Genomic DNA, 144,179 nt, shown 5'->3' on the forward strand with positions numbered 1-144,179 from the left:
TAGAACAGTGACCGGAAGTATGGGCAGAATAATCCCATGGTCACTGTGGACTAGGGTAGTCTACCCCGATGTCCAAGTCAGGATGTAATTTATTTGTTCATGTTTTCTAATCTATCTGTTCTTATAATGTTCTAAAACAAAATGTTGTTGTATACCCTGTTGGTGTACCTTGTTATTTAATATATGCGAATGTATGCTTTGCCTTTGAAAAAGGGGAAGATGTGATGATAGCAGGATGTGATGTCACTAGCTGGTGGGCGGGGCTTAGGTCCGGTGTCTGTGTCGCAGTTAGTTTAGTACAATCAACCTGTCTGGATGTGTATTGCTATGCTCTGTAATAAAATAGAGTTGTACCATCATTGCTGTGTCCTGCATATGTCCTGCATCTCATGACACTAACCATCTTGAAGAAACTGTAAAATGAAATAAAATTCTTCCAAACTCGATAATAAATCTTCTTAGAAACAGATTTACGAACCTGTAACATAGTATTAATCACCGAGTCAGACAAAAAAACAACATATTAAAGTGAATGTCAATATTAGCAGCCTTTACTTTGGGTAATGATAAATCAACATATAACAACCTAAACCGCAATATTTTTTTTTTTTAAATAAATGAATAGTTTTAGTTATATTTTATTAACCAAGAATTGATCCGTTAGCACCTGGACTTCGCCTACTCGCGACTTCCTGTATCTGAACATAGTGGGGTATAGAGTGGTCTCACCCGCTCTGTACGTATCTGTAAAGCGCGTACCCGTGAGTAAATTACAACGCGCATGCATTATATTGTAATCGCCGAAATCTAGGCATGCGTTTACGTGGCTACTCGCAATCTTCACAGAAGGTCTAAATAAATCATATAGAGCATGAGAGTCGCATGTACGCGCATCGCTTCTGAGGCTGATAATGTTACCTAACGCATGCGCAGGAGAAACGCATGACGTTACAAAAAAGGGGTTTATCCCCCGGGCCCCGGGGGGGGGGGGGGGGGGCATTGATTGGAAATCCCTGTTGTCAATCAAAAGGCAAAACTGGGACACAATGGCGGGCGGAGGAATCGAGGCACAGTATAAACATATATCAAGGTAAAATTATGCCTTTAGAAATAATAAATAACAAAATGATGAATTAAAGTCACCCTTATTTTTGATGATTAATAATATGACGATTAGCAATAAGGGTGACTTTACATTCACTTTAAGCAAAATTATCAATTTCCTTATATGGCAGTTTCAGGAATGGGAAAAAAATGCAAACAGCATAGCCCTCTGAGCATAAAAAAGAGCAAGAGGCATATAGGAAGTGGGGTTTAAATAAATAAATTATTTGGCGCCAAGTATGACGCACAACGCAAAATGAAATTTTTTAGCGCTAACAACATCCGGAAATGACGCAACTCGCATCATGGCAGACGCAACCTTGTGCAAGGAAACCTGGCGTCAACTAAGACGCCGGAAATCACGAATTTGCGTCACCGAACGTACCTTCTCAGCATTTTGCGACTCTGCAAGCCTAAATTTGCCAATTGTCAATTTGAAGAAAAGACTATTCCCCAGGTAAAAAAAAAATAACTTCCTAAATATGTTTCCCAATTTTGAAACTGATAGTCTGCAAAAGGAAATATACTGAAACCTGACTCATGGCAAATATAAGTGCAATACATATATTTAAAACTTTATATTAATACATAAAGTGCCAAACCATAGCTGAGAGTGTCTTAAGTAATGTAAACCTACTTACCGAAAGACACCCATCCACATATAGCAGATAGCCAAACCAGTACTGAAACAGTTATCAGTAGAGGTAATGGTATATGAGAGTATATCGTCGATCTGAAAAGGGAGGTAGGAGATGAATCTCTACGACCGATAACAGAGAATCTTTGAAAAGATTTCCCGTGAGGAAAACCATAGTATCAATAGATGATACACTCTTCACATCCCTCTGAAAAACACTGTACTCTGATCGGAATCAGGCTTCAAAATGCTGAGAAGCGCATATCACAGAAGAAAATCAAGCACAAACTTACTTCACCACCTCCATAGGAGGCAGAGTTTGTAAAACTGAATTGTGGGTGTGGTGAGGGGTGTATTTATAGGCATTTTGAGGTTTGGGAAACTTTGCCCCTCCTGGTAGGATTGCATATCCCATACGTCACTAGCTCATGGACTCTTGCCAATTACATGAAAGAAATAAAAATACATTTATACAAACATTGTTTTACTTCTATATATATATATATATATATATATATATATATATATATATATATATATATATGTCACAACATAAATTGGGCAGACTTTTTGTGAATACACCCATTTGTGTAACTGTTGCTGGTGGCTTTCATTTGTAATCACTATAGGACAGGGCTCGACAAAGTTGTTCAAAATCTAGGAGCTAGCCCATAAATTTAAAAACCAGAAACTTTTAGTCATACATATATATATATATATATATATATATATATGTATGTCTAATCCTGTAAATATTCTGCAATGTAAAAGATGAAAAATCTGTCTCCTCTTGGAATGATACTTGACGTCTATAAACAAGAGGTTTTGAGAGGAATTCAAACTTGAATTTTGGGATAATATATTTTGTGAGTGTGCAAACATAATATTTGTATAATGTAATCAAATGGATAAGTTAATGTGTCAAGTGAATCCAGTAGAACTAATAAAAATACAAGAGAATTACTGGGTTCAAATGGTCTAATTGTTATTACAGATGTATATGAAGGGAATCCCAATGCATAAAGTGACGTCACATATCATGTGACGAGTTTTAAACCAATGGCAGTTTAGCAATTAGTGGTGAGGCGTGCCGCAGCCTCATTTTAAATTTTGACAATTGGCGTCTTGTTCATTATTCCTCTGACGAAGGAGCTAATAAGGCAGACCTTCGAAACCTGTAGGGACACTGAACTATATTTGAATCTCTGTGGGTGAGACACTCAGGCACCAGAGACAGTCTGGAACTGTATGGGTTGATATAGTCTTCGTTGTATAGAGATATTATATTACCTCATATTGGATTGAGGGTTTTAAATGTGAGAATTGTATTTATATATTTCATGAGCGTGCAATAAATCAACAGTATTATGCTATTTGTGCTCCATTTTTCTTTCTTTACATGATACATCATGCAATAAGCTTTTCTACCCTAAAGAGCACTGAAGACAAGGGATCTGGGTGCGCTGAGAAGGGGCTCTCCTCACACTGTGCGGCACTTACCTTATAGGGATTGAGGTTTGAAAGTGTAAGTAGGAACCCCAAGTGGGTGAAATTTACGTTTCTGTGTATCAATAGAACATTTTAACAAAAAGAATTGAATGCTTCTGACTTTGGCGCATTGATAGAAAGCCCAGAGACGTACCCTGTCCTTAAGGGGTTAATGAACAAAAAATTGCTTTTCTTTTGAATACAAGGAAAGGTCTAAATGACCCCAAACCAGTGTGTGTATATATCATGCAGATAAGAAAAAAATAGTAAAAATTATTAAGCATACTGTAAAATATATAGATATATTCTATGGATTATTTAGAATATTTTACATTAAGATTAATATGTTTTAATAATTACTATATCTTTTTTTTAAATATTTTATATGTAATATTTAAATGAAGCGCCTTAAGATAACTACGTTTTAATGTGCGCTAACCAGGACGCGTTAAAATCTAAATCGCAAAACCCAATGCACAAAACACATTTTACATACCTATGTTCTTCACATAGAATTTTTTTTTACTTTTTATTATTAAATATATATTTCTGTATATATCTGATACTGTTCATGTAAAATACATATCTGTACCTATATAGCTATAGGAATAGATATATAGGTATATTACAGATATATATAGAAATATGTATTTAAGGATAAATAGAACATATTCTTCTATGTAAAGAACATTGGAGTGTGAAATATTAATATTTAGTGTCGGGTTTAGCGATCATGAATATATGCGGGTCGGGTTACCTGATACTGTTCATGTAAAATACATATCTATACCTATATATCTATAGGAATATATATAGGTATATATATATATATATATATATTAACATGTATTTAAGAATAAATAGAACATAATATTCTATGTGAAGAACATTTGAATGTGAAATATTAATATTTTGTGTCGGGTTTAACCCTTATGAATATATGAGGGTCGGATTAGCGCCCAAGTATGGGTGTTATTTATTTTTTTGCATTTTTCGTGCTCCATTAAAGTCTATAGGAGAATAAGTTAATGCAGGTGCAATATTGTTTTTGTGCCTGTTGGGTTTATGCTTGCGTGCAAAGATTTTACTTTCAACTTGTAATACGAGCGCAACCCAACACGCGCAGAGAGCCTCCATATAGCGTAGTTTACACTCCAGCAGGAGCACTAAATTGTGCTCCACTCGTAATCTAGCCCTTTATCAAGATTGATTGTTCTGTGATGTTTTGAAGGTACTTTAGTGATTCCGGTATACTTCTTAGTGGAACTTGATCTATGAGTTGAATGTTTACAAGACAGATGCTAGGCCAATGAGTGTTTTTTTACAGAACTGGGCTCTTAATGGGATACAAAACATTCACATAAATTACTCTTTTGAAAGACAGAAAGTACCTTGGAGTCCAGTTGGATCTCAAAACAAACTTTAGTGAATCTAAGTCAGTGTGAGCATATACGATAAACAAAAGTAGCACTAACTTCCTCCCTAGTATCCCCTATATACAAAGGTTTATACAGTATGAGCAGTGTGTAAAAAGAAGCAATTAGTACAACAGGTTTATTAAGCAAAAACAAGTAATGTATTTATTTTGCTTTGATTCCATATTGTAGTGATTTTCATATATAGCAAAAATACTTAGACAGCTCCAGGAGACAAAAAGCTTTTGGAAACAAATGCATCACCCCCACCTTCCTCTTTCCCCCCCGAGTCTCACAACCACAGACCCAGCACATGCTAACTTCACAGATATGCCACTTCCCTGTGGAAACCCAGTCATGCACCACCAGACCACCAGACAGAGTGTGGTGCCCCCTCTTTACCCCCACTCTGCTTGGTGGCTTCCTGCATAGCAGGTGCTAAATATAGGTGCTTTTCTGATATGAACAGTGTAGACCGCAAGACCCCACATTATAGCGAGTCAGAGGAAGACTGAGATTGAGTGGGAGGTACAGGATGCAAAGGGGGAGAACAAGAACAAATCAAGGTGGGCATAAAAGGGAGTGAGAAATGGAGTGTGAAAGGAGAAAAAAAGAGAGAGAGGATATATTTAGAATATGGGGAAAGAGAATAGAAAAGTTTGAATAGAGGAAATAGTGAAGCTCTGAGTAGGAGAAAAAATAGAGGAAACAACAGAATATTCATAGAAAGAACAGATAGAAATACAGTTATTAGAAAACAGAGATGAGAGATATATAGAGAAAAGTAAATTGATATATAGTGAAAGAATAGCGCAGAAATATATACAGTGAAATAAATTCAAGGAGAGCTATATAGTAAAAGAACAGAGAGGGATGTAGAGAGAAATTAGGAGAGCAATATAGTGAAATAATAGAGAGGAGATTAAAAAAAGAATGTAGAGAGATTGAATGGAAGTTTAGAAGGGAGAGATTAGAATTTATTAGTAAGAAAGGTGGTGGGGGGTAAAAGAGAGAATAGATGTTTTGGAGGCGAAATCAAGGATTGGTGTTATCCTGGGGTAAATATCTGACTTTTTTAGTCACTGGTTTCCGACTGCCCTCCACTGGACATTGTGTGTAATACAGATGTGAGACAATATAGTGCTATATCACAAGTGGCGCGCTATTGATTGTGTGACTTGCGCGCGTATTAAGTTGAAAGTAAACACGTTTACTCGTCTGGTTAGCGCAACTGAAGATCTTGTGTAAAGGCTAAGGTTAAAAACAAATATGCACCAAACACAACATAAATACATTAAATTAAATTAAACTGTTAAACTCATATAAAGAGGATACAGAGAAAAACAAAATGCGGGATAAATTATATGTAGAAAGAAATATAAAATATGGACAGTGTAAAGAGAAATAACAGAAATACAGATAACAGAGGGGCCGTCTGTAATGAGAAGTACAGGGCACAAATATAGGATTTGAGAATAGAGAACATATGGAAATAAAATAGAGGAAATAAAGGGGGTGAAAATAAAACAGAATAAATGTGAGAAAAGCGTGAAAGGGTCAAGTACAGAGGTCGGATAAGATGCGAACAGAGAAGTGAAAGAGTAAGGGTAAACACATAATAAAAGACAGCAAAGTAGACACTCCACAGCACCATATAAACTTTTAGTTACTTTATTGAAGCATACAAACAGACAGGTATGTGACATTTTCGGGATCACAGTCCCTTAATCATGCTTAAGGGACTGTGATCCCGAAACATTGCATACCTGTCTGTTTGTATGCTTCAATAAAGTAACAAAGTTTATATGGCGCTGTGTAGCGTCTACTTTGTTGTATGTTTCCTGCTGGAGGTCGCTGGCTTTTCATACATGCACCATCTGAATTGAGGTAACTAACTGATTGCTGGTCTAACTTTGGACATTGTTATAATAAAAGAGAGGAGAGTGTAAGGAAAAATGACTGGATTAGAAAGTATTGTCGGAGCCCAGAATGAACCAGTGACGGAGAGATGAGGACAATAGAGAATACAGATGTGACAATGAGGCAGTAAAGGGACAGTAAGATGAAAGAATATGACAGGACAGACTTATTAGAAAGGTACGTAACTGAATCCTGAGAATAGCAGAAGTAAAATTAACAAGGGATACAAGCAGGACAGACAATGGTACTTACTTATTACTAATGTTTATATTCTTGTCTTACTCAGACTGATATAAACTATAGGATTTTCCAGCTGTGTGAAGTTGGTGCCCCATGTATTGTGAAATTGTGAATACAAATATACCATTTGTTTGTGCTACATTTGTGCTGATATGTGCAGAAAAGAATGAATATTTGTTTTGTTTCAGACATATTGCACATTGGGCTAGATTATAAATGGTGCGCTAAAGTTAGCTAACGTGTGCGCGTATTACAAGTTGAAAGTAAACGGGTACGCTCAAGCACAAACACAATTTGCTCTCGTCGGGTTAGCGCAAGTAGAGAGTAGAGTATGTAATTGGCAAGAATCCATGAGCTAGTGACATATGGGATAGTAATACCCAAGATGTGGAACTCCACAGAAGAGTCACTAGAGAGGGAGGGATAAAATAAAAACAGCCATTTTCCGCTGAAAAATTAAATCCACAACCAAAAGAATACGTTTTTCTTATAATTGAAAAGAAAAAAACGTAAAACATAAGCAGATGAATCAAACTGAAACAGCTGCCTGAAGAACTTTTCTACAAAAAACTGCTTCCGAGAGGCAAATACATCAAAACGGTAGAATTTAGTAAATGTATGCAAAGAAGACCAAGTCGCTGCTTTGCAAATCTGAACAACTGAAGCTTCATTCATAAAAGCCCACAAAGTGGAGACTGATCTAGTAGAATGAGCTGTGATTCTCTGAGGCGGGGCCTGACCTGACTCCATATAAGCCTTATGAATCAAAAGCTTTAACCAAGATGCCAAGGAAATGGCAGAAGCTTTCTGACTTTTTCCTAGAACCAGAAAAGACAACAAATAGACTAGAAGTCTTCCTGAAATATTTAGTAGCTTCAACATAATATTTCAAATATCTTACAACATCCAGAGAATGTAAGGATCTCTCCAAAGAATTCTTAGGATTAGGACACAAAGAGGGGACAACAATTTCCCTATTAATGTTGTTAGAATTCCCAACTTTAGGTAAAAATTTAAATGAAGTCCGCAAAACTGCCTTATCTTGATGAAAAATCAGAAAAGGTGACTCACAAGAAAGAGCAGATAATTCAGAAACTCTTCTAGCAGAAGAGATAGCCAAAAGGAACAACACTTTCCAAGAAAGTAGTTTAATATCCAAAGAATGCATAGGCTCAAAAGGAGGAGCCTTTAAAGCTCTCAAGACCAAATTAAGACTCCAAGGAGGAGAGATTGATTTAATGACAGGCTTGATACGAACCAAAGCCTGAAAAAAACAGTGAATATCAGGAAGTTTAACAATCTTTCTGTGAAATAAAACAGAAAGAGCAGAGATTTGTCCCTTCAAGGAACTTTCAGACAAACCTTTATCCAAACCATCCTGAAGAAACTATAAAATTCTAGGAATTCTAAAAGAATGCCAGGAGAATTTATGAGAAGAACACCATGAAATATAAGTCTTCCAAACCCGATAATAAATCTTCCTAGAAACAGATTATGAGCCTGTAACATAGTATCAATCACTGAGTCAGAGAAACCTCTATGACTAAGCACTAAGCGTTCAATTTCCATACCTTCAAATTTAATGATTTGAGATCCTGATGGAAAAGATCTGGTCTTAAAGGAAGTGGCCAAGGTTGACAACTGGACACCCAGACATGGTCCGCATATCAGAACCTGTGAGGCCATGTTGGTGCTACCAGAAACACAAACGAATGTTCCATGATGATCTTTGAGATCACTTTTGGAAGAACAACTAGAGGCGGGAAGATATAAGCAGGTTGGTAAAACCAAGGAACTGCTAAGGCATCCACTGACTCCGCCTGAGGATCCCTGAACCTGGACAGGTACCTGGGAAATTTCTTGTTCATATGGGAAGCCATCAGATCTATTTTCTGGAAGACCCCACATCTGAACAATCTGAAAAAACACATCTGGATGGAGTGACCACTCCCCCGGATGTAAAGTCTGACTGCTGAGATAATCTGCTTCCAAATTGTCTACACCTGGGATATGTACCGCAGAAATTAGACAAGAGCTGGAGTCCGCCCTAGCAAGTATCCGAGATACTTCTTTCATAGCTAGGGGACTGTGAGTCAACCCTGATGATTGACATATGCCACAGTTGCGACATTGTCTGTCTGAAAACAAATGAATGGTTCTCTCTTCAATAGAGGCCAAACCTGAAGAGCCCTGAATATAGCACGGAGTTCTAAAATATTGATTGGTAACCTTGCCTCTTGAGATTTCCAAACCCCTTGTGCTGTCAGAGATCCCCAGACAGCTCCCAAAACTGAAAGACTTGCATCTGTTGTGACTACAGTCCAGGTTGGACGAACAAAGGAGGCCCCTTGAACTATACGATGGTGGTCTAACCACCAAGTCAGAGAGAATCAAACATTGGGATTTAAAGTGCCAGTAAACCCACAAAATAATGTTATATAATTCTGCACATAGTGCAGAATTATATAACATCAGCTTAGCACAAACTTTGTACCTTAAAAGATTAAAGTGAAAAAATGCTACGAAATTTACTTTAACAGTACGCCGCTCCTGGTTCTACTGAGCAGGTCTGTTTGTTTCCTCTAAGTGCATTGGGCACGCTGTCTATTCACAGCCAGCCCGATCGCGCCATTAAACTCAATGTAATTCGCTCCCGCTCTGGTCTGGTAGCAGGAGCGAGTTACATTGAGGTTAATGGAGCAATCGGGCGGGCTGTGAATAGACAGCGTGACCGATGGCTTAGGGAAAACAAACAGACCCGCTCAGTAGAGCCAGGAGCGGGGCACTGTGAAAGTAAATTTTGTAGCATTTTTTCACTTTAATCTTTTAAGGTACAAAGTCTGCGCTAAGCTGATGCTATATAATTCTCCACAATGTGCAGAATTATATAACATTATTTTGTGGGTTTACTGGCCCTTCAAGGATATTAATTGTGATATATTTGTATAATCCCTGCACCATTGATTCAGCATACAAAGCTGGAGAGGTCTCATATAAAAATGGGCAAAGGTATCGCGTCCGATGCTGCAGTCATGAGACTTAAAACTTCTATGCACAAAGCCACTGAAGGGAATGACTGAGACTGAAGGTTCCAACAAACTGAAACCAATTTTATTCATCTCTTGTCTCTTAGAGACAGAGTCATGGACACTGAATCTATCTGGAAACCTAAAAAGGTGACCCTTGTCTGAGGAATCTAGGAACTTTTTGGTAAATTGATCCTCCAACCATGTCTTTGAAGAAACAACAGTTGATTTAGTTGATTCGTGTGAGATTCTGCAGAATGTAAAGACTGAGCCAGTACCAAGATATCGTCCAAATAAGGAAACACAGCAATACCCTGTTCTCTGATTACAGAGAGTAGGGCACCGAGAACCTTTGAAAAAATTATTGGAGCTGTCGCTAGGCCAAATAGAAGAGCAACAAATTGGTAATGCTTGTCTAGAAAAGAGAATCTCAGAAACCGATAGTGATCTGGATGAAATCGGAATGTGAAGATATGCATCCTGTAAGTCTATCGTGGACATATAATGACCTTGCTGAACAAAAGGCAGAATAGTCCTTATAGTCACCATTTTGAAAGTTGGCACTCTTACAAAACGGTTCAAAATTTTCAGATCCAGAACTGGCCTGAATGAATTTTCTTTCTTTGGGACAATGAATAGATTTAAATAAAACCCCAGACCCTGTTCCTGAAAAGGAACTGGTATAATTACCCCTGAAAGCTCTAGATCTGAAACACACTTCAGAAAAGCCCGAGCCTTCGCTGGATTTGCTGGAACACGTGAGAGAAAAAATCTTCTCACAGGAGGTCTTATTCTGAATCCTATTCGATACTCTTAAGAGACAATAGTCTGAATCCAATGATTTTGGACAGAATCTGCCCAAATGTTATGGAAAAATTTTAATCTGCCCCCCACCAGCTGAACAGGAATGAGGGTCGCACCATCATGCAGACTTGGGGGCTGGCTTTGGTTTCTTAAAAGGCTTGGATTTATTCCAACATGAAGAAGGCTTCCAATTGGAACCAGATTCCTTGTGGGAAGGATTTAGTTTCTGTTCCTTATTCTGTCGAAAAGAACGAAAATGATTAGAAGCTTCAGATTTACCTAGATTTATCCTGAGTTAAAAAACTCCCTTCCCCCCATTGACAGTTGAAATAATGGAATCCAACTGAGAACCAAATAAATTGTTACCTTGGAAAGAAAGAGATAGTAATATAGACTTAGATACCATGTCAGCATTCCAATATTTGAGCCACAAAGCTCTTCTAGCTAAAATAGCTAAAGACATCGATTTAACATCAATTTTGATGATATCAAAAATAGCATCACAGATACAATGATTAGCATGTTGAAGCAAGCGAACAATGCTAGAAAAATCAGAATCTGTTTCCTGTTGCGCTAAGCTTTCCAACCAAAAGGTTGATGCAGCTGCATCATCAGCTATATAAATTGCAGGCCTGAGAAGATAGCCAGAAAATAAATAAGCTTTCCTTAGATAAGATTCACGTTTTCTATCTAAAGGATCCTTAAAAAAAGTACTATCTTCCATAGGGATAGTAGTATGTTTGGCAAGATTAGAAATAGCCCCATCAACTTTGGGGATTTTTTCACAAAACTGGCAAAGGATACAACTTTTTAAACCTAGAAGAAGGAATAAAAGAAGTTCCAGGCCTGTTCCATTCCTTTGAAATCATACCAGAAATAGCATCAGGAACTGGAAAAACCTCTGGAGTAACCACAGGAGGTTTATAAACAGAATTTAAACGTTCACTAGTTTTAATATCAAGAGGACTAGTTTCCTCAATATCCAAAGTAATTAACACTTCTTTCAACAAGGAATGAATATACTCCATCTTAAAGAGATAAGTAGATTTGTCAGTGTCAATATCTGAGGTAGGATCTTCTAACTCAGATAGATCCTCATCAGAGAGGATAATTCAGTATGTTTTCGGTCATTTGAAAATTCATCATCTTTAAGAGAAGTTTTAAAAGAACGTTAACGTTTATTATAAGGCGGAATGGCAGACAAAGCCTTTTGAATCGCATTAGCAATAAAATCTTATATTCACAGGGATATCATGTACATTAGATGTTGAAGGAACAACAGGCATTGTACTAGTACTGATGGATACATGGGGGCCTAGTTATCAAGCCGTCAACCTCAAATACGCTGGAATTCCGCAGCGTATTTGTGGCGCGGCTGATTCGCCTTAGTTATCAAAGGCTCGAGACCGGCAAAAGTAGAATTTTGTGACGTAAACTTCGATCCGCCGGACTCAGTCCGACACCGATCGATTCTTACGTCACACCAGATGTTCCGCACACAAGTGCGGCACAATCTCACTACTTTTGCTAGTTATCAAAAAACTAGCAGGTACGCTCGGCACTTTTACGGCCCAGCGTACCTGTTTTTCAAAGCGCCAGCCTGGAGGCGGCGGATCCCATAGGAATCAATGGGAGTCTGACCATAGCGAAAGTACAAGTTCGCTGCTGACAGACATCCCATTGATTCCTATGGGAGATGTCTACACCTAACACCCTAACATGTACCCCGAGTCTAAACACCGCTAATCTGACCCCCCCTACACCGCCGCAACTAAATAAAGTTATTACCCCCTAAACCGCCGCTCCCGGAGCCCACCACAAGCTACTCTATACATATTAACCCCTAAACCGCCGCTCCCTGAACCCGCCGCAACCTATATTAAATGTATTAACCCCTATCCTGCCCCCCCTACACCGTCGCCACCTATAACAAATTTATTAACCCCTAATCTGCCCCCCCTACACCGTCGCCACCTATAATAAATTTATTAACCCCTATCCTGCCCCCCACTACGCCGCCGCCACTGTAATAAAATTATTAACCCCTAAACCTAAGTCTAACCCTAACCCTAACGCCCCCCTAACTTAAATATTAATTAAATAAATCTAAATAAATTAACTCTTATTAACTAAATGAATCCTATTTAAAACTAAATACTTACCTTTAAAATAAACCCTAATATAGCTACAATATAAATAATAATTATATTCTAGCTATCTTAGGATTTATATTTATTTTACAGGTAACTTTCAATTTATTTTAACCATGTACAATAACTATTAAATAGTTATTAACTATTTAATAGCTTACCTAGCTAAAATAAAGAGAAATGTACCTGTGAAATAAATCCTAACCTAAGTTACAATTACACCTAACACTACACTATACTTTAATAAATTATTCCTATTTAAAAATAAATACTTACCTGTAAAATAAACCCTAAGATAGCTACAATGTAATTAATAATTATATTATAGCTATCTTAGGATTTATATTTATTTTACAGGTAACTTTGTATTTATTTTAGCTAGTTAGAATAGTTATTAAATAGTTATTAACTATTTAATAACTACCTAGCTAAAAGAAATACAAAATGACCTGTAAAATAAATCCTAACCTAAGTTACAATTAAACCTAATACTACACTATCATTAAATTAACTAAATAAACTACATACAAATAACTACAATTAAATACAATTACATAAACTAACTAAAGTACAAAAAATAAAAAAAGCTAAGTTACAAAAAATAAAAAAATAAGTTACAAACATGTTAAAAATATTACAACAATTTTAAGCTACTTACACCTAATCTAAGCCCCCTAATAAAATAACAAACCCCCCCAAAATAAAAAAAATCCCTACCCTATTCTAAATTAAATAAATTTCAAAGCTCTTTTACCTTACCAGCCCTTAAAAGGGCCATTTGTGGGGGCATGCCCCAAAAAGTTCAGGTCTTTTGCCTGTAAAAGAAAAATACAACCCCCCCCCAACATTAAAACCCACCACCCACATACCCCTAATCTAACCCAAACCCCCCTTACAAAAACCTAACACTAATCCCCTGAAGATCATCCTACCTTGAGTCGTCTTCACTCAGCCGAGCGACCGATGGAACTGAAGAGGACATCCGGAGCGGAAGAAGTTAATCCTCCAAGCGGCGCTGAAGAAATCTTCCATCCGATGAAGTCATCATCCAGGCGGCGCTGAAGAAGTCTTTGATCCGGCCGATGTCATCTTCAAAGAGGCGCTGAAGAGGTCTTCTATCCGGGCGAAGTCATCTTCCAAGCCGGGTCTTGAATCTTCCTTCCGCCGACGCGGAACCACCTTCTTCCCCGACGGACTACGACGAATGACGGCTCCTTTAAGGGACGTCATCCAAGATGGCGTCCCCTCAATTCCGATTGGCTGATAGGATTCTATCAGCCAATCGGAATTAAGGTAGGAAAAATCTGATTGGCTGATGGAATCAGCCAATCAGATTGAGCTCGCATTCTATTGGCTGTTCCGATCAGCCAATAGAATGCGAGCTCAATCTGATTGGCTGATTGGATCAGCCAATCGGATTGAACTTGATTCTGATTGGCTGATTCCATCAGCCAATCAGATTTTCCTACCTTAATTCCGATTGGCTGATAGAATCCTATCAGCCAATCGGAATTGAGAGGACGCCATCTTGGATGACGTCCCTTAAAGGAGCCGTCATTCGTCGTAGTCCGTCGGGGAAGAAGGTGGTTCCGCGTCGGCGGAAGGAAGATTCAAGACCCGGCTTGGAAGATGACTTCGCCCGGATAGAAGACCTCTTCAGCACCTCTTTGAAGATGACATCGGCCGGATCGAAGACTTCTTCAGCTCCGCCTGGATGATGACTTCATCGGATGGAAGATTTCTTCAGCGCCGCTTGGAGGATTAACTTCTTCCGCTCCGGATGTCCTCTTCAGTTCCATCGGTGGCTCGGCTGAGTGAAGACGACTCAAGGTAGGATGATCTTCAGGGGATTAGTGTTAGGTTTTTGTAAGGGGGGTTTGGGTTAGATTAGGGGTATGTGGGTGGTGGGTTTTAATGTTGGGGGGGGTTGTATTTTTCTTTTACAGGCAAAAGAGCTGAACTTTTTGGGGCATGCCCCCACAAATGGCCCTTTTAAGGGCTGGTAAGGTAAAAGAGCTTTGAAATTTATTTAATTTAGAAAAGGGTAGGGATTTTTTTATTTTGGGGGGGTTTGTTATTTTATTAGGGGGCTTAGATTAGGTGTAAGTAGCTTAAAATTGTTGTAATATTTTTAACATGTTTGTAACTTATTTTTTTATTTTTTGTAACTTAGCTTTTTTTATTTTTTGTACTTTAGTTAGTTTATGTAATTGTATTTAATTGTAGTTATTTGTAGGTAGTTTATTTAGTTAATTTAATGATAGTGTAGTATTAGGTTTAATTGTAACTTAAGTTAGGATTTATTTTACAGATAATTTTGTATTTCTTTTAGCTAGGTAGTTATTAAATAGTTAATAACTATTTAATAACTATTCTAACTAGCTAAAATAAATACAAAGTTACCTGTAAAATAAATATAAATCCTAAGATAGCTATAATATAATTATTAATTATATTGTAGCTATCTTAGGGTTTATTTTACAGGTAAGTATTTATTTTTAAATAGGAATAATTTATTAAAGTATAGTGTAGTGTTAGGTGTAATTGTAACTTAGGTTAGGATTTATTTCACAGGTACATTTCTCTTTATTTTAGCTAGGTAAGCTATTAAATAGTTAATAACTATTTAATAGTTATTGTACATGGTTAAAATAAATTGAAAGTTACCTGTAAAATAAATATAAATCCTAAGATAGCTAGAATATAATTATTATTTATATTGTAGCTATATTAGGGTTTATTTTAAAGGTAAGTATTTAGTTTTAAATAGGATTCATTTAGTAAATAAGGGTTAATTTATTTAGATTTATTTAATTAATATTTAAGTTAGGGGGGCGTTAGGGTTAGACTTAGGTTTAGGGGTTAATAATTTTATTACAGTGGCGGCGTAGTGGGGGGCAGGATAGGGATTAATAAATTTATTATAGGTGGCGACGGTGTAGGGGGGGCAGATTAGGGGTTAATACATTTATTATAGGTGGCGACGGTGTAGGGGGGGCAGATTAGGGGTTAATAAATTTATTATAGGTGGCGACGGTGTAGGGGGGGCAGATTAGGGGTTAATAAATTTATTATAGGTGGCGACGGTGTAGGGGGGGCAGGATAGGGGTTACTAGGTATACTGTAGGTGGCAGCGGTGTCCGGGAGCGGCGGTTTAGGGGTTAATACATTTATAAGACTTGCGGCGGGGTCTAGGAGCGGCGGTTTAGGGGTTAATACATTTATAAGAGTTGCGGCGGGGTCTAGGAGCGGCGGTTTAGGGGTTAATACATTTATAAGAGTTGCGGCGGGGTCTAGGAGCGGCGGTTTAGGGGTTAGTAACTTTATTTAGTTGCGGGGGGCTCCGGGGGCGCCGGTATAGGGGGTAGAACAGTGTAGTTTAGTGTGAATGCTTAGGAAAAAGCCGAAGGGCAGCGAGATCGGATGAGTGATAACTGTCACAGTCCGCTGCTCATCGCCCCGCGGCTTTTTGACAGCTTTATTTGATAACTTAGGCGAACGTATTCAAGGTCCGCGGCGGCGAAGGTAGGCGAGCTTAGGCGGACGTATTGGGCCGGCGAAGCCAGAAAAGTAGACGGCTTGATAACTACCCCCCATGATCTGCATGTAAAAGCTTATCATGACAACTGATACATACTACAGCTGGAGATATAATCTGAGCTAACTTACAACAGATACACTTAACTTTGGTAGAACTGTTATCAGGCAGCAGGAATCCAAAAGTGGTTTCTGAGACAGGATCAGATTGAGACATCTCGCAAATGTAAGAGAAAAAAACAACATATAAAGCAAAATTCCTTATATGGCAGTTTCAGGAATGGGAAAAAATGCAAACAGCATAGCCCTCTGAGCATAGAAAAAAGGCAAGAGGCATATAGGAAGTGGGGTTTAAATAATAAAATTATTTGGCGCCAAGTATAATGCACAACGCAAAACTAAATTTTTTGGCGTTAACAACATCTGTAAATGACGCAACTTGCGTCATAGCAGATGCAAACTTGTGCAAGGAAACCTGGCGTCAACTAAGACGCCCGCCGGAAATGGCGAATTTGCATCACCGAACATAAATTCGCCCCAAAAAAATTTCTCACGCCAAGAATGACGCAATAAATATCAGCATTTTGCGGCCTTGCCAGCCTAAGTTTTGCCCACGAAAATGAATGAAAACAGTCAATTTTGAAGAAAAAACTATACCTCAGGTAAGAAAAAATAACTTCCTGTCAGGGTTTTTTCCCTGTTGTGTTTGCCATGTGCTGCTGGCAGCCATTTTACTCACCTCTCTTCCTGACTATGGTGCATTGTGGGGGATGCTGCTCAATTCCTGTACTTCCTTTTATGTCCAAACTGCTGTGCATCATCCATGTGAGTCAGGATGCAGTCTCAGAATTGTGACGTCATCACTTATTATTTAAAGGGCCTCTGTTCAGTATGCTTTGCCTTTGCGTTGTCTGAGACCTGTTTTTGAGAGTTCCTGTGTATTACCTGGCTGCCTGACGTCCTTCCTGATTCCTGATCCCTGGCTTGTTCCTGACTCTGCTGTTTTCCTTGTTCCTGATTCCGGCTCGTCTGACTATTTGCTTTGGCTCCTGACTCGGCTCGTCTGACTACCAGTTCTGGTTTTGATTCATGGCTTGTTATTTGACTTGTGGACTTTTTATTATTTTTTGCTATTAATAAAGGTGTGATTATTTTTGCACTTCTCGTCTCAGTCTGATTCCTGGCACCCTGACACTTCCTAAATATGTTTTCCCAATTGTGAAACTGATAGTCTGCAAAGGGAAATATGCATAAAACTGACTCATGGCAAATATAAGTACAATACATATATTTAGAACTTTACATTAATACATAAAGTGCTAAAGCATAGCTGAGAGTGTCTTTAAGAAATAAAAACATACTTACCGAAAGACACCCATCCACATATAGCAGATAGCCATACCAGTACTGAAACAGTTATCAGTAGAGGTAATGGAATATGAGAGTATATCGTCGATCGGAAAAAGGAAGGTAGGAGATGAATCTCTACAACCGATAACAGAGAACCTATGAAACTATTTTCCGTGAGGAAAACCATTGCATTCAATAGGCGATACTCCCTTCACATCACTCTGACAAACACTGTACTCTGAAAGGAATCGGGCTTCAAAATGCTGAGAAGCGCATATCACAGAAGAAAATCAAGCACAAACTTACTTCACCACCTCCATAGGAGGCAAAGTTTGTAAAAGTGAATTCTGGGTGCGGTGAGGGGTGCATTTATAGGCATTTTGAGGTTTGGGAAAGTTTGCCCCTCCTGGTAGGATTGTATATCCCATACATCACTAGCTCATGGACTCTTGCCAATTACATGAAAGAAATATATCTGTATAGATATATATTTTTAAAAGAACATCTATGTAAAGAACATTGGAATGTAAAATATTCATAACTATCTTCAGATTTAGTGCTATAGGTCTTATGCGGCTTCGGATCAGGTTTTTTAAAAAAAAAACATGCTCCAATGAAGTCTATAGGGTGAAGAAGTAAAAGAAACAGCCTACTCCAGGATTTTTATTGTTTTAAAAGACAAGATAATCTCTTTATTACCCATTCCCCAGTTTTGCATAACCAACACTGTTATATAAATATACTTTTTACCTCTGTGATTACCTTGTATCTAAGCCTCTGCAGACTGCCCCCTTATTTCAGTTTTTTTGACAGACGTGCATTTTAGCCCTCTCATAGGTAACTCCATGGGCGTGAGCACAATGTTATCTATATGGCACAAATTAACTAACTCCCTCTAGCTGTGAAAAACTGTCAAATGCATTGAGATAAGAGGCGGCCTTCAAGGGCTTAGAAATTATCATATGTCACTACCTATGTTTAGCTTTCAACTAAGAATACCAAGAGAACAAAGCAAATTTGATGATAAAAGTGAATTGGAAAGTTGTTTAAAAAATCTGAATCATGAAAGTTTAATTTTGACTAGACTGTCCCTTTAATGCAGTTGTGATATCTGAAGTCTAGTGATGTCGCGAACATAAAAATTTGGGTTCGCGAACAGCGAACGCGAACTTCCACAACTGTTTGGGAACGGGCAAACCACCATTGACTTCAATAGGCAGGCGAACTTTAAAACCCACAGGGACTCTTTCTGGCCACAATAGTGATGGAAAAGTTGTTTCAAGGGGACTAACACCTGGACTGTGGCATGCCGGAGGTGGATCCATGGCAAAACTCCCATGGAAAATTACATAGTTGATGCAGAGTCTGGTTTTAAGCCATAAAGGGCATAAATCACCTAACATTCCTAAATTGTTTGGAATAACGTGCTTTAAAACATCAGGTATGATGTTGTATCGATCAGGTAGTGTAAAGGTTACGCCCGCTTCACAGTGACAGACCAAACTCCCTGTTTAAAGGGACAGTCTACACCAGAATGTTTATTGTTTTAAAAGATAGATAATCCCTTTATTACCCATTTCCCAGTTTTGCATAACTAACACATTTATAATATACTTTTAACCTCTGTGATTATCTTTTATCTAAGCCTCTGCAAACTGCCCCTTTTTTCAGTTCTTTTGACAGACTTGCAGTCTAGCCAATCAGTGCCTGCTCCCAGATAACTTCTCGTGCACGAGCACAGTGTTATCTATATGAAATACGTGAACTAACACCCTCTAGTGGTGAAAAACTGTTACAATGCAATCTGAAAGAGGTGGGCTTCAAGGTCTAAGAAATTAGCATATGAACCTCCTAGGTTAAGCTTTCAACTAAGAATACCAAGAGAACAAAGCAAAATTGGTGATAAAAGTAAATTGGAAATTTTTTTAAAATTACATGCTCTATCTGAATCATGAAAGTTTATTTTGGCCTAGACTGTCCCTTTAACGCACTGCAAACAACCGCAAACAGTCCATTTGCACAACCGCAAACTCCCCATTTGCACAAGGTTGGATACCAAGCTAGCCATGTCCCGTTCCTTGTCCTCACTGATGTCATTGAAGGTCTCTTCCTCCACCCAGCCACGTACAACACCAAGGGTCCCGAAAGGTGACAACAAGCCCCCTGGGACGCCTGCTGTGTTTGGTCTTCCACCTCCTCAAAGCCACCTTCCTCTTCTGACTCCTCTTCTTCAGACTCCTCTCTCTGCGTTGCCTCTCTCTGCGTTATTATAAGGTGTGTTAAGTAGTACTATTCCTATCAGTTTAATCCCTGTTATGTCCCCTATCAGGGGACATGTATATGGCATCGATTTTAGGAACCGGGAGATGGAAAAAGATGCTTGGTCGGTCCTCCTACTTCAAATTTGGGGCACTGCGCGTGCAATCTAATGTGCCACCAGATAGGAGTGGTGTGTTAAGTAGTACTATTCCTATCAGTTTAATCCCTGTTATGTGCCTTTTTTTTGGTTTGGTTTTTGAAGCCACAGTGCAGCACCAGAGGCCAGAAAAATTAGGCATGTACACATGCCTGAAAAATTAGGTATTGTTGCAGCCGCTGCTGTAGCAGCGGCCAGAAAAATTTATGTTTGTTTCCCAGGCAGAAAGTGCCCTAAAACATTGCGGCTTGAACCCTAGTTGGTGGCGGATAAGTCACGCAAGTCATCCGGCATTCAGAGATAAAATACAGCAGCGTGTGGACCATTTTTAGCCCAAGGCAGCTCATCAGGCCTTTTTTAGTCGAATGTATCGCCCACTGTCAGTCCCTACGGGATCCATCCCTCATTCATCTTAATAAAGGTGAGGTAATCTAGACTTTTTTGACCTAGGCGACTTCTCTTCTCAGTGACAATACCTCCTGCTGCACTGAAGGTCCTTTCTGACAGGACACTTGAAGCGGGGCAGGCCAGAAGTTCTATCGCAAATTGGGATAGCTCAGGCCACAGGTCAAACCTGCACACCCAGTAGTCAAGGGGTTCATCGCTCCTCAGAGTGTTGATATCTGCAGTTAAGGCGAGGTAGTCTGCTACCTGTCGGTCGAGTCGTTCTCTGAGGGTGGACCCCGAAGGGCTGTGGCGATGCGTAGGACTTAAAAAGCTCTGCATGTCCTCCATCAACAACATGTCTGTAAAGCATCCTGTCCTTGCCGGCGTGGTCGTGGGAGGAGGAGGATTACTTTCACCTCTTGCCATGTTAGATTCCGGTTGTGCTGTGATATCACCCTTATACGCTGTGTAAAGCATACTTTTTAATTTATTTTGGAACTGCTGCATCCTTTCCGACTTGCGGTAATTCGGTAACATTTCAGGCACTTTATGCTTATACCGGGGGTCTAGTAGCATGGACACCCAGTACAGGTCGTTCTCCTTCAGCCTTTTTATACAAGGGTCCCTCAACAGGTACGACAGCATGAAAGACCCCATTTGCACAAAGTTGGATGCCGAGCTACTCATGTCCCGTTCCTCGTCCTCAGTGATCTCACTGAAGGTATCTTCTTCCCCCCAGCCACGTACAACACCACGGGTACCAGATAGGTGACAACGAGCACCCTGGGATGCCTGTTGTGGTTGGTCTTCATCCTCCTCCTCAAAGCCACATTCCTCCTCTGACTCCTCTTCCTCACAATCCTCTTCCAGCATTGCCACAGGTCCAGCAAGCGATGCTGATAAGGCTGTTTCTGGTGGTGATGGTGATCACATCTCTTCCTCTTCACGCTCATCTACGGCCTGATCCAGCACTCTTCGCAGGGCACGCTCCAGGAAGAAAACAAATGGTATGGATGTCGCTGATGGTGCCTTCGGTGCGACTTACTAGGTTTTGTCACCTCCTCAAAAGGACGCATGAGCCTACAGGCATTGCGCATGAGCGTCCAGTAACATGACAAAAAAATTCCCAGCTCCGCAGAGGCTGTCCTAGCACCCCGTTCATACAAATAGTCGTTAACGGCTTTTTCTTGTTGGATCAGGTGGTCGAACATTAGGAGTGTTGAATTCCAACATGTCGGGCTGTCGCAAATCAAACGCCTCACTGGTATGTTGTTTCGCTGCTGGATATCTGAAAAGTGCGCCATGGCCATGTAGGAACGCCTGAAATGGCCACACACCTTCCTGGCCTGCTTCAGGACGTCCTGTAAGCCTGGGTACTTATGCACAAAGCGTTGTACGATCAGATTACACACATGTGCCATGCACAGCACATGTGTCAACTTGCCCAAATTCAATGCCGCCACCAAATTGCTTCCGTTGTCACTAACCACTTTGCCGATCTCCAGTTGGTGCGGAGTCAGCCACTGATCCACCTGTGCGTTCAGGACAGACAGGAGTGCTGGTCCGGTGTGACTCTCTGCTTTCAGGCAAGTCAACCCCAAGACGGCGTGACACTGCCGTATCTGGGATGTGGAATAGTACCTGGGGAGCTGGGGGGGTGCCGCTGATGTGGAGCAAGACGCAGCAGCAGAAGAGGACTCAGCCGAAGAGGTTATGGAAGAGGATGGAGTAGGAGGAGTAGAGGAGGTGGCAGCAGGCCTGCTTGCAAGTCGTGGCGGTGTCACCAACTCCTCTGCAGAGCCACGCATTCCATGCTTGGCAGCCGTCAGCAGGTTTACCCAATGCGCAGTGTAGGTGATATACCTGCCCTGACCATGCTTTGCAGACCAGGTATCAGTGGTCAGATGGACCCTTGCCCCAACACTGTGTGCCAGACATGCCATTACTTCCTTTTGAACAATCGAGTACAGGTTGGGGATTGCATTTTGTGCAAAGAAATTTCGGCCGGGTACCTTCCACTGCGGTGTCCCAATAGCTACAAATTTTTTGAACGCCTCAGACTCCACCAGCTTGTATGGTAAAAGCTGGCGGGCTAAGAGTTCAGTCAAGCCAGCTGTCAGATGCCGGGCAAGGGGGTGACTTTGTGACATTGGCTTCTTACGCTCAAATATGTCCTTGACAGACACCTGACTGTGGGCAGATGAGCAGGAACTGCTCAAGGCGAGACACGGAGTGGCGGATGGTTGAGAGGGGGCAAGGAGGACAGCAGTGGTTGACGTGGCTGAAGATGCTGGACCAGGAGGAGGATGGCGGCTTTGAGTTTGTGTGCTGCTTCTACTCATGTGTTGATGCGTTTGTGATGTGCGATCATGTACCTTTGCAAAGCAGTTGTACCTAGGTGGGTGTTGGACTTCCCACGACTCAGTTTCTTTTGGAACAGGTTGCAAATGGCATCGCTGTTGTCAGAGGCAGACACACACAAAAAATTCCACACTGCTGAGCTCTCCAATGACGGCATTCTGGTGGTGGCAACAGCATGCGTTGATTGGTGTGCTGTCTGGCTGACCCCGGGTGCCGATACATGCTGTCTGACTGTGCCACTAGCTCCTTGCGACGACCTCCCCCTCTTTCCAACTCGTCTCCTCCTCCTCTCTGTCTCCCCATCTGAACTTTCCCCCTCTTCTTCTCTTCTAGCGGGCACCCACGTGACATCCACGGACGCATCGTCATCATCAACCGCTTCACTTGTATCTGACAACTCAGCAAAGGAAGCAGCAGCGGGTACAACATCATCATCACACCGTACGTCCATGTGTGTAATGCTGCCTGACTGAGACATATCCCTGTTATCTACATCCTCTGTCAATAATGGTTGCGCATCACTATCACTCATTTCTTCCAACTGATGTGTAAATAACTCCTCTGACAGATCAAGTGAAGCGGCTGTGGTGCTAGTGTTGGTGGTGGTGGCAGGCGGGCGAGTGGTAACTTGAGAAGTGCCCGAAGCTAAGCTGGAGGAGGAATGTGCGTCAAGGTTCCGAGCGGAAGCTGTAGAAGATTGGGTATCCTGTGTTATCCAGTCAACTATGTCCTCAGAAATGTTCGAGTTCGGGGTATGTGGCCTCTGAACACTGGGCATTATTCTAGGGCCAAAGGGAATCACAGCACCACGAACACGACGGCCCCTGTGGGGTGACCTGTTTTTGTCTGTCATTTTTTTTTTCAATTAGTGGTACTATGCGTGCAAGCTACTGTGACAACAGATATGAGTGGCACTATGCACTGGCAGAAGTTGGCAGAGTAGACGCTGTAGGCCTGACAAACACGCTTGCAGACAACTAACTGCTATTCAATCTATTACAGTCAAAATTGTATTTTTTTTTTAAATCTACACTACTGTTACACCAGATATGAGTGGTGGCACTGGGGCGACACTGTGCCCTGGCAGGCAGGCACTGAAACGCACACGTGTGAAGGAAACTGACTGCTATTATTTAACACAGTCAAAAAAGTGTTGTTTTTTTTAAATCTACACTACTGTTACACCAGATATGAGTGGTGGCACTGGGGTGACACTGTGCCCTGGCAGGCAGGCACTGAAACGCACACGTGTGAAGGAAACTGACTGCTATTATTTAACACAGTCAAAAAAGTGTTTTTTTTTTTTAAATCTACACTACTGTTACACCAGATATGAGTGGTGGCACTGGGGTGACACTGTGCCCTGGCAGGCAGGCACTGAAACGCACACGTGTGAAGGAAACTGACTGCTATTATTTAACACAGTCAAAAAAGTGTTGTTTTTTTTAAATCTACACTACTGTTACACCAGATATGAGTGGTGGCACTGGGGTGATACTGTGCCCTGGCAGGCAGGCACTGAAACGCACACGTGTGAAGGAAACTGACTGCTATTATTTAACACAGTCAAAAAAACATAATTTATGCTTACCTGATAAATTTATTTCTCTTGTAGTGTATCCAGTCCACGGATCATCCATTACATGTGGGATATTCTCCTTCCCAACAGGAAGTTGCAAGAGGATCACCCACAGCAGAGCTGCTATATAGCTCCTCCCCTCACTGCCATATCCAGTCATTCGACCAAAACAAGCCGAGAAAGGAGAAACCATAGGGTGCAGTGGTGACTGTAGTTTAATTAAAATTTAGACCTGCCTGAAAAGGACAGGGCGGGCCGTGGACTGGATACACTACAAGAGAAATACATTTATCAGGTAAGCATAAATTATGTTTTCTCTTGTTAAGTGTATCCAGTCCACGGATCATCCATTACTTGTGGGATACCAATACCAAAGCTAAAGTACACGGATGATGGGAGAGACAAGGCAGGAACTTAAACAGAAGGAACCACTGCCTGTAGAACCTTTCTCCCAAAAACAGCCTCCAAAGAAGCAAAAGTATCAAATTTGTAAAATTTGGAAAAAGTATGAAGGGAAGACCAAGTTGCAGCCTTGCAAATCTGTTCAACAGAGGCCTCATTTTTAAAGGCCCAGGTGGAAGCCACAGCTCTAGTAGAATGAGCTGTAATCCTTTCAGGAGGCTGCTGTCCAGCAGTCTCATAGGCTAAACGGATTATACTCCGAAGCCAAAAAGAAAGAGAGGTTGCCGAGGCCTTCTGACCTCTCCTCTGTCCAGAGTAAACAACAAACAGGTTAGATGTTTGGCGAAAATCTTTAGTAGCCTGTAAGTAAAACTTCAAGGCACGGACTACATCTAGATTATGCAAAAGACGTTCCTTCTTTGAAGAAGGATTAGGACATAATGATGGAACAACAATCTCTTGATTGATATTCTTGTTAGAAACCACCTTAGGTAAAAACCCAGGTTTTGTACGCAGAACAACTTTATCTGAATGAAAGATCAGATAAGGAGAATCACAATGTAAGGCAGATAACTCCGAGACTCTTCGAGCCGAGGAAATAGCCATCAGAAAAAGAACTTTCCATGAAAGAAGTTTGATATCTATAGAATGAAGGGGTTCAAACAGAACCCCTTGAAGAACTTTAAGAACCAAGTTTAAGCTCCATGGAGGAGCAACAGGTTTAAACACAGGCTTAATTCTAACTAAAGCCTGACAAAATGCCTGAACATCTGGAACTTCTGCCAGACGCTTGTGTAAAAGAATAGACAGAGCAGAAATCTGTACCTTTAAAGAACTAGCTGATAATCCTTTGTCCAAACCCTCTTGGAGGAACGACAATATCCTAGGAATCCTAACCCTACTCCATGAGTAATTCTTGGATTCACACCAATGAAGATATTTACGCCATATCTTGTGGTAAATTTTCCTGGTGACAGGCTTTCGTGCCTGTATTAAGGTATCAATTACTGACTCGGAAAAGCCACGCTTTGATAGGATCAAGCGTTCAATCTCCATGCAGTCAGTCTCAGAGAAAGTAGATTTGGATGATTGAAAGGACCTTGTATTAGAAGGTCTTGTCTCAGAGGCAGAGTCCATGGTGGAAAGGATGACATGTCCACTAGCTCTGCATACCAGGTCCTGCGTGGCCACGCAGGCGCTATCAATATCACCGATGCCCTTTCCTGTATGATTTTGGCAACCAGACGAGGGAGCAGAGGAAACGGTGGAAACACATAAGCCAGGTTGAAGAACCAAGGCGCTGCTAGAGCATCTATCAGTGCCGCTTCTGGGTCCCTGGACCTGGATCCGTAACAAGGAAGCTTGGCGTTCTGGCGAGACGCCATGAGATCCAATTCTGGTTTGCCCCAACGGAGAACCAATTGAGCAAACACCTCCGGATGGAGTTCCCATTCCCCCGGATGAAAAGTCTGACGACTTAGAAAATCCGCCTCCCAGTTCTCTACACCTGGGATATGGATCGCTGACAGGTGGCAAGAGTGAGTCTCTGCCCAGCGAATTATCTTGGAGACTTCTGACATCGCTAGGGAACTCCTTGTTCCCCCTTGATGGTTGATGTAAGCCACAGTCGTGATGTTGTCCGACTGAAATCTGATGAACCTTAGTGTTGCTAGCTGAGGCCAAGCCAGAAGCATTGAATATTGCTCTTAACTCCAGAATATTTATTGGGAGGAGTTTCTCCTCCTGAGTCCATGAACCCTGGGCCTTCAGGGAGTTCCAGACTGCACCCCAACCTAGAAGGCTGGCATCCGTTGTTACAATTGTCCAATCTGGTCTGCGAAAGGTCATACCCTTGGACAGATGGGCCCGAGATAACCACCAGAGAAGAGAATCTCTGGTTTCCTGATCCAGATTTAGTAGAGGGGACAAATCTGTGTAATCCCCATTCCACTGACTGAGCATGCATAATTGCAGCGGTCTGAGATGCAGGCGCGCAAATGGCACTATGTCCATTGCCGCTACCATTAAGCCGATTACTTCCATGCACTGAGCCACCGTGGGGCCCGGAATGGAGTGAAGAACACGGCAAGCATTTAGAAGTTTTGATAACCTGGACTCCGTCAGGTAAATTTTCATTTCTACAGAATCTATTAGAGTCCCTAGGAAGGAAACCCTCATGAGAGGAGATAGAGAACTCTTTTCTTCGTTCACTTTCCACCCATGCGACCTCAGGAATGCCAGAACTATCTCTGTATGAGATTTGGCAATTTGAAAGCTTGACGCCTGTATCAGGATGTCGTCCAGGCAAGGAGCCACCGCTATGCCTCGCGGTCTTAGGACCGCCAGAAGTGAGCCTAGAACTTTTGTAAAAATTCTTGGGGCTGTAGCCAACCCGAATGGAAGAGCTACAAATTGGTAATGCCTGTCTAGAAAGGAAAACCTCAGGAACTGATGATGATTCTTGTGAATCGGAATGTGAAGGTAGGCATCCTTTAAGTCCACTGTGGTCATGTACTGACCCTCTTGGATCATGGGTAAAATGGTTCGAATAGTTTCCATCTTGAATGACGGAACTCTGAGGAATTTGTTTAGGATCTTTAAATCCAAAATTGGTCTGAAGGTTCCCTCTTTTTTGGGAACCACAAACAGATTTGAATAAAACCCCTGTCCTTGTTCCGTCCGCGGAACTGGATGGATCACTCCCATTACAAGGAGATCTTGTACGCAGCTTAGGAATGCCTCTTTCTTTATCTGGTTTGCAGATAATCTTGAAAGGTGAAATCTCCCTTGTGGAGGAGAAGCTTTGAAGTCCAGAAGATATCCCTGAGATATGATCTCCAACGCCCAGGGATCCTGAACATCTCTTGCCCACGCCTGGGCGAAGAGAGAGAGTCTGCCCCCTACTAAATCCGTTGTCGGATAGGGGCCGCTCCTTCATGCTGTCTTAGAGGCAGCAGCAGGCTTTCTGGCCTGCTTGCCCTTGTTCCAGGACTGGTTAGGTTTCCAGGCCTGCTTGGATTGAGCAAAAGTTCCCTCTTGTTTTGAAGCAGAGGAAGTTGATGCTGCACCTGCCTTGAAATTTCGAAAGGCATGAAAATTAGACTGTTTGGCCTTTGATTTGGCCCTGTCCTGAGGAAGGGTATGACCCTTACCTCCAGTAATGTCAGCAATAATTTCTTTCAAACCAGGCCCGAATAAGGTCTGCCCCTTGAAAGGAATGTTGAGTAATTTAGACTTTGAAGTCACATCAGCTGACCAGGATTTGAGCCATAGCGCCCTACGTGCCTGGATGGCGAATCCGGAATTCTTAGCCGTTAGTTTAGTCAAATGAACAATGGCATCAGAAACAAATGAGTTAGCTAGCTTAAGAGTTCTAAGCTTGCCAACAATTTCAGTCAATGGAGCTGTATGGATGGCCTCTTCCAGGGCCTCAAACCAGAATGCCGCCGCAGCAGTGACAGGCGCAATGCATGCAAGGGGCTGTAAAATAAAACCTTGTTGAATAAACATTTTCTTAAGGTAACCCTCTAATTTTTTATCCATTGGATCTGAAAAAGCACAACTGTCCTCAACCGGGATAGTGGTACGCTTTGCTAAAGTAGAAACTGCTCCCTCCACCTTAGGGACAGTCTGCCATAAGTCCCGTGTAGTGGCATCTATTGGAAACATTTTTCTAAATATAGGATGTGGGGAAAAGGGCACACCGGGCCTATCCCACTCCTTACTAATAATTTCTGTAAGCCTTTTAGGTATTGGAAAAACATCAGTACTCACCGGCACTGCATAGTATTTATCCAGCCTACACAATTTCTCTGGCACTGCAATTGTGTCACAGTCATTCAGAGCAGCTAATACCTCCCCAAGCAATACACGGAGGTTCTCAAGCTTAAATTTAAAATTAGAAATCTCTGAATCAGGTCTCCCCGATTCAGAGACGTCACCCACAGACTGAAGCTCTCCGTCCTCAGGTTCTGCATATTGTGACGCAGTATCAGACATGGCTCTTACAGCATCTACGCGCTCTGTATCTCGTCTAACCCCAGAGCTATCGCGCTTGCCTCTCAATTCAGGCAATCTGGATAATACCTCTGACAGGGTATTATTCATGATTGCAGCCATGTCCTGCAAAGTAATCGCTATGGGCGTCCCCGATGTACTTGGCGCCATATTAGCGTGCGTCCCTTGAGCGGGAGGCGAAGGGTCCAACACGTGGGGAGAGTTAGTCGGCATAACTTCCCCCTCGACAGACCCCACTGGTGACAATTCTTTTATAGATAAAGACTGATCTTTACTGTTTAAGGTGAAATCAATACATTTAGTACACATTCTCCTATGGGGCTCCACCATGGCTTTTAAACATAATGAACAAGTATCCTCTGTTTCAGACATGTTTGTACAGACTAGCAATGAGACTAGCAAGCTTGGAAAACACTTTAAAGCAAGTTAACAAGCAATATAAAAAACGTTACTGTGCCTTTAAGAGAAACAAATTTTGACAAAATTTGAAATAACAGTGAAAAAATGCAGTTACACTAACAAAATTTTTACAGTGTATGTAACAAGTCAGCAGAGCATTGCCCCCACTTGCAAATGGATGATTAACCCCTTAATAACAAAAACAGAATAATAAATGACAAAAACGTTTTTTAAACACAGTCACAACAACTGCCACAGTCTACTGTGATTGTTACCCTCCTCAAACACGACTTTGAAGCCTTTTGAGCCCTTCAGAGATGTCCTGTATCATGCAGAGGGAAGCTGAATGTCTCTGTTAGTATTTTTATCTGCACAGAAAAGCACTAAAATAGGCCCTTCCCACTCATATTGCAACAGTGGAAAGCCTGTTTCTAGGCAAAAATCAAACCAGCCATGTGGAAAAAAAACTAGGCCCCAATAAGTTTTGTCACCAAACATATATAAAAACGATTAACATGCCAGCAAACGTTTTATATTACACTTTTATAAGAGTATGTATCTCTGTTAATAAGCCTGATACCAGTCGCTATCACTGCATTTAAGGCTTAACTTACATTAATCCGGTATCAGCAGCATTTTTCTAGCAAATTCCATCCCTAGAAATATATTAACTGCACATACCTTATTGCAGGAAAACCTGCACGCCATTCCCTCTCTGAAGTTACCTCACTCCTCAGAATATGTGAGAACAGCCATGGATCTTAGTTACTTCTGCTAAGATCATAGAAAATGCAGGCAGATTCTTCTTCTAAATACTGCCTGAGATAAACAGTACACTCCGGTACCATTTAAAAATAACAAACTTTTGATTGAAGTTAAAAAACTAACTATAATACACCACTCTCCTCTTACTAAGTCCATCTTTGTTGAGAGTTGCAAGAGAATGACTGGGTATGGCAGTGAGGGGAGAAGCTATATAGCAGCTCTGCTGTGGGTGATCCTCTTGCAACTTCCTTTTGGGAAGGAGAATATCCCACAAGTAATTGATGATCCGTGGACTGGATACACTTAACAAGAGAAAGTGTTGTTTTTTTTAAATCTACACTACTGTTACACCAGATATGAGTGGTGGCACTGGGCAAGTGGGCACAGTATACGCTGTGAGCCTGACACACACGCTGGCAGACAGGCAACTGCAATTATATTACACAGGAAAAAAAAAAAGCAGACTGATGTTCTAGCCCTAAAAAGGGCTTTTTGGGGTGCTGTCCTTACAGCAGAGATCAGATGAGTCCTTCAGGACTGTAGTGGGCACTGAATACACTAGACTAGCTATCGATTTCCCTACTAAATCAGCAGCAGCTACACTGTCCCTCCTCTCACTAACAATGCAGCTTCCGAATGAATCTAAAATGGATGCTGTCCAGGAGGTAGGAGGGTCTGGGAAGGAGGGTCTGCTGCTGATTGGCTGGAATGTGCCTGCTGACTGTGAGGTACAGGGTCAAAGTTTGACTCAATGATGACGAATAGGGGGCGGATCGAACATCGCATATGTTCGCCCGCCGCGGCGAACATGCTATGTTCGCCGGCGAACTATTCGCGACATCACTACTGAAGTCCTGAAGTTAGCATGCATCGGATTTTGCTCACGTGCAAACAATTTACTTTCATCATGTATTATGAGCGCTAACAGGCCCACACAAAAACAAAATATTTAGTGCACCACTTGTAATCTGGCCCATTAAATTTAAGTCCATGTGACCTCAATCACCACCCACTTTCCATGTTTGTTATGTTTTGTTTCGATTTGTGACACAAAAACAAAAATCATAAAAAAATATATACCAATCTGTTGTGCTGTGTTGGGGCTGATTTGTGCAGAGAAAATGAACATCTGTGCCAGTTTGGTTATGGAGATATTGCACATTATACTTTAGCTCATGTGGCCTCAATCTCCGCCCACTTTTCACCCCATGTATTTAAATCAAGAATACAAATATACCATTTATTTGTGCTATGCTCATGCTGATTTGTGCCTTCTTTCTCATTTGTATAATAACAAATCATCCGAATGCCCATGCCTATTAAATTGTGAATACAAATATACTAATTATACAAAAAGAGAGAAGTGCTCAACCTGGGAACAAAAAGCCACATAATAGCTTGTTCTATGGCTAGTTACCACCCAAGAAGCAGCCTCTTTTTGCTCGACATATGCTTTTCACAGAGAAGAACTTTCCTGAAGTATATCAGTCTGATCCTGACTAAACAGTGCAGTCCAGACCCGAAATACCAGGCAATCCCTCTCTGAAGGAGAGAAACCGCAAAACCCCAGATGTAAGTGTTGGCCTCGTCAGTGAGGTGCAGCTATATTCTTCTAGGAACACTAAGCAACGAGTCCACGTCTGGTTTCCTGCATCACCATTTGGGAGACTTGTTTGTGCTGATTTGTGCTGCAAAAACGAACATTCGTGCAGGTTTGGTTTCTGATATATTCTATATTAAATTTTGGACATGTGACCTCAATCTCCACCCACTTTGCAATCCATGTAATACAAATACACCATTCCTTTGTGCTGATTTGTACCACAAAAATAAACGTTTGTTCCAGTTTATTTCTGGAGGTATTGCACATCATATACCATGCGACCTCAATCTCCACCAAAGTTGCACCCCATATAATTAAATTGTGAATTCAAAGATACCATTCGTTTGTGCTGCGTTATGTGCCAGTTTCATTTCTGAAATATTCCTTTTTTATATTTTGGCTTCTGTAACCTCAATCTCCACTCACTTTGCACCCTATGTAATTAAATACAAATATACAAATACAAATATACCATTAGTTTGTGCTGTAAAGATGAACGTATTTGACAGTTTGACTTTCTGAGATATTGCACTTTATATTTAAAGAACATGTGACCTCAATATTCTACCACTTTCCTCCTTATGTAATTAAATTATAAATAAATATACAATTTGTTTGTTATGTTTGCTCTGATTTGTGCTGCAAAAATGAAAGTTTGTGCCAGTTTGGTTTCTGAGATATTAAACATTATATTTTAGTCCACATTACCTCAATCTTCACCCACTATGGTACCCCATATAATTAAATTATGAATACTAAGGTCACATGGCCTAAAATATAATGGCATAAATGTTGTTGTTTTTTGCTGTACAAATCAGGGGAAACACAGGGCAAACAAATTGTATATTTGTATTCACTATTTTATTACAAGGGATGCAAAGTGGATGGATATTGAGGGCACATATTTAAAGTGGAATAGCTCAGAAATCCACCTGACACAAATGATCATTTTTGCTGCACAAATTAGCACAGCTGCAGCACAAACAACTGGTATATTTTCTTTACGATTTAATTAATCATTTCAGAACTTTTTCCACCTTTAATGTGACCTATAAACTGTACAACTCAATTGAAAAACAAACTGAAATCTTTTAGGTAAAGGGAAATAAAAATAAAAAACTAAAATAATATGGTTGCATAAGTGTGAACACCCTTAAACTAATACTTTATTGAAGCACCTTTTGATTTTATTACAGCACTCAGTCTTTTTGGGTATGAGTTTTTCAGCATGGCACATCTTGACTTGGCAAGATTTGCCCACTCTTCTTTGCAAAAACACTCTAAATCTGTCAGAATGCGAGGGCATCTCCTGTGCACAGCCCTCTTCAGATAACCAAGTGTGACGTTACATGTGAATGTATAGACAGATGTGCTAGTGTGTAACCATTGTGTGTAAATGTCTAAAGATAGCAACGTGCAATGAGTACAATATGTGTCAATAATACTTCGAACAACAAAAGAAGTGGAAATTGGATAAAAAAGGGTTTTTACTAAAAACAAATAGAAACAAATAGATAATTGATCTATTGATCCAAATACGTATGGATTGTAAATAATGAAACATACAATATATAAAACAACACAGGTTACATAAATTTAAAAAACAAGTGCATACAACTATATAGTTTAAAACAGAGGCTAGCAAGATTGGCCAATCTAGACAAGCCCCGGGAGAGAAATTGCACAGTACAGGAAAAGACGCTAGTAACTTAGTTCAAAGTCCCAAAACGGTTAATCCAAATATTCATTCGTGATGTAAAAAAATGAAACGAGTCCAAGACGTCTGAGAAGACTGAGGGCGATCCAAAGGCTACGAGGCCTTAGTAGGCTGAAACGCGTAGACTGATTCTGATAACGACATACCAGCCCAAGATTATATTTTGGTGAGCGCATTACCTTTTTCTGTTGTTTAAATTTTTTAGTGTGTGCAGTCCTTGTTCTTTTTTTTTCCCTTCACAGGTACTCTTTCCCGTACTGTGCACTCTCTCTCCCGGGACTTGTCTAGATTGGCCAATCTTGCTAGCCTCTATTTTAAAACTATATAGTTGTATGCACTTGTTTTTTAAATTTATGTAACCTGTGTTGTTTTATATATTGTATGTTTCATTATTTACAATCCATACGTATTTGGATCAATAGATCATTTATCTATTTGTTTCTATTTGTTTTTAGTAAAACCCTTTTTTATCCAATTTCCACTTCTTTTGTTGTTCGAAGTATTATTGACACATATTGTACTCATTGCACATTGCTATCTTTAGACATTTACACACAATGGTTACACACTAGCACATTTGTCTATACATTCACATGTAACGTCACACTTTAGTGTCACACATTGCTACTCCATACATAATTGTACACTATCACTTAAATTTGTTGTATTATTTTCACACACATTTTTTATAATTATTTACTATGTTTTTCACTATTAGCTGGATTCTATACAGTCTCCTCGAGTATACTTTAGCCTAATTATAGGTGCTCCTTCAAACCCCCCTTTTTTGTATATTTCAGAACAAGACTGTTATGCTCTTGTTCCCACTAGAAGTGAGCGTGTATACTCCTGAATAAAAGAAAAATAGAAGACTGCGCCAAAGAAGAAAGATCTCCAAAACCAAACTGGTATAAATGTTCATTTTTACAACACAAATCAGCGCAAACAGATTATTTATTTATATATATATATATATATATATATATATATATATACGGTATATATATATATATATATATATATATATATATATATATATATATACACACACACACACACACACATACACATACACACACATATACATATACACACATACACATATATACACACACATACACACTATTTTACAATTTAATTACCTGGGGTGGAAAATGAGGAGATTAAAAGGGCCAGTAAACCCACCAAATGATGTTATAAAATTCTGCACATAGTGCAGAATTATATAACATTAGCTTAACGCTAGCTTTCTAAAGCAAAGGACTGCACAGATTTTTTCCTACGAGAATTGATTTTACAAAACGACGCTCCTGGCTTTACTGAGCGGGTCTGTTTTTTTACCTAAGCGCATCAGGCAGGCTGTCTAGTCACAGCGTTCCCGATCGCGCTATTAAACTGAATGTAGCTCGCTCCCGCTACCAGACCAGAGCGGGAGCGAGCTACATTCAGTTTAATTGCACAATCGGGCGCGCTGTGACTAGACAGCGTGTCCGATGCGCTTAGGAAAAACACAGACCCGCTATGTAGAGCCAGTAGCAGCGTTCCGTAAAATTAATTTTCGTTGGAAAATATCTGTGCAATCACTTGCTTTAGAAAGCTAGCGCTAAGCTAATGTTATATAATTCTGCACTATGTGCAGAATTATATAACATTATTTGTTGGGTTTACTGGCCCTTTCAGGTCACATGAGATAAAATATAAAGTGCAATATCTCTGAAACAAAACCGGCACAAATGTAGTATTTGCTAGGTGAAAGGCTTTTTGCATGGGATGGAAATAGTGTGCACATTACGAGTTGAAAGTAAACCCGTTCGTTTGAGCACAATCAAATTTAACGTGCGGTGGGCTAGCACAACGTCAGAGCTAACTGTTAAGCAAGACAAAAACGTTGCACAAAACACATCATAAATGCATTTAAAACTATAGCTACACAAATAAAAAATATTTTAGAAAAATGCATTAAAAATGTCATAAGGGCTTAAATATAAGAGGTCTCAGAAAAAATACACTGCAAAGGGCTTTAACATAGAGATACATACATATACATATCTAAATATATATGTGTGTGTTTATGTGTGTACATATGTATTGTGTATATATGTATTTACATACATATATACACATAGAAACACAAATACATATGTATACATAGACACACACACACACATATATATATATATATATATATATATATATGTGTGTGTGTGCGTGTGTGTTTATTGTAGCCCTTTGCAGTCAAGTAGCTGAAACCATGAAAAATCATTTTTATTCAATATTCATATTTAATAAAATGTTTAATTGTGTATGTACTGTAAATATTTTACATTCCAATATCTCTCTCTCTATATATATATATCTTTGGTAGGATAGCCTCATGCTATATCTTTCTGTGAAGAAGTGCCCTTGAACATACCACCCTTCAACATGAGATCATAACCCCTTGTAATAGTCCTGATGCTATCTCCCCTGTAATTCTTTGCTGATTTGAGGGAACAAGAAGCAAGGTGCCTGTTTGCACAATCTTTGGCCCATTCATCTCCATAAAACAATAAGGAAGTCAGAGGCCCCTTCTTTTATCTCTTTTCTTATTCGATCCGTAGGCTGATTAGAGAGGCTTAGACGTGAGGTGCCATCCAATTAACTCTCTGAACTACATTATTCCTGCACTTATAATAGGGGCCAGTAATAACCGTCTCTAGTCTATACCTTTTGGATTTTGCCTATTCCTATGCTCATTAGAGGGGCAAGGAAGCAGGGTGACAGTCTCACAGTCACTATGCTTGTAGTTCAAATAGAGTGACATAGAACCAACGTTTCAGCTTCTATACCCTCCACCCTGACCCCATTTCTTTGGGCATAAAAAAATAAACATAAAGGTATATGCCTCTATATCTTCTGGCTTTACCCCAGCCAAGTGCTCAGTAGAACAGCAAGAACAAAGAAAAGCAACTCTAGCTGGATTGTGAGACTCTGGTGACTGCAGTAAACACTACACACAATTGTAAAACTGTGTATAACAAGAATAATTTATTTGTATATATTAACAGTCTACATTACGGTGCCCCAGTGGTGGCCTCACCCAACCCCTGAGCGTACAGTGTAATCTGGGGCACAGACATGCACTAAAACATGAGAAGAGCTGAAAGGCATATTTCCCAATACAAAGTCAGTAGGTTGAAATCCCTTCCCCTAATAAAAATATATATTAATATAAATATATATATATATATATATATATATATATATATATATATATATATATATATATATATATTAAGTTGATACATACAGTGTGATACATAATCATATAATGTAATAGTCATAATATTTTGCTTTTTAAAATCATTCATTTACTTCTTGAATACATAATAAAACAAATGTTAAAATTCAGCTCAATAGCTTAGTATAGACTTATGAATAAGTACTGCCATCTTGTGGCAGACAGTGATTATGACAGAAGCAAGCTCAGCATGTTTAAGTGGGATTTCTTCTGAAAACCAATTGTACCCTCAAAATCAAGATGTTGTAAATCTCAGTTTATCTGGTACACTTGGAAATAGAGAATCTTTACATCTGTTATTTTTCTAGGATAAAACTTATATTAAAGGGAGATGAAACCCAAAATTTCGCTTTCATAAGTAATGTTCAGGCTTCAATATTTGCTTTGTTCTCTTGGCATCCTTTATTGCAGGCGCAGCAATGCACTATTCGGTGCTAGCTGAACACATTTGTTTAGACAATGACAATAGGCATCTGTGTTCAGATACCAATCAACTAGCTAACTCCAAGTAGTTCATTGCTGCTGAGCCTACCTATGAATGCTTTACAACAAAAGGAAATCAATAGATCAAAGCAAATTAGATGATAGAAGTAAATTGGAAAGATTGGAATATGCTCATTCTGAATCATGAAAGTTTAATTTTTACTTTTCTGTCCCTTTAAATTTTCCACTTAGAGCTTATAAAAAAAATAAAAAAAAATTGATCACTTTGGTTCATATTTTTTGCATTTAAAAAGACTAACCAAACTGATGGACCTTGCTAGTTCTTGGTGACCCAAATTTAGAACTTGGAGATTCTTTGGCATTTGCAAGTTCTTTGAATTGTTACTGAATTTAGACCAAGTCACTGATTCAAATTGCATATAACTAAAACTACTATGTCCATATATTCTATTCATTCATTCACTCATCCTACAAAGCTCAGATTTAAATCATTTTCTAGATAAATTAGGATTTATTACTTTAGATAGAAGTCTAATCTACTAGTGACAACAATTTGGTTATCTAATACCCTACAACTTAAAATCAGCATTTCTTCAGAAAATTAACAAATAAAGATAGATTGGTTTGATGTTATATTATATATATTGACTTGCAACAACTTGTTCATCTCTTCTAACCTGCAAATGTGACCCAATCTTCAGTTATTCCAACTGATCAAATTAAATCCTTCATCATCTGATTTCTCTTATTCACCACCTTGTTAACGTTCTAATTATCCTATTCTTTTGTTCCTCTCTTCACTACTCACTCTCACACTTACTGTATAACTCTTTGTTTTAAAAGTTAACCCTTGTAATGCCACGTAGCCATGATGCTTGCTCCTTTCTACTGAAAACATAATATGCTAATCTGGCCTGTAAATCTGAGGCTATATTTTACAGTCCCTTTTCATGGCACTGGCTTTTCTCTTGAATTTATCTCTTGCTTGGGAGAATTCAAATGTTTCCCTTGACTTTTCACAACATCACTTTTTTTTTAATCAGTCTCCTTCTTCCCCATTTTTCCCTTTTGTTGCAACCATATAATTGCTAGACAAATCAGTATACTGTCCATGCATTTTGTACCTGACTAATAATCCCTAGCAGTAAATAGGTAGATATATTCTCTCTGCACATACATGTCTTTATCCTCATTAAATATATTATAAGCAAAACAGCCAGCAGGGAACAACATGGCATTTTACCATGCCACATCATCACATTATATACTAGAGTATATAAGGATCACCCACTGTAACCTATCACATCCCATGTTAATCGTCTATTACGTGAAATTTCTCTTTACTACACCGGCTCCCTGTTTATTATACCCAAATAGCAGAGCTTAAAGGCACATATAATATGATATTTGTCTATATATATATATTCTTTATTTCTGTCTTTTTTTATTGGAGGCTTATGTACTGAATGAACCATCTTTTGTATGGTTGTGGCAATGTGACTTCTCTAAGCCAATGGAGCTGTAGGGGTTTTCCTTATAAACTAATGAACAATGAATCCTTATGCACATAACACCTATTTCCTGTAAGTTTAAATATAAATTTATGATATAACTTTTTTTCATGCAAAAATATTTGTGAACATAGTATATTGCAACTCTTTCATGGATATAAATATTGGCAGTACATAAAGTGAGATAATTCCGGGTCCCAAAGTCAAGATATTTTGAAATTGTTTGTAATGATTAGAATTAAGATTCAGTTTGATCCCAAAAAAAAAAAAAAAATCCAATAACTTTTGATGCATATTAATAACCATGTGTCACATAGTTCTGAAATATAGCTACATATTTTATAGCTGGTATAATAGCTTACAGGAATAGCCACTCAATATATGTATAAAGCCAGGTGGCTTATTTAGAGTTGAATCCTTACAAAGGTGATAACAGCCATGCAGGAATGGATAAAAGTAGTCAGACGATATGTATGCTGACCAAAGGGTCAATGTGGCTCCCAAGAGTAGTATTCAGGACATATACTCACAGCCAAATGCACTAGCTATGTATATAAATAAAAACTGGTTCTCAAAAGGTATCCAGTAACAACATAAACATCGCAGAGTCAGTACAGGAGCTAGAAGCAGGTAGAAGTAGTTGGCTGTTCTCCACAAAAATAATGAATGGCAATGGGTAGCCATAGAAAATCAGAAGGTGAGAAATCGATGAGACCTCAGATCAGGCCCTGAAGCTCCATTCAGCCATGTTAGATCAGACCCCATTGCCTGGCACTCCTGTCAGCTATGCGCTGATATTGCAATGTAAGATAAGATCCATGACTCTGCAGTCCATGCTAGCCAAATGGCCTCATTTCAGACCCAAGCAGTTAAATGTCCATTGGTTTACATATTGTAGTACAGTTTATTACATATTGTTGAAATACCATTCTGTCCAGTTAACTGGTAGATATAGATAGTTGGCAGAGGAGCTCAGAGCAGTATCCAGTAGATAATAGTTTATATATATATATATATATATATATATATATATATATATATATATATATATACATATATATAAGGCTAATGCAGAGAGGCAAAAAGTACACAAACACACATATTTGGATGGGAACTTGCAATTAAAAATGTGTTGCTGTGAAAAGGATCAGTGAGTGCCGTCTCTTTGCCGCATATCTTTATTATATATGGTGAAGCATGAGCTTAGAGCTATCTACTAGATACATATAATTATATATATCCATTACATACGGACAGATGTGAGATATAGATGGCAGAGCAGGCACAGCAGCTTATAGCAGTATCCAATAGATATAGATGGCTTGGCTGGTGTAAGAACTCCTAGTAATGTCCAGTAGATATTGGGAGAGCCAGTGTATTAGTAGAGGCATCCAATTGATATGTATACATGGCAGCCCTTATGAGGGAGCTCAAGAGTAGTATTCAGGAAGGATATTGGCAGAGAGGACAGAGCCAGTGCAGGAACACTACGTGGTAGATAAGTATAAATATCTCTATTAATGGCATTATGATTATGCCTTGATTATGATGATAATGATGATGAAGTCTGGATACTGTGGTTGTATTGGATGATTAGTTCAGAGCAATTTCCAGTAGATATTTATAAATAGGATGGCACAATGTACTCTACTTCTGTTATGAATGATGAAGTCTGGCTACTGTAATCGCTTACAGCTGTGCAAGATGATAGATTTTGGATATTATGTCTATTTGCGTGATTGTGCCGATGATGGATTATGTATACTGTGGTTGATAAAACTGGTAAAATTAATTTCCAAATGTTATATATCATTTCAAAATGTAGTTGGCTTTTAAGTGAACTGGATAATGAAAATAATTTCCTGAAGTTGTTTATAGTTGCTCATCTCGGTCTATTGAGAAGAATTTCCAGCCAGCAGGGGCAGGAGGTGATGAACTGGCGAGAATAGCAGGACCCCCAGCCCTTGGCAAAGCTGATACGCACACTATGGGGGTCACAAGGCCCATCGCCCAGGGCTGAACAGCCAGAAAGGCTTAGTGCCCGCTCTGCATCAAATACTTTAATTGAGTAGCCTGACAACACTTTGTAGACTAGCTGACCACGGGTATTTATTGGGGCTAAAGTGGGCGAATTGATGAAGATGGGATGATCACTGCGGTTATATACCCACACTCCATCTACTTCACGGCTTAGAATCACTCCTTGCCCGATCTTCACTCGTGTACGCTTGACTGCCTCGTTACGGGACTCTGAGCCCAGATGTCCCAGACAGAAACCACTTCCCTTGGGCAGGTCATGGAAAATATGGATAGATGGTTCACTCACATTGTAGAGACGTCCCACTCGGGTCCGGTGCTCCCAGTAGGCTAATTTGCACCAGTAGCTATCCCTGTTAGTGCTTCTGGAAAGAGTGGTATCTACAAAAACAGAAAGAAAAACAGAGTATTTAAAACAAAGAAACAGACCAGATAAGCAAAGTATGAGTGAGAGAGAGAGATAGAAGTAATATAGAGAAAGAAAGATATATAGTGAAAAAGAGCATTTTGAAAAAATAAACATAAATAAAAGAATATGTAGAGAGAGACAGAGAGACAAAGAGATAGAAAGAAAGGAAGGGAAGAAAGGAAGGGAAGAAAGAAGGGAAGGGAAGAAAGAAAGAATGAAAGAAAATATTATAATATAAGTATACAGAGGCAGGTTTACATTTCTAAACAGAACCATTATATAGCTCACACAATTTCTGTTTGTATCATTCATCTTGAGTCCCCCCCATGTCCCATCGATTAGGGCACATGCACACAAACATACAATGCTTTATTCAAGTCCTCTCTCATGTTAACTCACCTTGCCAGCCTCGGACATTTGGATGATAGCTGTAGGATTCTGTCAGAGCCGGCCTAGTAGGCTCCCTGACTTTGCAGGATAATGGGGGAGGCTCATCTGGAAAATATAGAGTGGGTTATTTGAGACTGCAGACAGAAAGTCTATGAAGTAATAATGCCAGATAGAAAAATACAGCTACAGACAAAGAAAGGCACCTCATCCAGACAGGAACTGGGCATTATAGTCAATCTAATAAACCTAATTTAAGACACGAATAGGCAGCTAGTATAGCCCTAAGGGTGCACAGCTAAATAGAGGTGGAATAACATTAGTGACAGGCTCACACTTATCCCTTCATTAACCTTACACACTTTTTAAGCCAGTGTTTTTCAAGTAACCTCAATAAGCCTGGTAAGGACCAGAAAGCCCATCTTGCTTACTTATATCTGAAGTGCTTTTTGTGTTCCACATAAATTGCGTAGTTATTTATTCTCAGGCTGTGTTCCTTCTTTATTGCAGTCAATCAAATATTAATAAAACTACTGTTCATATTGGAGTGTTTATAGTCTAAATTAATGTTTTTACATTTTAGTGTTCAGTTTAAAAAAAATAAATCACTCATTCACTCCGTTAGATTTTGTCACTATTTAACCCCCATGACATACTTTTTAAATATTTCCAACTATGGCTGCTCACATTCTCTGTCACTGCTTTACCTGTGCTAAGATGGGAAGGTGTTTTATGGTTTGTTGGGGGTACCTGAGGACTGTTATTTGGTAATCCCCATCCACTAATGTTCTACAAACCTGGAGCTGAAAGCCGACTGAAGTGGTAAGGGTTGCAGCAGAGCAAGCCCCCGTCAGTATTCTTCTTCCAGTAGGCCTCACATTCAAGTAGCCTCTTCAGTTCGCCAGCTTGCCTCAAGTCAGGCCAACGGTAGAGTCTGCAGAGGAGCACATGAGGAGCTAGCCCCTGCTTCCCTGCCCTGGAATCCCATGGGACCCAGACACAACCACAATCCCACCGCCCCTTGCACTCCACTGCTTCTGCCAGCTGCCAAAGCTGCTCATCCTTCAGCTTCTTGAAGAGCTGGTGTGCCACTTGCCGGAGGGCGTTCTGGAGATCGTCGGGGTTGGGGGACGCCCCTTCCCCCTGTCCCCTATTTGGCGTTGTGCAGCGCTGCCTCCAAAGCTTCCTTGTAGAAACAGAACGACGGGTTCGGAACATAAGATGGAACCAGGAATTCTGCTCAGATGGGATACTCTGTGTTGCAAACACAAGGGTGTCAAATGGGTGCTGAGAATGAGAAGCATATAGTGTTTTACTGAAATGCTGAAATGCTTTAGTTGCGTATGTAGTTTTCAAAATATGTTAATGGGACAGAAAGGTCAAACTTGAAATGTACATAGGTGCATTTCAATTTTACATATACATTTTTTTGCAATATACTTTCAATTGCAAAGCTGCTTCTAGTAAAGGTTATTACCATTTTACAGCAGCAAATGCACATATGCTCTAAGGGCTGTGCACCCGTATTCAAGCTCAGAAAGTCAGAAATGGTTTGTATGACACAAATTATGTCTTCACAGACGCAATACACATCACAAGCAGCTCTCAGAGCTTGAATACTGGTACATTGGCATATGTGCATATGCCTCTAAAAAAAAAACAGTAATACATTTTACTAGAAGCATTTTTCCTACAGGAAGTATACTGCAAAAATGCTTATATTTAAAATTGAGAGCTTTCTATCCCTTTAAGTTGAGATACTATGTTGTTCATTATTGTAGGAAAGACCCATAACTGCATTCTACCAGAGTGAGAGACTATTAATGCACATCATATAAACAAATGCTGCAATGGATACATTATTTTAGAACTAAATATGTAGCAAGAAAACACAACTAGTGTTCATTACAGCGTCCCTTTAAGTAACCGTTTGCATCTCATGTTTTTTCCAAATCATCATTGCGTTGGTTCTATTTCATGGGATTATTTAATTGAATGTAAAATCCCTGTTTCTATTATTCTGGAATTTTTCAGATACTGACAGGCTTTATACAAATGTTTAAACAAACTAAAAAAGTGTGTTCCAAAGTAGACTACTTAAAAAAACAATTTTGTAGAAAATCAATTTAAAAGTTTATAAATAAATTTAATTTAGTAAACACTTATACATTCTAAATAAAAAGCATATTTGCAAAATTCTAGTTAAAATAATAAAACCACGAGTGGTTATTTAGATTGTTCAAATATCCAAAATGAACTGAGAAGAGAATGAACTCAGCAGTGATGGGTAAAGTCATTAGGGTTGCCACCATTCTTGGAAGAAAATACCGGCCATGCTAATTAACATAATTTTGCAAAAATAATTAAACAGCATAACTCAAAAACTAAAGCTGATAGGACTGATTTTAAATGCTCATTTGTTTATAACTAGTACTCACACTCAGAATAAGTTTCACTTTGACAGAGACTTTCTTTCAATATTTATTCTTTATTTTCTACATTGACATGGACCTTAAAAAACATAATTTATGTAAGAATTTACCTGATAAATTAATTTCTTTCATATCAGCAAGAGTCCATGAGCTAGTGACGTATGGGATATACAATCCTACCAGGAGGGGCAAAGTTTCCCAAACCTTAAAATGCCTATAAATACACCCCTCACCACACCCACAATTCAGTTTAACGAATAGCCAAGAGTGGGGTGAAAAAAAGGAGCGAAAGCATCAAAAAAATAAGGAATTGGAATAATTGTGCTTTATACAAAAAAATCATAACCACCACAAAAAAAGGGTGGGCCTCATGGACTCTTGCTAATATGAAAGAAATGAATTTATCAGGTAAGTTCTTACATAAATTATGTTTTCTTTCATGTAATTAGCAAGAGTCCATGAGCTAGTGACGTATGGGATAGCAGATACCCAAGATGTGGAACTTCCACGCAAGAGTCACTAGAGAGGGAGGGATAAAATAAAGACAGCCAATTCCGCCCAAAAAATAATCCACAACCCAAATCAAAAAGTTTTAATCTTATAATGAAAAAAACCCTGAAATTATAAGCAGAAGAATCAAACTGAAACGGCTGCCTGAAGTACTTTTCTACCAAAAACTGCTTCAGAAGAAGAGAAAACATCAAAATGGTAGAATTTAGTAAAAGTATGCAAAAAAGACCAAGTTGCTGCTTTGCAAATCTGATCAACAGAAGCTTCATTCCTAAATGCCCAGGAAGTAGAAACTGACCTAGTAGAATGAGCCATAATCCTTTGAGGCGGGGATTTACCCAACTCTACATAAGCATGATGAATCAAAGACTTTAACCAAGACGCCAAAGAAATGGCAGAAGCCTTCTGACCTTTCCTAGAACCAGAAAAGATAACAAATAGACTAGAAGTCTTTCTGAAATCTTTAGTAGCTTCAACATAATATTTCAAAGCTCTAACTACATCCAAAGAATGTAAAGATCTCTCCAGAGAATTCTTAGGATTAGGACACAATGAAGGGACAACAATTTCTCTACTAATGTTGTTAGAATTCACAACTTTAGGTAAAAATTTAAATGAAGTCTGCAACACCGCCTTATCCTAATGAAAAATCAGAAAAGGAGATTCACAAGAAAGAGCAGATAACTCAGAAACTCTTCTAGCAGAAGAGATGGCCAAAAGGAACAAAACTTTCCAGGAAAGTAATTTAATATCCAGAGAATACATAGGTTCAAACGGAAGAGCCTGTAAAGCCCTCAGAACCAAATTGAGACTCCAAGGAGAAGAAACTGACTTAATGACAGGCTTGATTCGAACCAAAGCCTGTACAAAAGAATGAATATCAGGATGATTAGCAATCTTTCTGTGAAAAAGAACCGAAAGAGCAGAGATTTGTCCTTTCAAGGAACTTGCAGACAAACCCTTATCCAAACCATCTTGAAGAAATTGTAAAATTCTAGGAATTCTAAAAGAATGCCAAGAGAATTTATGTGAACAACACCAAGAAATGTAAGTCTTCCAGACTCGGTAATAGATCTTCCTAGACACAGATTTACGATCCTGTAACATAGTATTAATCACTGAATCAGAGAAACCTCTATGACTAAGTATTAAGCGTTCAATCTCCATACCTTCAAATTTAATGATTTGAGATCCTGATGGAAAAATGGGCCTTGAGATAGAAGGTCTGGCCTTAACGGAAGTGTCCAAGGTTGGCAACTTGCCATCCGAACGAGATCCGCATACCAAAACCTGTGCGGCCATGAAGTACCAGAAGTACAAACGAACGCTCCATTAGGATTTTGGAAATCACTCTTGGAAGAGGAACTAGAGGCGGAAAGATATAAGCAGGTTGATAATTCCAAGGAAGTGACAACGCGTCCACTGCTTCCGCCTGAGGATCCCTGGATCTGGACAGATACCTGGGAAGTTTCTTGTTTAGATGAGAGGCCATCAGATCTATTTCTGGAAGCCACCAGATTTGTACAATCTGAAGAAAAACCTCTGGGTGAAGAGACCATTCGCCCGGATGTAAAGTCTGGCGACTGAGATAATCCGCTTCCCAATTGTCTATACCTGGGATGTGAACCGCAGAAATTAGACAGGAGCTGGATTCCGCCCATACAAGTATCTGAGATACTTCTTTCATAGCCTGAGGACTGTGAGTCCCCCCTTGATGATTGACATATGCCACAGTTGTGACATTGTCTGTCTGAAAACAAATAAACGATTCTCTCTTCAGAAGAGACCAGAACTGAAGATCTCTAAAAATCGCACGGAGTTCCAAAATATTGATTGATAAGCTCGCCTCCTGAGATTCCCAAACCCCCTGCGCTGTCAGAGATCCCCATACAGCTCCCCAACCTAAAAGACTCGCATCTGTTGAGATCACAGTCCAGGTTGGACGAAGAAAAGAGGCCCCTTGAACTAAACAATGGTGATCCAACCACCAAGTCAGAGAAGAATGAACATTGGGATTTAAGGATATTAATTGTGATATCTTTGTATAATCCCTGCACCATTGATTCAGCATACAAAGCTGGAGAGGTCTCATGTGAAAACGAGCAAAAGGGATCGCGTCCGATGCAGCAGTCACGAGACCTAAAATTTCCATGCATAAAGCTACCGAAGGGAAAGATTGAGACTGAAGGTTTCGACAAGCTGAAACCAATTTCAGACGTCTCTTTTCTGTAAGAGACAAAGTCATGGACACTGAATCTATTTGGAAACCTAAAAAGGTTACCCTTGTATGAGGAATCAAGGAACTCTTTGGTAAATTGATCCTCCAACCATGTCTTTGAAGAAACAACACAAGTTGATTCGTGTGAGATACTGCAGAATGTAAAGACTGAGCAAGTACCAAGATATCGTCCAAATAAGGAAATACCGCAATACCCTGCTCCCTGATTACAGAGAGAAGGGCACCGAGAACCTTCGAAAAGATCCTTGGGGCTGTAGCTAGACCAAAAGGAAGAGCAACAAACTGGTAATGCTTGTCTAGAAAAGAGAATCTCAGGAACTGATAATGATCCGGATGAATTGGAATATGAAGATATGCATCCTGTAAGCCTATTGTGGACATATAATGCCCTTGCTGAACAAAAGGCAGAATAGTCCTTATAGTCACCATCTTGAATGTTGGTATCCTTACATAACGATTCAATATTTTTAGATCCAGAACTGGTCTGAAAGAATTCTCTTTCTTTGGAACAATGAACAGATTTGAATAAAACCCCAGGCCCCGTTCCAGAACTGGAACTGGCATAATTACCCCAGCTGACTCCAGATCTGAAACACATTTCAGAAACGCTTGAGCCTTCACTGGGTTTACTGGAATGCGTGAAAGAAAAAATCTTCTCACAGGCTGTCTTACCTTGAAACCTATTCTGTACCCTTGTGAAACAATGTTCTGAATCCAAAGACTTTGAATCGAATTGATCCAAACATCTTTGAAAAATCGTAACCTGCCCCCTACCAGCTGAGCTGGAATGAGGGCTGCACCTTCATGCGCATTTGGGAGCTGGTTTTGACTTTCTAAAAGGCTTGGATTTATTCCAGACTGGAGAAGGTTTCCAAACGGAAACTGTTCCTTTAGAGGAAGGGTCAGGCGTTTGTTCCTTATTCTGACGAAAGGAACGAAAACGATTAGCAGCCCTATATTTACCTTTAGATTTTTTTATCCTGAGGTAAAAAGGCTCCCTTCCCCCCAGTAACAGTAGAAATTATAGAATCTAACTGAGAACCAAACAATTTATTACCTTAGAAAGAAAGAGAAAGCAATGTTGACTTAGAAGTCATATCTGCATTCCAAGACTTAAGCCATAAAGCTCTTCTAGCTAAAATAGCTAAAGACATATACCTGACATCAATTCTAATGATATCGAAAATGGCATCACACATAAAGTTATTAGCATGTTGAAGGAGTTTAATAATGCTATAAACATTATGGTCTGACACTTGTTGCGCTAAAGCCTCCAACCAGAAAGTTGAAGCTGCAGCAACATCAGCCAAAGAAATAGCAGGTCTAAGAAGATTACCTGAACATAAATAAGCCTTCCTTAAAAAGGATTCAAGATTTCTATCTAAAGGATCTTTAAACTAAGTACTATCTGCCGTAGGAATAGTAGTACGTTTAGCAAGAGTAGAAATAGCCCCTTCAACTTTGGGGATTTTATCCCAAAACTCTAATCTGTCAGCTGGCAAAGGGAACAATTTCTTAAACCTTGGAGAAGGAGTAAATGAAGTACCCAGACTATTCCATTCCCTAGAAATTACTTCTGAAATAGCATCAGGAACTGGAAAAACTTCTGGAATAACCACAGGAGGTTTAAAAACTGTATTTAAACGCTTAGTAGTTTTAATATCAAGAGGTCTGTGAAAAGAAAGCAAAGACAGGCGCAGCCCAATTCAAGTGTAGTATTCTTTAATTCAGTGTAAGTGCACACATACAAATGGCTACTTACAAGAGGCACAAATAAAATCTGCATATAAAGGTATCTTTACATCCAAACTGTGTTATGATATAACATACAGCTATGAAACAAACTCTACGCGTTTCGTCTGAGGACGCCCAGACTTTCTCAAGAGATGAAAAATTAGAAGTGTTGCAAGCATGGTGCCTACCGGCTTTATAAAAGGGACCATTAATTGCATGATTAGTTACCAGCCAGTCAGAGTGTGGTGATACTGATTGGCAGGTGAGCTTGTTAAAGCTTTGCATTATTGTATGTTTGAAAAACATATAGGATTTGTTCAGTGTTACCACCTTGAATGCTATAGTAAACATTAAAATATGAACATAGATAAGAAAATAGACAATAAACTTTATGTTAAAAAACCTTGTTTGTTAAAAACTAGAAAGAATCTTAAAAACAATTTGTAGTTGTATACACTAAAATTAAAAATCTGATATTGTGTTTTTTGAAAAAAAAAAAAAAAAAAAATGTTTTTTTAAAAATAAAGCTACATGAAAGCTTGCAGGTCTAATTCTAGGTTTAGACCTGATGGTTGCATGGTGTTAAGTTGGTAAATCCACCATGATTCTCTGCGTCTGAGTGTTAGAAGCCTGTTTGGAAATATATTGGGGGGTATCCAGTCTATGACTTGGATTTTAAGGGATGCAGGATTTGAATTATGATGTAATTTGAAATGTTCTGGCACACTGTGTGTCATGAGGCCATTTTTTATATTATTGACATGTTCTCCCAGCCTTGTACGTATATTTCTTTTGGTTCTTCCTATGTAAATCAAATTGCAGCTGCATTTTAGCAAGTAAACTACATATGCAGCTGCAATTTGATTTACATAGGAAGAACCAAAAGAAATATACGTACAAGGCTGGGAGAACATGTCAATAATATAAAAAATGGCCTCATGACACACAGTGTGCCAGAACATTTCAAATTACATCATAATTCAAATCCTGCATCCCTTAAAATCCAAGTCATAGACTGGATACCCCCCAATATATTTCCAAACAGGCTTCTAACACTCAGACGCAGAGAATCATGGTGGATTTACCAACTTAACACCATGCAACCATCAGGTCTAAACCTAGAATTAGACCTGCAAGCTTTCATGTAGCTTTATTTTTAAAAAAACATTTTTTTTTTTATTTTTTTTTTTTTCAAAAAACACAATATCAGATTTTTAATTTTAGTGTATACAACTACAAATTGTTTTTAAGATTCTTTCTAGTTTTTAACAAACAAGGTTTTTTAACATAAAGTTTATTGTCTATTTTCTTATCTATGTTCATATTTTAATGTTTACTATAGCATTCAAGGTGGTAACACTGAACAAATCCTATATGTTTTTCAAACATACAATAATGCAAAGCTTTAACAAGCTCACCTGCTAATCAGTATCACCACACTCTGACTGGCTGGTAACTAATCATGCAATTAATGGTCCCTTTTATAAAGCCGGTAGGCACCATGCTTGCAACACTTCTAATTTTTCATCTCTTGAGAAAGTCTGGGCGTCCTCAGACGAAACGCGTAGAGTTTGTTTCATAGCTGTATGTTATATCATAACACAGTTTGGATGTAAAGATACCTTTATATGCAGATTTTATTTGTGCCTCTTGTAAGTAGCCATTTGTATGTGTGCACTTACACTGAATTAAAGAATACTACACTTGAATTGGGCTGCGCCTGTCTTTGCTTTCTTTTCACAGACTACTACCTACTGGAGGTGTTTGGAGAATACACCCCCCTTTGTCTCAGGCAGCGCTCATCACTACAGTGACACAGGAAGCAGACTATCACTGACACCTGCAACACGCTATTACAGTGGATCTACTTCCTGCTCAACAGAGCAACCGGCTTTTCTACAGCTCACAGACTTAACCCAGGAACGTAAGCGCCCCTCTGTTTTTCAGTTTTTCTGTTTTTAATATCAAGAGGACTAGACTCCTCCATATCTAAAGCAATCAACACTTCCTTAAGTAAAGAACGAATAAACTCCATCTTAAATAAATATGAAGATTTATCAGTGTCAATATCTGAGGTAGAATCTTCTGAATCAGATAGATCCACATCAGAAATAGATAAGTCAGAATGATGGCGGTCATTTAAAAATTCATCTGAAATATGTGAAGTTTTAAAAGACCTTTTACGTTTAGCAGAAGGAGGAATAACAGACAGAGCCTTCCGAATAGATTTAGAAACAAATTCTTTAACATTAACAGGAACATCCTGAACATTAGATGTTGAAGGAACAACAACAGGTAATGGATTATTACTAATGGAAATACTATCTGCGTTTGAAAGCTTATCATGACAAGTATCACAAACAACAGCCGGAGGAACAGTTACCAAAAGTTTACAACAAATGCACTTAGCTTTGGTAGAACCGACATCAGGCAGCGTCTTTCCAGAAGTAGATTCTGATCCAGGGTCAGGTAATGACATCTTGCAATATGTAAAAGAAAAAACAACATATAAAGCAAAATTATCAAATTCCTTAAATGGCAGTTTCAGGAATGGGAAAAAATGCAAAATGAAACAAGCTTCTAGAAAACCAGAAGCAACTGAATAGTGAGAGTGAAATAGTGTGAAAAAAACTGGCGCCAAGAATGACGGCCATATTTTTGGCACCAAGAATGACGCCCATATTTTTTGGCGCCAAAAAAACGTCCGCAATACACATACATCAAAAATGACAAAATTACATAAAAACTTCCGGCGCCAACAATGACAAAATGTTTTGCGCCAAAAAACTCTCGCGCCAAAAATGACGCAATAAATAGAAGCATTTTCTGCACCCGCAAGCCTAACAGCCCACAATTTTTGAAAAAAAGTCAATTGAAAATTTAAGGTAAGAAAAATGAAATTTATATGCATTTTCCCAAAAAATGAAACTGACAGTCTGAATGAAGGAATACTGATTATCCTGAATCATGGCAAATATAAGTTTAAACACATATATTTAGAACTTTACATATAAAGTGCCCAACCATAGCTTTGAGTGTCATAAATAGAAATAAGACTTACTTACCCTAAGACACTCATCTACATATAGTAGATAGCCAAACCAGTACTGAAACGAGAATCAGTAGAGGTAATGGTATATAAGAGTATATCGTCGATCTGAAAAGGGAGGTAGGAGAAGAAATCTCTACGACCGATAACAGAGAACCTATGAAATAGATCCCCTAGAGGAAGACCATTGTATTCAAATAGGCAATACTCTCTCACATCCCTCTGACATTCATTGCACTCTGAGTGGAAAACCGGGCTTCAGCCTGCTGCGAAGCGCATATCAACGTAGAATCAAGCACAAACTTACTTCACCACCTCCATGGGAGGCAAAGTTTGTAAAACTGAATTGTGGGTGTGGTGAGGGGTGTATTTATAGGCATTTTAAGGTTTGGGAAACTTTGCCCCTCCTGGTAGGAATGTATATCCCATACGTCACTAGCTCATGGACTCTTGCTAATTACATGAAAGAAATACTGGCCGTGTCGGTAAAATACCGGCTGGGTGGCAACCCTAAAATTTATACATGTATTCTAGAAACATTAACTAGAGAAGGAACCAATACACTCTGAATGGTTTTAAAGCTCTTCAAGGCTGCACTGCAATCCCCAAAAATTATATCACAAAGACATTGCTGGATTTCTAATTAACTCAATTTTGCTGACAAAGCTCTAAACCAGCCCCAAGTGGGAGGAGCGAAACGCGTCCATGTGAAGCATGACATTATTGCACGCTATAGTTAATGGAAGCCTAAATGAAAGAGAGGCAGGCTAATAACATAAGGTGTTCGCCAACAGAGTGGGAGTATTGCAGGCAAAAGGGCTCTACAGGTATATGTTAGAGCATTTAGCTGAAGAGTCAAGGAGGTACCTGTTGACAGAATTGCCTGGATCACACACGAGGATGAAGAAGATGCACAGGCAATATAGGGCCAGATTACAAATGGATCGCAAAATTGCGCTCCACTCATAATATGAGCTCACATTCCATGGCATGGAATCTTTGCGCTCAATAGAGCGCACTTCCATAGTCTCAATTGGGAGCCTCGTTCTCTACCGGTGGTTTTATTATGTTAACTAAAGTTTGGCAAATATGGTTTTTATTAAGAATGTGAAGTGTTTACTTAATTTTATATATAAACTTTTTAAATTTATTTTCTACAATAATTTGATTTTTTTTGGTAGTTTGCTTTGGAGCACACTTTTTTTAAGATTGTTTAATAATTTGGGTGATACATGGAGACAATGCCACCCTAAGATTTGCTATACTACTTGATTATAAGGGAATTGTGTGATTATTGTATACACATTTTTGGCAAGTTAAAGTGTATTTAATGATATAAAAAAGTTGCCATATTTTACAGTTCTCTAATAATATATTTAGTTTAAAATGTATTACTAAAGAAACAGTAAAACAAAATAAAACTCATGATTCAGATTAAACATGCAATTTTAAACAACTTTCCAATTTACATCTATTATCTAATTTGCTTCATTCTCTTTGTATTCTTTGTTGAAAAGCATACCTAGGTTGGCTCAGGAGCAGAATGTACTGCTGTGAGTTAGCTGCTGATTAGTAGCTGCACATATATACCTCTTGTCACTGGCTCACCAGATGTGCTCATCTAGCTCACTGTAGTGCATTGCTATCAAGATAATTAAGCAAATCTGATCACAGAAGTTAATCGGAAATTTGTTTAACCCCTTAACGACCAAGGACGTACGCCACACGTCCTCAAAAAAAATGCAGTTAATGACCGAGGACGTGTGGCGTACGTCCTTGGTCTGGAAAGCAGCTGGAAGCGATCCTGCTCGCTTCCAGCTGCTTTCCGGTTATTGCAGTGATGCCTCGATATGGAGGCATCCTGCAATAACCCCCCTTGGCTATCCGATGCAGAGAGAGCCACTCTGTGGCCCTCTCTGCACCGGACATCGATGGCCGGTATCGTTGGTGGGTGGGAGCCGACTTGGGAGGCGGGTGGGCGGCCATCGGTGAGATCTGGAAGGTGGAGGGGGGCGGAGCCTTCAGGGGCACGCACGGGCGCGCGCGCGTGCACGGGGGGTAGCGGGCGGGGCGCGTGCACGGGGCGGGAGCGGGTGGGAACCGCTACACTACAGAAAAAAATGTAAAAGTAAAATGTCAAATAAAATTAAATACTTATTTTTTCCAAAGCATCTAAGGGATCTGGAAGGGGTGGGGGGTTGGTATTGGGGGAGGGGGGGAAGCTACACTACAGAAAAGGGACATTTTTTTTATAAAAAAAGCATATTATTCACTAAAATGGGTACTGGCAGACAGCTGCCAGTACCCAAGATGGCGCACATTAAGTCAGAGGGGGAGGGTTAGAGAGCTGTTTGGTGGGGGATCAGTGAGGTTGGGGGCTAAGGGGGATCCTACACAGAAGCATATGTAAATATGCAAAAAAAATGCACAAAAAAGCCCAAATTTTCCTTTTATTTTAGTACAGGCAGAGTTTCTGCCAGTACTTAAGATGGCGGGGACATTTGTGGGGTAGGGGAGGGAAGAGAGATGTTTGGGAGGGATCAGGGGGTCTGATGTTTCAGGTGGGAGGCTGATCTTTACACTAAAGCTAAAATTAACCCTGCAAGCTCCCTACAAGCTACCTAATTAACCCCTTCACTGCTAGCCATAATACACGTGTGATGCGCAGCGCCATTTAGCAGCATTCTAATTACCAAAAAGCAACGCCAAAGTCATATATGTCTGCTATTTCTGAACAAAGGGGATCCCAGAGAAGCATTTACAACCATTTGTGCCATAATTGCACAAGCTGTTTGTAAATGATTTCAGTGAGAAACCTAAAATTGTGAAAAATTTAACGTTTTTTTTAATTTGATCGCATTTGGCGGTGAAATGGTGGCATGAAATATACGAAAATGGGCCTAGATCAATACTTGGGGTTGTCTACTACACTACACTAAAGCTAAAATTAACCCTAGAAGCTCCCTACATGCTCCCTAATTAACCCCTTCACTGCTGGGCATAATACACGTGTGGTGCGCAGTGGCATTTAGCGGCCTTCTAATTACCAAAAAGCAATGCCAAAGCCATATATGTCTAATATTTCTGAACAAAGGGGATCCCAGAGAAAAATTTACAACCATTTATGCCATAATTACACAAGCAGTTTGTAAATAATTTCAGTGAGAAACTGAAAATTTGTGAAAAAAATTGTGAAAAAGTGAACGATTTTTTGTATTTGATCGCATTTGGCGGTGAAATGGTGGCATGAAATATACCAAAATGGGCCTAGATCAATACTTTGGGATGTCTGCTAAAAAAAAATATATACATGTCAATGGATATTCAGGGATTCCTGAAAGATATCAGTGTCCCAATGTAACTAGCGCTAATTTTGAAAAAAAAATGGTTTGAAAATAGCAAAGTGCTACTTGTATTTATGGCCTTATAAGTTACAAAAAAAGCAAAGAACATGTTAACATTTGGTATTTCTAAACTCAGGACAAAATTTAGAAACTATTTAGCATGGGTGTTTTTTGGTGGTTGTAGATATGTAACAGATTTTGGGGTTCAAAGTTAGAAAAAGTGTGTTTTTTTCCATTTTTCCTCATATTTTATAATTTTTTTTATAGTAAATGATAAGATATGATGAAAATAATGGTATTTTTAGAAAGTCCATTTAATGGCGAGAAAAACGGTATATAATATGTGTGGGTACAGTAAATGAGGAAGAGGAAAATTTCAGCTAAACACAAACACCGCAGAAATGTAAAAATAGCCTTGGTCCCAAACGGACAGAAAATGGAAAAGTGCTCTGGTCACTAAGGGGTTAAAGTTGTATGCTCATAAATCATTAAAGAAAAATGTTGGATTTTGTGCCCCTTTTGTATTTCAAATATATAGATGATGAAAAAGTGTAAAAAATTGTTTCACTTAAACAAAGCACTAAAAAATGACAGTCACTCAGTATTTATGCAGGCTTTGAGCAGTCACTCACCTCAAGTATCAGAGTCAGGTATAGTGGGAGTTCAGAATAATACGAGATCAGCCATTTTGTCTGATGTTAATTCAAGGTCTCCATATCATTTCTACAAAATATAAGTGAATATATAATAGAATTCAAAACTACAAAAAAAGTGTATTAGATGATGTACCATATATATGTAAGGCTTTGTCACCTGTTTCTCTATATAATAAAGTTATTTTTAAACAAACTTTTTTGTACAGAATTTTAAACCTCCACATCCTACTTTTAAAAACTAAGTAAAGCAGACAAACAACACCTGCAAGAAATACTTACAACTACCATATCCTCTCCCTACATATCACTGGCGAGTACACTACCCCATTGTTTCCTCACTTATAAATTGCAGGTCGACTCTCCCCATAAACCACTGACAAGTCCTCTACCCCAGCTCTTTTACTGTCCCTGGACAAGGCCTTCACCGCATCCTTTCCTAATCTACAAATGGCAGGTCCTCTATTCCATCCACTCCCCATATACCACTGACAAGTTCACTGCCCCATTTCTCCTCACGTATGAATGTCAGGTTCCCTGGACCATCCTCTTCTCATATACCCCTGACCGATCCACTACCACCATATTCTCCTCACATACCACTTCAAGCCCCCTAACCCATCCCCTACAGACTTACCACTGGTAGTTCCCCTACCCTTTCCTTATTTACCCATGACAAGTCCACCATTCCATCCTCTTAACGGGCCATGGGCAGGCTCACTACCCCATCCCTTCCTCACTGACATGTTCTTAACCTCTTCCACATGTCCACTACCCTATCCGCTCTGCAAATACCACAAACAGGTCCATCATGCCACTGTATCAATATAACACTCCATTCACTCCCCTCTTCGACTAGCCAGTACAACAGTCTAATCCTCTCTTTACAAAACACAAGCTGACACTTCACTTTTAACTTATATGTGTATTAATATTGGAATATTTGTTTATATCTCTGAAAGCATCTGTATGTTTGAGGGGTCTACCGATTTTGTCTGCTATCAAATCTCTGGCATCATCCAATGTTTACTAGCTGCAGAAAGATTGTTGACATATGTTTGAGGGATCTGAGACCCAAGGATATGTACTACTGTTAGATTGCTTAGTTATACCTCTGCCCAAAAAACAAACTAAGTTGTTTCTTGAAGCATATGATATATGACACATTTGTCTGAAGAAAAGTCTTGATGCACCTTATGTGCTGTTTAAATGCCCAAACTACCACTCTCTAATATATTGATTGAAGGTTCAGAAATTCTGTTGACCTACTGACCTTGCTTGTGTAAATTTTGACATAAAAATCTGGTAACCAGATTACATCCTGATCTGTATGCAGAAAAACTGCTTGCTGAGATTACAATAATTGAATAACGAACCATGAAAAGTAATCACTTAGTCTGACTTATTGCTCCCCTCCTGAACAAGTTACAGGACATCATCCAGATAATGAATATTAACAAACACTATTCTTTTGAATTACACTATAAAGAGAACCTTTGCGAATGGAGGAGCTGTGCTATACTGAAGAGCAGAACTGTAATCTGGTAATGTTCCCCTTTCACAGCAAATCTCACAAACTGCTGATGGTTACAAGACACAGGAAGCATGCATACTTGAGATCTATGAAGGTTATAAAAGCAATAATAAGTCTCATCACAGTTGAGAGAGGTTTCATCTTGAAATTTGGGTGGTTGTTTAAAAAGACATAGGCCTAGATTTAGAGTTTTGTCGGTAACGACCCGCGTAGCTAACGCTGGCTTTTTTCTGGCCGCACCTTTTAAATACCTCTGGTATTGAGAGTTCACAGAATGGCTGCGTTAGGCTCCAAAAAGGGAGCGTACAGGCATATTTACCGCCACTGCAACTCTCGATACCAGAGTTGCTTACGGACGCGGCCAGCTTCAAAAACGTGCACGATTCCCATAGAAAACAATGGGGCTGTTTGAGCTGAAAAAAAACCTAACACCTGCAACAAAGCCGCGTTCAGCTCCTAATGCAGCCCCATTGTTTGCTATGGGGAAACACTTCCTACGTCTGCACCTAACACTCTAACATGTACCCCGAGTCTAAACACCCCTAACCTTACACTTATTAACCCCTAATCTGCCGCCCCCGCTATCGCTGACCCCTGCATATTATTTTTAACCCCTAATCTGCCGCTCCGTACACCCCCGCCACCTACATTATCCCTATGTACCCCTAACCTGCTGCCCTAACATCGCCGACCCCTATATTATATTTATTAACCCCTAATCTGCCGCCCCCAACGTCGCCTCCACCTAACTACACTTATTAACCCCTAATCTACCGACCGGACCTGAGCGCTACTATAATAAATGTATTAACCCCTAATCCGCCTCACTCCCGCCTCAATAACCCTATAATAAATAGTATTAACCCCTAATCTGCCCTCCCTAACATTGCCGACACCTAACTTCAAGTATTATCCCCTAATCTGCCGACAGGAGCTCACCGCTACTCTAATAAATTTATTAACCCCTAAAGCTAAGTCTAACTTTAACCCTAACACCCCCTAAATTAAATATAATTTAAATCTAACGAAATAAATTAACTCTTATTAAATAAATTATTCGTATTTAAAGCTAAATACTTACCTGTAAAATAAACCCTAATATAGCTACAATATAAATTATAATTATATTATAGCTATTTTAGGATTTATATTTATTTTACAGGTAACTTTGTATTTATTTTAACCAGGTACAATAGCTATTAAATAGTTAATAACTATTTAATAGCTAAAATAGTTAAAATGATTACAAAATTACCTGTAAAATAAATCCTAACCTAAGTTACAATTAAACCTAACACTACACTATCAATAAATTAATTAAATACAATACCTACAATTATCTACTATTAAACCTAACACTACACTATCAATAAATTAATTAAATACAATTTTTACAAATAAATACAATTAAATAAACTAACTAAAGTACAAAAAATAAAAAAGAACTAAGTTACAAAAAATTATTTTTTTTTTACAAACATTAGAAAAATATTACAACAATTTTAAACTAATTACACCTACTCTAAGCCCCCTAATAAAATAACAAAGACCCCCAAAATAAAAAAATGCCCTACCCTATTCTAAATTACAAAAGTTCAAAGCTCTTTTACCTTACCAGCCCTGAACAGGGCCCTTTGCGGGGCATGCCCCAAGAAATTCAGCTCTTTTGCCTGTAAAAAAACACATACAATACCCCCCCCAACATTACAACCCACCACCCACATACCCCTAATCTAACCCAAACCCCCCTTAAATAAACCTAACACTAAGCCCCTGAAGATCTTCCTACCTTATCTTCACCTCACCGGGTATCACCGATCGGTCCTGGCTCCAAAATCTTCATCCAACCCAAGCGGGGGCTAGACATCCATCATCCGGCGGCTAAAGAGGTCCAGAAGAGGCTCCAAAATCTTCATCCTATCCGGGAAGAAGAGGCGATCCAGACCGGCAACCATCTTGATCCAAGCGGAATCTTCATCCGATGAGGACCGGCTCCATCGTGAAGACCTCCAGCGCGGATCAATCTTCTTCCGACGACGTCCAACTGAAGAATGACGGTTCCTTTAAGGGACGTCCTCCAAGATGGCGTCCCTCGAATTCCGATTGGCTGATAGGATTCTATCAGCCAATCGGAATTAAGGTAGGAAAATTCTGATTGGCTGATGGAATCAGCCAATCAGATTCAAGTTCAATCCGATTGGCTGATCCGATCAGCCAATCAGATTGAGCTCGCATTCTATTGGCTGTTCCGATCAGCCAATAGAATGCGAGCTCAATCTGATTGGCTGATCGGATCAGCCAATCGGATTGAACTTGATTCTGATTGGCTGATTCCGACGTCGTCGGAAGAAGATTGATCTGGAGGTCTTCACGATGGAGCCGGTCCTCATCGGGTGAAGATAGAAGATGCCGCTTGGATCAAGATGGTTGCCGGTCTGGATCGCCTCTTCTTCCCGGATAGGATGAAGATTTTGGAGCCTCTTCTGGACCTCTTCAGCCGCCGGATGATGGATGTCTAGCCCCCGCTTGGGTTGGATGAAGATTTTGGAGCCAGGACCGATCGGTGATACCCGGTGAGGTAAAGATAAGGTAGGAAGATCTTCAGGGGCTTAGTGTTAGGTTTATTTAAGGGGGGTTTGGGTTAGATTAGGGGTATGTGGGTGGTGGGTTGTAATGTTGGGGGGGGTATTGTATGTGTTTTTTTACAGGCAAAAGAGCTGAATTTCTTGGGGCATGCCCCGCAAAGGGCCCTGTTCAGGGCTGGTAAGGTAAAAGAGCTTTGAACTTTTGTAATTTAGAATAGGGTAGGGCATTTTTTTATTTTGGGGGTCTTTGTTATTTTATTAGGGGGCTTAGAGTAGGTGTAATTAGTTTAAAATTGTTGTAATATTTTTCTAATCTTTGTAAATATTTTTTTATTTTTTGTAACTTAGTTCTTTTTTATTTTTTGTACTTTAGTTAGTTTATTTAATTGTATTTATTTGTAGGAATTGTATTTAATTAATTTATTGATAGTGTAGTGTTAGGTTTAATTGTAACTTAGGTTAGGATTTATTTTACAGGTAATTTTGTAATTATTTTAACTATTTTAGCTATTAAATAGTTATTAACTATTTAATAGCTATTGTACCTGGTTAAAATAAATACAAAGTTGCCTGTAAAATAAATATTAATCCTAAAATAGATATAATATAATTATAATTTATGTTGTAGCTATATTAGGGTTTATTTTACAGGTAAGTATTTAGATTTAAATAGGAATAATTTATTTAATAAGAGTTAATTTATTTCGTTAGAATAAAATTATATTTAATTTAGGGGGGTGTTAGGGTTAAGGTTAAAATTAGCTTTAGGGGTTAAAAAATTTATTAGAGTAGCAGTAAGCTCCGATCGGCAGATTAGGGGTTAATACTTGAAGTTAGGTGTCGGCGATGTTAGGGAGGGCAGATTAGGGGTTAATACTATTTATTATAGGGTTATTGAGGCGGGAGTGAGGCGGATTAGGGGTTAATAACTATTATAGTAGCGGTGCGGTCCGCTCGGCAGATTAGGGGTTAATAAGTGCAGGCAGGTGGAGGCGACGTTGAGGGGGGCAGATTAGGGGTTAATAAATATAATATAGGGGTCGGTGGTGTTAGGGGCAGCAGATTAGGGGTACATAGCTATAATGTAGCTGGCGGCGGCGTGCAGACGGCAGATTAGGGATTAATAATAATATGCAGGGGTCAGCGATAGCGGGGGCGGCAGATTAGGGGTTAATAAATATAATATAGGGGTCGGCGGTATTAGGGGCAGCAGATTAGGGGTACATAGGGATAACGTAGTTGGCGGCAGTGTACGGAGCGGAAGATTAGGGGTTAAAAAATTTTATAGAGTGGCGGCGATGTGGGGGGCCTTGGTTTAGGGGTACATAGGTAGTTTATGGGTGTTAGTGTACTTTAGAGCACAGTAGTTAAGAGCTTTATGAACCGGCGTTAGCCCAGAAAGCTCTTAACTACTGACTTTTTTCTGCGGCTGGAGTTTTGTCGTTAGATTTCTAACGCTCACTTCAGACACGACTCTAAATACCGGAGTTAGAAAGATCCCATTGAAAAGATAGGATACGCAATTGACGTAAGGGGATCTGCGGTATGGAAAAGTCGCGGCTGAAAAGTGAGCGTTAGACCCTTTCCTGACTGACTCCAAATACCGGCGGTAGCCTAAAACCAGCGTTAGGAGCCTCTAACGCTGGTTTTTACGGCTACCGCCAAACTCTAAATCTAGGCCATACTGTTTAGGACTGGCCTTCAAATAGCTTGCTTTTTCTTAGTAGTAGGAGATATGACTAGAATCTCTTTATCATTTTATAAAAAGTTACTTAATAAATGTCAGTGGTTTCCAATATATGCAAAATAAACTGATGCTATTGTAAACTTGCTAAAGACGACTTTTCCAAGCATTTCATGAACACAGAAATCTGTAACTCTATTTACCCAGGTATCCTTGAAGAGATAGCTTTGATCTTCTTTATGTTTTATTGCTGGGAGGTACATTTCCCACAGTCTCTGACCATTAAAGGGACAGTAAAGTCAAAATTAAAACTTTCATGATTCGGATAGAGCATTCAATTTTAAACAACTTTCCAATTTACTTCTGGGTTCAAATTTGCTTTGTACTCTTGGTATCTTTTGTTGAAGAGTAAAACTAGGTAGCCTCATAAGAGCTCATGAGTGTGCACGTGTCTTTAGTACTCGGAGGCAGCAGTGTTTTGCAACATTGTATAACAAAGCTACAAATAATGTTACAAAACACTGCTTCCGTCGATGCGAACACACAGTTCTTATAGACCGCAATGTAAATGCACTTTTCAGTGCCTTTTTTTTCTAACACCCTACTCCAAACAACTTTAAAACCCCAAAACTTCCAAGTGCAGTTTTTTATATTTGTAAAAAAAAAAAAAGCTAATTTTTTTTTTAAATAAAAAACTTTAATGACCTCTATTTTAAGGGCATTTGGGGCACTTTTAGAAAATGAATCAGAGATTGGATCTCTGGTTAATTTTCGGGGGCGGTAATTGCTACCGCGAGCTTGTGGTAGCAATAACCAACCACTTGTAATGGCTGTTTAATTATTGCTCTCCTGCAAACTGGCAAATTTGCCCATTTGTATGAGCCAGATAATTTAGAGCTCCACTTGTAATCTAGTCCATAGAGTACTAAAGACACGTGCACACTCCTGAGCTCTTATGAGCTCTTTCCAACATTGTACAACAAAGCTACATATAATGTTGCAAAACACTACTGCTATAGTAGTGTACTAAAGACACATGCACACTCCTGAGCTCTTATGAGCCTACCTAGTTTTACTCGTCAATAAAAGATACCAAGAGAAGGAAGCACATTTTAAAACTGAAGTAAATTGGAAAGTTGTTTAAAAATATTTTATTTTGACTTCACTGCCCCTTTAATTTCCACTCTTGGTAACAAAAAGGTCTGTTTAGACTGTTGTAATCTGGAATTAAACTAAGACCTCGCTCTGAAAATTGTAAATTTAGTACGTTTAAAGAACTGATATACAAAAACACGCCTACTACTATGAGCATCCACTTTCAATTGATTGATCACTGCTTTATTTAAAAAAAAATAGGTTATAAATAAGGAAAACCAACAGCTTCACTTTTCACTGAACTCTACCAGCATTCTGCTGTTTTACAAAATTGAGACCATAGCTGTTACAAAGGTGCAATGTTGTGCCCTGGATTTTCTTTTCCATGTTGTCTTTAAATATGTCAGTAGCCATAAACAACAGTGCATCCTTAAATGAAAGAAAAATAATAAAAGGTAAATAGTATAATGTAACTGTACTCACAAATTACCCAGTAACGCTGCAACCCATCAACAAGAAACTTTACTCATCCCAAAAATCCTCAATTATTGTATCACCATAAAATAAAAGGAGAACGACACAATGATATATTATATTATGATGGGAGGAGTTATTTTGCACTCAGACATGAGCAATCAATAACATTTTATCAGATCAGATAAGTTGTCTGTTAAAATCTTTAACTAAAGCATTATTTGGTGTGTGCTACATATATATAAAGTGCCTGATACTTTCAATATAGAGATCAAAAAGAAGCAGTAGGACACTCATTGGACTTGTATTACCAATTGTTGGTTAAAGGGACAGTAAAGTCATAATTAAACTTTTTTGATTCAGATAGTACATGCAATTTTAAACAATGTTTCTGATATCAAATTCTCTTGGCATCCTTTGTTGAAAAGCATACCTAGGAAGCAGCAGTGCACTGCTTGGAGCTAGCTGCTGATTGTAGGTGCACATATGCTTTTTATCACAGGCTCACCCAATGTGTTCAGCTAGCTCCCAGTAATGCACTCCTGCTCCTTAAAGTGAATGTCAGTTTAACACTATTACCTAAACTGAAAGGACAGCAGTTAAAAAACGAATGAGAGTTTCATTCAGCAAATCGTTAGTAGATACTTATCTTCAGAGATATTTCACTCTGAACGCTATAGGGATAAGAGCCGAAGCGCTGGTCACTATTTACAGCATTTGATTGACAGATGACTCATCTGCAATCAACAAATCGTTGTTTCCCCCCAGGCAGTGACGTTTGTGCAAAGGGGCTGGGGGGGGGGGGGGCACTTGTTGATTGCAGATGAGCTATCTGTCAATCAAATGCTGTAAATAGTGACCAGCGCTTCGGCTCTTATCCCTATAGCGTTCAGAGTGAAATATCTCTGAAGATAAGTATCTACTAACGATTTGATGAATGAAACTAATTTTTTTTTTTAACTGCTATTGTTTCAGTCTAGGTAATAGTGTTAGCTTGACATTCACTTTAAACAAACAAGAGAATGAAGCAAATTTGAAAGTATAAGCAGGGCCTTATTTATAATAAGGCACAGTTGGCATGTTAAGGGGTGCCAGTCTCTGCCTACTATAAATACCAGTAAGCCAGTGACCGTAACTAGCTTTGTCAAGGTCGCCGTATTATGCATGCACAGCATATTTCTTCCTACTCATGCACAATGCTTGCGGTAGCCTTAACAAAGATGGCCGCTGCACATGTAAAGTGCTATTATTTCATTGCTGGCACCCATCTTAGTTAAAGGGACAGTAAACACCAAAAATGTTAAAGATAGATAATCCCTTTACTGCCCATTCCCCAGTTTTGCACAGCAAACCTGGTTATATTAATATGCGTTTTATCTAAGCTTCTGCAGACAGCCTTCTTATCTCAGATCTTTTGACAGACTTGCATTTCAGGCAATTAGTGCTGACTCTTAAATTACTCCATGTGCGTGAGCACAATGTTATCTATATGGCACACATGAACTAACACCCTCTAACTGAGAAAAACTTTCAAATGCATTCAGATAAGAGGCAGACTTCATGGGCATAGAACATAACTAAGAATTCAAAGAGAACAAAGCAAATTTGATGATAAAAGTAAATTGGAAAATTGTTTAAAATGACATGCCCTATCTGAATGTCCCTTTAAAGGGACAGTAAACCTAAAAAATAATGTTATATAATTCTGCACATAGTGCAGATTTATATAACATTATTTAGGTGCTATAGCCATAAAACATAATTTATGTAAGAACTTACCTGATAAATTCATTTCTTTCATATTAGCAAGAGTCCATGAGCTAGTGACGTATGGGATATACATTCCTACCAGGAGGGGCAAAGTTTCCCAAACCTCAAAATGCCTATAAATACACCCCTCACCACACCCACAAATCAGTTTAACGAATAGCCAAGAAGTGGGGTGATAAGAAAAAAGTGCGAAGCATTAATATAAGGAATTGGAATAATTGTGCTTTATACAAAAAAATCATAACCACCACAAAAAAAGGGTGGGCCTCATGGACTCTTGCTAATATGAAAGAAATGAATTTATCAGGTAAGTTCTTACATAAATTATGTTTTCTTTCATGTAATTAGCAAGAGTCCATGAGCTAGTGACGTATGGGATAATGACTACCCAAGATGTGGATCTTCCACGCAAGAGTCACTAGAGAGGGAGGGATAAAATAAAGACAGCCAATTCCGCTGAAAAAAATCCACACCCAAAAATAAAGTTTAAATCTTATAAAGAAAAAAAAATTAAAAAAAAAATGAAAATATAAGCAGAAGATTCAAACTGAAACAGCTGCCTGAAGTACTTTTCTACCAAAGACAGCTTCAGAAGAAGAAAACACATCAAAATGGTAGAATTGAGTAAAAGTATGCAAAGAAGACCAAGTTGCTGCTTTGCAAATTTGAAGCTTCATTCCTAAACGCCCAGGAAGTAGAAACTGACCTAGTAGAATGAGCTGTAATCCTTTGAGGAGGAGTTTTACCCGACTCGACATAAGCATGATGAATTAAAGATTTCAACCAAGATGCCAAAGAAATGGCAGAGGCCTTCTGACCTTTCCTAGAACCGGAAAAGATAACAAATAGACTAGAAGTCTTTCGGAAATTCTTAGTAGCTGCAACATAATATGTCAAAGCTCTAACTACATCCAAAGAATGCAATGATTTCTCCTTAGAATTCTTAGGATTAGGACATAATGAAGGAACCACAATTTCTCTACTAATGTTGTTGGAATTCACAACCTTAGGTAAAAATTTCAAAGAAGTTCGCAACACCGCCTTATCCTGGTGAAAAATCAGAAAAGGAGACTCACAAGAAAGAGCAGATAATTCAGAAACTCTTCTGACAAAAGAGATGGCCAAAAGGAACAAAACTTTCCAAGAAAGTAATTTAATGTCCAATGAATGCATAGGTTCAAACGGAGGAGCCTGAAGAGCCCTCAGAACCAAATTCAAACTCCAAGGAGGAGAAATTGACTTAATGACAGGTTTTATATGAACCAAAGCTTGTATAAAACAATGAATATCAGGAAGATTAGCAATCTTTCTGTGAAAAGGAACAGAAAGAGCAGAGATTTGTCCTTTCAAGGAACTTGCAGACAAACCTTATCCAAACCATCCTGAAGAAACTGTAAAATTCTCGGAATTCTAAAAGAATGCCAGGAAAAATGATGAGAAAGACACCAAGAAATATAAGTCTTCCAGACTCTATAATATATCTCCCTAGATACAGATTTATGAGCCTGTAACATAGTATTAATCACAGAGTCAGAGAAACCTCTTTGACTAAGAATCAAGCGTTCAATCTCCATACCTTTAAATTTAAGGATTTGAAATCCTGATGGAAAAAAAGGACCTTGCGACAGAAGGTCTGGCCTTAACGGAAGAGTCCACGGTTGGCAAGAGGCCATCCGGACAAGATCCGCATACCAAAACCTGTGAGGCCATGCTGGAGCTACCAGCAGAACAAACGAGCATTCCTTCAGAATCTTGGAGATTACTCTTGGAAGAAGAACTAGAGGCGGAAGGATATAGGCAGGATGATACTTCCAAGGAAGTGACAATGCATCCACTGCTACCGCTTGAGGATCCCTGGATCTGGACAGATACCTGGGAAGTTTCTTGTTTAGATGAGAGGCCATCAAATCTATTTCTGGAAGTCCCCACATTTGAACAATCTGAAGAAATACCTCTGGGTGAAGAGACCATTCGCCCGTATGTAACGTTTGGCGACTGAGATAATCCGCTTCCCAATTGTCTATACCTGGGATATGAACCGCAGAAACTAGACAGGAGCTGGATCCCGCCCATACCAGAATTTGAGATACTTCTTTCATAGCCAGAGGACTGAAAGTCCCTCCTTGATGATTGATGTATGCCACAGTTGTGACATTGTCTGTCTGAAAACAAATGAACGATTCTCTCTTTAGAAGAGGCCAAGACTGAAGAGCTCTGAAAATTGCACGGAGTTCCAAAATATTGATCGGTAATCTCACCTCCTGAGATTCCCAAACCCCTTGTGCTGTCAGAGACTCCCACACAGCTCCCCAACCTGTAAGACTTGCATCTGTTGAAATTACAGTCCAGGTCTGAAGAACAAAAGAAGCCCCCTGAACTAAACGATGGTGATCTGTCCACCACGTCAGAGAGTGTCGTACAATCGGTTTTAAAGATATTAATTGAGATATCTTTGTGTAATCCCTGCACCACTGGTTCAGCATACAGAGCTGAAGAGGCCGCATGTGAAAACGAGCAAAGGGGATCGCGTCCGATGCAGCAATCATAAGACCTAGAATTTCCATGCATAAGGCTACCGAAGGGAATTATTGTAACTGAAGGTTTCCACAAGCTGATATCAATTTTAGACGTCTCTTGTCTGTCAAAGATAGAGTCATGGACACTGAATCTATCTGGAAACCTAAAAAGTTTACCTGTGTCTGAGGAATCAATGAACTTTTTTGGTAAATTGATCCTCCAACCATGAAGTTGAAGAAACAACACAAGTCGATTCGTATGAGATTCTGCTAAAGAGAATCTCAGAAACTGATAGTGATCTGGATGAATCGGAATATGCAGATATGCATCCTGTAAATCTATTGTAGACATATAATGCCCTTGCTGAACAAAAGGCAGGATAGTCCTTACAGTTACCATTTTGAAAGTTGGTATCCTTACATAACGATTCAATATTTTTAGATCCAGAACTGGTCTGAAGGAATTCTCCTTCTTTGGTACAATGAAGAGATTTGAATAAAACCCCAGTCCCTGTTCCAGAACTGGAACTGGCATAATTACTCCAGCCAACTCTAGATCTGAAACACATTTCAGAAATGCTTGAGCCTTCGCTGGGTTAACTGGGACACGGAAAAGAAAAAATCTCTTTGCAGGAGGCCTTATCTTGAAGCCAATTCTGTACCCTTCTGAAACAATGTTCTGAATCCAAAGATTGTGAACGGAATTGATCCAACTTTCTTTGAAAAAAACGTAATCTGCCCCCTACCAGCTGAGCTGGAATGAGGGCCGCACCTTCATGTGGACTTAGGAGCTGGCTTTGATTTTCTAAAAGGCTTGGATTTATTCCAGACTGGAGATGGTTTCCAAACTGATACCGCTCCTGAGGATGAAGGATCAGGTTTTTGTTCCTTGTTGTGACGAAAGGAACGAAAACGATTATTAGACCTAAATTTACCTTTAGATTTTTATCCTGTGGTAAAAAAGTTCCTTTCTCTCCAGTAACAGTTGAGATAATAGAATCCAACTGAGAACCAAACAATTTATTACCCTGGAAAGAAAGGGAAAGCAGAGTAGACTTAGAAGACATATCAGCATTCCAAGTTTTAAGCCATAAAGCTCTTCTAGCTAAAATAGCTAGAGACATATACCTGACATCAACTCTAATGATATCAAGGATAGCATCACAAATAAAATTATTAGCATGTTGAAGAAGAAGAATAATGCTATGAGAATTGTGATCTGTTACTTGTTGCGCTAAAGCTTCTAACCAAAAAGTTGAAGCTGCAGCAACATTCGCTAAAGATATAGCAGGTCTAAGAAGATTACCTGAACACAAGTAAACTTTTCTTAGAAAGGATTCAATTTTCCTATCTAAAGGATCCTTAAAGGAAGTTCCATCTGCCGTAGGAATAGTAGTACGCTTAGCAAGAGTAGAGACAGCCCCATCAACCTTAGGGATTTTGTCCCAAAACTCTAATCTGTCAGATGGCACAGGATATAATTGCTTAAAACGTTTAGAAGGAGTAAATGAATTACCCAAATTATTCTATTCCCTGGAAATTACTTCAGAAATAGCACCAGGGACAGGAAAAACTTCTGGAATAACTACAGGAGATTTAAAAACCTTATCTAAACGTTTAGATTTAGTATCAAGAGGACCAGAATCCTCAATTTCTAATGCAATTAGGACTTCTTTAAGTAAAGAACGGAAAAATTCCATTTTTTTAAATAAATATGAAGATTTATCAGCATCAACCTCTGAGACAGAATCCTCTGAACCAGAAGAACCATTATCAGAATCAGAATGATGATGTTCATTTAAAAATTCATCTGAAAAATGAGAAGTTTTAAAAGACTTTTTACGTTTACTAGAAGGAGGAATAACAGACATAGCCTTCTTAATGGATTTTAGAAACAAAATCTCTTATGTTATCAGGAACACTCTGAGTATTAGATGTTGACGGAACAGCAACAGGTAATGTAACAGTACTAAAGGAAATATTATCTGCATTAACAAGTTTGTCATGACAAACAGTACAAACAACAGCTGGAGGAACAGATACCATAAGTTTACAGTAGATACACTTAGCTTTGGTAGCTCCAGCACCAGGCAGCGATTTTCCAGAAGTATCTTCTGACTCAGTTTCAACGTGGGACATCTTGCAATATGTAATAGAAAAAATAACATATAAAGCAAAATTGATCAAATTCCTTAAATGACAGTTTCAGGAATGGGAAAAAATGCCAGTGAACAAGCTTCTAGCAACCAGAAGCAAAAAATATTGAGACTTAAATAATGTGGAGACAATAGTGACGCCCATATTTTTTTAGCGCCAAAAATGACGCCCACATTATTTGGCGCCTAAATGCTTTTGGCGCCAAAAATGACGCCACATCCGGAACGCCGACACTTTTGGCGCAAAATAACGTCAAAAATGACGCAACTTCCGGCGACACGTATGACGCCGGAAACAGAAAAAAAAATTTGCGCCAAAAAAGTCCACGCCAAGAATGACGCAATAAAATGAAGCATTTTCAGCCCCCGTGAGCCTAACAGCCCACAGGGAAAAAGTCAAATTTTAAGGTAAGAAAAAAATTGATTTATTCATATGCATTATCCCATATATGAAACTGACTGTCTGAAATAAGGAATGTTGAACATCCTGAGTCAAGGCAAATAAATGTTTGAATACATATATTTAGAACTTTTATAAAAAAGTGCCCAACCATAGCTTAGAGTGTCACAGAAAATAAGACTTACTTACCCCAGGACACTCATCTACATGTTGTAGAAAGCCAAACCAGTACTGAAACGAAAATCAGCAGAGGTAATGGTATATAAATAAGAGTATATCGTCGATCTGAAAAGGGAGGTAAGAGATGAATCTCTACGACCGATAACAGAGAACCTATGAAATAGACCCCGTAGAAGGAGATCATTGAATTCAAATAGGCAATACTCTCCTCACATCCCTCTGACATTCACTGCACGCTGAGAGGAAAACCGGGCTCCAACCTGCTGCGGAGCGCATATCAACGTAGAATCTAGCACAAACTTACTTCACCACCTCCATAGGAGGCAAAGTTTGTAAAACTGATTTGTGGGTGTGGTGAGGGGTGTATTTATAGGCATTTTGAGGTTTGGGAAACTTTGCCCCTCCTGGTAGGAATGTATATCCCATACGTCACTAGCTAATGGACTCTTGCTAATTACATGAAAGAAAACCCTTTTTTCACTTTTAATATTTAAAAAACATACCGCTTTTACAGACCCGCTCTCTGCTCTCTGCTGAGCGGGTCTGTTTTTTTTAGTCAGCGCATCGGGCCAGCTGTATTAACAGCCCGGGCCCGACCGCGCCATAAGACTAAGTGCAGCTCGCTCCTGCTCTGTCTGACAGCAGGAGCGAGCTTCACTTAATGCTATGGCGCGGTCGTTCCGGGCTGTGACTATACAGCTGGCCCGATGCGCTGACTAAAAAAAACAGACCCGCTCAGCAGAGAGCAGAGAGCGGGTCTGTAAAAGCGGTATGTTTTTTAAATATTAAAAGTGAAAAAAGGGTTTTATGGCTATAGCACCTAAATAATGTTATATAATTCTGCACTATGTGCAGAATTATATAACATTATTTTTTAGGTTTACTGTCCCTTTAAAGGAACATGAAACCCCAAAAAATTCTTTCATGATTCAGATAGAGAATACAATTTTAAACCACTTTCTAATTTACTTCTATTATCTAATCTGTTTCATTATCTTGGTTTTATTTGTTGAAGGAGCAGCAATGCACTAATGGTTTCTAAGTGAACACATGGGTGAGCCAATCACAATCAATATATATATGCAGCCACCTATCAAGCCTGGAACCTTAGTTCTCTGCTACCCCTGAGCTTGCTTAGATAAACATTTCCGCAAAGGATAACAAGAGATGGAAGCAAATTAAATAATAGAAGTAAATTGGAAAGTTGTTTCAAATTGTATTCTCTATCCGAATCGTGAAATAATGTTTTTGGGTTTCATGTCCCTTTTAGTTTTGTTCTTATGGGCAATCCGAAAGATCAATTTCTTCTTTAATGTTTTTAAAAACCTGGTATTTGTTATTATCACTTGATATAATGCTTTCACATATACCTTAAACTGTTAAAGAAATAAATTATTTGAGATCGAATTAAGGTTTTATGTTTCATAAGCTTTAAACCAAGGGTTAATAATAAAACGTTTAAACAATAGCAAAGAAATAAATTAAAAACTCCACTGAGAGGAAGTATTACACTGGAGCAGATTTGAACTTAAGAGTTATCTAAAAGGAATAATTTTAGTGCATGTCCTAGGAGAAATCTGTTACCTGAGGGAAATGACTTTACACAACTGTACTATGTGCCCTGATTACTGTACTATATACTATAATGCTTGCATGATAAATATTTGCCATTTACTTGTAACTGCATGGCAAAAATACAATCTTGCACTTCTGCACTCAGCTTGTAATCTAGGTCATAGTGTATTATCCAAAATCGTAGTAGATCAATTTAATCAATATACAGTCTTTAATAGAATGATCCATACAATTATTCTAAAACAAATAATAGTTAAATCTGCCATTGCTCAGAACACTTTGGTGCTATACTATCTTCTGGGGAAATATTTTTATATTTCAAAAGATAATACAATCTTGATCAAAATGGCACGATTTTAGAATGAATAAACCCATCTTAACAATTGTGAAACACCAATCAGACAGTCTCGCTGCTCTTCGGGTTTTTCACAGCTTTATTTGTATACTGTCACTAAACACAGCCACTATACTAAACTGTTTAACCCCTATCCCGCCGCCCCCGGACTCTGCCACAACTAAATAAAGTTATTAACCCCTATCCCGCTGCTCCCGGACCCGCCGCAACTAACTAAAGCTATTAACCTCTAAACCTCTGGCCTCCCACATCACTACCACTTACTAAACCTATTAACCCTAAAACTGCCAGCCCCCACATCGCCATAAACTAAATTAAACTATTAACCCCTAAACCTAACAACCCGCTAACTTTATATAAAATATTAACTCATCCCTATCTTATAATAAATTTAAACTTACCTTTAGATTTAAATTAAATTATATTAAACTATTAATTAATCTACCCTAACTATTATACTAAAATTACATTAAACTATATTAAACTATTAATCTACCATAACTATTATACTAAAATTACATTAAACTATATTAAACTATTAATTAATCTACCCTAACTATTATACTAAAATTACATTAAACTACAAATTAAATTAACTATATTATATATTTAAACACCTAACCCTACTCAAATAATGTAAATCTACAATAAAAAATTACAAAGTTACAAAAAACTAACTAAGTTACATAAAAAATAAACACTAAGTAACACAAAATAAAAAATTATCAAATATTTAAACCAATTACCCCTAATCTAAGAGCCCTATGAAAATAAAAAGCCTCCCCTAATTAAAAAACCCCTAACCTACAATAAACTACCAATGGCCCTTAAAAGGGCCTTTTGTGGGGCATTGCCCCAAAGAAAACAGCTCTTTTACCTGTAAAATAAAATACAAATACCCCCCCAACAGTAAAACCCACCACCCACACAACCAACCCCCCCCCCAAATAAAAACCTAACTAAAAAGGGCATTTAGCTCTATTGCTGCCCAAACCCTAATCTAAAAATAAAACCCACCCAATAAACTCTTAAAAAAACCTAACACTAACCCCTGAAGATCCACTTACAGTTTTGAAGAGCCGACATTCATCCTCAACGAAGCCGGGAGAAGTCTTCATCCAAGCCCGCAGAAGTCTTCAAACAGACGGCATCTTCTATCTTCATCCATCCGGTGCGGAGCGGCTCCATCTTCAAGACATCCGACGCGGAGCATCCTCTTCTTACGACGTCTTCTTCAGAATGAAGGTTCCTTTAAATGACGTCATCCAAGATGGCGTCCCTTGGATTCCGATTGGCTGATAGAATTCTATCAGCCAATCGGAATTAAGGTTGAAAAAATCCTATTGGCTGTTGCAATCAGCCAATAGGATTGAGCTTGCATTCTATTGGCAGATTGGAGTAGCCAATAGAATGCGAGCTCAATCCTATTTGCTGAATGCAACAGAAAATAGGATTTTTTCAACCTTAATTCCGATTGGCTGATAGAATTCTATCAGCCAATCGGAATCTAAGGGACGCCATCTTCAATTACATCATTTAAAGGAAGCTTCATTCCGAAGAAGACGTCGTAAGAAGAGGATGCTCCACGTCGGATGTCTTGAAGATGGAGCCGCGCCGGATGGATGAAGATAGAAGATGCCGTCTGGGTGAAGACTTCTGCGGGCTTGGATGAAGACTTCTGCCGGCTTCGATGAGGACTTCTCCCGGCTTCGTTGAGGATGGATGTCGGCTCTTCAAAACTGTAAGTGGATCTTCAGGGCTTATTGGGTGGGTTTTATTTTTAGATTAGGGTTTGGGCAGCAATAGAGCTAAATGCCCTTTTAAGGGCAATGCCCATCCAAATGCCCTTTTCAGGGCAATGGGGAGCTTAGTTTTTTTAGTTAGGTTTTTATTTGGGGGGGTTGGTTGTGTGGGTGGTGGGTTTTACTGTTGGGGGGTATTTGTATTTTTTATTTACAGGTAAAAGAGCTGTTTTCTTTGGGGCAATGCCCCACAAAAGGTCCTTTTAAGGGCCATTGGTAGTTTATTGTAGGTTAGGGTTTTTTTTTTATTTTGGGGGGGGTTTATTTTCATAGGGCTCTTATATTAGGTGTAATTAGTTTAAATATTTGATAATTTATTTTTTATTTTGTGTAACTTAGGGTTTATTTTTTCTTGTAACAGTGTTTGTTATTTTTTGTAACTTAGTTTTTAGTTTCTTGTAACTTTGTAATTTTTTATTGTAGATTTAAATTATTTGAGTATGGTTAGGTGTTTAAATATATAATATAGTATATAATAGGATAGATTAATTAATAGTTTAATGTAATTTTAGTATAATAGTTAGGATAGATTAATAATTACTTTAATATAGTTTAATGTAATTTTAGTATAATAGTTAGGATAGATTAATTATTAGTTTAATATAGTTTAATGTAATTTTAGTATAATAGTTAGGATAGATTAATTATTAGTTTAATATAGTTTAATGTAATTTTAGTATAATAGTTAGGGTAGGTTAATTATTAGTTTAATTTAAATCTAAAGGTAAGTTTAAATTTATTATAAGATAGGGATAGGGGAGTTAATATTTAATATAAAGTTAGCGGGTTGTTAGGCTGGCGGTTTAGGGGTTAATAGGTTTAGTAAGTGCTAGTGATGTGGGAGGCCAGGGGGTTTAAGGGTTAATACATTTATTTTGTTGCGGCGGGGTCCGGAAGCGGCGGAATAGGGGTTAATAACATTATGTAGGTGGCGGCGGGGTCCGGGAGTGGCGGAATAGAGGTTAATAACATTATGTAGGTGGCGGCGGTGTAGGGGGCGGCAGATTAGGGGTTAAAAAGTATAATGTAAGTGGCGGCGATGTCGGGGCGGTAGATTAGGGGTGTTTAGACTAGGTGTACATGTTAGGGTGTTAGGTGTAAACATAACTTTTATTCTCCCATAGGAATCAATGGGATATCGGGCAGCAGCGAACATAAGCTTTCGCTGCTTTCAGACTCCCATTGATTCCTATGGCATCCGCCGCCTCCAGGGCGGCGGATTGAAAAGCAGGTACGCTGGGCCGGAATAGTGGCGAGCGTACCTGTTAGATATTTGTTAACTAGCAAAAGTTGTTAGATAGTGCCGAATTTCCATTCGGAACATTTGTAGTGACGTAAGCATCGATCTGTGTCGGACTGAGACCGGCGGATCGTATGTTACATCACAGATTTCAACTTTTGCCGGCCTGTAGGCTTTGATAACTAAGGGGAATTAGGCTCTCCACAATTATGCTGCGGAATTCCAGCGTATTTGCGGTTGACTGCTTGATACGTAGGCCTCTTAGTTTCAATAAAGGTTTAGAACAAAACAGTGAAATATACACGTTTATTTGCGGGTATTAAACACTGCATTTATTTTATATGCATAGCTATTCTTCGCCTCCCTCTAGTCATGGGTGCCATTGTGTTCAAATCTAGCTACTCTCTTTCAGATACTTGCAGTAAAATTTAGATTCTAAAATGGCAGCACTCATAATTAGAGTGAGGAGCATACAATGTATTAAGGCCTGGATTACAAGTGGGACGGTATATTTTATTTTCGTGATTGCGAAAACTCTGCTTGAGTTAAGCTTTTTGCGCTAGTCGTGTTGCGTTCGTATTACAAGTAAAAAAAAAAAAACTATTTTGTGCTAGCCGTAATCCAAATTGTGCATTGCGGTTTCGCATTCCGCCATAGAATGGTTAATGGAGAAAAAAATACAACTAACACCCACTCTCTCGCGAAAACATTTTCGCCATTCACTAACCAAACATGAAAACATGAATATTTCATATTCCAATGTTTTTAACATAAAGGAAAATGTTCTATTTATTCATAATGAAATATTTCTACATATATCCAATGATCTTTTTTTAAAACAAATATATATTTATATATGTATGAATATCTACATATAACAATCTGCTATGTGCAGAACATTGAAATGTCAAAATATTTACAGTAAATACGTAGTTAACCCTTTCCTGAGGGGGTTAAAGTGTCTACATCGGAACAACTGTCCAGATGTAGACCAATTGAAATCACGCAATCGTGCACACGATCACGGAATTTCAATTATTGGATCGGGTCTGGGGGGCGTCCCTATAACCCTAGGAACGCCCTCCAGACCGCGATCAAATCTGAGAAGCACAGTAGGCCTCAGGATAGCCGTTGGCTATTATGTTCTATTCCGTCATAACGGCTTTAAAGCCCAGTGTAATTATGACGGAAGAGAACGGCATAACGGCGTTAAAAGGTTAAACATATCTATATACATGCAAATACATATTTAGCAATGTATCTGTATGTATCTCTATGTTAAAGTACTTTGGCGACTTTTATTTCTCTAACACCCGAGATCTCATATCTTTGAGCCACTTTTTTTGTGCAATATTTTTTTGAATAATTTTTATTAGACAGTGTTATTATGAGTGTAACTGAACATTGTAATGTATTTTTAATGTGTTTTACAACACTTTTTTGTTTCGGGAAACGGTTTACCACAGCTCTGAGATTGGGTAAGAATTGAGGCATAAATCACAAAGTTTTGCTCATCTTGTAGTATCAGCGCAATTAAAACTGCTCGTGAAAAGACGATATCACTTGCGCAAAACAATTTGTGCCTCACTTGTAATCTAGCCCTTAGTGTTTAATTTTTCCTTTAAGTAGTTGAGTATATAATAAAATAAAATATAACCTTAAAAAAGTCTTCTGTAGCAAAGACAGCGCAGACATAATAAGTCAATAGGTTAAGAGTATGGGCTCTAATTATCAGACGGTGGGTGCATCTTTGGAGTCTACGAATTCTTAAACTCTCCACAGCTAATCTGTCCAGGATGGTTGAAAAGTTATGCTCTTGCTCATTTGGTTGTGCAAGAGCAGGGGCAGGATTGCACAAACGTTTGCTTATGCAATGATAAATGTGGGCAGCCCACTGACCCCGATCCTAGACAGAGAAGTTCCCTGGCTGAGAACCTTGCCCGTCTGTAGCATGATAAACGAGGACTTAAGGATAGAGATTTAGGCCTTGATTACGAGTGGAGCTCAAAATTGCGGTTTTGCGAGCATGATATTTGCGCTCCACTCAGTAATACCAGCGCACGCAAATGTGCACTGGTATTACAAGTAAAGCACAATGCGATTGCGACCTCGAGAGCGCTCTTTCATAGGCTCTAATGGGAACTTTGTTCCGATGACATGAGACACGGCAGAGAACCTAGCACAGGGGGTAAGTTGGGCAGCAAATTTAAAATATATGTATATGAATATATACATATATATTTATGTGTTTATATATGTATTAGTCCTAAAGCCCGTGTACACGGGCCATTTTTTGCAGTACAGCGGTCCCACCCCTTGCTCTCTCTCTATCCCCCCTCTCTTTTACTCTCTCTCCCCCTCTCTTTTGCTCGCTCTCTCTCCCCCCTCTCTTTTGCTCGCTCTCTCTCCCCCCTCTCTTTTGCTCTCTCTCTCTCCCCCCTCTCTTTTGCTCGCTCTCTCTCCCCCCTCTCTTTTGCTCGCTCTCTCCCCCCTCTCCTTTTGCTTGCTCTCTCCCCCCTCTCCTTTTGCTTGCTCTCTCCCCCCTCTCCTTTTGCTCGCTCTCTCCCCCCCTCTCCTTTTGCTCGCTCTCTCCCCCCTCTCCTTTTGTGCTCTCTCTCCCCCCTCTCTTTTGTGCTCTCTCTCCCCCCTCTCTTTTGTGCTCTCTCCCCTCTCTTTTGCTGTCTCTCTCCCTCTCTTTATCCCCCCCTCTTCTGCTCTAGTCTTTCTATCCCCCCTCATTAGAGCTCTCCTGTCTTTGCAGTCAGCCCCAGCATCTGGCCCCGCCCGTGTCACGTCCGTCCACGTCGCACACCCACCCGGCCACGCCCACGTCACCCCCGCCCGGTGACGCCCACTCCACCACGCCAGATCAGTTGGAAGGCCAGGTGTGATTGTCCTCGCGCGCAGTCTCTACTGCGCATGACAGCTTCGGACAAACACACTTGGCCTTTTATTATATAGGATATACACATATTAAAGCATATATATATGTACAGGGAACACACAGTGCAAAGAATGTGTATGGTGTTAGCTACATGTCAGACCTATTAAGCTCACAAAGATACCCCAATTCTGATATTCTCCCAATATCAGAGGTTCAGTTCAAGTTTTGTGTGGGGGTGGGGAGCGCTAAACAATATAGCTGTGAGTAGGACAGTGTTTGGTGATAATTAATTGTATTATCTGTTATAGTGTTGTGCCTACAAAGTTCGTTTTATTCTTAATTAAATGTTATAATTGACAACTGTTGTCATAACTAATCCGTTTCTTAAAAACTTATGTGCATGCATGGTATTATTGATTAATACCTTTCTATACTCTACAAGTGTGTATACAACTTATTATTAAATAGTGATGGTGAACTTATATTGGTGACTATTATATTCTATACTCTTAATCTATTAAACGTCTGTATTCGGCTTGTGCTATACACATCTAAGATAACTTTCCCTTAATCAAAAGATAAATAGATATTATTGAATTGACACTCCTAAATAGACACTCCTAAATAGACACTCCTAAATAGACAATCCTAAATATGGACCATGGGATATATTATCCTTATGTTGATAGAAATGACGCTAAACGTATATGTACTTAAGATAGTTTACTTGCATCCATATATATATAAAACAAAATTGACATAAAATGGACATAAAACAACATAAAAAAAATCAAAATTTGAATTATAAGTGATTTTTATTAGAATCTTACACAGATATAAGAAAATGTGTTCTGGATTTCGATACAATATTAGAATGTGAACCAGTCCTTTTTATATATGAAGTTTTTACACATGGGATCAAACAAGACTGTATATATGTCTTTTATATGAGTGTTTTTTGAATTATAGGATACAATCAATTGTCAGACAAAGATATTAATCATGGTGGTTATCTAAAACTACTTTCTATCTGTGTAAGATTCTAATAGAAATCACTTTTAATTCAAATTTTGATTTTTTATGTTGTTTTATGTCCATTTTATGTCAATTTTGTTTTATATATATGGATGCAAGTAAACTATTTTAAGTACATATACGTTTAGCGTCATTTCTATCAACATAAGGATAATATATCCCATGGTCCATATTTAGGAGTGTCTATTTAGGAGTGTCAATTTAGGAGTGTCAATTCAATAATATCTATTTATCTTTTGATAAAGGGAAAGTTATCTTAGATGTGTATAGCACAAGCCGAATACAGACGTTTAAAAGATTAAGAGTATAGAATATAATAGTCACCAATATAAGTTCACCATCACTATTTAATAATAAGTTGTATACACACTTGTAGAGTATATAAAGGTATTAATCAATAATACCACGCATGCACATAAGTTTTTAAGAAACGGATTAGTTATGACAACAGTTGTCAATTATAACATTTAATTAAGAATAAAACGAACTTTGTAGGCACAACACTATAACAGATAATACAATTAATTATCACCAAACACTGTCCTACTCACAGCTATATTGTTTAGCGCTCCCCACCCCCACACAAAACAGGGAACACACAGTACCAAAGAATGCAATGTAAAGGCACTTTTCAGTTCCGATTTTTTTCTAACACCCCACACCTGCCAACTTTTACCCCTAAAAACTGCTTTGTGCCTTTTTGTACTTTAACCCCTTATAACTGCTTAGTGCATAAATAAATAAAGATGCTAATATTTTTCATTTTCAGAAAGGAACTGTACACTTTATTTGGGGGGCACATTTTTCAAATTAACCAGAGGTCTGAACTCTTAGCGCAAATTGCTCCCATGAGCTTGCAGGAGAATTAACCAGCCACTTGTAATGGCTGGTTATTTAACGTGCCCCCGTAAAAGGGCAGGATTTGCCCCTTTACGGGCACACATTAAAAAAACGCTCCACTTGTAATCTAGTCCTTAAAGGGACATGAAACCCAAAAATATTCTTTCATGATTCAGATACAGAATACAATTTTAAACAACTTTCTAGTTTACTTCTATTTTCTAATTTGTTTCATTCTCTTGGTATTTATTGGAGTAGCAGCAATGCACTAATGGTTTCTAACTGAACAAATAGGTGAGCCAATCATAATCAATATGTATATGCAGCCACCAGTCAACAGCTAGAACCTAGGTTCTCTGCTGCTCCTGAGCTTGCCTAGATAAACATTTCAGCAAAGGATAACAAGAGAAGGAAGCAAATTAAATAATAGAAGTAAATTGGAAAGTTGTTTCAAATTATATTCTCTATCTGAATCATGGAAGAAAATGTTTGGGTTTCATGTCCCTTTAAAGTTATAAGAGAAGGTAGATACATAAAAAAAAAAAAAAAAGTCCTAAAACACCAAAAATTCCAGAAAAACAGAGGATTATCTTAACAGACAATGAAGTTTTAGGCCCAGTACTTCCAAATAAGCCTAAAATAATATATAACAGACCTAACAGTTTCATGAACTTATTAACTCCACCACCAAGAAATGAAACTGAAAAAAAAAAACAGTTCTTGGTAAACAATGCAGAACCGGCATGCAGAAGAAGGCGGCTATTCGCATAATTTGACTGTACTTTCACAAGAAGAAATCCAGCTCAGAAAAGAGACGAATACTGCGACGGTCACATTCTTAGGCATACGACGGTGAACAAAAAAGTCAAATGCACATGTCTAGTTCTTGGTGATCTCACTGGATTTTACACAAATAGAAGATGTCAAAAAGTATAGTTTAATTAAGATGTAATATGCAAAAATTATGTTGTAATATTTCTTCATTTCATGTAAAGCAATCAACGTCATGTATCTTCTCTAAGCGTGGCCCAATATTTACAAAAGATCTCAACTAAACAGAGGGATTTATTGGAATCCGATAAAATAAAGATGGCAATCAGGGGTTCCCATCTATTATAAGATCTGCAAACATTATAAAGTGGACAAATTTACTTTGATAGGAAGAGTAGAAAGGCATTGGACGGGAGAAGTCTGGTAGCTATGACATGTACAAAGACCTAAATATAACCTCTTTGATACAATACAGAACATCAGTAAGCCTTATACTGAATTTCAGAGATTTAGATGCATTGCCAGTCTTTGTGACAATGTTTGGAACAATGTTATGCATATAGAAATCAAGACACACGCACGCTCCTGGCCTTACTTTAGTAAGGGTCTGCTGAGCAAAACTCGCTGTCGTGGAGAGAAATCTTTGGGTGGCTTTTTTTTAAGCATTATATTGTAATGTGTGTGCTGATGCTTCACATACATAACCCTGTATTGCTAGATAGACAGCGCTCAAGGGACCTCACAGTATTGACAAGACCTCTTAGATAATCTCGCCAGAATGGAGAGCTTTAGATTTACTACACAATCTGTTTTTATTTTTTTATTTTTTTTATCAAAAGTACCATACTAAAATTTGAAATACCTATTGTTAGTGATTGAGACTGCAGCAATGACTAAAATTTCTTATTAAGGCCTTTATGATCGAAAGTGCCACAAGACAGCGAGATATTCAAAAGAGAAAGCCAGCAAAATATTCCAAGCGGCTGACATCATTGTTTAAAGGCAGCATCGCTGAGAGGCAGTTTACTATACATCGCAATGGGTGGCAATATATTCCAACCAGCATTCCCACAGACATTGACAATGTAAAGTACAGGATCCATTTTAAATATATCACTAATCCTAATAAACATATCTATTAAACTTACATAACCCCCCACCACAATAACCCCTACACTACTTAACCCCTAAACCACCAATACCCCACTGCAATAACCCCTACACTACTTTACCCCTAAACCACCAATACCCCACTGCAATAACCCCTACACTACGTAACCCCTAAACCACCAATACCCCACCACAATAAACTCCCTACTCTAATTTACCCCTAAACTGCCACAACCCCCCATCGCAATAAACCCCTAACCTATTAACCCCTAAACCGCCAAAACCCCCATCACAATAAACCCCCTAACCTATTAACCACTTAACCACCACAACTCCCCATCACAATAAACCCCCTAACCTATTAACCACTAAACCGCCACAACTCCCCATCACAATAAACCCCCTAACCTGTTAACCACTAAACCGCCACAACTCCCCATCTTCTTATCGGCATAGCTCCTATAATTAGTTATAAAAATGTTTGTGTTTATTAGTAAGGTAGATTGCAGACATGACGTAGAGATAGACATTAAGTGGGAGTTAGCTGCATGTTAATGGGCTAACATCACCAGTAGTGCGATATATTGAAAGAGCTGCCCTGCAGGTTAGGTACAGGGCTGTTTCAGCCATATTTGTCTCATCACTTTTTCTTTTGGGAGATTTTCCAGTATGAGGAAGGTAGTGTTAGTTATTATTTGAAATGTTCCTATACAGAAACCTCTTTTTGTTTCAGTGAACGCACTCTCTGTGCTGTGTAGGAACACTTCAAATACAGATCGCCCTGGCTGATAGTGCTGATGAGTGGCGATGTCGGCAGAGTTTTGAAGAAGCGGTGATCCCTATTTCCTATGAGAGACACATTGCCACTCGTCAGCACGAAAAACAGAAGGAGAAAAAAGCAAACACAGAATACGATTCTTGTGAAGCTTTTAATTAAATGGATACACAGACACACACACAACACACATTGTTGCCCTTACTAGAAGTAGATTAAAAAGCAGGCAATAAAACAGACGTTGTGATGGTATTGCTTCTGTGGTGACTGTGAACACAATCAGATGTTAACGTTTAACACCCTAGCTGCAGACTCTGCTAGGCATCCGGATTGCCTACCTCAGGTATCAGGGGCCAGGTATACAAGAGACGTCAACTGTCTGAGTGATGTGAGGTCCTCCACGAGTTTCCCCCGGACAGCGGCCGGGCTTTATCAAGAGGTTCAATATTTGGATGATTTAAAAGTTGCGCCCTTTTGGGTTTAAAAAACCTATATCCAGTTCCTCCCATTATGACACAAAGGGGCGCGTAGTTCCTGTTGGGCTAGTTCATTGGTTCCTTTATAAACAATCTTAGGTAGATCTGTTGCCCTACATACATGAACGTTATATACAATCAAAATTGCCATAATACTATACGTCTTATAAAAACACATTGTTAAAAATAAAATAGTAATAATAACTATATATCACTTAGCTAAAAGCCCGTTACGAGCACAAACACAAAACGCTTATAAAGATACAAATAAGATTAGATTTGCATACATATAGAAAAAGATAAACCGATACACAGTTAATAAATAAAGGAAGTCAATAAGTAAAAACATTGTTTAAAAGAATACAATATACCAGCAATTTTTTCAATTAAAACATTATTTGATTCAGACATTTTTTCTGCGTATCGTATTTCCCATAATTTAAAGGCATAGTAACCCAATATTGTGGGATACATATAACGGTGAAACTTTAAGGTTACATGCCCCATTCAATGTTTATTTAGGAGAGAACTCAAGACAATTAGGTGAACTGGTAGGTTGGTCCCTATTAACCAATCATTTAGCTTACTTTCACCTAGTGATTCACCTTGTGAAAACACTCTATATTATCACTATACAGAAATGGAAGCGTACTTCCAAGTAATTATGTAGACACTCCACAGATGACTGCAAATGGCAGTGAAATGTCTAAAGATGAATATATAGATGGGTGTTACACCCCTACTGCAATACTATAATACTATATAATATAAGATAAGATAATCTACATTTTACTTAAAATAAAAAAAGTTTATAATGGATTCTAAACTTATATCAAAACAAAGACATCTACTCGATGTGCCCATCTAAATGCTCTGTATCCTATGACCGTAACATGAACTAATGGGAACTAACTGTACTTGTTAATCCATATGTAGATTACGATTATACCACCCTACCTTATATGATTACCAAATTATTTACCCATATTGGATGTTCACCAAACTTAAACTTATACGTATATTCTATATGTCTAATAGCATCACATGAAGGCTGCCACATCAATGTCTATATTGAGCCCTAAAGGTTGAAGGGTTTTTAATTTATATATCCATTTTGTATCTAATTTTCTTAGTTCCAATAATCTATTTGGTTTGGTGGGGGGTACCCAATCTATCACCTGAACTTTTAACGATTTTGGGTTACTACCATGACAGTCTAAGAAGTGCTTGGACACACTATGTTTCAAGAATTGTTCTTGAAATGTTGTATATATATATGTTCGTTTATCCTTCGTCTTATTTTTTGCTTTGTGCGGCCTATATATGATAGGCCACACCCACAATGTAGCAGATAAACTATGTATATGGAATCACAATTACTTCTAAAGCAAATATTGAAAGTTTCTGTCAAATCTGAGTTTGAGAAAGTATGTGACCTATTTACATGTTCGCACATATTGCATCTTGCTTTTGCGCATCTTAGAATACCCTTCCACTCAGTTAACAAATTGTCATTAGTAGTAACATTAGATTCTTTTAGTTTCTTCTTTGCTTTTAGTTTGCTTGGAGCTAGAAGGTTTTTCAGACTTTTACCTTTCTTATATGTAAAAACATAATTTATGTAAGAACTTACCTGATAAATTCATTTCATTCATATTAGCAAGAGTCCATGAGCTAGTGACGTATGGGATATACATTCCTACCAGGAGGGGCAAAGTTTCCCAAACCTCAAAATGCCTATAAATACACCCCTCACCACACCCACAAATGAATTTAACGAATAGCCAAGAAGTGGGGTGATAAGAAAAAAGTGCGAAAGCATAAAAATTAAGGAATTTGAATAATTGTGCTTTATACAAAAAAATCATAACCACCACAAAAAGGGTGGGCCTCATGGACTCTTGCTAATATGAAAGAAATTAATTTATCAGGTAAGTTCTTACATAAATTATGTTTTCTTTCATGTAATTAGCAAGAGTCCATGAGCTAGTGACGTATGGGATAATGAATACCCAAGATGTGGATCTTCCACGCAAGAGTCACTAGAGAGGGAGGGATAACATAAAGACAGCCAATTCCGCTGAAAATAATCCACACCCAAAATAAAGTTTAAATTTTATAATGAAAAAAACTGAAATTATAAGCAGAAGAATCAAACTGAAACAGCTGCCTGAAGTACTTTTCTACCAAAAACTGCTTCAGAAGAAGAAAACACATCAAAATGGTAGAATTTAGTAAAAGTATGCAAAGAAGACCAAGTTGCTGCTTTGCAAATCTGATCAACCGAAGCTTCATTCCTAAACGCCCAGGAAGTAGAAACTGACCTAGTAGAATGAGCTGTAATCCTTCGAGGCGGAGTCTTACCCGACTCGACATAAGCATGATGAATTAAAGATTTTAACCAAGATGCCAAAGAAATGGCAGAGGCCTTCTGACCTTTCCTAGAACCGGAAAAAATAATGAATAGACTAGAAGTCTTTCGGAAATTCTTAGTAGCTTCAACATAATATTTCAAAGCTCTAACTACATCCAAAGAATGCAATGATCTCTCCTTAGAATTCTTAGGATTAGGACACAATGAAGGAACCACAATTTCTCTACTAATGTTGTTAGAATTCACAACCTTAGGTAAAAATTTAAAAGAAGTTCGCAACACCGCCTTATCCTGATGAAAAATCAGAAAAGAAGACTCACAAGAAAGAGCAGATAATTCAGAAACTCTTCTAGCAGAAGAGATGGCCAAAAGAAACAAAACTTTCCAAGAAAGTAATTTAATGTCCAGGGAATGCATTGGTTCAAACGGAGGAGCTTGAAGAGCCCCCAGAACCAAATTCAAACTCCAAGGAGGAGAAATTGACTTAATAACAGGTTTTATATGAACCAAACCTTGTATAAAACAATGAATATCAGGAAGATTAGCAATATTTCTGTGAAAAAGAACAGAAAGAGCAGAGATTTGTCCTTTCAAGGAACTTGCAGACAAACCTTTATCCAAACCATCCTGAAGAAACTGTAAAATTCTCGGAATTCTAAAAGAATGCCAGGAAAAATGATGAGAAAGACACCAAGAAATGTAAGTCTTCCAGACTCGATAATATATCTTCCTAGATACAGATTTACGAGCCTGTAACATAGTATTAATCACAGAGTCAGAGAAACCTCTTTGACTAAGAATCAAGCGTTCAATCTCCATACCTTTAAATTTAAGGATTTGAGATCCTGATGGAAAAAAGGACCTTGCGACAGAAGGTCTGGTCTTAACGGAAGAGTCCACGGTTGGCAAGAGGCCATCCGGACAAGATCCGCATACCAAAACCTGTGAGGCCATGCTGGAGCCACCAGCAGAACAAACGAGCATTCCTTCAGAATCTTGGAGATTACTCTTGGAAGAAGAACTAGAGGTGGAAAGATATAGGCAGGATGATGCTTCCAAGGAAGTGACAATGCATCCACTGCTTCTGCCTGAGGATCCCTGGATCTGGACAGATACCTGGGAAGTTTCTTGTTTAGATGAGAGGCCATCAGATCTATTTCTGGAAGTCCCCACATTTGAACAATCTGAAGAAATACCTCTGGGTGAAGAGACCATTCGCCCGGATGCAACGTTTGGCGACTGAGATAATCCGCTTCCCAATTGTCTATACCTGGGATATGAACCGCAGAAATTAGACAGGAGCTGGATTCCGCCCAAACCAGAATTCAAGATACTTCTTTCATAGCCAGAGGACTGTGAGTCCCTCCTTGATGATTGATATATGCCACAGTTGTGACATTGTCTGTCTGAAAACAAATGAACGATTCTCTCTTTAGAAGAGGCCATGACTGAAGAGCTCTGAAAATTGCACGGAGTTCCAAAATATTGATTGGTAATCTCACCTCCTGAGATTCCCAAACCCCTTGTGCTGTCAGAGACCCCCATCACCACCTCCATAGGAGGCAAAGTTTGTAAAACCGATTTGTGGGTGTGGTGAAGGGTGTATTTATAGGCATTTTGAGGTTTGGGAAACTTTGCCCCTCTTGGTAGGAATGTATATCCCATACGTCACTAGCTCATGGACTCTTGCTAATTACATGAAAGAAAGTAGGCTTATTATTCAGGCATGATCCCAATACAGGATCTGCTTTTAACAGGGACCAATGTTTTTGAAAAATATTTTCAAGCCTTCTCGACCCTTCATTAAAAGTAGTGATGAATCTAATGGGTTTGGTTCCTTTATAAACAATCTATTGAATGTGATTTGATCAATTCATTATGAATTTTTGTTCCTAAAGGTTCAATTGTCTGTCCTTCTACTGGTTTTAAATATAAATTTCTATCTTTGGTCGTACCTTTACTTCTAGCTAATTTGATGATTTCTATGCTATATCCCTTCTCTAGAAATTTACATTCAAGGATATCAGCCTCTATCTTGAAATAATTTGTATGTGTACAATTCCTTTTCAAACGGAGGAATTGACTGTAGGGGACGTTGTTCATCCAACACTTCTTATGTGCACTCTTTGCTTGTATAAAACTATTCCTATCCGTTGTCTTCTATAATTCTTCACTGCTATTTTTTCCTCAGTATCTTTATATAAAATAAGATCCAAAAAACTCTATTTTGGTATTTGAATATGATTTTGTGAATTTAAGATTGTAGTTATCATTAATATACTTTACAAAGTTTTCTATTGAATCTACCTCCCCTCTCCATAAGATTAAAATATCGTCAATATATCTCCAATACTTAATGCTATTTTTATGATAAGGGTTATTGTTCCAAATATATTCGTTTTCAAATGCATTAACATATACATTTGCATAAGATGGGGCAAAGGTAGTCCCCATTGCCGTCCCTTGCATCTGCAGATAAACTCTATTCTCGAACAAAAAATAATTATGTTGGAGGATAAAATTAATACTGTCCAATAGAAAGCTGATGTGATGTGTCGGCATTTGCCAATTCGAAAGTTCCTCCTAAATTTTTTCTACCCCCTTATTATGTGGTATGCATGTATACAGGGCCGCTATATCGCAAGTGACCCACCGCATGTCTTCTTCCTACTTTAATCCTTCAAATTATTTAATGACTGAAACAGTATCCCTAAGATATGCTCTAGTGTTCTTTACCAGGGGTTGCAGATCAACGTATTTCGAGATATCACTAATAGAGTCAATACCTGATACAATGGGCCATCCCGGGGGATTCAAAGGGTCTTTATGCACCTTTGGGAGGTGGTAAAATGTGGAAATATTTGGTTGGGGAGTGAATAAAAATTTATATTCCTCATTATTTCAAATCCCGTCTATTTTAACCTTGTTTAATATTTTACTAACCTCTTTTAGATAATCCTCTGTAGGATCTTTGGGTAACAACTTATATGTTTCTGTGTCATTAAGGAGATTGTATGCTTCCTGTAAATATTTGGGCCTAGTCTGAATGACTATACCCTTGCCTTTATCGGTGGGGCGTATCAAAATTTTTTCATTATTCATCAACTTTGGAGCGATTTTCTTTCTAAAATCCTTAGATTGTCATTGTGTTTGTTGAGATAGACCTGGTCCTTATCAAAATATTCTTCAATATCTTTAAGTACAAATTTAGAAAAAAGAGATTTGCTCCCCTTGTACCCCTACACAATAAAAACTAGACTTTCCTTTAAAGTCTGAATGTTGAACATAAGGTTCTGCTTCATGTACAGACATATCAAGAAGTTCTTTAAATGTCTCACTTTCTACAGTTTTTACAGTGCTTTCATTTGTATTATTTGTTGCTATATACTCATTTTCTAGATCCTTCAGGATATTTAGAGTTCCCAGGTCTCTAGAGTCAATGTGATAAGAATTCTGAAATGCTCTATTTTCAGGGTTTTTCAAGAAATATCGTTTCAAGGTAAGTTTCCACACAAACTAATGTACATTTCATATTTGCTCGGTTTGGATTTAGGGTCAAATTTGAGACCTTTCTGTAAAAGACTAATATCATTAGAGTCTAAATCAATACATGCCAGGTTAAAGTTGTCATTTTTTGCTTGGTTTAGTCTCTTCTTATTCGCCCTGTTAGCCTGTACTGATTTTCCTCCTCTATTTCCTCTTCTTCCCTTTCTAATGATCTTTTTCTTTGCCTGGTTCTTTCTTCTCCTATCTTTTGTTTGAAAAAACTTTTTTCCTATCTGACCCCTAAAAAATGACAAATGATGTGGCAAACTTCCTGTGATGCTATTAGATATATAGGATATACGTATAAGTTTGGTTAACATTCAATATGGGTGAATAATTTTGGAATCATATAATGTAGGGTAGTATAATCATAATCTACATACGGATTAACAAGTACAGTTAGTTCCCATTAGGGTCATAGGATACAGAGCATTTAGATGGGCACATCGAGTAGATGTCTTTGTTTTGATATAAGTTTAGAATCCTATTGAGTGCAGTTGTCCTCTGATTGTTAGTGTTTTATACAATAGCCATCCAATAATTCTAAAGGCATATCTATTCATATTTATTAAGTAAAATGTAGATTATATTATATAGTATTATAGTATTGCAGTAGGGGTGTAGCACCCATCTATATATTTACCTATAGACATTTCACTGCCATTTGCAGTCATCTGTGGAGTGTCTACACAATTACTTGGAAGTACACTTCCATTTCTGTATAGTGATAATATAGAGTGTTTTCACAAGGTGAATCACTAGGTGAACGTAAGCTAAATCCGTGTTTTTCAACCAGTGTGCCGTGAGAGATCCTCAGGTGTGCTGCGGCAGACTGACAACAGTGTGACATATTTTTTACATTTTGCTTGTTTTTTTATTCTGGGCCATTTTTTAATTTTGAGTGAGATGATGACTGAGGGTAACTGCGCAGCGGCAGCTCGCATCCCCGACCCGTGTTCACACTTGGAAGGAACCCCCACCCACCACAACACATGTCTAGTGCCGACTCTACACGCAGTACCACATGACACTTCAATCCCCATGCATACTGGCGCAGCTTTGCTCCTCCTCCAGAACACGTCACTCACGTTTTTTCTCAGCACAAGGAACATGACCGGAGGACTGGAGACTCACTGGAGAGGAAGAGGGAGGAGCCAGCCGGTGCTGTGTCGACTCGAAGTGTGTGCAGAACTAGCGTGGGGGAAGGAGCAACACTTGCTGTTACAGTCTGGCAGTGGCACAGAAAGAACGTCCGTGTGACGAAGTCAGAAGATAGAGAAGGTCTTAATCTGGGCAGTGGAGTTTCAGGAGTGTCAGAGTATAATAAAGGTAAAAAAAAAAATCCCCAAATTTACTGAAATTTACTGTACCAACATTATATCATGTTTGTAATTTGTGTGTGAAGTGCAAATTGACTGCAGTCTGCAGGTCAAATCATATCCTGAAAAAAAGCATAACCAAGCACCTCCATTATGATTGACTGTTTCAGGAGTGTAACGTTAAAAAAAAGTCCTCATATTTACTGTTACCACCTTTATATCTTCTTTCTTGGTAATATGGGTGGGCAAGTTGACCTCTGGTCAAATATCACTAAAAAGCATAACCAAGCTAGCACCTACATACTTTAACATAATTTTACTAGAGTTCAGGAGGGAAAGTTTTTAAGATACCAAGAGAAGAAATAGGTCAATAGAATTAAGTAAATTAGTTTATATGTATTGTATCTGCTGAATTGTTTTGTTGTCATGTATGCGTGTGTGTGTGTGTGTATGCATTTGTGTGCTAGATAGAGGCGCTGGTGCTTCAGTTTGATGTCTCAGCACTGTTCCTTGTACCTAGAAATTGAGGAGAACTAAGGAGAAAAGAGGAAAAAAGAAGCAGACAGCGAATAACAAAGAACCAGCGCCTCTATCTAGCACACCCTATCTATTTACACAGGGTTCAGGAGAGATTGTGAGACAGCTGCGGTTCAGATCTTAAAGGAAAGTATTCACCCATATTGTACACCATTTTGTGTGTGTATGTGTATATATATATATATATATATATATAAATATATATATATATATATATATATATATATATATATTTATTTATTTTCTATATCCAATAAGGGACTGCACTCGCTGGGTTTGGTTTAAAAAACCTTTATATCTTTATTATGGTAACGTTTCGGGGTTCACAGACCCCTTCCTCAGACCAGATCTGTGCAGTCCCTTATTGGATATAGAAAATATTGGGAGTGCAGACACACACGGAGGAGATTATATATATATATATATATATATATATATATATATATATATATATATATATATATATATATACATACATACACACACACACACACACACACACACACATACTGTATTAGGCTACAATGTGTGATTTTGTAAAATTTTGGGATGGTGGTGTGCCACAGGATTTTTTTTAATGTAAAAAAGTGTGCCACGGCAAAAAAAAGGTTGAAAATCACTGAGCTAAATAATTGGTTAATAGGGACCAACCTACCAGTACACCTAATTGTCTTGAGTTCTCGGCTAAATAAACATTGGATGGGGCATGTAACCTTAAAGTTTCACCGTTATATGTATCCCACAATATTGGGTTACTATCCCTTTAAATTAGGGGAAATACGATACGCAGAAAAAAATGTCTGAATCAAATAATGTTTTAATTGAAAAAATTGCAGGTATATTGTATTCTTTTTAACAATGTTTTTACTTATTGACTTCCTTTATTTATTAACCGTTTATTCAAGTGTATAAGTTTATCTTTTTCTATATGTATCCGAATCTAAATCTTATTTGTATCTTTATAAGCGTTTTATGTTTTTGCTCATAACGGGCTTTTATTACTATTGTATTTTTAACAATCTGTTTTTATAAGATGTATAGTATTATAGCAATTTTGATTGTATAGAAAAAAAGAGAATCCAAAAAACAGATTTCCAAAATAAAATCGATATAGGCTTTATTCAAAATATTAAAAGTACATGGGCATCTAGGTAGGATAAAAAAGCAGGAGAACCGGTCTTGCGCGTTTCGGCAAGACATAGCCATAATCATAGACCATATGTGCTCTCAGGTGATACATCAATTTACACCAATCACAAGTTACCCATTGGCGGATAAAAACACACACCCTCTTTTTTCTTTGCCTATGTTAAAGGGAACAACCAACAATATTCAGATTGCAAATATTGGCTTATATCAATAAATTAATTTTCAACAAAAACATCATTAAGAAGTATAAATTTACAAATATGAACATAATTAATACATGGAAAATGTAAATAATAAATCAGCAGATAAATAAATCAGTATATAAGGTTGCCCAGTGTGCTTAGAGGAATGTGGCTGCACCTCACTGACGAGGCCCATAGAAGGCCGAAACGATCGTCTGGGGTTGTCATGTTCCTTGTTCAGAGGAGAATTGCCTGGTATTTCGGGGCTGGACTGACCTTACTTGGCAGGATCAGACTGATATACTTCAGGAAAGTTTTCTTCTGTGAAAAGCACACTGGTCTAAAAGAGGCTGCTTCCGGGTGGTAAATCGCCATAGAACAAGCCACTGAGCTGTTGTTCGTTCCTGGTAGAGCGCTTCTCTCTTTGTATGCAAATTATTATGACCCTGGGTAAGTCTCCCTATGGGTGATGGGGGAAACCAGACGTGGACTCCTTGCCCAGTGTGCTTAGAGGAATGTGGCTGCACCTCACTGACGAGGCCCATAGAAGGCCGAAACGATCGTCTGGGGTTGTCATGTTCCTTGTTCAGAGGAGAATTGCCTGGTATTTCGGGGCTGGACTGACCTTACTTGGCGGGATCAGACTGATATACTTCAGGAAAGTTTTCTTCTGTGAAAAGCACACTGGTCTAAAAGAGGCTGCTTCCGGGTGGTAAATCGCCATAGAACAAGCCACTGAGCTGTTGTTCGTTCCTGGTAGAGCGCTTCTCTCTTTGTATGCAAAATATAAGGTTCATATCCCAGATGATGATCAGAACCACATATATAAATGCCCAAAAAAGTTAAACCCAATTCCCTTAATATATTCAAGAAAATTAGATCAGCATAATCAACAAATCTAGCACAAAATTGCAGAAATTTCATACATTATTTAAGCCGATAAAGTACAGCTAACACATTCCACATACTTATATCTCCCAAAAATTAATAAAGTCATTTTCAGAATTGAAGCCTTCTGGCATAAGTGTGCACAATTTGTGGATCCAATAGACCTCCTGCCTGGCCAAAATTGGCCATTTATCTCCACCTCTGGGAGGGCATCTTATAGTTTCTATGGCATTCCATTCAAAATTGTACACATTGCCATTGTGGACTTCAATGAAATGACTGGCCAGATCATTCGTTCCTGATATACCCTAAGTGTTCACGTATACGGGTAGTCATACCCACATACTGTAATTTGTGATACGTGCAACCAATAAGGTAAATCACGAACGTTGAAGAACAATTAATGCATCCTCTAGTATCAAACACTAGATTGGTTACATATGAATTAAAGGAACTACCTGCCTTGATATATTCACAGGCCTTACAGTTCTTTCCACATTTGTATGTTCCATTATGTCTCAACCAAGAGCTATGACTAACAGGTTTTCGTATTTGGCTAGGTGAAACCAGATTACCAAGAGTAAGATGCCTCCTATATGTAAACCTACACCCTTTTTTGACTACATCCTTCAGTAGGTCATCTCCATAGAGTATCGGCAAATATTTTTTAACTATATTGCAAATTAAGTAATATTGGTTAGAATATCTGGTAATAAAGTTTGGTCTAGTTTCAAGTTCCTTTTTGTTTGCTTTAGACTTCTGGATGTGGAACTGATGATGGATTTGGGTTCTGGAAATATAGAGACACAATTGTTTCGTAAACCTATAGCGGGGAATTCTATTCTCCATTCATCCAGCTCCCATCCGAAACATGTATTTCAGGGTGTAGTATCTTAGGACCAAAAGGATCTGCTCCAGTGAGAAGGCGTTCAGTTCTGAATGTGCATCTCTGGGGTTAAGACTACGTAATCGTGGTTATAGTAATAAGGTCATCCGTCAAGCTCGCGATTATGCAGTTAGAAGTGATAGATGTCTTCTTACGGGGAGCCATAAGTCTAAAGCAAACAAAAAGGAACTTGAAACTAGACCAAACTTTATTACCAGATATTCTAACCAATATAGTTAGAAAGTATTTGCTGATCCTCTATGGAGATGACCTACTGAAGGATGTAGTCAAAAAAGGGTGTAGGTTTACATATAGGAGGAATCTTACTCTTGGTAATCTGGTTTCACCTAGCCAAATACGAAAACCTGTTAGTCATAGCTCTTGGTTGAGACATAATGGAACATACAAAATGTGGAAAGAACTGTAAGGCCTGTGAATATATCAAGACAGGTAGTTCCTTTAATTCATATGTAACCAATCAAGTGTTTGATACTAGAAGATGCATTAATTGTTCTTCAACGTTCGTGATTTACCTTATTGGTTGCACGTATCACAAATTACAGTATGTGGGTATGACTACCCGTGATGTTCGTACTCGTATACGTGAACACTTAGGGTATATCAGGAACAAGATTCACTGCTCTGATCAGGCCAGTCATTTCATTGAAGTCCACAATGGAAATGTGTGCAATTTTGAATGGAATGCCATAGAAATTATAAGATGCCCTCCCAGAGGTGGAGATAAATGGCCAATTTTGGCCAGGCAGGAGGTCTATTGGATCCACAAATTGTGCACACTTATGCCAGAAGGCTTCAATTCTGAAAATGACCTTATTAATTTTTGGGAGATATAAGTATGTGATATGTGGAATGTGTTAGCTGTACTTTATCGGCTTAAAGGATTACTTTCCGTTATAATTTTTAAGCTAAACAACATATTAAAGTTAATAAACATTAATTAAAACCTACTGACCTATATTTTCTCCAAAACAAAGTTTCATAACGTTCTAAAAGTTATATCTTTTATTCGCCGATGATGTCACGTTATCCTACCCACTATTTTCAGCACTAAGTGTTCAAAATACTTAAACCAATAACTTAGGCCTAGATTTAGAGTTTGGCGTTAGCCGTGAAAACCAGCGTTAGAGGCTCCTAACGCTGGTTTTAGGCTACCGCCGGTATTTGGAGTCACTCAAAAACATAATTTATGCTTACCTGATAAATTCCTTTCTTCTGTAGTGTGATCAGTCCACGGGTCATCATTACTTCTGGGATATTACTCCTCCCCAACAGGAAGTGCAAGAGGATTCACCCAGCAGAGCTGCATATAGCTCCTCCCCTCTACGTCACTCCCAGTCATTCGACCAAGGACCAACGAGAAAGGAAAAGCCAAGGGTGAAGTGGTGACTGGAGTATAAATTAAAAAATATTTACCTGCCTTAAAAACAGGGCGGGCCGTGGACTGATCACACTACAGAAGAAAGGAATTTATCAGGTAAGCATAAATTATGTTTTCTTCTGTTAAGTGTGATCAGTCCACGGGTCATCATTACTTCTGGGATACCAATACCAAAGCAAAAGTACACGGATGACGGGAGGGATAGGCAGGCTCTTTATACAGAAGGAACCACTGCCTGAAGAACCTTTCTCCCAAAAATAGCCTCCGATGAAGCAAAAGTGTCAAATTTGTAAAATTTGGAAAAAGTATGAAGCGAAGACCAAGTTGCAGCCTTGCAAATCTGTTCAACAGAGGCCTCATTCTTGAAGGCCCAAGTGGAAGCCACAGCTCTAGTAGAATGAGCTGTAATTCTTTCAGGAGGCTGCTGTCCAGCAGTCTCATAAGCTAAACGAATTATGCTACGAAGCCAAAAAGAAAGAGAGGTAGCGGAAGCTTTTTGACCTCTCCTCTGCCCAGAGTAAATGACAATGAAAAGAGAAGACGTTTGTCGAAATTCCTTAGTTGCCTGTAAGAAAAATTTTAGAGCACGGACTACATCCAGGTTGTGCAGTAGACGTTCCTTCTTTGAAGAAGGATTTGGGCATAAAGAAGGAACAACAATCTCTTGATTGATATTCCTGTTAGTAACTACCTTAGGTAAGAACCCAGGTTTAGTACGCAGGACTACCTTATCCGAATGAAAAATCAAATAAGGAGAATCACAATGTAAGGCTGATAATTCAGAGACTCTTCGAGCCGAGGAAATAGCCATTAAAAATAGAACTTTCCAAGATAACAACTTTATATCAATGGAATGAAGGGGTTCAAACGGAACGCCCTGTAAAACATTAAGAACAAGGTTTAAACTCCATGGTGGAGCAACAGTTTTAAACACAGGCTTAATCCTGGCCAAAGCCTGACAAAAAGCCTGGACGTCAGGAACTTCTGACAGACGTTTGTGTAACAGAATGGACAGAGCTGAGATCTGTCCCTTTAAAGAACTAGCAGATAAACCCTTTTCTAAACCTTCTTGTAGAAAAGACAATATCCTAGGAATCCTAACCTTACTCCAAGAGTAACCTTTGGATTCACACCAATATAGGTATTTACGCCATATCTTATGGTAAATCTTTCTGGTAACAGGTTTCCTAGCCTGTATTAAGGTATCAATAACTGACTCAGAAAACCCACGTCTTGATAAAATCAAGCGTTCAATTTCCAAGCAGTCAGCTTCAGAGAAGTTAGATTTTGATGTTTGAAGGGACCCTGTATCAGAAGGTCCTGTTTCAGAGGTAGAGACCAAGGTGGACAGGATGACATGTCCACCAGGTCTGCATACCAAGTCCTGCGTGGCCACGCAGGTGCTATTAGAATCACTGATGCTCTCTCTTGTTTGATTCTGGCAATCAATCGAGGAAGCAACGGGAAGGGTAGTAACACGTAAGCCATCCTGAAGTCCCAAGGTGCTGTCAGAGCATCTATCAGGACTGCTCCTGGATCCGGACCCGTAACGAGGAAGCTTGGCGTTCTGTCGAGACGCCATGAGATCTATCTCTGGTTTGCCCCAACGTCGAAGTATTTGGGCAAAGACCTCCGGATGAAGTTCCCACTCCCCCGGATGAAAAGTCTGACGACTTAAGAAATCCGCCTCCCAGTTCTCCACTCCCGGGATGTGGATTGCTGACAGGTGGCAAGAGTGAGACTCTGCCCAGCGAATTATCTTTGATACTTCCATCATAGCTAGGGAGCTTCTTGTCCCTCCCTGATGGTTGATGTAAGCTACAGTCGTGATGTTGTCCGACTGAAACCTGATGAACCCCAGAGTTGTCAACTGGGGCCAAGCCAGGAGGGCATTGAGAACTGCTCTCAATTCCAGAATGTTTATTGGCAGGAGACTCTCCGCCTGACTCCATTGTCCCTGAGCCTTCAGAGAATTCCAGACGGCACCCCAACCTAGAAGGCTGGGGTCTGTTGTTACAATTGTCCAGTCTGGTCTGCTGAATGGCATCCCCCTGGACAGATGTGGCCGAGAAAGCCACCATAGAAGAGAATTTCTGGTCTCTTGATCCAGATTCAGAGAAGGGGATAAGTCTGAGTAATCCCCATTCCACTGACTTAGCATGCACAGTTGCAGTGGTCTGAGGTGTAAGCGTGCAAAGGGTACTATGTCCATTGCCGCTACCATTAAGCCGATTACCTCCATGCATTGAGCCACTGACGGGTGTTGAATGGAATGAAGGGTGCGGCAAGCACTTTGAAGTCTTGTTAGCCTGTCCTCTGTCAGGTAAATCTTCATTTCTACAGAATCTATAAGAGTCCCCAGGAAGGGAACTCTTGTGAGTGGAACGAGTGAACTTTTCTTTTCGTTCACCTTCCATCCATGTGACCTTAGAAATGCCAGCACTAACTCTGTATGAGACTTGGCAGTTTGAAAGCTTGAAGCTTGTATCAGAATGTCGTCTAGGTATGGAGCTACCGAGATTCCCCGCGGTCTTAGTACCGCCAGAAGAGCACCCAGAACCTTTGTGAAGATTCTTGGAGCTGTAGCCAATCCGAATGGAAGAGCCACAAACTGGTAATGCCTGTCTAGGAAGGCAAACCTTAGGTACCGATAATGATCTTTGTGAATCGGTATGTGAAGGTAAGCATCTTTTAAATCTACAGTGGTCATGTACTGACCTTCTTGGATCATAGGTAAAATTGTCCGAATAGTCTCCATCTTGAACGATGGAACTCTTAGGAATTTGTTTAGGATCTTTAAGTCCAGGATTGGTCTGAAAGTTCCCTCTTTTTTGGGAACCACAAACAGATTTGAGTAAAACCCCTGTCCCTGTTCTGATCGTGGAACTGGATGGATTACTCCCATTAACAAGAGCTCTTGTACGCAGCGTAGAAACGCCTCTTTCTTTGTCTGGATTGTTGACAATCTTGACAGATGAAATCTCTCTCTTGGAGGAGAGTATTTGAAGTCCAGAAGGTATCCCTGAGATATTATCTCTAGCGCCCAGGGATCCTGAACATCTCTTGCCCAAGCCTGGGCGAAGAGAGAAAGTCTGCCCCCCACTAGATCCGATCCCGGATCGGGGGCCCTCAATTCATGCTGTTTTAGGGGCAGCAGCAGGTTTCCTAGTCTGCTTGCCCTTGTTCCAGGACTGGTTAGGTTTCCAGCCTTGTCTGTAGCGAGCAACAGCTCCTTCCTGTTTTGGTGCAGAGGAAGTTGATGCTGCTCCTGCTTTGAAATTACGAAAGGAACGAAAATTAGACTGTCTAGTCTTGGCTTTGGCTTTGTCGTTGGGTGCAAGAGAATGACTGGGAGTGACGTAGAGGGGAGGAGCTATATGCAGCTCTGCTGGGTGAATCCTCTTGCACTTCCTGTTGGGGAGGAGTAATATCCCAGAAGTAATGATGACCCGTGGACTGATCACACTTAACAGAAGAAATAGGGTCTAACGCTCACTTTTCAGCCGCGACTTTTCCATACCGCAGATCCCCTTACGTCAATTGCGTATCCTATCTTTTCAATGGGATTTCTCTAACTCCGGTATTTAGAGTCGTTTCTGAAGTGAGCGTTAGACATCTAACGACAAAACTCCAGCCGCAGGAAAAAAGTCAGTAGTTAAGAGCTTTCTGGGCTAACGCCGGTTTATAAAGCTCTTAACTACTGTGCTCTAAAGTACACTAACACCCATAAACTACCTATGTACCCCTAAACCGAGGTCCCCCCACATCGCCGACACTCGAAAAAAATTTTTTAACCCCTAATCTGCCGACCGCCACCTACGTTATACTTATGTACCCCTAATCTGCTGCCCCTAACACCGCCGACACCTAACTTCAATTATTAACCCCTAATCTGCTGACCGAATCTCGCCGCTATTCTAATAAATGTATTAACACCTAAAGCTAAGTCTAACCCTAACACTAACACCCCCCTAAGTTAAATATAATTTAAATCTAACGATATTAATTAACTCTTATTATATATATTATTCCTATTTAAAGCTAAATACTTACCTGTAAAATAAATCCTAATATAGCTACAATATAAATTATAATTATATTAGAGCTATTTTAGGATTTATATTATATAACTATTTATGATAGGGTTAGTGAGGCGGATTAGGGGTTAATAACTTTATTATAGTAGCGCTCAGGTCCGGTCGGCAGATTAGGGGTTAATAAGTGTAGGCAGGTGGAGGCGACGTTGTGGGGGGCAGATTAGGGGTTAATAAATATAATATAGGGGTCGGCGGTGTTAGGGGCAGCAGATTAGGGGTACATAGGGATAATGTAAGTAGCGGCGGTTTACGGAGCGGCAGATTAGGGGTTAATAATAATATGCAGGGGTCAGCGATAGCGGGGGCGGCATAATAGGGGTTAATAAGTGTAAGGTTAGGGGTGTTTAGACTCGGGGTACATGTTAGAGTGTTAAGTGCAGACGTAGGAAGGGTTACCGCATAGCAAACAATGGGGCTGCGTTAGGAGCTGAACGCGGCTTTTTTGCAGGTGTTTGGTTTTTTTTCAGCTCAAACAGCCCCATTGTTTCCTATGGGGGAATCGTGCACGAGCACGTTTTTGAGGCTGGCCGCGTCCGTAAGCAACTCTGGTATCAAGAGTTGAAGCTGCGTTAAAAATGCTCTACGCTCCTTTTTTGGAGCCTAACGCAGCCTTTATGTGGACTCTCGATACCAGAGTTATTTTTATGGTGCGGCCAGAAAAAAGCCGGCGTTAGTTTTTCGGATCGTTACCGACAAAACTCCAAATCTAGGCCTTAGTGTTTAAAGCGCCATTTTGAAACCTAGGTATTGTAAACTGATTGGTACAGAGCAAAGGATACCCACGGAGTGGGTTTGGAAAACAATTAAATTTGCAGACAAGATTTCTGATATACGGTAGAGATATGTTAATGAAATGCTATTGAGAAAAAGCGTATTTGGGGTAGTTAGTTAGTAACAGGCATAGAAAATATTTACTTACAGTGGCCCTTTAATATATGAAATGTATGCAATTTTGTGCTAGATTTGTTGATTATGCTGATAGATCTAATTTTCTTGAATATATTAAGGGAATTGGGTTTAACTTTTGTGGGCATTTATATATGTGGTTCTGATCATCATCCGGGATATGAACCTTATATACCGATTTTTTATCTGCTGATTTATTATTTACATATCTATCAAATTTATATTTCCCATGTATTAATTATGTTCATATTTGTAAATTATACTTCTTAATGATGTTTTTGTTTAGAATTAATTTATTGATATAAGCCAATGTTTGCAATCTGAATATTGTTGGTTGTTCCCTTTAACATAGGCAAAGAGGGTATGTGTTTTTATCCTCCAATGGGTAACTTGTGATTGGTATAAATTGATGTATCACCTGAGAGCACATATAGTCTATGATTACGGCTATGTCTTGCCGAAACGCGTAAGACCAGTTCTCCTGCTTTTTTATCCTACCTAGATGCCCATGTACTTTTAATATTTTGAATAAAGCCTATATATCGATTTTATTTTGGAAATCTGTGTTTTGGATTCTCTTTTTTCTATGCATTTGGAGGGAGAGGAGCCCTCCTATCCGTTTTTCAACAGTATTTCCCCAGCCTTGGATACAGTCGCTAGAAGATTGGCAAGAGGAGTTTGCACACAGCAGCCAGTGATGAAAGCGTGACAGGTGTTGGCCATGTGGATGCGGCATCTGACGTCACCCGGAAGTGCTGAAGGATTACATGCTGGTAGTAGACGCCACGGAGAAGTGAATGCACCAACTGGGTTGAGGCGTGAATGTCATGGAGAAGTGAAGCACCGATTGAGGTGAGACCGAGCTGTCCCCGAATGTGAATGGGGTTAGGTTTGGCTGTATGCCTATAGCCCCTGTCGGGTGGATGCCAGACAGCCTTCCTTGGAGTGGTGAGTCAGATTATTCCTTGACACTGTTACGCTACTGTTTACACGCTGTGTGCTCTTCATCTCTCACTACTTATTGTCATCCAGTATATATGGGACGTGTTTAATTTCCAGTTGCTCATTTTGATACATGGATTGCTCATATTTTTTCCAATTTTGATTGTATGTAACGTTCATATAGGTAGGGCAACAGATCTACCTAAGATCGTTTATTTAGTTTATAAAGGAACCAATGAACTAGCCCAACAGGAACTACACGCCTCTTTGTGTCATAATGGGCGGAATTGGATATAGGTTTTTTTTAAAACCCAAAAGGGCGCAACTTTTAAATCATCCTAATATTGAACCTCTTGATAAAGCCCGGCCGCTGTCTGGGGGAAACGCGTTAAGGACCTCACATCACTCAGGCAGTTGACGTCTCCTGTGTACCTGGCCTCTGTCACCTGTGGTAGGCAATCTGGATGCCTAGCAGAGTCTACAGCCAGGGTGTTAAACGTTAACCTCGGATTGTGTTCACAGTCACCACAGAAGCAATACTATCAGAACGTCTGTTTTATTGCCTGATTTTTAATCTACTTCTAGTAAGTGTAACAATGTGTGTTGTGTGTGTATCTATTTAATTAAAAGCGTCACTTGATTCGCACTTTCTGTTTTTCATACTATCTATACACCGAGCCAAGGGAGGGATCACCTGGCTGGACGGAGAAACACTGTCCCTATCAGGAAACAGAGTCTGCAAACAAGACTCAGCTCATCGAACATACTATTCAATGTACTTTGGTTGGAAAATTGGATAATTGTATAAGGTACTTTCATGTATTCGGGACACTCACAGTAAAGAGGGGACTTTGTATTCATAACAGACTGTATCATTACTAACTGTAGGTTTCAAGTGGGAGTAAAATAGTAAAGTATCTCCACTATATGTATGATATTTGATACATGTGTCTCCGCTATCATAGAAACCTGTTGTAGTATTGTTACAATATCTCTTTACAGGTGTGGTTTTTGAGTTTGAGCCTTATGAGCCATATTATTGGTTTGCAACATCCATTTGTGTATTAATGTTTGTAACTTCACATTTAAGAAGTTTGTGTGTATCAATGTATCAATAGAATTGTAGTTACATTTACACATATCAGGTCTAGCGCAATATCATCCGTGTTTGATATATATATATATATATATATATATATATATATATATATATATATATATTATTATTATTAAATCAAAAGCTCTATTTCTGATAGCTAAAATGCTAAAAAGTCTCCAGTTCTTTGAGCAATGTTTTCTCTGATATTCACGGTAGCGAAGAGGTTAAATAACTAAAAAATTACTAACATAATTAAAAAAAAAATTAAAAAAAAGGCTCTACTAAAAATAAATTAACAGTACAGATATTTTTATAATAGTGCAATGTTTTGTTAGAAGAACTGGTGGATCATTATGTCTGCACATTTCACAATTCTACTCTGACTTCTCTACAGCAACTACATTTTCTATAGAAAGCTAACTTAAAGGGACAAAAAACCCCCACATTTTATAAGCATAGTATTGAGGTTATTCACAGCCTCCCTTTGGTCATGGGTGCCGCCATGTTGAAATCTAGCTTTCACTGCAATCCAGTGCTGATGTGTTAACAGATGCAACTCTCCTTCCGACACCTGCAGTGAAACCTAGTTACAAAATGGCAGCACCCATAATTAGAGGGGGTACATGACATGTATTTAGTGTTTAATATTACTTTAAGTTTGCAGTTCATAATTGCTTGGTGGTAAAAAAAAAAAAAAAAAAAAAAAAAAGATGGCTTTTAAAAAAGGGACAGTCAACACCAGAATTTTTGTTGTTTAAAAAGAAAGTTAATCCCTTTATTACCCATTCCCCATTTTTGTATAACCAACACTGTTATAGAAATACAATTTTTACCTTTGTAATTACCTTGTTTCTAAGCCTCTGCAAACTGCCCCCTTTTTTCAGTTGTTTTGACAGACTTGCATTTTAGCTAATCAGTGCCCACTCCAGGGTAATTTCACGTGCATGAGCTTAATGTTATCTATATGAAACACATGAACTAATGCTCTCTAGTGGTCAAAATGCATTCAGAATAGAGGCAGTCTTCAAGGTCTAAGAAATTAGCATAGAACCTCCTAGAATTAACTTTCAACTAAGAATACGAAAAGAAGAAAGCAAAATTGGTGATAAAAGTAAATTACAAAGTAGTTTAAAATGGCATTCCCTATTTAAATCATGTAAGGTTTTTTGGACTTGACTGTCCCTTTGACCCCTTCCTGCCAGGACTTATTTGTCTACTTCGGAACAAAGTTCTGATGTTAACAAATAAGTTAAAATTTAAATCACACCATCGTTCATGTAATCGCGTGATTTCAATGATGGGATCGGGTCAGGGGGGAGTGCCAATGACACTATGCACGCCCTCCAACCTGCGATCCCACTTAGGAAGCCATTATGGCTGCATGAAAGCCAAAGGCTAAGGACGTTCCATGTTGTCCTAACAGTGTTAAGATGGAATGGAACGTCCCAACGGTGGGAAGGGTTTAATTTATTAGTCAAGAGTGGAAAAAAGCTGTGTTACCTATTTATATGTTATCTGTTATGGGAAAACAAAAAACACAGTGGGCCAGTAATGACAAGCTCATTTAAAATCTAAACTTTTGATAACATTTCAAAATAATTAAGAAAATGATAGTATAGAACTGCTGCATATACAGAGTTTGTGGTTTTATTTATTTTTCCATTTTAGTATAGTTTCAATCAAAACATCCTTACAACTTTGCTTAATTTGTTAAAGTCTTTAACCTTTTAAAGCCGTTATGCCGTTCTATTCCGTCATAATTAGCCTGGGCTTTAAAGCCGTTATGACGGAATAGAACGTCATAGCTAACGGCTGTCCTGAACCCTTCTGTGCTGTCAGGACTTGATCGCGGTCTTGTGGGCGTTCCTAGGGTTGTAGGGACGCCCCCCAGACGCGATCCAATAATTGAAATCTCGCGATCCTATGCACAATCGCGTGGTTTCAATTTGTCTACATCAGAACAGTTGTTCCGATGTAGGCACTTTAGCCCTGACACGAAAGGGTTAACATCCTGTATGCAGGAAACTAAAGAAAGCATTGGAAAATGTAGCTAGAATATAAGAAACATTATTAGACGGTAGATAAGAACCAAAAAGGCCCATCAAGTCTACCCATATTATATGTTACTGTTTTTTTAGGATAGCCTTATGCATTTCCCAGGCATTTTTGAATTCCTTTATAGTTTTTGTGTTTACTACCTCAAATGGAAGTTTGTTCCATAAATCCACCATCCTTATTAATTACAAATTTCCCATATTCTTAAAGCAACCCCAATATTCCCCCAATGGCTATAACATTACAAACATACTAATATAGCCAAACGATCAAATAATTCTACATTTCCATCTGCCAATCTTATTCCTGACCAACCATCTGTCTGCTCCTTCTAAAGTTTGTTCAGCCTAATGCAATTTTAAACAACTTTCTAATATACTTCCATTATCTAATTTGCTTTTTTTTTTTTTTTTAAATCATACCTAGGTAGGCTCAAGGGCAGCAGTGCTCTACTGGGAGCTAGCTGCACATATATGCTTCTTGATATTGGCTTAAAGGGACACTGAACCCAATTTTTTTCTTTTGTGATTCAGATAGACCATGCAATTTTAATCAACTTTCTAATATACTTCCATTATCTAATTTGCTTTGTTTTTTTATTTAAATCATACCTAGGTAGGCTCAAGGGCAGCAGTGCTCTACTGGGAGCTAGCTGCACATATATGCTTCTTGATATTGGCTTAAAGGGACACTGAACCAAAAACAATTTTTTTGGATTCAGATAGACCATGCAATTTTAATCAACTTTCTAATTTACTCCTATTATCAAATTTTCTTCATTCTCTTGGTATCTTTATTTGAAATGCAAGAATATAAGTTTAGATGCCGTCCTATTTTTGGTGAACAACCTGGGTTGTTCTTGCTGATTGGTGGACAAATTCAATTGTAAAGGAGAGATAATAATAATAATAATAATAATAATAATAATAATAAATAGCAGCAGTGTCATATTACAGATTTTGTCCACAGTGAAATATCAGATGAAGAACCCTAAATATGTAACAATTTGATGAGTTGAACAGACACTATAGAAAGAAACCAGGTATGTAACACATAACCAAAAGAACCATTATATTGATACAGCTTCATCACAAACTTTAGTTTGTCTCCTCTTTGGATCAAACAATAGTTTGTTAGTCAAGTTTATGCCAGAGAAACATTTAAAGGGATATGCAACATCAATCAAATGAAAGTTTATATATTTTTTTTTAAAAAAAGTCATTTTACTTGGTTTAACTTCATGTTTGACATTATAACTCAAGTTATATACAGTGCAGCTTACAAAATTGCATGATTATTATTATTATTAAATAGAAGCAATTTTGCCACATACTTTCATTAGCAAAAATACTTCTAGTAAAAGTTATTACTGGTTTTCAGTGGCATAAGCACATATACTCCGAGTGCCCCATGCACCAGTATACAAACACCACCCCATCTCAAAGAGTCAGCAGCAGCTTGTAAGTTTTCTCAGACACAACACACACTACAACCAGATCTCTGAGCATTCATGGTGTTGAATGCTGGTGCACAGGCCCTCACAGCATATGTGTGTATGCCTTTTTGCTAAACTAAGAATATTATTATTATCATCATCATCATGTATTTGTAGAGCGCCAACAGATTCCGCAGCACTGAATATTACAAAATTGTTTATTTTTAAAATTGAAAGGCATCCATGCACATTTTAGTTTTGACCTTCCTATTCCTTTTTATGAAAAGCTGAAATAGCTTTATGTGGGTAGGCCTGCTAGCCCACACATTTCCACCATGACCTGTGCTCAAATACGCTAACTCTCTCACATCACTCCTCCCTCCCCTTTCATTATTTTTAATAGAATTCTTTTAATATTTTTTTTGTTTTGTTTCTGTAGTTTGTTAAAAAAAAAAAAATAATCATTTTGTCAGTACGGTTTAAAACATTGAACATTAGTCATATTGGTTAAATTACAAGTTCAAATGACTTTTGTATTAGGACAAACATTCTAAAGGGGATAAATCAAATGAGAGGACTGTCCCCCCTGCTCTTCGACATCTCGATTGAACCACTAGCAAATATGGTCAGGCAACAACTTGTAGGCATTAAGGTGGGGAAACAAGTTATAAAAATAGCTTTATACGCGGATGATCTTTTGCTATACCTTTCAGATACTAAAACCAGCATCCCCAAACTATTAAACATTACTACACAATTCGGGTCTTTCTCGGGCTATAAGATTAATAAAGCAAAATCTGAACTATTATGGCTGAGACAAAACAAAGATTCCCCTCGTGATATTCCCTTCACCGTGTCTAAAATATCTCTTAAATATCTTGGAATCCTAATCCCCTCACCTCCGGGGGATATGTACAACCTCAATTTCTCTCCAATCTTCGCGATGATTAGGGAGAAACTTAAAAATTGGCAATCCCTCCCACTATCTCTATCTGGACGGATCGCTTTATTTAAAATGATCCTGCTCCCGAAACTCCTTTATGTTCTACAGAACACTCCACTAATCCTCCTGGAGAAAGATATTCGCTGTCTAAACAGTTCACTTAGCAAATTTCTCTGGCAGGAAAAAAGACCGAGGATATCCTTAAACAAACTTTCTTTACCAAAAGAGAGCGGTGGCCTCGCACTACCGGATATTCAATCCTACAACTATGCCTTTTTAGCCCGCGTGGTAGCCGATTGGATATCCCAGGGTAATTATGTTACAAATCAATCTTTAGAGGAGAATATGTGTAGCCCGTATCAGTTGCTAGCGCTGGCCCACTGTCCACCAAAAGATCTACCAGCCAGAATCAAAAGATTCAAATCTTTTTCCAACCCATTAAGAGCCTGGTGGAGAATAGGCAATCTACTATCCCTAAACTGTAAAATCTCTCAATGTCTCCCAATACAGGGAAATCCGAAATTTCCCGCAGGAGTTAGTTCAGGAATATTCAAGAAATGGCAGGACTTGGGGCTGAGCAGGATGATCCAACTCTGGGACTGAGAGAGAAATATTGTTAAATCCTTTGATGAGTTAAAAGCAGAGTTCCACATTAACAAGGAATTCTTTGCATTCCTACAAGTCAGACACCTCCTACTTGAACTAATGAATGCGACAGGTTGGAGCTGGAACTTGGGCAAATTGGAAGGCTGGATTACCCTGTTTAAAAACGGCATCAGATCCATCTCCCCATGTTACCAGTTAATCAAATCAGGGAAAGGTGAAGTAGAGCTAGAGAAATTACTGCTTTTTGGAATCAGCTACTACCACAATCGAGTATTGATACGAAAACCATCCAAAACTCAATTTGTAAAGTGGCACAGGTCTCTCTCTCAGCCACATGGCGTGAGATGCACATCAAACTTCTCCACAAAGTATACTTCACCCCCAAAAAAGGCGACAAAATCCACTATGCTAGTTTCAACAAATGTCCAAAATGTTCACTCCCTGCAGCGGATATAACACATATGATTTGGAGCTGCCCTAGGATAAGACACCTCTGGTATAAACTCGAGTTTTGGATTAACAAAACCCTTAGGATCTCCCATCTGGGTCTTACACAGTCACTAATTGTCTTTGGTCCTGGGGATCATAACCCAAAGGATAAACTAATATTCCTATCTATTCTGGCAACGAGATATCTTATCTTTAAAAAATGGAAGTCGAGTGTAATACCATCTATTCCAGAGATAAAGAACTGTCTGAAAAAACAATGCCTCTTGGAACAAAGGGACACTAACTTAGATAATGACTTAGACATTAGACGATTCTTTAGTAAATGGTCAGCCTTCATTAAGTCACTACCAGATACAGAAATGCATGACTTTATTTTTCCTTTTAGGAACTCGGAATTGGTGCTCCTGGGCGCTTGGTAGAGTTCTGAGTGCAGTCTGAAACGGGTGGCTCCCCTTTCTATCTCTTTCTCTCTTTTTTCACCCCTTTCTTTCCTCCCCTCTCCCCCCCCCCCCTTTTTTCTTCTCTCTTTCTCTCTTTTTTCTTCTTTGTTTGTTTTATTTTTACTTTTCTTTTTTTTTCCTTTTAATGTAAATAAAATAAGAAAAACCCCAGTCAAGTGTACAAACTCTCCATCGAGGGGACCATTAATTTGTTAAAAGGATAATGAAATTGGTGCTTTAAAACTGTTTTTTTTTAGGATTTTTGTAATAGTTACCTGGCCCTACGCGGCACAAAGAGGTTGTATTCATTTTGTCTGTACACTCTGCTGGATTTAAATAAATATTTAAAAAAATAAAAAATCAAATGAGAGGAGAAATACTATAGCTGTTAACGTTTAACTACTGAAGAAATATTGCATATAGGTTATATATAAGTGATCTTGTAACATTAAAAATACAGAGCCCCCCCCCCCCCCCCCCGTCTCATTTGTCTATTCTGCCACCAGGGTATCACATATGCATCCATGATCAAATGGCTTTAGTCACAGGTAAAGAAAATATTAAATCAAGAGCTACAAGGCATTTAATTATGTGATCCCACTCTGGACCCCACAGTGGATTAACATGATCACAGAATATGATCCCCATCAACACATAAGTCTCTACAAACACAGGATATTAGCCCCTACCAAATACCGAAAACCCATCAGCCTCATGGCATAATTCCCAGCTTCAACTGGAGCCCCACACCCATAATCACAAAACATTACCTTCAGGTAATCATACAATGTTACATGCAATAAAAAAAAAATATTACATATACTGCAACCCCCCCAATTTACAACATAACTCTAGAACTCTCAGTCACACCATGTGACCCTTAAATACTATACCACATCACCCTCAAACACACACTGTACCTCAACAATCAAATCACATCACTCTCAAACACTGTGCCCCAACAATCAAAACACATGACCCTCAAACACAGCACCCAAAATAACACCATATGACCGTCAAACACTGTGCACCAACAGAAACGACACATCACCCTCAATAACTTTGCCCCAACAATCAAACACTGTTCCCCAACAATCAAACCACATGATCCTCAAACACTGTGCACCAATAATCACAGCACTTGATGGTTATATGGTGTTATTGTTGGCGCACAGTGTGTGAGGGTCATGTAGTGTGATTATTGGTTATTTTTGGTGCACCAACAATATCACCATATAACTATCAAGCACTGTGCCCCAACAATCAAACCACATCACTATCAAACACTGCCAACAATCAAACCACATGACCCTTTAACACTGTGCCCCAACAATCACACCAATGACTGCAAACACTATTTACCCACAATAATGCCACATCTCCTATCATCATACCCCCACAATTACAGAAGCACATCATCTTCTAACATAGTACTGCAACAATCACTCCACATAACCCTCTACCACAATATCCCAAAATTTTCACTTCACTAGTTCTAACACAGTACCCCAGCAATCACTCCACATCACCCTCAAACACAGTACCCAAACAATCACACCTGCTTACCATCTGATACAGTACCCCAACAGTCACACCTTGTGTGTTGTGCCTTAACAATAACACCTGATCACTCTCAAGCACAGTACCCCAACAATCACACCTGATCACCATCTAACACAGTACTCCAACAATCACACCTGATCACCATCTGATACAGTACCCCAACAGTCACACCTTGTGCGCTGTGCCTTTACAATCACACCTGGATCACCATCTGATACAGTACCCCAACAGTCACACCTTGTGTGCTGTGCCTTAACAATCACACCTGGATCACCATCTGATACAGTACCCCAACAGTCACACCTTGTGTGCTGTGCCTTAACAATCACAGCTGATCACCCTCAAACACAGTACCCCAACAATCACACCTGATCACCATCTAACACAGTACCCCAACAATCACACCTTATCACCATCTGATACAGTACCCCAACAGTCCCACCTTGTGTGCTGTGCCTTAACAATCACACCTGATCACCCTCACAGTGCCCTGACCATCACACCTGAACACCATCTAACACAGTACCCCAACAATCACACCTTATCACCATCTGATACAGTACCCCAACAGTCCCACCTTGTGTGCTGTGCCTTAACAATCACTCCTGATCACCCTCACAGTGCCCTGACCATCACACCTGAACACCATCTAACACAGTACTCCAACAATCACACCTTATCACCATCTGATACAGTACCCCAACAGTCACACCTTGTGTGCTGTGCCTTAACAATCACAGCTGATCACCCTCAAACACAGTACCCCAACAATCACACCTGATCACCATCTAACACAGTACCCCAACAATCACACCTTATCACCATCTGATACAGTACCCCAACAGTCACACCTTGTGTGCTGTGCCTTAACAATCACACCTGATAACCAACACAGTACCCCAACAATCACACCTGATCACCATCTGATACAGTACCCCAACAATCACACCTTGTGTGCTGTGCCTTAACAATCACACCTGATCACCAACACAGTACCCCAACAATCCCACCTGATCACCATCTAACACAGTACCCCAACAATCACACCTTATCACCATCTAACACAGTACCCCAACAATCACACCTTATCACCATCTGATACAGTACCCCAACAGTCCCACCTTGTGTGCTGTGCCTTAACAATCACACCTGATCACCCTCAAACACAGTGCCCTGACCATCACACCTGAACACCATCTAACACAGTACTCCAACAATCACACCTTATCACCATCTGATACAGTACCCCAACAGTCACACCTTGTGTGCTGTGCCTTAACAATAACACCCGATCACCCTCAAACACAGTACCCCAACAATCACACCTGATCACCCTCAAACACAGTACCCCAACAATCACACCTGATCACCCTCAAACACAGTACCCCAAACAAACACACAACATCCTCAAACACTGTGCCCCAAAAATCATACCTAATCACCCTCTAACACATTACCTCAACAATTACACCACAACACCCTCATATACAATAACATAAGATTACTCTCTAACTCCCACAATTACAGCTTGTTAGTCTAAACTAACCATTATACTTTCCACAATAACATCATTTTACCCTTTGCTAAACAAAGAATCCCTTACTATCATTATACAATAACTTTGGGTAAATATTGGAGCATCCACAATTACAGTACATTACTTTCAACTAAAAATTGGAGCCATCACTCAAGCCGCACATTATACTAAGCTAAACAGTAGCCTATTTCCAGATAAACACAGGAGCTCCCTTAATCACAGCCGATTACATTCACATAAACACAGAAGTTCTCACAATTATAGCATATTGTCCTTGGCAAAACACTGAAGCCTCTCACTTTCAGAGCAGGTTACCTTCAGCTAGACATTGCCCCCATAATGATATGATCCAGATCTAGTTTACCACAGAATCCCCTATAAATCATTATACATTACCCACAGCTAAACATAGTGACACCCACAATCACAAAACATGACCTTCAGTTAAACACAGCACTGTTACCCCCCACAATAAGAGAAATAATCTCCAGCAAAACATGTTGTCTCACTAAATGATTCTCAGATGAAAACAATTGCTCCCATGTTCCCAAATCCGAGGAAATTACCCTCAGCTGACACGGTGCAGACTCCCTGTTTCCTTGCTAGTTACTCCTGTCTGGTTGCTCTGTAGTACACACTGTCACTGAGTAGCTCAGCTTCAACATCCCACCCTGAAACTCCCACTTGTGGGATGTGATTAGAGACAGCCCATGTTACTTGTGCCCAGCACTGTCCCTTAGGCAGAGACACATACACAACACGTAAGCACAGGATACAAACACAGACATGAATCCCTGCACAGAGAGTGCACAAATGTATACAGACACTGCTTTATAAGTGCACTGCTTCTGTGTTAAAGGAAGACTCTCACACAGGCAGGCTTAGGACAGAGGCTAAAAGATGCCAAATTGCACATTGTATCTTTTTTATGAGGGGGGGAAAAAATTTAAAGCTACAAAAAAAGGTCCCCATACAAAATAAAGCTTAAAAAAAAAATTGTTTTGCAGTCAATGGACAAACATATTGAAAAGCCTCTTGAGTGCTATTTAGATCCATCCATATTATCAAACTAACACTATACAGCATGGGGGAGGATCAGTGATTCCAGCGCCACTGAGAACCGCAGCCTTTCTGGGACTAGTGAAAAATATATATAATTTTTCAGAATTCAATTACAGCAAAACAGACAAAATCATGGGTGGATTGCAGTTTTTTTCTATGTGCATAATGCAAACTTCTATACAGGATTCAATTTGGAGTTTCCTTAATATTGGAAGGTTTTAGATAAAGGGACTTCATTTAATAATAAAATAATATTTTTGTTATTTCGTTAATATTTGAGTACCATATGTTTACACCCTCCACACTCAAAGGGTTTAAATACATGAATTCCCCCTAAAGGGCAATAATGCATTGCTACTCCTGGGCAGTATGCAACCTGTGAACCAATCACAAGTGGTATATGCAGGTAGTCACCAATCACTGACTGTGTCATGTTACCGACTGGCTCAGCAGTAGGAGATTCACTTTTTATTTAAAAGGGACATTCCAGCCAAAATTGGAACTCACATGGATGCATTACAGTTTTGAATAGAAGTATTTTTGTAATATACCTGTATTATCAAAATACCTCTAATAAAAGCTATAGCGGTTTCAAAAGTGTATTTAAGTATGCTATGTGCACCAGCATTTTAAACACAGCACTTCCTCAGAGAGCCTAAGGTGATTCTACTGTCTGGTAATGACTCAATTTGTTAATTGCTGACCTGATACAAGCCCCACTTGCATTATGAGCAGCTGCAGTATTTATAATGCTGGTGCACTGAGAATATCTAGCTATGCTTCATATGCTTGTGCAGAGAAAAATGTAAACACTAAAACAGTGATACCTTTTAATAGAAACATTTTTGCCAATATAAGTATATTGCAAAGATGTTTTATATTCAAAAATGTAATTAATCTATGTGCATTTACATTTTGACTGGAATGTCCCTTTAACCACTTTGGGTTAAATACATAGTTTTGCAAACATTGATGCAATAATACAGAGTATTTTATTATTTCACTATTATGTCTGTTTAAACTCATTAGCCTAGATTCAATATAACGCAATCTTAAAACTAATATCTTGCTAAAAAAAACCTGTTTCAATGTTGCTGCTCATAAATCACAGGATTCAACGAGATTTCTATCCTCCACTCATCAGAGCACTGACTTACAACATCAGCTCCATACAAATCAATAGTCATTTCTATTTTGTGACCATTAACCTCCCTCCACATAGAACAACTTCCACTATCATATCAACATCACAACAATGTTTTAACCCCTTCCCGCCTTTAGGACGTTCCATGTCGTCCTAACTGCGCTAGGCTGTACTGAAGTCATAGAAGCTTTCTAAAGGGGATCGCAGGCTGGAGGGCATCATGGACACTCCCCACTGACCCAATCCCATCATTCAAACCACACGATTGTGTGTTTTCAATTTTTACTTATTTGTTTACTTTGGAACTTTGTAGACAAAGAAGTCCTGGTGGGAAAGGGTTAAAATGATAAGAAACAAATAAAAACAAAAAATGTATAAACAGCCCAGTCTAATATATGCACAAAAGAAAGGGTGAAAAAAGGTTCAAGAAAAAGACAACCTCATCAGCTTTGAGAGACACAACGCAAGACAAGATAATTCACACTCACATCTTTCTAAATCTTGCATGCTGAGTCGCAGTTAAAGGGACATAAAACATAAAGTGTCAGATTTCAAGTGGAGCACTAATGTGTGCTGGTGTTAGAAGTTAAGCACAATGTGAACGCAAACCTCACATTCACATTGCTTGGAAGCATTGCGCTTACAAGAGCACGCTACCATAGACTCCAACGGGAACCTCGTTCTCATCCCGTCAGACGCAGCATGAGAACTCACACAGTGCAGGTGTTAAGTAGCGAAACAATGGCAGCAAAGTGTAAATAGATATGTATATGCTGTTCATCTATATTTATGTGTTAATATATGCACATATTAACACATAAATATATATGTATATAAGCATATACAGATATATTTACTGGCAACACACAGTTCCCATAGACTGCAATGTAAAGGCACTTTTCAGATCTGATCTCTGGTTAATTTTATAAGCGCTAATTGCTACTGTGAGCTTGCGGTAGCAATAACCAGCCACTTGTTATGGCTGGTTATTTAACGCACCCGCAAACAGGCAAATTTGCACTTTTGCGGGCGCGCAACAATTTAAGCTCCACTTGTAATCTAGCCCATAATCTTTATTTTGTGATTCAAATAGAGCATAACATTTTAAAGAACTCTTTAATTTACTTCTATTATCAAATTTGCTTCATTTTCTTGGTACACTTTGTTGAAGGTGCAGCAATGCACTACTGTGAGTTAGCTGAACACAATGGGCCACCGATCAGAAGCCAGTTCCCAGTAGTGCACTGCTGTTCCTTAGCCTAATTAGGCATGCTTTTCAACAAAGGATGAGAGCAAGAGAACAAAACAAATTAGATGCTAGAAGTAAATTAGAAAATTGTATAAAATTGCATACACTGCATAACATGTTGGCCCCTCACCTATACCAATTTACAGAATCCACTTTGCATATGTGTTCCTAAAGTGTTGCAGTTGTAACTTATGTTTTTTTGAGTTGCTAGCGGATATTGTCTGTTGTGTGACACATATAGACAATTTTAACAAAGTATAACATTTACATCTATTATCAAAATTGCTTCGTTCTCATGTTATTCTTTGTTGAAGAGATATCTAGATATGTAGCGTGCACATGCCTGAAGCACTACATGACAGGAAATAGTGCTGCCATCTAGTGCTCTTGCAAATGTATAACATTATTGCAAAACTGCTGCCATGTAGTGCTGCAGGCACGTGCACACTCCTGAGCTTACCTTCCAGTTTTCAAGGATAACAAGAAAACAAAGACAATTTGATAATAGAATTAAACTGGAAAGTTGTATAAAATCGTATGTTCTATCTGAATCATGGAAGGAAAATTTGGAGTTTTAGGTCCCTTTAAGTGAGCAACAATGCATTTCACATGTAAGCTCCCGTTAATCATGAGGCCTACTGGCGGCATAGCAACCTAGCCCATAGTGTAGCATTGATTATCACTATTGTTTAATCTTTATTCTATATTGAGTCCTTGGCATATTAAAATCATATTAGGGGTACAGCAGTATGCCAAGCATATATCATAGAAAAAAGGTGCTCTATAGGGAAGAGAAAAGACGCCCCACCTATTATCCTAAGTGATGACTTATTTTCATTATTACATCTAACAATCTAACTGATTAATTAGCATTTTTGAGCTTTTGTATTTATAAAATGAATTTTCATTTTTATGGAAAAATAGTTATTTTTTTCTTCCTTATTTAAATAACAGATAGATTACGAGTTTGGCGTTATGACTGAAAAAGCAGTGTTATGGCAAATAACGCTGCTTTTTCCCTAACGCCGCTATTACAAGTCTTGTAGGTATAGGTGTACCGCACACCTTTTTGGCCGTCACACAACGCCAGTAACGCATTTTAAAATGGGACTCCCATAGCGCCGGTATTACGGGTTTGCCTGGGAGGCCAAAAAGTGAGCGTTACACCCTTTACTGACAAGATCCGTACCGCCATCTAAAGTCAGTAGTTATGAGTTTTACATTACAAAGCTGTAGCATAAAACTCATAACTAAAGTGTTAAAAAGTACACTAACACCCATAAACTACCTATTAACCCCTAAACCGAGGCCCTCCCACATCGCAAACACTATAATAAATTTATTAACCCCAAATCTGCCGCTCTGGACATCGCCACCACTATTAAAATGTATTAACCCCTATTCCGCCGCTCCCGATATCGTTGCCACTATAATAAACCTATTAAGCCCTAAACCGCGGCCTTCCAGCATCGCAAACACTATTTAAATATTATTAACCCCTAATCTGCCGTCCGCCCACACCGCCGCCATAATAAACCTATTAACCCCTATACCGCAAGCCCCTACAATGAAATATACTTAAATAAACTATTAACCCCTAAACCGAAAGCCCCCACAATTAAATATACTGAAATAAACTATTAACCCCTAAACCTAACGACCCCCTAACTTTATATTAAAATTACTATTTCCCTATCTTAAATTAAATTACAACTTACCTGTCAAATTAAATAAATCAATTTTAAACTAACAATTAAACTAAGATAATTATTAAACTACAATTCAACTAATTACCAATTAAATTAAACTATACTACACATTAAAAAAATCCTAACACTACTTCTTGCCGGCTGGATGGATCCTTCAAGCGGGACTTCAATAACTGTAAGTGGATCGTCGGGGGTTAGTGTTAGGTTTATTTAAGGTTTTTTTGGGTGGGTTTTATTTTTAGATTAGGGTCTGGGCATGTAAAAGAGCTAAATGCCCTTTTAAGGGCAATGCCCATACAAATGCCCTTTTCAGGGCAATGGGGAGCTTAGGTTTTTTTAGATAGTTATTTTATTTGGGGGGTTAGTTGTGGGGGGTTACTGTTGGGGGGTGTTTGTATTTTTTTTACAGGTAAAAGAGCTGAATTCTTTGGGGCAATACCCCACAAAAGGCCCTTTTGAGGGCCATTGGTAGTTTATTGTAGGCTAGGGTTTTTTTTTATTTTGGGGGGCTTTTTTATTTTGATAGGGCTATTAGATTAGGTGTAATTCTTTTTTATTTTTGATCATTTGTTTCTTATTTTTTGTAATTTAGTGTTTGTTTTTTTATGTAATTTAGTTATTTTTAGTAATTTTAGTGATTTTTGTTGTTGTAATGTTAGGTTTTAGTGTAAGGCAGGTTAGGTTTTATTTCACAGGTAAGTTTGTATTTATTTTAACTAGGTAGTTAGTAAATAGTTAATAACTATTTACTAACTAGTCTACCTAGTTAAAATAAATACAAACTTACTTGTGAAATAAAAATAAAACCTAAGCTAGCTACAATATAACTATTAGCTATATTGTAGCTAGCTTATGTTTTATTTCACAGGTAAGTATGTATTTAGTTTTAAATAGCTATTATTTACTTAATAATTGTAACTTTAGTTTAGCTCTATTTTAATTATGTTAAAGTTAGGTGGGGTTAGGGTTAGGGGTTAATATAGTTTAATTTAGCTTGTTGCGATGTGGGGGGCTCGCGGTTTAGGGGTTAATAGGTTTATTTAGTTAATAATTGTAAATTTAATTTAGCTATATTTTTATTATGTTAAAGTTAGTGGGTGTTAGTGTTAGGCTTAGGGTTACATTATTGTTAGGGATTAATGGATTTATTTAGTTAATAACTTTAGTATAGTGGCAGTGACATCGGAAGCGGCAGATTAGGGGTTAATAGTTTTATGTAGGTGGTGGCGATGTTGGGGGCGGCAGAATCGGGTGTTAGGTTTAAACATTATTTTCTTTTTCCCCACAGACATAAATAGAGCTTTAGTTTCCGCGATCGCAGGTGTTAGTATTTTTTTTTTGCCGGCTCTCCCCATTGATGTCTATGGAGAAATCGTGCATGAGCACGTCAAAGCAGCGCTTGTTTTCGGTGCGGTATGGAGCTCAACGCCACCATATCGCCCCCATAAGCCTGGTTTTTCAAAACCTGTAATAGGAGGTGAAATAACGCCGCTTTTGTGGCGGTCGTTAAAATCCCTATAGCGCTCAAAACTCGTAATCTAGCTGTAACTGTACTCAGTGGTTATAATTATGCTCACAATATAATCCATTCATTTTATAATGAGCTTTAGACTTTCAATTCTAAAGAGTGCTGTGTTTTTGCAAATTACAATGGAATTTCAAGTATATATATATCTATTTGTAGAGGATTGTTACAATAGAGTTTGCCATATTCAAACATACTCATTGTATATTCTTAAACTGGGTGGAAACTAGGCGCTGTGGAAGAGGAAGCAGTTGTAATTCAGAGGAGAGCTATTAAAACTATTCTTAAAAAAAGCCCAGACTTCATAACCTTAATGTGTAGCTTGGATGAGGACAATGAGATTTATATGAATTGTTAGGAAGTGCTTGTTTGTGCACAGCTAATTCCTAGGTACAGATTGCTCACTGGCTGATAAGAACAGCTCCCACAGCTATATTATTGTATACTGGCATATACCTCAAGCATAAAAAAACAATATTAATATTATATAACAAAAAAACATTTTTCTTCCCCCCCCCCAAAAAAAATAGAAAAAAATTACTTTGATATCCCTTTAATTAAATCTCTACAGTGAGTATGCTTCTCACCAGCCAAAAAACTGTGGGATTATGAGACTTTCATGATTTTGGATTAAAGTCCACAATCAAGGGGTTGATCCAAAATAGCAGTGTATGTTCCATACAAAATGGCAAACTCGCTACTTGAGTAATGAGAGGAGCGCTTCACATGTGTGATAACATTCTGGCCATAGTCAATAAGAAAAATGATTTTCACAATTTTCAGTAGATGTTGTTACAAAAATGCTGTATAATATGGATAAGAACAATACTCCCCGCCTCAATAGATGAACCGCTGCCATCCCACAGCCTTTCCCAAAGGAACTGTTTGTATAGAATGATTTAGGTATAGGGGCGCAGGTCTAGTGTCTCGTTTGAGCCAAAGGATACCCCTGGACCTGAGCCCCCTATACCTAAACCATTCTATACAAACAGTTTCTTTGGGAGAGACTGTGGGATGGCAGCGGTTCATCTATTGAGGGGAGTATTGTTCTTATCCATATTATACAGCATTTTGTAACAACATCTACTGAAAATTGTTAGTATTTGTATATTTTTATGCTGTTATGCTTAGGTGATGCTTTGCTGTTATCTTATTAGAATTATCTATTTAATCATTTGGGCCTGACACTTTCCACTAATTGCGATACCCAATTCAGGGCTAGATTACGAGTGGCATGCTAACAGTTGCGCGCTAGTGATAACGGTTCTTTGCGGGTGTTTGTGCGTATTACAAGTTGAAAGTTAACGCGTTCACTCAAGCGCAATTGAATATAATGCGCATTAGGTTAGCGCGACTTAAGAGCTCTGGTTAACTGTTACACTCGAATAAAAAGAAAAACAATAGATTTAAAAGTACAATTATACTCATAATAACAGTCAGTTAAAAAATATTGAAAAACAAAATTGCATAAAAAAGTTATAAGGGCTTAAATATATATGGTCTCAGGTGTTAGGAAAAAAAAGGACTGCAAAAGGCTTTAACATTAACATAGAGATGTATACATTTACATATATGTTTATGTGTGTTATATTATATATGCATTTATGTGTTTTACTGTATATTTATTGTACATATTTCAAATTCCAATACAGGATAATGTTATTATCTATATATAGATATATAGGTATAGATATGTATTCTACATGAACAGTAGCAGATATATATAGAAATATATATTTTATAATAAAAAGTACATTATTTTCTATAGGAATAGATATGCAAGCATATGTATATACACATATATATAGAAATATGTATTTAAGAATAAAAATAACATTATCCTGTAAGTGAAGAACATTGGAATGTGAAATATGTACAGTAAATATACAGTAAAACACACATAAACACATAGATACATATGTATACATATATAGACATATATATAAGTGCATTTGAACACTTTGTAGTCAAGTAGCTGAAAACATGTTAAATCATATTTATGCAGTATTCATATTTAATAAAGTGTTTATGTATATACTGTAAATATTTAACATTTCAGTTATCACATAGGGGAATATAGAAATTCCTATATATCTATCTATATATATATATCTATATTATAGGTGAAGAACATTGGAATGTGAAATATTAATATTTCATGTCAGGTCAGCACACTTGGCTTGGCATTTCATGATCCTGTTTGAGAGACTTGTTGGATGTTTGTTTTTTTTTCCCCACTTTTCTCACTCCATTGAAGTCTATGGGAGAATATGTTAATGCATTTACATTATTTTAACTTCGCCTTTTTGCGCGCGTCCGGTTATCGCTGGAGCAAAATCTTTTTACTTTCAACTTGTAATACACGAGGTATCCGACGCGCGCAAAAAGCCCAAATTCGAGCGCAGATATTGCACGAGCAGAAGTAATAAATAGAACTCCATTTGTAATATAGCTCAAAATCATCACAGTTTGAGGCATGACCACATTAAAAAGGTGAAAGGAAGCACACAAGTGAAGTAGAGAACCTGTGGTAGTATGAGTAACATATATAGTACAAACAGAACAAGTTTCCCCTTTAAAACAGTGAACCATACGTGAGGTAAGTATGTAGCAATGAAGGGCACAAAACTGCTTAGATAAGTGAAGAAAAAATTCATACCTTTAATAAACATCGGTTTAAAAAAATCATGGCTTATAAAAACATGGCAGTGACCTAGGAGCGTAGGTGCTGTCGGAGAATGACGTCATATGACGCGTTTCACACCTTACTGGTGCTTTGTCAAAGATAGGTGTGTTAGTAGGAGGTACCTTTTTATACATCTAAACGTGAACATTTAGGTACCGCCTCTACACCTTAGACGCGTTAATCTCTATTGACCTTTTTGGATACGATACAATGTTTAGTTAAAATCTTGTGTAGCGATACAACAATACATAGTAAAAACAATTAGTGTATTGCTTATGTGGTAAACTTTGTTAGAGAACGTATTGCAGTAGGAACACTTATTCAATATAAAACTAAAGTAACAAAAAGTTGATACAATATCATATTATACATGACAAACATTACAAAACATTACATTAGCCATATGATAGCCATAATTATTACAGTAGTAACCTAGTAGCAGCCACTTTTAGTGGTAAACTCAAGGATAATTAGTTTATTTAAGTGGCACTAAGTGACATATGCAAAAATTACTAAAAAGGTAGGATTGTAACTCTAACAAAAATAAAAATAAAAACTAACAAAAGAAGAATAAGAAGAACAAAGCAACTGATAGCCGAAAGGTGAGCTTCTCTGACTCAAATTTCTCTGTAAGGAGTGAAGTAACTTCAGCATCTAAAGAGGGGTCACCTGATAGCTCTGATACATCTGATGAAGAAAGCCAAGACAAGCACCAAGACTTGGGTGCCAGACCGAAAACCATGAATGTTGAAAAATCGCAGACGGTGCCAAAGGGAAAGAAAAAAGATGAGGAACCACAACCGTCAAAAAGTGGAAACAACCGCAACAAACAGCGAAGAAGAAAATGTCAACGAGATATAGACAGTGGTGAATCTGTCATCTCACTTCCTTACCGCTAATGAACAACAAGTCCTTGAAAAAGGCTTCGAGTTTTCCCCATCCACTGACTTTGACCTCTTTCGCACAATAACAGATGTGAATTGTCTTGTAAGGAAAATAGTTCTCAAAGTCATTTTTTTAACCTATATGATTTGGAGAATAAAACTAATAATGCAATAGATGAGGATACTAAGGGGGGTAGTTATCAAGCGAGTCTAAACACCCCTAATCTGCCCCCCTACATCGCCGAAACTAAATAAAGTTATTACCCCCTAAACCGCCGCTCCCGGAGCCCACCGCCACTCTAATAAAATGATTAACCCCTAAACCGCCGCTCCCTGACCCCGCCGCAACTATAATATATGTATTAACCCCTAAACCTAAGTCTAACCCTAACCCTAACACCCCCAACTTAAATATTAATTAAATAAATCTAAATAATATTTCTATTATTAACTAAATTAATCCTATTTAAAACTAAATACTTACCTTTAAAATAAACCCTAATATAGCTACAATATAAATAATAATTATATTTTAGCTATCTTAGGATTTATATTTATTTTACAGGCAAATTTCAATTTATTTTAACTAGGTACAATAGCTATTAAATAGTTATTAACTATTTAATAGCTTACCTAGCTAAAATAAAGAGAAATTTACCTGTAAAATAAATCCTAACCTTAGTTACAATTACACCTAACACTACACTATACTTTAATAAATTATTTCTATTTAAAACTAAATACTTACCTGTAAAATAAACCCTAACGGCTAGATTTAGAGTTTTGTCGGTAAGGACCCGCGTATCTAACGCTGGCTTTTTTCTGGCCGCACCTTTAAAATAACTCTGGTATTGAGAGTCCACAGAATGGCTGCGTTAGGCTCCAAAAAAGGAGCGTAGAGCATATTTAACGCAACTTCAACTCTCGATACCAGAGTTGCTTACGGACGCGGCCAGCCTCAAAAACGTGCTCGTGCACGATTCCCCCATAGGAAACAATGGGGCTGTTTGAGCTGAAAAAAAACCTAACACCTGCAAAAAAGCCGCGTTCAGCTCCTAACGCAGCCCCATTGTTTCCTATGGGGAAACATTTCCTACGTCTGCACCTAACACTCTAACATGTACCCCGAGTCTAAACACCCTTAACCTTACACTTATTAACCCCTATTCTGCCGCCCCCGCTATCGCTGACCCCTGCATATTTTTTTTAACCCCTAATCTGCCGCTCCGTAAACCGCTGCTACTTATATTATCCCTATGTACCCCTAATCTGCTGCCCCTAACACCGCCGACCCCTATATTATATTTATTAACCCCTAATCTGCCCCCCACAACGTCGCCTCCACCTGCCTACACTTATTAACCCCTAATCTGCCGAGCGGACCGCACCGCTATTATTATAAAGTTATTAACCCCTAATCCGCCTCACTAACCCTATAATAAATAGTATTAACCCCTAATCTGCCCTCCCTAACATCGCCGACACCTAACTTCAATTATTAACCCCTAATCTGCCGACTGGAGCTCACCGCTATTCTAATAAATGTATTAACCCCTAAAGCTAAGTCTAACCCTAACACTAACACCCCCCTAAGTTAAATATAATTTCAAACTAACGAAATTAATTAACTCTTATTAAATAAATTATTCCTATTTAAAGCTAAATACCTGTAAAATAAATCCTAATATAGCTACAATATAAATTATATTTATATTATAGCTATTTTAGGATTAATATTTATTTTACAGGTAACTTTGTATTTATTTTAACCAGGTACAATAGCTATTAAATAGTTAAGAACTATTTAATAGCTAAAATAGTTAAAATAATTACAAATTTACCTGTAAAATAAATCCTAACCTAAGTTACAATTAAACCTAACACTACACTATCAATAAATAAATTAAATAAAATACCTATAATTATCTACAATTAAACCTAACACTACACTATCAATAAATAAATTAAATACAATTCCTACAAATAAATACAATGAAATAAACTAACTAAAGTACAAAAAATAAAAAAGAACTAAGTTACAAAAAATAAAAAAATATTTACAAACATTAGAAATATATTACAACAATTTTAAACTAATTACACCTACTCTAAGCCCCCTAATAAAATAACAAAGCCCCCAAAATAAAAAAATGCCCTACCCTATTCTAAATTACTAAAGTTCAAAGCTCTTTTACCTTACCAGCCCTGAACAGGGCCCTTTGCGGGGCATGCCCCAAGAAGTTCAGCTCTTTTGCCTGTAAAAAAAAACATAAAATACCCCCCCCAACATTACAACCCACCACCCACATACCCCTAATCTAACCCAAACCCCCCTTAAATAAACCTAACACTAAGCCCCTGAAGATCTCCCTACCTTGAGTCGTCTTCACCCAGCCGAGCCAAATTCTTCATCCAAGCAGAGCAAGAAGAGGTCCTCCATCCGGTAGAAGTCTTCATCCAAGCGGGGCAGAAGAGGTCTTCCATCCGATTGAAGTCTTCATCCAAGAGGCATCTTCTATCGTCATCCATCCGGAGCGGAGCGGCAGCATCCTGAAGACCTCCGACGCGGAACATCCATCCTGGCCGACGACTGAACGACGAATGACGGTTCCTTTAAATGACGCCATCTTAGGATTCTATCAGCCAATCGGAATTAAGGTAGGAATATTCTGATTGGCTGATGGAATCAGCCAATCAGAATCAAGTTCAATCCGAGTGGCTGATCCAATCAGCCAATCAGATTGAGCTCGCATTCTATTGGCTGTTCCGATCAGCCAATTTTTTATTTTTTGTACTTTAGTTAGTTTATTTCATTGTATTTATTTGTAGGAATTGTATTTAATTTATTTATTGATAGTGTAGTGTTAGGTTTAATTTTAACTTAGGTTAGGATTTATTTTACAGGTAATTTTGTAATTATTTTAACTATTTTAGCTATTAAATAGTTCTTAACTATTTAATAGCTATTGTACCTGGTTAAAATAAATACAAAGTTACCTGTAAAATAAATATTAATCCTAAAATAGCTATAATATAAATATAATTTATATTGTAGCTATATTAGGATTTATTTTACAGGTAAGTATTTAGCTTTACATAGGAATAATTTATTTAATAAGAGTTAATTAATTTCGTTAGATTAAAATTATATTTAATTTAGGGGGGTGTTAGTGTTAGGGTTAGACTTAGCATTCTATTGGCTGTTCCGATCAGCCAATAGAATGCGAGCTCAATCTGATTGGCTGATTCAATCAGCCAATCAGATTTTTCCTACCTTAATTCCGATTGGCTGATAGAATCCTATCAGCCAATCGAAATTGAAGGGACGCCATCTTGGATGACGTCCCTTAAAGGAGCCTTCATTCGTCATTAGTCCGTCGGGGAAGAAGGATGTTACGCGTCGGCGGAATGAAGATGGATCCTGAAGAAAGAAGATTGAAGACCCCGCTTGGAAGATGACATCGCCCGGATGGAAGACTTCTTCAGCGCCGCTTGGAAGATGACATCGCCCGGATGGAAGACTTCTTCAGCGCCGCCTGGATGATGACTTCATCGGATGGAAGACTTCTTCAGCGCCCCTTGGAGGATCACTTCTGCCGCTCCGGATCTCCTCTTCGGTTCCATCGGTGGGTCGGCTGGCTGAAGACAACTCAAGGTAGGATGATCTTCAGGCGGGTAGTGTTAGGTTTTTTTAAGGGGGGTTTGGGTTAGATTGGGGTATGTGGGTGGTGGGTTTTAATGTTGGGGAGGTTGTATTTTTCTTTTACAGGCAAAAGAGCAGTTTTCTTTGGGGCATGCCCCACAAAAGGCCCTTTTAAGGGCTGGTAAGGTAAAAGAGCTTTGAACTTTTTTAATGTAGAATAGGGTAGGGCATTTTTATATTTTGGGGGGCTTTGTTATTTTATTAGGGGGCTTAGATTAGGTGTAATTAGCTTAAAATTGTTGTAATATTTTTTAAATGTTTGTAACTTATTTTTTATTTTTTGTAACTTAGCTTTTTTTATTTTTTGTACTTTAGTTAGTTTATGTAATTGTATTTAATTGTAGTTATTTATATTTAATTTATTTAATTAATGTAATGATAGTGTAGTGTTAGGTTTAATTGTAACTTAGGTTAGGATTTATTTTACAGGTAATTTTGTATTTCTTTTAGCTAGGTAGTTATTAAATAGTTAATAACTATTTAATAACTATTCTAACTAGCTAAAATAAATGCAAAGTTACCTGTAAAATAAATATAAATCCTAAAATAGCTACAATGTAATTATTAATTACATTGTAGCTATCTTAGGGTTTATTTTACAGGTAAGTACTGTATTTAGTTTTAAATAGAAATAATTTATTAAAGTATAGTGTAGTGTTAGGTGTAATTGTAATTTAGGTTAGGATTTATTTTACAGGTAAATTTCTCTTTATTTTAGCTAGGTAAGCTATTAAATAGTTAATAACTATTTAATAGCTATTGTACCTAGTTAAAATAAATTGAAAGTTACCTGTAAAATAAAAATAAATCCTAAGATAGCTACAATATAATTATTATTTATATTGTAGCTATATTAGGGTTTATTTTATAGGTAAGTATTTAGTTTTAAATAGGATTAATTTAGTTAATAATAGAAATATTATTTAGATTTATTTAATTAATATTTAAGTTGGGGGGTGTTAGGGTTAGACTTAGGTTTAGGGGTTAATAATTTTATTACAGTGGCGGCGGTGTAGGGGGGGCAGGATAGGGGTTAATAAATTTATTATAGGTGGCGACGGTGTAAGGGGGGCAGATTAGGGGTTAATAAGTTTAATATAGGTTGCGGCGGGGTCCGGGACCGGTGGTTTAGGGGTTAAACTATTTATTTAGTTGCGGCGAGGTCCGGGATCAGCAGTATAGGGGTTAATAACTTTATTATAGGTGGCGACGGGATAGGGGTTACTAGGTATAATGTAGGTGGAGGCGGTGTCCGGGAGTGGCGGTTTAGGGGTTAATACATTTATAAGAGTTGCGGCGGGGTCTAGGAGCGGCGGTTTAGGGGTTAATAACTTTATTGAGTTGCGGAGGGCTCCAGTATAGGGGGTAGAACAGTGTAGTTTAGTGTGGGTGCTTAGTGACAGGCTAGCAATAAAGCTGTAAAAAAGCCGAAGAGCAGTGAGATCGGATGAGTGATAACTCTCACAGTCCGCTGCTCATCGCCCCGTACTTGGTGCGCGGCTTTTTGACAGATTTATTGATAACTTAGGCGAAATTTTGCAGGTCCGCGGCGGCGATGGTAGGCGAGCTTAGGCGGGCGTATTGGGCCGGAGAAGGCAGGTAAGTTGACACGTTGATAACTAGGCCTCTAAGTATGTATCAGTGGTAGCACCAACAGTTTTGACTCAGATCCCAGATCTAACTAAAACAGATAACAGCCATTTCACAGTTGAAGATTTTCAAACAATCAATGTTTTGGAATCTCTGGGCGCTGAGTCAACTTGAGAAATTGAAAATGTTCAAAAGCATAAGAAATTCAACACAACACTGAAACAAAAGATTATCTTTTATCCCATCCAATCAAGGAACCAGTATATTGACCTATTTTAAGAGAAAACCCACAGTGATTTGGTGAATTTATATGATTTTACTAAGCATAAAAACAAAAGCAAACATAGAAACAATCTAACACATAAACAGAAATTAGCTTTAGTGGACCTACAACATAATGAGTCAATAGATATCACTCCTTCAGACAAAGGAGTTTCCATAGTTATACAAAACAAACAAGATTATTATAAAAAAGTAAATTTATGCTTACCTGATAAATTAATTTCTTCTACGATATGACTAGTCCACGGATTTCATCCTTACTTGTGGGATTTATCCTCCTGCTAACAGGAAGTGGCAAAGAGCACCACAGCAGAGCTGTATATATAGCTCCTCCCTTCCCTCCACCCCCAGTCATTCGACCGAAGTTAGGAAGAGAAAGTAAAAGCTAAAGGTGCAGAGGTGACTGAAGTTTACAAAAAATATATATAACTTAAATCTGTCTTAAAATAACAGGGTGGGCCGTGGACTCGTAATATCGTAGAAGAAATTAATTTATCAGGTAAGCATAAATTTACTTTTCTTCTACAAGATATGACGAGTCCACGGATTTCATCCTTACTTGTGGGATACAATACCAAAGCTACAGATGAAAGGGAGGGACAAGACAGAGACCTAAACGGAAGGCACCACTGCTTGAAGAACCTTTCTCCCAAAACCAGCCTCAGAAGAAGCAAAAGTATCAAATTTGTAAAATTTGGAAAAAGTGTGAAGAGACAACCAAGTCACAGCTGTCAGGGTTTTTCCCTGTTGTGTTTGCCATGTGCTGCTGGCAGCCATTTTACTCACCTCTCTTCCTGACTTGGTGCATTGTGGGGGATGCTGCTCACTTCCTGCACTTCCTTTTATGGCTAGACTGTTGTGTATCATCCATGTGAGACAGGATGCAGTCTCAGAATTGTGATGTCATCATTTATTATTTAAAGGGCCTCTGTTCAGTATGCTTTGCCTTTGGAATGTCTGAGACCTGTTTGTGTGAGTTATTGTGTATTACCTGGCTGCCTGACGTCCTTCCTGGTTCCTGATCCCTGGCTTGTTCCTGACTCTGCTGTTCTCCTTGTTCCTGATTCCGGCTCGTCTGACTATTCGCTTTGGCTCCTGACTCGGCTCGTCTGACTACCAGCTCTGGTTTTGACTCCTGGCTTGTTATTTGACTTGTGGACATTTTAAATTTTTCGCTATTAATAAAGGTGTGATTATTTTTGCACTTCTCGTCTCAGTCTGATTCCTGGCACCCTGACATTACGCAAAGGCCATGAATCCTGATGCTGCTAATTATCCACCTTTACCTACCATCATTTCCAGGATGGATGTACAGGATCACCGCTTGGATCAATTTGCACTAGCCCTGCAAACCCTGCTGAGTCGCACTGCACATTTGGACCAAAGTGTCCCGCATGTTATGGCTGCTCCTGTTTCCGCTGCTGCACCTTTGCCTACCAGGAGCATGTCCGGTTCTGCACCTCTACCTCAGTGATATGGAGGCGATCCTATTCAGTGCAGAGGGTTTTTGAACCAGGTGGGCATTTACTTTGAGATGTTACCTCAGGCGTTTCCCTCTGACAGAGCTAAAGTGGGATTTCTCATCTCATTACTCTCTGACACAGCTCTTGCCTGGGCTAATCCCTTGTGGGAGACTAATAAACCTGTGATTTCAAATTACCCTGAATTTGTGGCCTCCTTTCGAAGGGTATTTGATGTTCCGGCTCGCTCCTCCTCTGCTGCTAAACGACTCATCTCCATTCAGCAAGGTACAAGATCTGTTGCTCAGTATGCTATTGAGTTCCGTACGCTTGCCGCAGAGGTAGGTTGGAACAATGAAGCCCTTATTGCCGCCTTATTTCATGGGCTCTCTGATGCGATTAAAGACGAAGTTGCTGCCAGAGATTTACCAGAGGATCTCGAGGCATTGGTGTCTTTTTTGATCCTAATTGACATCAGACTCAGAGAGAGGCCCTCTTACAAGGAACGCTTGCGGAAACCTCCTGTTCCATTGTCTCCTACGTGTTTGTTCCCACCCATGCCTCCCTCTCCTCCCATGCCTCCTGGTCCAGAGTCACCAAGTACTGCTGAGCCGATGCAGTTGGGATTCACGCGTCTCTCCGCAGCGGAAAGGGCCTTTAGGAGGAGGGACGGGCTCTGCCTCTATTGTGGGTTACAGGGCCACCTTTTGAAGTCTTGTCCTACACAGCCGGGAAACGCTCACACCTAAGGTCATGTCGGGGGCAGACCTTGGGTGGCTTATCCTTGTCCCCAGAACCGCGTAAGGAGAAACCTTTGGTCAAGGTTGTCCTTTCCTGGGTGGACTCCTCCATAGTCACTCAGGCTCTTGTTGACTCCGGTGCTGCTGGCTATTTCATTGACAGTGCTTTTGTATCAAAGCACTCCATTCCTGTTTTGTCTCGGTCCATTCCGCTTGCTATTGAGGCCATTGATGGCAGGCCCCTTCAGCCCGCGCTCGTTACTCATGAAACTGCTCCGTTGTCCATGGCTGTTGGGGCTCTCTATTTTGAAACCCTCCAGTTCCAGGTGATAAACTCTCCGCATTTTCCAGTTGATCTGGGTTATCCCTGGCTCTAAAAGCACAATCCCAGTGTCGACTGGCGCAGGTCCGAAATTTCGTTGTGGTCCCCGCAATGTATTTCCACTTGTCTTCGGAAACCAGTTAAAGTCTTGTGCACTTCTTTGGTAACTCAATTGCCAGAGGAGTACCGAGAGTTCCGAGACGTGTTTGAAAAGGTGCGTGCCGATACGTTGCCTCCTCACCGGTCTTACAATTGTGCCATAGACCTTCAACCGGGAGCCATTCCTCCTCAGGGCCGGGTGTACCCTCTGTTTGTTGCAGAGAATTGTGCTATGGAGGAGTATATTGCTGATGCTCTGTCGCGGGGGATCATCCGCAAATCCTGCTCTCCTGCAGGAGCTGGCTTCTTCTTTGTGAAGAAAAAGGGTGGCGAGTTAAGACCATGTATCGATTATAGGGGTCTTAATCTTCTTACCATTAAGAATGCTTACCCTATTCCACTCATTACGGAACTCTTTGACCGCCTCAAGGGAGCTACGGTCTTTACTAAACTTGATTTGAGAGGAGCGTACAATCTCGTTAGGATTAAGGAGGGTCACGACTGGAAAACAGCATTTAACACCAGGAGCGGGCATTATGAGTATCTTGTAATGCCCTTTGGCCTATGTAATGCTCCTGCTGTTTTTCAGGAATTTATTAATGATGTCCTATGAGATATGTTGCAACAGTGTGTTGTGGTGTACTTAGACGACATCCTTATACACTCACCCACACTTGAGGCTCATTGTTCTGATGTTACACGGGTTTTTCAGAAACTACGTGAGAATGGCCTGTTTTGTAAACTTGAGAAATATGAGTTCCATCAGACTCAAGTAACCTTCCTAGGTTATGTTATCTCCTTTGCAGGGTTCTCCATGGATCCTGACAAGTTATCTGCAGTGGCCTCGCCCAGTTGGTCTTCGGTCTATTCAACGTTTTTTGGGGTTCGCGAATTACTATAGAAAGTTTATTAAAAACTTTTCTTCCTTGGTCAAACCTATCACAGACATGACCCGTAAAGAGAATGATCCACTCCATTGGTCACCTACAGCCATTGAGGCCTTTGATAGTCTTAAGACTGCCTTTGCTGCCGCTCCAGTTCTGGCTCATCCTAACCCTGTCCTGCCTTTCGTTCTTGAGGTCGATGCGTCTGAGACTGGAGTAGGTGCCCTCTTGTCTCAACGTCCTACGCCTGACGGTTCCTTGCATCTGTGTGGTTTCTTCTCTAAGAAATTGTCTCCAGCGGAGTGCAATTATGAAATTGGCGACAGGAAATTACTGGCCATAATTTTGGCACTCAAGGAATGGAGGCATCTTCTCAAGGGTACTAGCGTGCCAGTGCTCATTCTTACTGACCACAAGAATTTAACTTATCTATCTGAAGCAAAACGTTTGTCACCCCGACAGGCCAGATGGGCGCTATTTTTGTCTCGATTTAATTATGTGGTCTCCTACCTGCCTGGTAGTAAGAATGTTAGGGCTGATGCCCTCTCTCGACAATTTTCGCCTCTGTCCAAGGAGGAGTCTGTACCTACTCCTGTTATACCTCCTGACCATATTTTGGCTACCATACGTACTAATTTGACTTCTCCCTTGGGGAGGAGATCCTGGATGCACAAACCAATGCACCACCTGAGAAACCTAGTGGTAAGTGTTTTGTTCCTGAGAATCTTCGAACTAAACTTTTGCACACTTACCACTACCCTAAAGCCGCAGGTCACCCAGGCAAGAACCAAATTATTTGGTCTGTCACTCGACAATTCTGGTGGCCAGGTCTTCGTTCTGATGTTGCTGCGTTTGTTGCCTCCTGCTCAGTTTGTGCACAGAATAAGACTCCTCGACGTCTTCCTGTGGGTCTTCTTCAACCTATTGCTAATGGTGAGCGTTCTTGGACACATCTTTCCATGGACTTCATTGCCGAGCTCCCTGTTTCCAATGGCAATACTGTTATCCTTATGGTGGTTGACTGTTTTTCTAAAATGTCACATTGCATTCCCTTGTTGAAGCTGCCTACCGCTCAGGAGCTTGCTTCAATATTTGCCCAGGAGGTCTTCCGCTTACATGGGTTACCCAAGGAGATAGTGTTGGACCGGGGTAGTCAGTTTGTCTCCAGATTTTGTCGTTCCTTTTGTGCTCAAATGGAGATCCAGCTTTCCTTCTCCTCAGCATATCACCCCCAATCCAATGGGGCTGCGGAACGGTCTAATCAAGCTCTGGAACAGTTCCTCCATTGCTATGTCTCAGATCACCACAATAATTGGTCTGAACTGTTACCTTGGGCAGAGTTTGCTCGTAATAGTGCTATTAATGCTTCCTCCAAGTTATCCCCTTTCATGGTGAATTATGGGTTTCAACCATCCTTGTTGCCCGATTCATTCATGTCTCAGGGTATTCCGGCTTTGGAGGAGCATCTCTGGCAACTCCGTTCCACGTGGGTGCAGATTCAGGATTGCCTTCATCGTTCTATGCAGCGCCAAAAGTTCCAGGCTGATTGTAGGCGTCTGCCTGCACCTTCCTACCAGGTTGGTGAGAGAGTTTGGCTGTCATCCCGCAACTTGAACCTTCGTGTGCTTTCCAATAAATTGGCTCCCCGTTATGTTGGTCCTTTTCGAATACTCCGACGGGTTAATCCTGTGGCCTATGCTCTTGACCTTCCTCATGCTATGCGCATCTCCAATGTTTTTCATGTCTCCCTCTTGAAACCATTGGTTTGTAATTGGTTTACCACTGTGTTGCCTTGTCCCCGTCCTATCTTTGTTGACAACCATGAGGAGTATGAGGTCAGCAGCATTATTGACTCTTGTATGTCCAGGGGCCGTATACAGTATTTGGTTCACTGGAGGGGCTACGGTCCGGAGGAGCGTTCTTGGGTTCCCTCCACTGATGTTCATGATCCCGCCCTCCTCCATGCCTTCCATGCCCGTTTCCCCAATAAGCCTTTTGTCCTCCCGCGGGGGAGGGGTCATTGAGGGGAGGGTACTGTCAGGGTTTTTCCCTGTTGTGTTTGCCATGTGCTGCTGGCAGCAATTTTACTCACCTCTCTTCCTGACTTGGTGCATTGTGGGGGATGCTGTTTACTTCCTGCACTTCCTTTTATGGCCAGACTGTTGTGCCTCATCCATGTGAGACAGGATGCAGTCTCAGAATTGTGATGTCATCATTTATTATTTAAAGGGCCTCTGTTCAGTATGCTTTGCCTTTGCGATGTCTGAGACCTGTTTGTGTGAGTTCCTGTGTATTACCTGGCTGCCTGACGTCCTTCCTGGTTCCTGATCCCTGGCTTGTTCCTGACTCTGCTGTTCTCCTTGTTCCTGATTCCGGCTCGTCTGACTATTCGCTTTGGCTCCTGACTTGGCTCGTCTGACTACCAGCTCTGGTTTTGACTCCTGGCTTGTTATTTGACTTTTGGACATTTTATAATTTTTTGCTATTAATAAAGGTGTGATTATTTTTGCACTTCTTGTCTCAGTCTGATTCCTGGCACCCTGACAGCAGCCTTGCAAATCTGTTCAACAGAAACATGGTTTTTAAATGCCCATGAGGAAGCCACAGCCCTAGTAGAATGAGCCGTAATTCTTTCAGGAGGCTGCTGTCCAGCAGTCTCATATGCCAGGCGGATGATACTCTTCAGCCAAAAAGAAAGAGAGGTAGTGGTAACTTTCTGACCCCTACGCTTTCCAGAAAAGACAATGAATAATGAAGATGATTGACGGAAATCCTTAGTCGCCTGCAAGTAAAACTTCAAGGCACTGACCACGTCCAAGTTATGAACAGACGCTCCTTCTTAGAAGAAGGATTAGGACATAAAGAAGGAACAACAATTTCCTGATTAATATTCTTATTTGAAACAACCTTAGGAAGGAACCCAGGTTTAGTACGTAAAACCACCTTATCAGAATGAAAGATAAGGTAAGGCGAGTCACATTGAAGTGCTGAAAGCTCAGAAACTCTACGAGCAGAAGAAATAGCAACTAAAAACAAAACTTTCCAAGATAATAACTTAATATCTATGGAATGCATGGGTTCAAACGGAACCCCTTGAAGAACACTAAGAACTAAATTCAAACTCCAAGGTGGAGCAATTGGTCTAAACACAGGCTTAATTCTGGTTAGAGCCTGACAAAAAAAACTGAACGTCTGGAACCTCTTACAAACGTTTGTGAAGCAAAATTGACAAAGCAGAAATTTGTCCCTTTAAGGAACTTGCTGATAACCCTTTCTCCCATCCTTCTTGGAGAAAAGACAGAATCCTAGGAATTCTAACCTTACTCCATGAGTAGCCTTTGGATTCACACCAAAAAAGATATTTACGCCATATCTTATGATAGATCTTTCTAGTGACAGGCTTATGTGCCTGAATCAACGTATCAATGACCACATCAGAGAATTCCCGCTTAGATAAAATCAAGCATTCAATCTCCAAGCAGTCAGCTGCAGAGAAATTAGATTTGGATGTTGGAAAGGACCTTGAATGAACAGGTCCTGTCTCACTGGGAGTTTCCACGGAGTCAGAGAGGACATGTCCACTAGATCTGCATACCAAGTCCTGCGTGACCTCACAGGCGCGATTAGAATTACTGAAGCTCTCTCCTGTTTGATCCGAGCAATCACATGGGGAAGGAGAGGAAACGGTGGAAACACATAAGCCAGGTTGAACAACCAAGGCACTGCCAAGGCATCTATTGGTTCGGCCTGAGGATCTCTTGACCTGGAGCCGTATCTTGGGAGCTTGGCATTCTGTCGAGACGCCATCAGATCCAACTCCAGTTTGCCCCATCGAAAAATCAATGAGGCAAATACCTCCGGATGGAGTTCCCACTCCCCCGAATGAAAAGCCTGTCGGCTTAAATAATCCACTTCCCAGTTGTCCACTCCTGAGATATAGATTGCTGACAGATAACAAGAGTGGGTCTCCGCCCATTGCATTATCTTGGATACTTTTGACATCGTTAAAGAACTCCTCGTTCCTCCCTGATGATTGATGTAAGCCACAGTCGTGATATTGTCCGACTGGAACCTGATGAATTTGGCCAACGCCAACTGAGGCCACGCCTGAAGCGCATTGAATATTGCTCTCAATTCCAGAATATTGATTGGAAGTAGAGCCTCCAACTGAGTCCATACACCCTGAGCTTTCAGGGAATTCCAGACTGCACCCTAGCCTAGTACACTGGCGTCCGTTGTCACTATCACCCATGAGGGTCTGCGGAAACACGTCCCCTGGGACAGATGATCCGGCGATAACCACCAAAGAGAGTTTCTGGTCTCTCGATCCAGATTTATCAGAGGAGACAAATTTGTATAGTCCCCATTCCACTGTCCGAGCATGCACAGTTGCAGTGGTCTGAGATGAAACCGAGCAAATGGAATGATGTCCATTGCCACCACCATCAATCCAATTACCTCCATACACTGAGCCACTGATGGCCGAGGATTGGACTGAAGAGTTCGACAAGTATTTAGAATTTTTGACTTTCTGACCTCCGTCAGAAAAATCTTCATTGCTATAGAATCTATCAGAGTTCCCAGGAAGGGAACCCTTGTCTGAGGGATTAGTGAACTCTTTTCTAGATTCACTTTCCAACCGTGCGTTCTCAGAAAGGACAACACTGTGTCTGTGTGAGATTTTGTTAGATGATAAGTCGACGCCTGAATCAAGATATCGTCCAGATAAGGCGCCACTGCTATGCCCCGCGGCCTGAGAACCACCAGAAGGGACCCTAGAACCTTTGTGAAGATCCTGGGTGCTGTGGCCAACCCAAAGGGAAGAGCCACAAACTGAAAATCTTCTAAGGCAAACCTTAGGTATTGATGATGATCCTTGTGAATAGGAAAATGAAGGTATGCATCCTTCAAGTCCACGGTAGTTATATATTGACCCTCCTGGATCATTGGTAGAATTGTTCGGATAGTTTCCATCTTGAACGATGGGACTCTGTGAAACTTGTTTAGACTCTTGAGATCTAAAATGGGTCTGAAAGTTCCCTCTTTTTTGGGAACCACAAAGAGATTTGAGTAAAACCCCTGCCCCTGTTCCAGTCTTGGAACGGGACAAATTACTCCCATAGTAGAGAGGTCTTTTACACAACGTAAGAACGCCTCTCTTTTTATCTGGTCTACAGACAATCTTGAAAGAAGAAATCTCCCCCTTGGGAGAAATTCCTTGAATTCCAGTTGATACCCATGGGTCACAATTTCCAGTGCCCAGGGGTCCTGAACATCTCTTGCCCAAGCCTGGGCAAAGAAAGAAAGTCTGCCCCCTACTAGATCCGGACCCGAATCGGGGGCCGCCCCTTCATGCTGTCTTGGTAGCAGCAGCAGGCTTCTTGGGTTGTTTACCCTTGTTCCAAGCCTGGTTGGGTCTCCAGACGGACTTGGCCTGACCAAAATTCCCTTCCTGCTTTGTGGAGGAAGAGGAAGATGAGGGTAGTCCTTTAAAGTTCCGAAAGGAATGAAAATTATTTTGTTTACCCCTATTCTTAACAGACTTATCCTGAGGTAGAGCATGACCTTTACCTCCAGTAATCTCAGAAATGATTTCCTTCACCTCAGGCCCGAATAGGGTCTTACCCTTGAAAGGAATAAAAGTCATTGGTTGTGTGAGCACCTAATATAACCGCCCAGTCTATTCACTTGATTGATAGATAATCCCAAGCTTGTAATGCACCAAGATAGAGTTGTCTTGTAAATAGACTCACCCCTGTTCAGAGAATGTTCCCCGGTTCTTGCCGCTTTCCGCTACTCGCAGAGACAGGCCCGTCCTCAGAGAGCTTACTCGTTCCTCCGGGGCAGTGGGATGGTACAGATCAGAGCCCCTTTCTTTCTGCCTCCGGCTTGTGTTCCGCTCTCCTCCTGGGTCCCTCTCCACTCGCGGTAACTTGGCGTCTGACGTCACCGGAATCTTTACTCTCGGCTTCCTCCTCCTCAGCTGTTCTATCAGCTGTCAGAACTGTCCGATGGGTGCTGGCTAGGTCGATAGCGGTTACAAGCTACCTCTGTGCAAGCTCCGTTTCAATGGATTCCAAAACAACAAAGTGATGAGCTGCACCAGGGTACTTGTTAAAAACTTTTATTGTAGGTCACAATATCTTCCTTTCAGAAGCATTATTTCACAACAATAAAGGACATTGTGGTGTGTATAGAAGTCACCCAAAGAGCTTATTGCTGACGTGTTTCAGCCTAACTGGCCGTAATCGTAGCATAATGCTCATAATCCCAATCCACCTTTAAATCCATTGTGCTAAATTGTGATTGGATAAAACAATTATCCTGGGCGGTTTCTAAGAACACACCTGTTATACAGATACACCAATATAGAATATTTTTCATATATATTTGATAAACAATAATAAGTAATGTGAACATTATACAATTGCTTTTGCTCAGATGAATTCCCGGTTGGGACTAACAGTTGACTTATAGCCTGCATATTATAATTCAAGTCCTTACATTTTCGTTGACTTTTTTATCTTAATTTCAAAGTCTGTCAAAATATCCTTATCATTTTTTATTGCCCTAAGCTTTTCTACCTAGGCTTTTAAGTCCCTTTTTAAACTGTAAGAAATTTGAGTCAAATGAAAAACACTGAAAAATCTACTCAAATATGCAAAGACTTACATAAGACTTTTTTTTGCATAAATTACTTTCATGTCCCTTTGCTGGTGACTAATGTTGCCAAACATAATCCAATTAAATTAATAAATAAATAAATAAATGAACTTAAACATGTGCTCTAAATCTACTTCATTTAAATTCCAAATTTAAATTTAAATTTTTAAATTTTAATCTTTAGTCTCCGAATTTGAATTTAATTTCAAGGCGTACTCAGGGGATGCCCTTGGATACACAGACCCAAGAATCTTTATTCCCAAAAATTGATTATATCGAATTCTGAATTCAGACCTGTGGGGATTCTAGTCCTGAGTCTGTGTATCCAAAAGGCCTCCCTTTTTGCTAGGAGTTTGTCTCTGTCTCCACCACTTGCCTTACAGGTTACTTGTTCAATGATTGTCCACCTCATTGTGTCTGCATTCTTATTATGTGTCAATTTAAAATGCTGCACTAATGGTGTTGTCAATTTCCCTGCTTTTATATTATTTATATGTTCACGTATTCTGTCCCGTGTTTCTCTGGATGTGAGTCCTGTGTATTGGACTCCACATTGTACACAGGTCAGCAAATAAACGACATACGTGGCTCGACAATTCAGGCATGAGTAGTGCCTGAATTGTTCCCCTGTTACTGTACTTGAGAAACCTTCACCACACTGTAAGAATCCACAAGCTATACATGATGTATAGCTACATTTAAAGACTCCTTTAAATCTTAACCACGATGATTGGTCAAGTTTTGTGGTGCTTATTTGTGTGGGAGCTAGAATATTAGCTAATGTTTTCCCTTTTTTGAATGCATACCTGCACCCCTTTGATACAATATCACTAAGATCATCATCAGCCGATAACATACGGAAATGTTTCCGTATGATATTGCAGATCTGATGATATTGATTGCTATATCTAGTGATAAAGGAAACACCTTTTTTCCCAGGCTTCTCTGATTTGAGAAATTGTGACCTGTTTCTTTTGGCTATCTCTAATCTAGAAATAGACACTTCCTTTCTTTTGTAACCTCTTTGACATAAGCGGTCCTCTAGTTCTGAAGCCTGTATGTCAAATTCCTCCTGAGTTGTACAGTTACGCTTCAAACGTATAAACTGCCCTTTTGTAACAGATCGAAAAACCCTTTTAGGGTGGTTGCTTTTCGCGTGGAGCAGAGTATTTCCTGAGATAGGTTTTCTAAACACTTTTGTAAACACTTTGTTTTCTTTACTCATCAGTGTTACATCTAGATAATTGAGCTGTGTGACATTAAACTCATGTGTTAGTTTGATCCCTGCTGTGTTGTTGTTGAGGTGCCTTAGGAAGTCTTCAGCTTCTGATTCACTTCCTTCCCAGATGATCAGAAGATCATCTATATATCTCCTGTAGTAATTGATCTTAGCTTTCCAGGGTCCACTATCTCCATAGATGTGGGACAGCTCCCACCAACCCATAAACAGGTTGGCATAGGAGGGAGCAAATTTGGCCCCCATCGCTTTCCCACATCTCTGGAGGTAGTGGTCTCCCTCAAACATGAAAAAATTATGAGTTAACAAGAACTCTGTAACATTCAGGATGTAACTACAAAGCTGGGGACTATACTCAGTCATCCTTTTCAGGAAAAACGATAATGCTTCTAGACCCTTGTCATGGGGTATAGATGAGTACAAGGAAGTTACATCTATAGACAGCCAACTGAAATGGCTTTGCCAGAAGACAGAATCAAGTTCAATCAGAAGTTGCTTAGTGTCTCTCAAATGACTAGACAACTTAGATACCATTGGCTGTAGGATGGAATCTAACCATTCTGACATAGGCTCTAATATAGAGCCTATGCCACTAATAATGGGACGGCCCTTAACGTCTGTTAAGGACTTATGCACCTTGGGAAGGAAATTGAAAACAGGCTTTATCGGAGAATCTACTATCAAAAATTCACTTGTTTTCTCATTTATAAAGCCTGCTTCCCTTCCATCGTCAATTAAATGCAATAATTCATGCTTGAATCTTGCTGTGGGATCATGCGACAGAAGCGTATACTGGAGTGGGTCTGAAAGTTGTCGTAGTGCTTCTTGAACAAAGAAACATTTGTCCATGACAACCACAGACCCACCCTTGTCTGCTGATCTAATCACCAGATTTTTATCTCCTTTGAGACTGTTTAGTGCTGAAAGCTCTTCTTTATTTAAATTTGGATGCACATATTGTTTGGCAACATAAGCTAAATTTGTTAAATCCCTCTCCACTCTTCTTTGAAATTGTTCAAGAATATTTCCCCTTATATGTAAGGGATAAAATTTAGAGGCACTTGAAAACTGAGTGCCACTCGATACTTTATTTGTATCTGTATATGTCTCATTGTTGCCACTGTCAAAGTACAAATTTTCCAGTGCCTCCAAATCACATGCCTCTTGAAATGTAAATGTTATGTTTGAAAGGGATTTATTTTCAGTTTTATCTTGGCTCATCTCTGTGCCACCTTTAGCAAAATATTTCTTTACTGTAAGATTCCTGATCAGTCTGTTCACGTCCACCAAGGTTTGGAATAAATTAAATGTGTCAGCTTAGGCCATAATTTAAGACCTTAGTTTCAATAGCACTTAGTGGACGTGAAGACAGGTTAATCACAGAATTTACTGATACTTGGTTTTTGATCTGCCTCTCCTGGGGGGTTGTCATTGTTGTAATGGGTTCCCTTTTAGAATCCCTTTCCCTTTTGTAACATTTCCCCCCCCTTCGAATCCTTCTGGGACCTTTGAAAAAACCTGCGCTACATCTGATCTCTCTTCTTCCCTATGGGTCCCAGAACTTACTTCATTTTCATAATTTTGCTGATACCTTGAAGTGCTCATTTCTGTGTTGGTCTTAGCTATGGGGGCTAATGTTTGATCTAAGTTACAAGTTATAACCTTATTACTGGCTGTGTCCTCCTCTTCTCCTGAAGTGGAACAATCCCCAGAGTACTCAGCCTCAGAAAAGCTTAGGGCAATAAAAAATGATAAGGATATTTTGACAGACTTTGAAATTAAGATAAAAAAGTCAACGAAAATGTAAGGACTTGAATTATAATATGCAGGCTATAAGTCAACTGTTAGTCCCAACCGGGAATTCATCTGAGCAAAAGCAATTGTATAATGTTCACATTACTTATTATTGTTTATCAAACATATATGAAAAATATTCTATATTGGTGTATCTGTATAACAGGTGTGTTCTTAGAAACCGCCCAGGATAATTGTTTTATCCAATCACAATTTAGCACAATGGATTTAAAGGTGGATTGGGATTATGAGCATTATGCTACGATTACGGCCAGTTAGGCTGAAACGCGTCAGCAATAAGCTCTTTGGGTGACTTCTATACACACCACAATGTCCTTTATTGTTGTGAAATAATGCTTCTGAAAGGAAGATATTGTGACCTACAATAAAAGTTTTTAACAAGTACCCTGGTGCAGCTCATCACTTTGTTGTTTTGGAATCCCTTGAAAGGAATAGCCAAGTGCTTTGATTTAGATGACACATCAGCAGACCACGATTTTAACCATAGCGCTCTACGTGCTAAAATGGCAAATCCTGCATTTTTAGCCGCCAATTTAGCAATCTGAAAGGAAACATCTGTGATAAAAGAATTAGCTAGCTTAAGAGCCTTAATTCTATCTAAAATATCCTCTAACGGGGTCTCAACTTTAAGAGACTCTTCCAAGGCATCAAACCAGAAAGCCGCTGCAGTAGTCACTGGAACAATGCAGGCTGTAGGTTGTAAAAGGAAACCCTGATGAATAAATAACTTCTTTAGAAGACCCTCTAATTTTTTATCCATAGGGTCTTTGAAAGCACAACTGTCCTCAATAGGAATAGTTGTACGTTTAGCCAGGGTAGATATAGCTCCCTCCACCTTATGGACAGTCTGCCAAGAGTCCCGAACGGTGTCTGATATGGGATACATTTTCTTAAAATTAGGAGGGGGAGAAAACGTTATACCCGTCTGTCCCACTCCTTCTTAATAATCTCCGAAATCCTCTTAGGAACCGGAAAAACATCAGTGTAAGCGGGTACTTCTAGATATTTGTTCATTTTCCACAATTTCTCTGGTGGTACCATAATAGGGTCACAGTTATCCAGAGTCACTAATACCTCCCAAAGTAACAGTCGGAGGTGTTCTAGCTTAAATTTAAAGGACATAACGTCTGAATCTGTCTGAGGTAACATACTTCCTGGGTCCGAAAGTTCTCCCTCAGACAAAATTTCCCTGACCCCCAACTCAGATCCTGTGAGGGCACATCGGAAATAGCCAACAAAGCACCAGAGGACTCAGTATTCACATTAATTCCTGTCCTACTGCGTTCAAAAAACTTTTTGCAAAAAGCGTACTGCGCCTTTAAGAAATAAAAAGCGCAATAATTTTTCTAAACTGCCCTAAAAACGTTCTTATCACTAAACGATTTTGTATAACAGTTCAATTTTTCCAAAAATTATTGCACCCTATAAGCAAAAGGGAAATCACCCTTTAAGGAGACATTTTATTCAAAAAATATACTTAAACAATGAAAACAGCCCTGCACCTCGCCACTGGAAAACAACTTTAGGCCCCACCGGAGCTAATGCCTGTTGCCTTCTTAGTGAGAGAAAACTGCATGTCTGAGCGCGTGAAATTGGCCCCGCCCATCATGGACGTCGCATCAACAGACTGCCTAACCGCATGGGAAGCGGTTTGAATTAAGCCATGTGGTCCCCTGTACCTAAAGTTTTATAACATATAGCTGCAGCTCTACTGACCTAAAATAATAAAGATATACATGTCAAGCGGCCTCTCCCAGTGTCAAGCCCCCATATAGATATGCAAACCGTTACTATCAATATGTATAGAGAACAGGCATTTCAGTAACACCCTCAGTTTCATATAGGTCTACTGCTTACCCCTTCCCTTGCAGGGAAAAAATGTCAGCCAGTTCTGATATAACAAGTCTCCTCAGAAATAAAAGACTGAACATACCTCAATGCTGCTTGAAGCATGACACCGTTCTCGACACTGAAGATTTCTCTTGCACTACCTTCAGAAGTTCTGTGGGAACCAGAATGGATCTTAGTAACGTCTGCTAAGATCATCAACTTCAGGGCAGAAAAATCTTCTTTCCTTAATCCATTTCTCCCTGAGGAAAATAGTACTCACCGGTACCATTTTAAAATAAAAAACTTCTTGATTGAAGAATCTAAAACTAACACCTCACTTTACCTCTTCCTATTACTAACACAGGCAAAGAGAATGACTGGGGGTGGAGGGAAGGGAGGAGCTATATATACAGCTCTGCTGTGGTGCTCTTTGACACTTCCTGTTTGCAGGAGGATAAATCCCACAAGTAAGGATGAAATCCGTGGACTCGTCATATCTTGTAGAAGAAAGGCTAAGAAACAACTAGATGACACCAACACCTACCATAAACTCACTAGTGACCCTACAATTTTATACCAGAAAGAACTTAACAGGCTGCTAGATTGGGGCTTACATTTGGGAATTTTGGATAAACAATTATGTGATTACCTATATAATCACAAAAAGAGAGCTGATGCTAGAGCGGCTAAAAAGAAATCCTTTATTTGAAAAATACCGTGCATTAAAAGTAACCAACGAGGGTAATACAAGCATAACTGGAAAGTTAAAATTTCAAACAGACATCCTCACAGAAAGGACGTGTTTCGGGTTGCCCTGTATTCACACACATGTGTGAATACGGGGCAACCCGAAACGCGTCCTTTCTGTGAGGATGTCTGTTTGAAATTTTAACTTTCCAGTTATGCTTGTATTACCCTCGTTGGTTACTTTTAATGCACGGTATTTTTCAAATAAAGGATTTCTTTTTAGCCGCTCTAGCATCAGCTCTCTTTTTGTGATTTACTACTTGGACGGCTAATGAGCTAGAAGATTTCAAACTGGGACTGTATCTGGTTTACACAGTGGTTAAATCGGCGCCTGAACACAAGTGAAACAGTGCTCACAGGAATTCAAGGAACTGAACAGCGGAAGGAGTGAAACACAGAATGTGGGATCCTAAGAGGGTTTCCTGGCTGATCGGATGATCTACGCTATCATTGGAATGTGAGTGATAGTCTTTTTATATTCCTAAAACAGTGTGTCGCTATATTACTACTATACTGTGACAACACAGAGACTCTTGAGTGATTGTTTCTAGTCTGGAGATAAGGGGTTTTCTACTCTGGTGCTTAGACTACTTTTGTGTGTTTTGTGTATTCATTACCTATATAATCCCACACCAGTGACGGCCAACTTTAGGATTGTTCCCAAAATTCACAAGACCTGGTAACTCCACAAGGGAGGCCAATCGTTTCTGGGGTGGCCTCACTCCAACCATATGTCCAGGTACTACCAGGTTTCCTAAAAGATACTACACATATATTACAGAAATTAAAAAGTGCTGGAGTAGTGGTAACATGTGGCTAACAATGGATGTCTCATCCCTTTACTTGTGTATCCCACATGAGCTAGGGTTAAGGGCAGTTGAATATCATCTCCTACTTAAAAGCACCCTTTCACCAGAACTCATTGAGTTTGTCCTAGAATCACTAAGATTTCTCCTAACACATACATTTTCCAATTTAATTCTGAATTTTATCTCAAAGTATGTGGTAAGGCAATGGGGGCAAAATTTGCCCCCTCATAGGCCAATTTATTTTTGGGTTGGTTCAAGGCTTCATATATTTTGGTCATGAGAATATTTACAGTAAACATATTGACTTCTATGCCAGATACATAGATGCTCTTCTGTTTATCTGATATGGAAACGATAGTGAAGCAGAGGATTTTGTTAAATTCCTCAATAACAATGACTTAAACTTAAAGTTCACCTACCAGCTCGAAAGTAATCAAATAAATTAACTAGATGTAACACTGAGAGTAGAAGACAAACTAATTTTTGCAGAGCTATATAGAAAAGATATAGCTGGAAAAACACTTCTAAGAGCAGACTCATGTCATCCTCACCACCTTCAAAAGGGTATTCCAAAGGGACAATTGATTAGAATAAGAAGGATCTGTACCACAGACCAGGATTACCATGTACACTTGTTAAAACTAGTAAATAGATTAACAAAACGTGGCTATGACAAAAAACTACTGATGTCCCTAAGAGCAGAAATAGCCAAAGTCAAGAGAGACAAGTTCTTAAAAACTTCAAAGAAGAGTAAAATAGAAGAGCAAATAAAAATAGAACTAA

At 39.1% G+C, this 144,179-nt stretch overlaps 1 protein-coding gene across 2 annotated transcripts; it reads right to left on the minus strand.

Moving 5' to 3' along the window:
- Positions 1–36,325: 36,325 nt before the first annotated feature.
- LOC128649959 (mothers against decapentaplegic homolog 6) lies at positions 36,326–111,619 on the minus strand. 2 transcript variants are annotated; one of them, XM_053703540.1, is made up of 5 exons: positions 111,523–111,619; positions 55,326–55,416; positions 42,183–42,639; positions 41,398–41,493; positions 36,326–40,970 (listed from the first exon to the last, which is right to left on the minus strand). In XM_053703540.1, exons 3-5 carry the CDS (start codon positions 42,601–42,603, stop codon positions 40,435–40,437), a joined length of 1,053 nt encoding a protein of 350 aa, XP_053559515.1. In that variant the 5' UTR covers positions 42,604–42,639; positions 55,326–55,416; positions 111,523–111,619; the 3' UTR covers positions 36,326–40,434. The 2 variants fall into 2 exon arrangements, with proteins under 2 accessions (XP_053559515.1, XP_053559524.1); XM_053703549.1 differs by having other exon boundaries at positions 42,183–42,672.
- Between the last annotated feature and the right edge of the window lie 32,560 nt (positions 111,620–144,179).

This window comes from Bombina bombina, chromosome 1 (assembly GCF_027579735.1).
Source record: "Bombina bombina isolate aBomBom1 chromosome 1, aBomBom1.pri, whole genome shotgun sequence".
Classification (NCBI taxonomy): domain Eukaryota; kingdom Metazoa; phylum Chordata; class Amphibia; order Anura; family Bombinatoridae; genus Bombina; species Bombina bombina.

Coding starts and splice junctions, on each gene's coding strand:
- LOC128649959 (XM_053703540.1), bottom strand. CDS start 42,603: ATGTTCCGAACCCGTCGTTCTGTTTCTACAAGGAAGCTTTGGAGGCAG. Junction 41,494..42,182: donor CAGTCGGCTTTCAGCTCCAG/GTTTGTAGAACA, acceptor TATATTTTCCAG/ATGAGCCTCCCCCATTATCC. Junction 40,971..41,397: donor AAATGTCCGAGGCTGGCAAG/GTGAGTTAACAT, acceptor CTGTTTTTGTAG/ATACCACTCTTTCCAGAAGC.